The following is a 144,179-nucleotide window of genomic DNA, read 5'->3' on the forward strand; positions in this document are numbered from 1 at the left end:
CACCATATCTATCATTATAAACAGAAGAGTCACTGGGCTTGGGCTTGGGATTGTATCCTTCTCTGTTATTGTAGTCTCCATAGTCAGCACCATATCCATCATTGTAAACAGGAGTGCCACTGGGCTTAGCACCATATCCATCATTATAAACGGGTACAACAGTGGACTTAGGCTTGTACCTTTCTTTGTTGTTGTAGTCCCCGTCATCAGTACCATATCCATCATGATAAACTGGACTAAAAGTGGGCTTGGGCCTGTACCTTTCTTTGTTGTTGTAGTCTCCATAGTCAGCACCATATCCGTCGTTATAAACAGGATTGAAAGTGGGCTTGGACTTGTACCTTTCTTTATTGTTGTAGTCTCCATAGTCAGCACCGTACCCATCGTTATAAGCAGGACCGGAGGTGGGCTTGGACTTGTACCTTTCTTTGTTGTTGTAGTCACCATTGTCAGTGCCATAACCATCAGCATAAACCGGAGTGGAAGCGGGCTTGGGCTTGTACTTTTCTTTGGTACCGTAGTCTCCGTGGTCAGCATAATAATCGGGAGTAGTTTTGATGTTGGGCTTGGTGACATAAGGTATGGGCTGGGAGGAGTGGCCCGAGTGAGGTAAAGTAACGGGAATGGAGCTTGGAGGAGGATCAACATAAGCTCGATGAGCAGGGTTTGTTCCACGTTCATGCTTCCATTCATCATCACTCTCGTACTCATAGGGCCTCCTACCAACTGGAACTAATTTTTTCTTCCCAACGTACTCATCAGAGTAACCATCACCACTGTTATATTTGGGGACGAAAGGAGAAAACGGCTTTGTCACAGTTTCACTTCTCACACTACTGCTAGTGTTGTAGGTGGATATGGTAGCGCTTTGGTACCTGTAGAAAAGAGCCATGCCTCTCTCCTTTGCTTTTTAACTTAAATCTCCTGCAACTTCCCCTTTTATATAAGGAAATAAAGATGCTTAAACTTTGCGTTTCGACTAAGCCCAGTACCGTTGTCTCCAACTAAAATAGCTAAAGACATGAATGCAGAAAATTCAAACTTATCATGCTTAAGATAAGAGAATCATATGCTACTTTAGTCGCAATTATGACTTGTGTGGATTTTATTCATGTTCTTACTACATTCACTATATATATTTATATGCCGCGTGTGAAACTGAAGAAGAATCGTATTCGATGGTAGTGGATGGAGGGTTGAATTAATTCCACTGGTTTTAGTGACTAGCATTGTTTTCCTACTACGTAAATCAACATTGGAATCCGACGTAAAGAGAATCAAGTAAAGCGGAAAAACCACTACAAAAAAGGAGAATGTGAATGGATTTCATTTTAGGAGAAGAATCTGTGCAAATCTACACTTCAATCACAATAAAATATGGAAGTGTATTATAACGATTAAGCCTGCAAGCCTTGCTGAGAAATCAATCAAAAGAATAATTGAGCAAGATAAGTAAAGGGTAACTTCATAACTCAATAACAATACGAAGAGAATCATTAGTATATTTTACTTGTTTTATGAAAAAAGAATGGAACCCTGAAAAAAAAATCTATAAAGGGTAACGATTTAAATTCCAAAATGATAGATTAGTGTGGAAAGAATTTAAGCACATGAATATCTAAACATAATAAATATCCTAAATAATTCCACCCTCCAAATTAAACTTTCTAACAAATTTTCCTGGTTATTTATAAATATACAAAAAATTCTTAATTCGTAATCTGGAACTATAATATGTGTTCAAATCCCCTCCCTGAGGTATTAACATATATGTCGTGACATATGATATGAGTGATGGAAAAGGATTTTCCAGCCTTAAAACCTCCATGTTGTAGCATCTGTGGCACAATGGGGACATTTGCAATGGTGAAGTCCGACAAAGTAGCAATAAATTAACACTCCACAACACTTTTTTTTATCTCCACAACACCACTTAGTTCCTCACATGCAAATCCCGTTTCAAAAAGGAAGACCAGGAAGAAATCCACAAGCACATGATTTTCGTATAGAAGAAATCCACGATCACATGATTTTCATATATATTTTCTTTCAAGTATTCTCTTCCATTATTATTTTTGTTGACTGCCAATACAACTCTTATTCTCTTATGAAAATATGACTAGTACATCTTTTTCACCCTCTTCACATTTACAATTATGTGTTTAATACATCTTTCTATTATCTTTCAATGATCAACCTCCTCTCCATCATAACTATTCCTAGGCTTTATGCCATTGACAACTCTCAACAACTCAACTCATGTTATTCAGTCTCAAAAAGTAAGAGAAATAGTGATAAATAATATGAAACACAGAACGAGACAACAATGGTTGATAAACACAAACACCATTAAAAAAATTGCAACTTGATTCATGTATCCCGTTAAGATAGAAACTTCAATCATCCTGTTTCTAATTACAAGGTTTACAACTTTATCAATCATATGCATCAATCTTAAAAATTTGCAAAAATTTGCATGTTCTAAAATTGGCATAATTCTGCAAACAAGTTTTCTTCTTGGGTGGCCAAGAAAAGGTTACTTGGTATTAGTATTTTCGTTACAAAAAGGTAACGAATCATTCAATAGGCATTCGAGCAACCACCCTGGGAAGTCTTTTTCATCCTCAGTTCCATCTAGATGGGTTAACTTTTTCCCCCATTGACCTCCATGGCTTCCCTCAGTAATAATGGAAACAAAAGAAATGTCTGAAAATTCAAATGCATTAGTGTCACAACTTCCATCGATGCTTGAAGGTGTATGATTTCTGATACCAATATCTTTTCCAGGTACTAACTCCCCATTACTAGGGGCTGCACATTCCATCCTTTGCTTTCTTTTTCTCAGCCAATCACCGAAGAGCCCTTTCAGTGTTTCTTGACCCATGTTAACCTGTTGAGTAAGGTAAGAATCAAAACTGCATCCTCATATATAATGAAACAAGCAAACACTAACACAAGGTGGTTGAAAGCAAATTATATGCAACTATTTTCACAATGGAATTTTATGCAAAAAATGCAAAAAATTACATAAGCATACAATAGAATACCTCCCAGTTATCCACTGGGGTTGCTTTTTCCAATAAACGTTGGTTACATTTCTTTATGTTATTTGTACCACTAACTGGTTTATGGATGAGTGCTCTTGGGGTAGTCGGTCTGGCCCTGAACCTACGTGCTTATGACTTCGTTTCTCAAGAAATCCGCGCAGCGGAAGATCCTGAATTTGAGACTTTCTACACAAAAAATATTCTCTTAAACGAAGGTATTCGTGCGTGGATGGCAGCTCAAGATCAGCCTCATGAAAACCTTATATTCCCTGAGGAGGTTCTACTACGTGGAAACACTCTTTAATGGAACTTTAGCTTTAACTGGTCGTGACCAGGAAACTACCGGTTTCGCTTGGTGGGCCGGGAATGCCCGACTTATCAATTTATCTGGTAAACTATTAGGGGCCCATGTAGCCCATGCTGGATTAATAGTATTCTGGGCCGGAGCAATGAACCTTTTTGAAGTGGCTCATTTCGTACCCGAGAAGCCCATGTATGAACAAGGTTTAATTTTGCTTCCCCACCTAGCTACTCTAGGTTGAGGAGTAGGTCCTGGGGGGGAAGTTATAGACACTTTTCCATACTTTGTGTCTGGAGTACTTCACTTAATTTCCCTTTGTCTTTCTTCTTTCTTTGCAAAAAAAAAAAAAACCTTCGATATTCAATAATGTCTTTACATTTCCTTTCTCAACAAAGAACAATGTCTTCCATTCACCTTTCTAAGCATTTCCGAAGCGAACAGAAAGGCAGACACAACTTAAATTAGAACAGACATCCATCATAGTGAATGTCAATCAAATTTGGTAACCCCACATTTGTCAATAAAAAAGAAAAAAGAAACTCCATGAAAGTAGTTTGAAGACCTAGTTTTGTAAACATAGGTTTCTTAGCACACTACAACAAGAGAGACTATTAAGAAATAGAACTCAAACCCCACAAAACTGTTTGTAAACTGTTTGTAAGGTGAGGTTCATATGCTTATATATTCTAAATTGACTTTATCTATCGTCAATGTAAAACTTTCAACACATCCCCTACGTCGAGGTAGACTTGTCATTTTCATTAATGGTGATATGATAGTAAGTGAAATAATATATCTAACAAATCTCACCAGGACAAACTCTAATTCTCTAAAAGTAGACTTTAAACCTAACTCAACTTTACGGAACCGATTTGTAAAATAAGATTTGCATCCACTTATATATATTCTAATATAAGTTTATCTCTAGTTAATGTGAGACTTCCAAAACAGACCTATTAGATGTTTCAGGTCTAAGTCTTTCAAGACATTTTAGCTATAACACTAAGGGAGAATTTCTTAATTTTCCAATATACTTGCTCAGATGTGTAAACTAGATATTAATTTGTACATTACAACCAATAAATAACATGGGAAAGACTTGGAGCAAAATCACTATGATAAGAAAAGCATGTGATTGGATATGAGGATAAACTCATTTACCTTATCATCTTTAGTCTTGCCTACAATGTTAAGATCTTCGGAATACATCTCAGCCAAAAAACATTGAGGAGAGTCGAAATGTACAGACAAACATCCAAATCTGGTATCCACTGTGAACCATGGAGGAATGTTATCAACCTGTAGCAGTACGGAAAAACAAACAAATAAAAAACTAACCAAAACTGAATACAAATATAGTTAGAACAAGTAACAGCGAGAGTCAAATTGGTGATGATGAATATCAATACCTTCTCGAACAGGTCCTCCACTTTTTCCTCCAATGAAACCTACATAAGTTCAAATGTAAAGTATGAGTTATTTTGAACTAACCGATGAGCCCAATTAACTATAGTTGCACTTTGAAAATTATTAATGGAATACTTATGCTCAGTCCCTACTCAACGCTGCCAGCAAGATTACCAAATGAAAGTAAAACTGATTCTTACGTTTCCATAATCTTCAACTAAAGCACCTTTTGTAATTTCCCACAACTTCACTGAACCAGAAGTATCCTATAAAAAATCATTTATCAGCACAGAAGATGGCAAAAAGATAACGGAATAAATCTCAACATTAACATTTTTTGCATAATAACACGAACAGAGAACACCATGATTACCTTTGTCAGGACATGCCTCTTATTATTCAAAAGTGCATGTTGTACTATTGCAGGGATACCAGGAATAGTTAATGTTGGTTGTTTGTATACAGGATCCTATTGATGTTTGCAATTTTGGCCACAAAAAAAAAAAGAGTATCAGTGCCCCAATCAGAGAACGAAGAGAACATTGATATGTGAATAGAAACTTCTTCAGAAGACAGTTCCTTCATATCCCAAAAATACGTTGGACTTTTGAGAGAAACAAATATAACATACAGGAGTAGATTCATCTAATGACACCCTTGCTTTCGAAAGTGACAAATTTCCATTTAGTAGAGAATTGTCTCTTTGAAAAATGTTTCGAGGGTTGCGTCCTTCAGCGCTCCATCTGTGAACTGAAGAGTCCGTTGATGTAACCCATATGTTATCATCATGCAAAGCCAATCGCTGAATAGGATTTTCCTCAGTACAGAGCAAAGCACTCTCTCTTGTTTGCAAGTCTGTTACATATACCTACACAAATAAAACAAATAGGAAACAAGCTTAACTGTTTAAGCACAATAAAGAGACATTACATAAAATTTATTTAATCTTTTATGGAAAACTGCACTCACTGAAAGATCTCTGCCACCACTGTAAACATGACTAAATGTTGAAGTGCTGGCAAGAGCCCAAACAGAATCTGTATGAACTGCATAAGAATGAATACACCGTTGCTGACCAATATCCCAAAGCCTATAACGAAAAATGGTGAGTTTAGCCGCCAACCATATAATAAAAAGAAATTATTATAACACCATACAGATGCACTACCTTATCATAGAGTCTGAAGATCCTGATATGCAAAACCTGCAATAACAAATGTTAAAAACAATATTAAAGTATTCCTGTGGGGGGAAAAGTAATGCTTAATCTCCAGGAGAAATTATCATAGAGTAGAAAAAGGTGTTCAATGAACAAACCTTCCAGTACTATCCAAAAGTAAAGTCCTGATGTTATCTGTATGTCCTTTTAGTTTTGAAGTCTTTGATCCTGATCTCGGATCCCAAACACGCACAACCTGAAAAAGATAAAAACCCCACTATCTAATATAGTACAAAGTAAACGTTCTTATATCCAAAGGTAAAAGCAGAAGCCAGAAGTGAAAACGTGAATAAGAATACCATACTTTACCTGTTCTGTACCACCAGAGACAAGAAGTGTTCCCTCCTCATTCATTGCCAATGCATAAACAGATTCCTTACACCCTTCCACACCAATTGGAGTGTATTCTTGAGTTTCAGTAGTGTCCATGGATATATTGTTTCTTGAGTTGGTGGTCACTGGTAATGAGTTTCCTGAAGCATTAGCACCATTTGAATTATCATTATCACCATCCATCGTATCATTGCATTTTGCAGTTGCAGCTTCAATATCCCATATAAAAACCTCTCCGCCAAGACCACCAGAGGCAACCACGGTTTTCTAAAATTCACGATACTACTAAAAGATTAGAAAATCGATTTGATAAGATACAAAAATATTTAAGCACACACAACAAAACCAAGAAAAGCCATTTTCTTGGTTTGCAATTCATATGAAGCATGAAAAGTTAAGTGTACATTACATCATTTTCAGCTGTAGCAAGGCAAGTAACATAATCTTTGTGTCGGCGGAGTGTTCTAGTACATGTTCCGTTGGACAAAGCATTCCATGTCTGGCACAAACATACGACGACCAAGTTAAACACTAATGTATTGGCATCATATGAGAAGAGCAAGGATAAATTAGAAGAAATAACAACTAAGAATCGACAAACCTTAATGGTTGTATCTGAAGAACACGAAACAAGAACATTATCACTGACAAGAACAACATCATTAACCTGCAAAAATAATAAAGCACTATACGCTTATTTAAATGTAACTTATGGTGTAATGCATGTTTAAGAAATTGTGTAATATCGTGTTTTCCTATACTGCATCATATGAAAAATTCATAAGAAAAATAAAGACTACCCAGTCCACATGAGACTCAAACTTAGCAGAGAATGATGGCATATCGTCAACCAATGCCCATCGTTTTAGCGTGCTATCACGACTTCCAGTGAAGAGATAATCAAACCCATCAGATGGCACAGACTTGAGCAGAGACAAGCAATTTATGCCTGCACTATGCTGTCGAAAAGAACCAACTTTTAAGTTAGTATATAAAATTTGTGACATGTTTAAGGAAAATGCTAAAAAAACAATCTGCGTGGATAAAGATGCAATTTTCAAAAAACAAAAATGAAATTCTCCCATTTTCCTATAGAAGAAGAAGAAAGAAGTTATGAGTTCACCTTAGTCTCATCAGCATTATTCAACACGTACGATAATCTCTTCTCCTTCTCCTTCGGAGGTCGATTTGAATTGTTTGCGTTCCCCTCATTACCAACGTGGTGCATGGCTGAAATATGTCAGTGCACAAATTACAAATCATATAGCAAAACAACGAACAAATTACAGATATGTAAAGAAGGTGTTATACTCATTTACTGCTGACAAAAAAAAATACAATGTATCGATATATATATATATATATATATATATATATATATATATATATATATATATATATATATATATATATATATCAAAGTTCTACATTTGGTGAAATAACAAAGACATCATATAAGAAAAAAAAAATCAAGAACCAAATGGTTAAGATTTTGGATTAAAATTGATTATGTGAGTTAAAGATGAAAATTTCAATCATGATACCTCATAAATAGACCTATCAAATATATAACTACCAGCATAATTGAACAGTGTTGACAATGTATATGTTTAACAATCCTTACCATCCATAAAGAATACCTTGAGCTTCACTAGAGTGCGCTATAACAGTGTATTTTAGAAACTAAATAAATCTAGTGCATTTAATTCTTTTCAAATACGATTATAATCTAAATTAATCTATCCAAGTAACAAAACTTCTATATGAAGCCGATTAAAAAGCCAAACGTACAATCGAAATAGGAATTGTAGAATAAACAATTTCATTGAATGAGATCGTGATGTTATTAAAGGATAGATAACGTGAAAACACATCACCGTAACTTATTGAACTCACCACCACTAAAGCTTTTTCCTACTTTTCGGTTCATTCTTCCCCTGTCCCGTTTATTAAACTTAAGCAATGTTCAACTCGTTTTCTTTCCAATCCTACTCATAATAATATGAATTAATTAAACAAGATAGCAAGAACTCAATAGAATACTACCCACATAATACAAAAAAATAAAATAACAAAAGTAACAACCTTTGTATCTTGCGCAACGCAGATTAACTAATAACCTTTGATCACAAGACTAAGAGATCCTAGGTCTGCATAAAAAATTTCATGAGAAGAATGCATTAGAAATATAATATGGGGGTGTAAAATAAAGGATGAAGTATGAAATCTCACCCGCTAGCGTTACAACAGTGCCTTACACATTGTTTTGTGGTGTTAAAGTTTAGAGTTGTGTCTGATGGATACAGAGAAGAGGGAGTGAAAATGCATGAAAATCTAATTGGCGTTGGATTCGTTATTTGAATTACTATATATTTTATAAATCGATAGTAAGATCGTTTTGGTATATATGTTGCTCAAGATTTCAGCCTAATTTATCGTATTACCGTTACATTATCATTTGATTAAATCTATCACATTTTTACAGTTCTTTTTTTGTTTAAAATGGGTTAAAAGCTGTTTTTCGAATGGAATATTCCTTTCCACGTACTTTTCTGTTTTAATTTTTTTTCCTTAATATTTCAACTGTACTCCATTAGTATCTCAACTAAATATTGTCTGAGGTAAAGAGAAGAGAATAAGTCAATTTATAAACAACTTTCTTTTTTTATTTTCAATTGAAAAAAATTCCTTAATTCTAGAAAAATGTATTAATTTAGTCTTATCTTCAATAGAGTTGGCTAAACCAAATTTTAATGGGTACATATACTCAAATTTTAATGTTTATATTTTCTAGTCTCTTTATTTTATTCTTAATAATATAGTTATTAACTTCTTTCTTAAGGTATAAAATTGTCACACGTTTTAATTTTATACTTTTTTTCTATCAATCTATTAAGCTGATTTTTATATTCTAAACTTGAATTAAAATTTGTATTAAAAATTATTTATATTTTATCAGTAATACTTAGTCTATGGACATAATTATAATGGACACTATTAGATAAACATAGACATTATTTTATTATTGCTAAAAAAATATATTTCTAATTTATTTAAGTACATTGTAAGACCCTAGAAAATGGCGTTTTAAAAGTGATAATGGTTTAAAAATAGTGAGACTCGATTATTTTAATATTAAAATGTTTTAGTATAAATAGAATTGTTATAAACGAATTTCATTATTTTAAAATACACCATCTCTCTAGAAACCACTTTTCTAGAGTTATCTGACTTCTCTCTAGAGGTTATGTCTCTCTGGTCGTCTGATTGAAGAACCGAGACCGTAGGATTGATCCTCTCGGCGAGCTCTTCAAATTGGACCGATCAGTTTCTCCATTCGCGTAAGTTGAGTTTCCGCTCTCTTTTTAGTCTTTTTCTGTTTTCTGTTGCATGCAAGCCCTCTCCCGCTTGCATGCGACATTTTAATCATCAGTATGAGTCTCTGCTGATCAGTGATCATAACGGTATGTCCTGATCGTTCTTGTGATGTTTCTATGTGTAGATAGAGCATCCTATGAAGTTAGAGGTGTTGACGTTTGTAAAGTTGTCTAAACAGGATAACAGGTCAGGGAAGCTAACTGTTTTACTTGAATTTTGTATAGAAATCATTCTGATGACTTTGAATTGCATGATTGATTGTTGTATGAGTGCTTGAATTGTGTAATTGAGTGTATGCTTGGTTGTGCTAGATTTCTTTACCGTTGCATGTGAGAACAGATTGGGAATCTGGTATTTTTGCTTAAGCGAGCAGCTCTCACCTGAGCGAAAACACCAGAAACTCATCTCCTGTTTATGCGCGAGATCTCGCCTAGGCGAGTCAGTCTCGCTTGAGCGAGAGTCACTCTCGTCTAAGCGAGACAACTTAGCCTGAGCGAGAATTTGCCCAGAGTTTGGGTTGTTCTCTGTTTCGAGCCTCGCTCAGGCGAGAATGACTCGCCTAAGCGAGAGAGCCCTTTGGCCTAGGTGAGACCTTCCAGCTTGGGCAAGAACCGCTGCAGCTGAGTGTTATTTCTCTGTTTCTAATGGATGAAGCTATGTTTAAATGTTAAAATGTGAACTTAGTTACGATATGCATGAATTGTTATGACTGGTAATATGTGTGGTGAAATTGCATGAAGTTGGAATATGAGAAGAAGTGGTTGAACTAGGATTTCAAGGGAAATTCTAAGAGGAATGTTTTAGTGTATGTAAGGACATAAGGACTCAGTTTTGGTTGGTATCCTGACGCTCCTATAACCATTAAGGCTCATGTAGAGCATAATGGATTATATCGGGAGGAGTAGCAGGAGGTCCTAGTCTGTGGACCCGATTCAGTCACAGACGCGAAGGGGACTTACCTTGGGAGTGGTTGGGTGATAACCCCTTGTGTCCAAACTCTGCAGAGTTTGGGAACCATCACAGGTGCAAGCCACCAAGAGATCCGATGTCGCTTACATAATCCGAATATTGAGTCTAGAGTCATGTATATGTGTTGTGGTGGTCTATATGATTCTGGTGATAATGAGAAAGATTGCATGGTTTCTGTTTATAATTGAACTGCATGATTCCTTAATCAGATTAGCTTACCCTTGCTTTTTGTGTTCCTGTCTTGTGTTGTATGTTTCCTTTTGCGATGATCACCTATTCGGTGGGAGCAGATGTGGTTGTAGTGTCAAAGGCACTTCTGGAGGATGAAGAGCCATCGTTTTAGGGTTGAGGAGGAGGTTTCCAGTGGGAGCTTTAATAGTGGTCAATTGAAGTATAGAGTTTATTAGTTTAGTTTAAGTGTATAAGTGATATATTTTTATAGTCATATCTTTTGTAAGACTGTATTAATATATTGTGTACACTGAATTATCTGTTTTTGGAACTATGATGAAACTCCCTATTTTTATTAGTTTTAAGTTGTTGAAATTGGGATGTTACATTTATGGTATCAGAGCAGTTCGTCCTTAGGATGACCTGAAGGTTGTGGGTTTGTCATGTCTTGTTTGTGTTGGAGTTCGAGTTCAATAGAGTTTGTCCACGAAACCAAAAGTATTAAGAACAGAAAATGTCTTGATAAAGTAATGAGGGTGGACACTCATGACTAGATCAAAGATTATTTTTCTTTCTTAATTTTACTGGTTTGAGAAAATAAGAGAGATAGACAAAAGTTTTGGCTATCAATAGATGTTAGAGTTTTGCTTTCTGTGTCCATGTCTGTTTTGTTGCATCTCTATGGTTTGCGTTTAGTGCTTATAGTGATAGAGGAATGCAGATTCAACGTCAACTTGACCTGCTTACCTTTGTGAGGGTTGGATATAACTTTTGAGATAACTTTCTGTCTCAAGGATATAGGTTTGTTGTATGAAGTAGATCGATGAGCGAGGAAAGTTAAGCTTTGGGTTTGTAGACTGGATAAAGAGGTTAAAATTTAGCATCAACGTTTAGACTAAGAAAGCTTCAAGGGCATGCTCACGAGATCAAATATCACAAGTTTTCCAAAAGGAGTTGAGTTTAGAGGTTAGAAATATGGAAAATACCAGTGTATGCCAACGCAACAATGTTTGGGGAAAATCAACTTGGTTCTACATCCCGGCAATTCTGAGGTTCAGAGTTATCCAGATACATGCAATGTTAGGAGAAGTTTCATTAGATATAGTCGTAAGACCATATCTTGTGTTACATATTTCCTTTTGCGATGATCACCTATTCGGTGGGAGCAGATGTGATTGCAGTGTCAAAGGCACTTCTGGAGGATGAAGAGCCATCGTTTTAGGGTTGAGAAGGAGGTTTCCAGTTGGAGCTTTAACAGTGGTAAGTTGAAGTATAGAGTTTATTAGTTTAGTTTAAGTGTATAAGTGATATATTTTTATAGTCATATCTTTTGTAAGACTGTATTAATATATTGTGTACACTGAATTATCTGTTTTTGGAACTATGATGAAACTCCTTATTTTTATTAGCTTTAAGCTGTTGAAATTGGGATGTTACATACATCATTATAAACATCCGAAAATAATTAAGAATATTAGTTGATGGACATATGAACATATTTGAGGGAATATCATATTTAGAATGATATTTTTGTCTTATTTAGTTGAATGTACAAGATGACTAATACATTTTAGAACACGAAAACTCATTTAAATTAAAAATTTTACTAAAAATTATTTATATTTTAATTGATAATTATTTCCCATCTTCATAATTTAGTTACTTTTAGTAATTTAAAATTTTTAATCTACATTCTCGATTAGAGGTGTTTATAGTTTTGTAATTCCAAAAATTTATATTTTTTTTCTAATAACTTTATCAATTATTCATTATCTTTATGCCATCTTTAACCTCTTATCTTACCGTTTATAATGAATTGAATAATTTTCAACGAGATATTTAAGAAAGGTAAAGATGCAACAATAATTTATTTTAATTATAAAATGAATTACAATGTTATAAGTTAATAGAAGTATTTTCCATTATCTATTATGATTTTGAATGTATTTTTAGTTGTTTATACGTATTCTTATCATATATGAATTTCTTAACTAAAATCACATATACGTAAATCATCTATGTACATATAATATTATATTGATAAGTAATGATAGTGTAAATTAATATATGAAATAATATATTTATTGTTTTGGGAGTATCGTCAAACAATCAATCGGTACTTGTAAAAAATTATATTTGGTGGTCATCACGATCAATGAGTACTTGTCAAAGGTTTTACTTTTGTTGTTCATTGGGTGGTTCTGTTAGTCAAACGATCAATGGATACTTGTTAAAGGTACTTCAATGTTAAAGTCAGCTCATGATCAATAGGTCAAAGCAATAAATATTTAATTAATGTAAAACAAAAGTCCTAATAACCATACATTTGACCTGAATTTATGTTTTTTCACATACACATGTGATTAAGATTAGCCTAATCATGGTCCAATTGCTTTTTAATCTTGATTAAAAACCTTTTTGGTGCAATTAGATAATTGGATGTGACCCATAATTTGTGTAGACTAGTATGACACGGAAGGGGATCGCTCGACACCTGAACGATTGCTTATCAAATATTCTTCGAAGTAATCTCACACAACCGGTAGATACATGTTCAATCTCATTTCTAAAAATATTTCTTTGAAGTAATCTCACACAATCGATATATACGCATTCGATCACATGATCAATCAGTAGAACCAACAAACTGATTCATTATGAGCAAAGTTTAATATTTATTGGTATATATATATATATATATATATATATATATATATTTTTTTTTTTTTTTTGTTTGAATAAGGAATCATTAAATTACATGCTTATAGTTATTTGTCCTTTGTTAAGTTCTCATTCTTGTAAATAGTCATGGTTACCTTTGTTGTGTTGATAGATTCTCATTTATGTTTTTTATTGACTGTTATGTATATTGAAAGAAACAATATGTCAAAATGTAATACAAAATACAAATTATTTTTAAAATTTTAAATAAATAACTCTCATCTCCTAATATACTTGTGTGTGTTATGATTTGGAAAAGACGATATACCTTCAACTAATTTTGCTTTTGTTGTCACTTCTCAAATTCAATTTATTTGGTACCTAACTCATAAAGTCATGCAAAAAATTGAACATGAACAATTATACGAAATATTAAGTTTTTTAACAAAAATTGATACAAATTTATTGAGGTGCAAAATTATGATGACATAAAATAGAGATTTATGGATTTGTACACATTTAATATGTATAAAAAATGTCTTTAATGAATGATGACAATTAATTATTGGATACAATAAATTATCACGTCATTAAGAGCATTTTAGTTTCCAATAAAAAAATGTCAAATGTTAAAAGATAAAAGAATAAACAGAAGAAAAAATAATTTAGTATAATATTTAAAAAATATACTTCAATGTTAAATTTGATAAACTTAATAAAGGAATTAAAAAAATCTAAATTTATGGTGACGGATAATTTGTTTTAGTGCATCCTTACCTACTGAATTTAACTTTGGTTTGTACAAATTGACAAGAACAAAAAAAAAAACTCAAATTTACATTAAATATATTTAGCATTAATATAAGTGATAAGAAATATATAATGAGGTTCATTTAGAATGAGATTGTTATATCATAAGCAATCATATATCAGATTTTAAGAGTCCATCTATACTTAAATAGAATCAAAATATGGTATTTAGTTTTAAAATCAATTTCTTATAATATAATAATTTTAAAATGTGATATTTTTTTTACTAAGTTATATTTTAAAATATAAAAGATAAAATTGATAAAATAATAATTCTAATTTTAAAATAAATTATTTAAAAAATAAAATAAAATAAAAACCAGAAAAAATCTCTTATATACAATAAATATATATTCAATAGGAAGATGAAGGTTACAAACAGATAGCACTTTAATTTCTAATTGTGTTTGTATTTTGTTTTAATTCAGGATAAGTGAACCCATGTTAAATAAAAAATAATTCTAATTACATAAATTTTTAATTAAATAATATTTGAGCTTACGTCACAAATAATAATTGCATTAACTTTTAATTATTAAGTTTAGATTTTACGTAAACTTAAATCATCCACCAAAAAAGTTAAACACATGATACAACTGATAATTAAAAAAAATGACATTTCATATGATTTTACGATTTTGCTCAATACCTATATAATTTTACAAGTTTGTTGCGATGAAACGTGAAATCTAAATTAAAAATACTATGCAAAATTATATTATCTTATGGATTCAATCTCGATTTTAACTATAATATTATTACTACTTAATTTTTTTTTCTTAACGAAATTTAAAATGAAAAGAAAAATCTGAAATGAGGCTTAAATGAGAATTCCTTTCTAACAAAATCATGCCAATAATTAGGTATTGCTAAACTTTTTCAATAACCAACCAAACACTTCGATATTAATATTTACGAACACATGTCTAGACATCGACAGGTAGCAGAAGGATTGATACAAAAAATTAATAATTACAGGTTCCAAGGTGTGAAAACCAAAATCGATTGTTTTTTCTGAGGTTTGCCAACAAGGGTAGCACAGAGGAACACTTGACAAGATGAACTGGAAAAGGAATTAAAATAAACAATTTAAAAAACAAAAATAAATGAACTTCAAAATTTGAAAGACAAAATTGTATTTAAATCAAAATTTAATTCATGCAAGACTTTATTATTATTTTTAAAAAATGTTTGACAAGTAAACGTGGTCATTACTTTTTAAATATTCTGGACCATATTACAACAGATGGTTGGTACATACAGAGTTCTATTTTTCTTAGCAGACTTTAAAATGCAGCGAACACACAAAATAAATAAATAAAAGAGCACAATGACATATTATAAGATGTAGAAGCATCTGAACCTCATTTATTTATTTTCTTGATGTAGAAATTAAAATGTAACGAAATAAATAGAATATAAAATGTACCATCTGAATGAGTGAATCCACGTACAGTTGTATTTATTTTCTTTATTTCTTTATATAGGGAGCAAATATATTACGTGTAGTAGTACGTAATTATTATGTAATGCAATAAACAGAGTATAGAAATCTCTCTCTTCAATAAATTTTTTGAATGTTACAAATTAAGAATTTGTCTGAAACAATGCCAGAAAGGATGAACCAACCACGTTCTCCATTGCTTGCTTCTGGTCAAAGTTTAACTCAAAAGCACTGACACTGAGTAGTGAGTTTTGTAAGCAAAAGGAACATCTTTTTCGCTTTAATTTCAACTCTGCCACTCCGCTCCTCACGCTCCCATCAAAACCCAACCTCTATTACAGTTCACAATTCAAGTTCAAGATCTCATCTCGACCAACCAAAAAGATTCTTACTCCAACACTGTTCTTGTTATCATTATTATTATTATTACTGGTTTTTCTTATTATTGTAGTACTACAAACATACTCCTTTTTTCACTCCCAATCAGTAATCAGGATCCTCCAGTGTTCAATCATTGAAAATAACCAACTTCCTCTCTACACCTTTTACTTCGTTGTGTGTGAGTTGAAAATCCGTGCTTGCTTGGAGTCTTTTGAACTTTGATCCTACTAGTTCTTCAAACAGTTTTCTCCTTTTATGTTTACTTTTTTTTTTCTTTTGGGGTTTATGGTTTACGTTACATGAATCATGGGAAATGTTTCTTCTATATTACAGTTTCATTATAACGCGTGTTTAACTTGTTCCGTTGCGTGTCTCGAGGTTAAGGGGTTCAAGTTCAACCTATAGTGGGTGTCTAGAAGCTTTGTTTCGTTGATCGTTGTTTCTCGTGAGTCAGCTAGATTGACTTTTAGCTGATAGGAACCGAGAAAATAGGAAAAGAACAGATCTTTGAGTAGTACTAGGTAGCAGTGATAGCTTCTATAGCTTTCATAATCGTGTCTTATTATATAAGGTCTTTTATTTAGGGGCGTGTTTCATTTCATGTTCTTGGGTAGTGATAATGCCTGTTCCCAACGGAGAAGAGCAGGTTCTGTTTGCATCAGAAAATGCAAATGAGGTTTCAAAGTCACCCTCGTTGGATTTGAACCCAGATTCCGATTCAGGTGATGGGTCCCCACCTGTTTCCACCGTTTACACTGATGTGGGTGTCGTGCCAGAACACCAAAAGAACGAGCTTGAGCACTTTATATCCAATTTAGAGAGTATGAATAATTGAAGTCACACCCATGTCTCTGTTTCTTGGTATTATGGTTTATGGATTTAAATCTGTGAAATAAATGTTGCTGATTCATTCTTCTGGGTCGGGCTGAATTGCTTGTGTAGGAGAGATAGAGGAGTTGAGGGTCAAGCAGAAGAAATTGGATAAAAAACGAAGAGAAGCACTGAGCAAGATATTGGATATCAAAGGTACTAACTAATACACTAATTATATATTTGACTAAATAAGGTTATTGTTAATTGTTTACAAACCGTTGGAGAATTGTGTTTTGCTATCCAGGGAGCATTCGGGTATTTTGTAGAATTCGACCAAATCTGGTAACGGAGAAGAGAAGAATTTCTGAGCCGGTATCAGCTGGACCAGAGAAAATTCGGGTTAAGTGGGGAGGAACAAGGAAAGATTTTGAGTTTGATAAAGTTTTTACTCAAGAAACAAGCCAAGGCTAGTATTATTAAGTGTTGGTGTCCTTCTGAATTTTGATTATCTTATTGTAGTTGTACTAAAGAGGGTATTGTGCGCTTGTTTGAACTCTGCAGAAAGTGTATTTGTTGAGGTTGAGCCAATTCTGAGATCTGCAATGGACGGGCACAATGTATGTGTGTTTGCTTACGGTCAAACAGGCACAGGCAAGACATTCACCATGGTTAGTCAATTCAACGTTGTGTTGATGTTATTTGTGTGCTTGTGCTAAACACTTCTGTTACCTAGTATACGTTGCAGCATTGACAAGGAATAGTTCTTTTTAGGATGGTACAAACGAACAACCTGGGATTATTCCGCGTGCTCTTGAAGAGCTCTTTCATCAAGCCTCTTTGGATAGCTCATCTGCTTTCACCTTTTCGATGAGCATGTTAGAAGTTTATATGGGCAATCTCAGGGATTTGCTAGCTCCAAAACCGTCTGGTAGAGCACATGAACAACCTATGACAAAGTGGTAACATATTTTTGTTCCTTTTTTGTATTCACTTGAGATTTCAATGATTGAATTCTGCAGAATAGTATGTACGAAAATCTGGATAACTACCTAAACTAACTAACTAACTAACCCCTTTATATAGCAATCTGAACATCCAAACCGATCCAAAGGGGTTGATTGAAATTGAGGGTCTCTCTGAAGTGCAAATAAGTGATTATGCGAAAGCGAAATGGTGGTACAACAAGGGGAGAAGGTTCAGATCTACGTCGTGGACTAATGTGAATGAAGCATCAAGCAGGTCACACTGGTGGGTGATAGGTGTAGTTAGATACTTAAAAGTATTTTAATGGTTTTCTCAGCTTGATGGTTACTTTATCTGTTTAGCTTCATATATCTAGCTTAACGAGGATAAGCATATTTCGACGTGGGGATGCTTTGGAAGCTAAAAGTGAAGTAAGCAAACTGTGGATGGTTGATCTTGGAGGCAGCGAACGGTTGCTTAAAACTGGAGCCAAAGGACTCACACTGGATGAGGGCAGAGCCATTAATCTTTCTCTTTCAGCTTTAGCTGATGTTGTTGCAGCTTTGAAGAGGAAGAGGGGTCATGTGCCTTACAGGTAAATACATTTTCTTCTGTATCTTTAAAATACATTGGTGGACCCTGATTCTGATGTTTCATAAAAGAAATTTAATATATTAACATCCATGTATAGAACAACATAAAAAATCCCAGAAGAGAATCTGAACTCGAATTTGTTTCTGTCACTGCCAATTATGTTCCAGCTGCTAGATCCTTTGAGTGCCTTAAAAATCAATTCAGCTACTGAGTCCTATTTTACTGTGGCTAGTTTTTTATACTATCCTTGTTTCTTTCTAGACAGTCAAAGTACAAGTGGTTAGTGATTCATGCTACTTTGCTTGCAGGAATAGCAAGCTGACTCAATTACTCAAAGATTCTCTTGGTATGATATTATTTCTTGATTTCTAAACTAAATTGTACACCACCAACTTTTGTGCACTAAAACTTGTACAAAATTATAAATTCATAGAAGTTGAAATATTTACGTTTGTGTTAGCATGTGCTGTTTTATATCTAAAATATAAAAGGTCTGATCTTTGTAACCACATACTCAAGGGTACGGCTCAAAGGTTTTGATGCTCGTGCATATAAGCCCTTCTGAAGAAGATGTCTGTGAAACAATTTGCTCCTTGAACTTTGCGAAGAGAGCGAGAGCAATAGAATCCAACAAAGAAGTGTCCATGGTAACTTTCTTAACTTTTTCTTAAGCAAGTTAGTTCCTCAGTAGATACTGTTTGAAGATTGCTGAATGCATGCGTACACTGTAGGAAGTGAAGAAGCAAAGGGAGAAGAAGATTATGGATCTAGAAGAAGACATCAAGGAAGCTGAAAAACAACGCCAGAATTTAAGGGAACAAACAGAGAAGATTGAGTTGAAGTTAAACGATAGTAAAAAGCTCTTAACAGTCACAGATAGTCTTGTGGAAAGTGATGACATGAAAGCCTCAAGCAGTCCCAAAGATGATGTGAAAGAGGTGATTGAAACCCCCAAAGCATCTAAGAAATCTATCAAAACAAACTTCTCCAACTCAATGCCTCGATTCATGACTTCAACAGTTGCAAGTCGCCAAAGACAAAGTGCTGCAGAGCGAGACATTGGCACTGTGAAAATGAAAAGCCATAGATCAACAATGGTGTCGAGAAGTTCCATCCATTTTTCGTATTCCCAATCGTTGAGTTATTCAGATATCCGTATCAAAGCATTGCTGCGAAGTTCAAATGGAAAATCTCGGCATGCTGAAGCAGATAGTGTTCCGATTCTAGAGCCTGTTCTCACAGAAAGGCCTAAATGCAATGATTTGGAACCAAAAGTCACAACCCCTCGAAGCAGAATGGTAACATCTTCAGACCAAAGCTTGAGAATTTCACTGGGTCGTCACAGAAGAAGGATGTCTGATCTGATATAAGTGTCAAATGACATAAAGGTTGCAGATTTTTTGAAGGGATTGCATGTTTAACATTTTGCAATTTATATTTGTCCATAACAAATAGTAGGGAGTGGTATAGTAATGGGTGTGTTTTCTTGGTGTTTTCTGGGTTGGGATCTGTTAATTACTTCATTAACATGATCTTTCTCTGTTTCGAAGCTTGTTGGGTCGTATTGGACCTTTGCACATGTGATTGTGTAACTACTTGTTACGACTAACTCACTGAAGTTTGACATCATGACCTTTGTATGAATACAACTGTTTTTAGCCTTCACTGGGGACACAACAGTGAAACAATTTTTTTTACTGTTTCTATTGTTTGTTTCTTTCAGACGAGGTACAACCTTTATGGTATTCTATTTTTATTCTGATGTTTTTAAGCTTCCCTCAGTTTTAGATCCTAGTGTTTATCACAATAAGCTCGAGTGATCTAAATTTAAAAATAATTTGTCTTATATCTTTTCTTAAAAAAAAAAAAGTTTGTAAGTCTACATACAATACTTTGTTTGCAAGGCAATCCATTTTAGTTCAGTATTTTTATTATCAAAACTTCTATTATATGTATACACATTTTTCTTTTAAAAAATATATTTATTCTAACAACATTTAAGCAATTAAGAGATTTCTTTTTTCAAATTGTAAAAATTAAAAAAAGTTTTAAATTTATTTAGAAAACCGTCAATAAATGTATGCCAAATTTGAAAGAATAAAAACATATTTAAGAGAAAAACGGATAATACAAATACTTTCAAAATACTGTATTTTTAAATATTTTATTAGCTACATTCATATGAAAGAAAAATACACTAATGTTCATGGACAATGCATTCATACATAATACAAACACAATTAATAGTTATACAAGCCTAAACTCTTTAAGAGAAACTTAAAATGTAGTTTAGGGACTTTTACTGATTTCAATAATTTTACAACTATAGTTCTAATTTTTTAAAAATATACAATTTTAACTTATTTCCAATTTGACATGCTGTTATTTTGATTCATTAACATTCTCATTAAAAAAATAGCATTATAAAGTAGCTGTATTTAAATTTTAAAAATTGAAAATGATGAAAATCAAAATTATAATTCAACCAAAAACATTGAACAGCTTCCCTCGCTAGATATGGTATGAATTACTTATCGACAAACAAATGGCAGAATAAGAGAATTAACAAAATCAACGTATATGGCATCAATGCTGCGATTGCGTAAATGCTTTGGTCGGTGGAGAAGGAGGAATTGACAAGTAAAGGGTGGAATCCTTTCGGAGGTATAGACAAATAAAAAAGCATACGGCTAATTATTCTTACTTGCTAGCAAAATGACTCCTGATGAAAATATTTATCACGAATAATAAGGTTAACACACTAGCGCAAAAATACGTTAACTTGAGCATGGTACACGGTCAAATTCTAGACAATCCCGATGAAACGTACCTTTTGCAAAGTATAGAAATTTCTGCTTGTGAAGTACAGTAATTTACATATTACCGAGTTTTAGTTCCTCGGACAAGCTATCACAACAAATACAAAATGGCTCTCTGCAGTTGTTTGGCCGCAGTGAAGTTGCAGTTGATATTTCCCTCAACACAAACATTTGCCGTTACAAGTTTCGATTTTTTTTTTTCCTTTTTATTTGTTACCTTTATACGCACATAACTATGCAGAATGGCTACTTATTCACACTTGAGGCGAGAGTTTTCATGGGGTGGAATTTACAGAAATCTCCTGCGGCACGAGTGGAGGTACCTGGTCTTGATGCGATGGGATAACCAGACGCTGAAGAGGCTTTAGAGCCACTGTCAGTTGTGCAAACGAGGGCCGCAAATTTGGATCCCTGTCACAGGGAGAGGGAAAATAAGTCTAATTGCAAAATTTCCACAAATCATTTAATGATGTGTAGAAGGAGAAGAAAAGGAATAAATCAAATTTAAAGCTGAACATGCTTACTGTTGCCAACACTCCCAGATTATTCTTGCAACTATAGGATCGACTTCCTTAGGAATTTCAAGTCTACGATTTTGGAAACCAACAGCACCAACAACTTGCATAGGATTCATTCCAGTCCACGGCAACCTTAATGTAGCAAGTTCCCATAGGATGACTCCAAAACTATAAACATCGCATCTGTATTTGATATGATGATTAATAGAGATGCATTCAATAGACAGCAATAAAAGAAACAAGCAAATATTTGAATCTAAATACATGTTCAAAATGTTAAATAAGGATCATAAATTTCCAGACTTTTGCTTCTAAAACTGTTATAGCCATGTCTACCAGGCGCTAAGTTTTATAATTACAGATAAAAGTAAAAATGCGCTTTTTATGAATGGAGAAAACAATTCAGTAATTGAACACAACAACGAAATATGGGTTAAGAATGTTTTTCATCAAGCGAAAATATGTAAAGAGGGCCTAGCAGATAGGGGTGTGATGTTCATCGGTTTGGATCAACCCGATAATCCAAACCAAACCAATTAAACTGGTTAAGATTTTAACTCAAATTCAATCCGAACCAAACCAATCAAGTCTTATGTTCATTAGTTTATGTATTGGATTTATGATTTACAAATCCAAAAAACCTGAACCAAACCAAATTATATATGTTTCTTATTAATATTAACTATATATGAAATTTCATATATGATTATATAATTCTTTTTTATAACTTTTGCCATGACTTTGTTGATGTAAGTCAATTACTTACAATACAAAAATGTGGCTTATCACTTTTAATCATAGAATTAAGCGCAACTTTTTTAATAAAATTATGCGTTTTTCCTATTTCTCAAATAGAATTTTGTATATCTGGATATCATTGGATCCAGTTGAACTAAACCGCACCAATTCATTCTTTCATCAGACTTGGTTTGATTTGAATTTATTTTATTTATTTTTTAAATCTGAGCTAATGAAAATTGATTGGTTTGGACTTGATTTCCTCCCAAATCCAATCCCAATTGACCTAGGAATACATCCACCAGCAGAGTGAAGCAACTATGGACAAGCATGGATTACACAAATACGATATGAAATGATAATGACAATCAAGAATAAGAAAGACCTTCATCTCAAATTAATAACTCACTTTTCATTTGAGGGTTCATTGCGGAGAACTTCAGGAGCCATCCACTCCGGCTAATATATCGAAAAAATAATGTCAGTGAAATGTAAAAGGCAGATAAGACACGCTGCATGTGCGTAAGAAAAGACCTATACATAATACAGATTTTCCCAAATTCTCACCGTTCCAGCAGTTGACTTGGATGACAAAAAAGTGTTGTGCTTCAACCTTGACAACCCAAAATCGCATACCTGTAGAAAGAAAGGCTTACTTACAACTAACATAGCCAATAAGATCATACAAAATAAACAATAACTCAGCAATTGACGAATACATAATTCAAGAAATATGTTCGAAAAAAATAATACCCACAAAATTATCCTTCACATTGTAAACCCACATTTGCCATATGATTACAACTGTTCAAAACCCAAGCAAGCCTGACCAAACCCAAGCAACCCAACTACAATACTGATCTGGTTTTGTTTTCTGTATCTGGTTGGGTTTATTCAAAATCCAAATATCAGTTTGAGTTGGCTAAGACTATTAAATTTCACAACTGTTGTAACACAAAAATCTGTTTTTCACTCGTAAGACTACACAATTTCAACAAGACATCATCATCAAGTTGTTGTCGTTATTATTATTATATTTGCCATATATGGTACCTCCTATATACAACTAACTAGCCTTATATACTCACCAATTTATTAAGTTGACCATACACAAGTTTAACATGAAACAAAATTGACCATTTAGGTGGATGTGGACTTCCACATGTTCATCTCTCCAATTTCAGAAGTTGATAGTTGGCAGAAACAACACATTGCATATAGTAGCATGTGTTTACATTACATCACCCTTCGTATAATATACCAAGACTGGACTTACAAAATATCATGAAAATAGAATGCTTTCTATGTAACGTGATCAGAAATGAAATCCAAAAAAAAAAAAAACATGCAGGTTGCACAAATAATCAGATAACTATACTCAAACACCATGTTTTTCAAACCAATCTAGTTGACTTCACTAAACTAATGAACAGATACATTTAATATAGCAGAAAAAGAATTCAGGAGCCTATACAAATGAAAAACAATGACAAACAAGGCAAAGGGACAGTATGAGTTGTCAATCATATACCTTAACATTCCAGTTCTTATCAACCAAAAGATTTGGAGACTTTAGATCTCGGTGAACAATTATAGGTGTGCTGGTGTGTAAGCAATTCATGCCCCTAGCCTGTAAATTTGGAGCGTTCAAAATGTGAAAGTTTATTGGTATAAATGATGGTTGAAAAGGGAGAAGTGTAATTATTTCATACCACGTCCAAAGCCATTTTTATTCTTCGTTTCTCATCGATCTGACAATTAGGGCGATGAAGTAATCTGTACAAGCTTCCTCTGCAAAATGGACATCAGTAACAATGGTGAGGCATGTAAACGTGGAAAGAGTAAAATGGGAAACAGCTAAGGATTCCAAGGACAAATAATATGGTCAACAGGTAATTATTATTTTATAAAAATGACATAATGGAAAAAAGTTATATACCTTGGTAAATACTCTGAAATGATTGAGAGATTAGGAGGACGAGTAACAGCACCCATAAAAAGAACAATATTTGGATGACGTAACCTACGCATTATCCGTACCTTGCAGCAAAAAGGATGGAAAACAGATTAATTTTGGCCTTTAAAAAGGTCAAATGGATCCTTAACCATGAAACCACTGCCTACCAAGTTAACTTGTTATTTTTCCCTATTGGTATTTATGCTCAAATCTTCTATGTAGTTTTAAATTGAAAGTAACAAAATTATTTTCTTTAAATTGGCAAGTGTACACTATCTCTTTTCATTTCTCTCATACAAATAAAATAAGCAAAACAGAAAACAAAATTAGTACTTACTTCTCTTTTGAATTCAGACAATGCAGCACCTGAAAAGTCCTGATCCAAAAATTTCTTTACAGCAACCTCCTGATATTTCAACAGTGGATCATGATTTAGAAAATCAGAGACATAAATCTTTATGTTTTGGTTAAAACTTCTGAAATTAAGAAACTGGGAGTTATGATTTTGAGACTTCAGTAGCCTAAAAGAGATCATCAGCTTTTTCATCTTTTTCCTTTTCTTTCCTTCGGATGTTTTGGCAAAATTTAACAAGGGTCTAGTATATAAACTCCCCAAACTCTTACTGATTATTGGGTGTTGATCTTGTGCTTTAGTTTTAGCAGAAGTTAAATTGAATTAGTTAGTAACGCAATCATGTTTATTAAATTGTTGTTGATGATGACACTAAAATGAAGACACATTATATGAAAACATAATCCCAACTCAGCAATAATTCTATTCTCATTTTTTAACCCATTTACTGTAGTATTAAGCATCCATCTCACTTCACAAGAATGACGAGTTACTAGGCATATAGACAACTACAGAAACTACATAACATCTACCCATTTTTGAAGAATGTTATCTAAATGACCTGATCAGGTAATATCTTTATATTAATTAGCGAGATCACTTTTACATTTGAATAATGCAGATAGAAGTTCAGAATAACCATCACTAAGAATATGACAATATAAGAATTTTCCAATTCAATCTATAACAATAATATTCCCAACAAATATGAAAAGGAATTCAAGAACTCACTGTGCCATTCATGTCGGCATGGTATACCTCACCGTATGAACCTATTAGAAAGAAAGGATGAACATATATATTAAAAAAAACTCAGAAACAAGTGGAATACTTAAAGCACACTACCAGCCTCCCCAACTATCACATATAAAATGGTATTGCGCATGTAAAAAATATAAAATATTGAAAAGTTAATTGAGCTTGACATAACCATGTTTGCACAAATAGAAATAAAAATAAAATAATCAATTTAAAAATAGGGTGGAGATTACTGCTAGATTAATGATTGATTTGCATCAATTGGGAGCCCCAGTAAATCAAATAGTAAATCAGAGCACTGTCCAATTTTCAGTAAATATTAAGGACGCTTCAAGAAGAAAATGAAAGCAAATCATGTACATTACCTATACCAATTCTTTCACCAAGAAAAAGATCCTCCCATGGAATCTCACATTCACCAACATCTACATCATCCAATATTTGATCCACCCTGTTTGTGATGGAATCAATTGATGAGCTAGGACTCTCTGGTTCCTTTAGTTTGAAATTGTTTCCCAGGAATCTGTCATAAGTATGCTTCCTCCGGTCGTGATGTCTGATTTCGGCATTATCAGGTTCTCTAACTGCCTCCACCATGAAGTTTTGAGAATTTTCCAGACCCCCCTGGCCAAAATCAGCATTGAGATCCTCAATCTGGTTCAGTTCAGGTACAGATGATGAAACTGAACCAGTAACATGTGCCAAAGTTTGAACATTTACATCATTATTTAAATTTGAATTATATAATGGTTTGGAACTATGGTCAACATTTTCAGATGTAGAAGAACCATTGGAAACAAACAAGGGAGGTTTGTACTCATTAGGGTTATAATTAGTTTTCCTGGGGTCTTCATTGTAGGCATGACGGTTCTTCTTCGTCAGTAGTACTGGGGGCCGACCAGAAACAGTGTTATTAGGTTTAATTTCTACGGGTTTGTTAAGCCCAGAGGCCTTCCCCATTCCTTTTATTTGGAATGGGTTAAGATCTGCAAAAAGGTTTCGAGAGTCATTGGAGCTGTTTTGAGTATATGGTACAACATTGACATTAAGTCTCGTCCCATCACCAATTGTATTCATTCCGAGGGTCCCTTTGTACAGAGAAGTACCAGACAGAGCAGGCAAATTCTCCGGTTGATTAGGGGTCCCTCTATTAGAAGTTTTAGAAGGACCAACGCCAGTGTCCCTTCTCAAACCTATGTTTGAAGGCTCTGACTTCTCAAAATATGATTTTCCATTCCAACGCAGTGCATGATCTTTTATCACAGAATTTTGACTACTACCTTCACCAGGAGATGGTTGGATAGGTCTTGAGTAAGAAAACTCCTTATCCTTGGAGGAAGGTAAATTGGGTAAAATCTTGGGATTAAAAGCCTTGTTAAAGGCACTATCCTTGGTGCTCAAAATATCAGCTGGCATAAGTGGGATAAGTGTCCCTGGAGCAGCCATGAGATCAACCAAAAACTCCCTGAAAGCAGAGAAGGAGATATCAGAACCACATAAACTTTCTGGGTAAACTTATAGACATTTAATGATTGCATATGAGAAGCAAATGGACGCACAAATTAGTAAGATAACAGATACATGAAAATACAAAGATCCTTAACCTTTCACCCTCCAACTTTATAATGTTGACAGCATCATCCTCCACACCAGTGTAATGACTACCTTTTACCAGTCTACAAGGCATATTAATGTTGTCAGCTAATACCTGAATGCAGAAAAGAAACAAGTACATTATTACACAGGCAATAGATCAAGAAAAGTTATGCAAATCTTGATAAAATTCATAAAGAATTATAATATGATCCTCTAAAATGCACACAAAAATTACTGAAATTTAACTGGAAGATATATTCTCAAATATCGTATTTAAAACTAGCTTTGCAACTACATCACAACTAAGCCAAGGTTAAAAACCTAAAGAAGCTTTAGTCCTATTGATGAGCAAAGTGAGCCATAAGTTTAATGACTCAATCTTGATAAATGGAGCATGATTTCTCATTTTTTTCAGCTAAGCATACTTAGAGCAAATATACTTCTTAATGCAAGCTCAGGCTAGATTAGTAAGGGATATTTTATCAACATGAGTATTTTTAAAGAAAACTATCTGAAGTACATTTATTAATTTATTAATGTTTTCATTTCAAGAATATTATTGGGTGATATAATTATTTAATACTAATAGCAGATATCATGTTACACTTCTTTTTCTTTTAATGTAATTGTGTCTGATTTTTTTAGCAGATTATGACTGCATTAACCTGACAACAAATTACATTACGGCTAACTAGAATCTAATTACCAATAAAAGCCACAATACTAACCTTGAAAAGCAAAGCACGATGTCTAGAGAGCCCAATATTTAAGGACCCGAGAGGCAATACAATTGTGTGAAGATTTGTCCTTAACTCCGCTCTTGTTTCTGTCCATCTTGCTAACATAATACTAGCATCCTTTACAGGACCACCCATATGACTTGTAACAAGTTCAGCAAGCCTTTGTGCCAAACTAGTGACCGGGCAGTCTAATGCAATACATTGTGCAATTTGTATCAGTTCTTCAAGTGCAGGATCAATTGTTCTATTAACAATGACCACCTCAGAACCTCCAGGATTTGCTTCAAGATCCATTCGAGATGGCATCTTTCCTTGCATCACTGAATCATTAGAGGGCCCGTATACATCATAAAAACCATCTACTACTTTCTCCTCATAGTCAAGCACATTATATTCCTGATCAACAAAATAGGAATCAAAGATAATCAAAACAGATGCAGTTCAAGAAAGGTCACTAAACGGAAAGGTGAAAAAGCATCAATGGAGGTGAAACAAGTTTCATGTTCCTTAACTACATTTTATAATTTTATTATTTCTATCTTGGTGCTGAACAGATAAAAATAAATTTCAGCGACCATATTCACTTAATAAAAATAAAATTTCCAAGACAATGACAGAATAAGCAATACCATGTGATGAAGTGGGTGAGTGTGTAATAATGAGTATAAAGCATATACTTTTACAATTTTCTTCAAATTGCTATGCCGTAGAAAACTAAGGAATTTCATAACGATAGCCACAGAAAGTCATACACACACAACAGCTAACAACAATCAACTGCTGATTATGGCAGAAAATTCGTCGTATCATAGTGTAAAATGTAAACTGTCTAACCAAATGTTTGCCAGTGCATCAGTTTAATAACTCAATCACAAAAGTTCCTTGTTTTTTCAACATCAAGCACACAAATAAGCACCCGGTGATTCTAATAACAGCATCCCACGTTTAAAATTTCTAGGGGTATAGTGCAATTCTACAAAAACCACCCAAATATTCAACATCGTTTGACCACTGCTTGCCCTATCAATCAGATTCTACCGAAGTTCCGTCTACTTTCTGCAGATACCAAATTTTAACTCGCCGATCGAAAACGCATTTCGAACCTCACTGGAGTAGCTAGTCCTAGACACATTTAAAGCCCCGAATCTAATTTCCAATACACAACTGAAGTTACTGCAAGAACAAATAAATAAAAGTCTTTCTAGAGTGAAACCCACTCTGTATAAACCTCTACAATTCACAGCTTTGCCTCAATTAACCACAACGATAGAGCAACATTGCAATAAGTGGATTACAACAACTGAGTAAGACCTTACCCAGTACTGCCTCGACAGCGCCTCGGCCGCATCGTCCTTGTTCCTCGCCGAATCGATTCGAAGCCCTCCTAGACTCAACAGCGTCGCCGCGTGGATCTGATCCTTCTCAGGATCGTCGCGGAACTCCGAATTGGAAGCGCTGATAGCTAGGGCTAGCTGCACCTGAAACTCCTCCTCCGACGAGAAAAAGTCCTGCCGATTCACCACCGGACTCACGCCTCCGCCGGGAGAAACCAAGGCGGTGGAGGCCGACGCCGTGGCCGAGGCCGACGAGGGACTCGCAGGAGCGGCGCCGGAGCTTTGAGACTGATCGGCGGCGCATGACGGCGACGGCACAGGTGGCGAATTGTCATTGGATCGCTGAGGATCGTGGTTGCCACCTATATGAAGCTTCTTGAAGATGTTCTTCATCCTCTCTCTTTTCTCCCCCGTTGGCTTTTCCTTCTTCACTCTCTCACTCATCAAAGCAGCTCAGAAAGAAATTGAAGTCACTTTCCAATTCTAAATAGCAATCGAAATATCTTTCCCTGATTTTCAATTCACCAGTCGATTCCTTTTCTCGCCGATTTCTTTTCTCTTCAACTTTCTCCCCTTTTTCTTCGTTTTTTCTGTGCGGGGTTGCCTTCGAGGGTCAAGGGACTCCAAGGGATAAAAGTGTTAGGAGGGAAAAACTTGGGCGAGTAGAACAAGCGTTGGAAAGGCCGGTAATCAAATGGCCTTCGGGTTGCATTAATTTACGAAAATGACATGCACACTTGGATACGCTACGATCACCGCGCTATATGAACGCGTCGATTCGATGTTGACATGGGAACCTACGTGTCTCCTCAATAGTCTACGTGGAGCTCTCAACTTCTCTTAACTCCGCTTCTTCATTTATACATGTTTTTTCCTTCATCTATAATCATTCAATTTTACTTCGTTTTCTCTTTTCACAATCATTTTTGTCATTTATAGAGATAAATTTCCCTAATATTTCACAATTTTTTTGTTATTTCTATGTTCGTCTTGATTCCCTAATAAGTTTTTTATGTACGTTTTTTTTTTCGTAGATTTAAGGTTTCATGGTAGTTATACAAATTAAGAAAAATAACAAATATATCACTTTTTAAAATGACTTTATTTTTCTGAAAATACCTTATTTTGGATTATAAATTAAGAAAACAAATGAATACTTCATTTAAATGCGAGAATAATAGTTAATTTGGAAATTTTCTATGTATCCGAAATTAATCATCGTGAAAATGGAAGAAATATAAAACTAACTTATAAGTTTCAGATGAAATTATCTTCTAAAACTACATCTAAAATAGTGAATAATGTGATAGTTAAAAGAAAAATTACATTATACTGCACATGGTAAAACTCCAACTTTTCTCTACTATCGAAAAGTTTATGATATACAACAAACGGCACTATAATTTATAAGCATTTATTACGTACAGTATCTCTACTGTTTCAAATTGTTTTTTTTTTAATTATCTATTAATTAACATAATTGGGATAGTCTACAATAAATACTTAGAACTTAGCTCATTATGAATTTGAATTCATGTTGGGAAGTGGACTTGTCGTAAACAAGAATGTATTCAAGAAAATTATTGCAATTGATTTTTCTTCTTTTTCTTTTTTTTTTCTCCTTCTCGGTGCCGTCATACGATGGAGATCGCAACAAAAATTCTACATTATGTATGAAAATAATAAACGAAAAAAAAAACAAAAAATATTTATTACAAAAGTTAATAAGATTTGTAATGACTTTAACAAATGATTCAAATTCATTAAAAGTTACAAGATCATATCTGAATCTCATTAATTAAATCCGGCTAACTTCTAAGTTTTAGTATTTTCAAAAATAACATAAGAAGTTGACAAACTTAACCTTTAGGTATTGAGTCTATTTGTCTACAGATCGTGTATGATGTTCTCAATTGTTCCATAGTTATTCTCAATATTTTAGATACGTACTATTAGAGTTTTAGTATTTTTTTTTCTTCATAATTACTTATTTCAACTTCATCTTATATATAATTTTTTTTAAGTTTAACCGTTATTTTTACGTATAGTTTATAAAATTATTGTAACAGTTATTTATTTATTTTAATTCATTAATTTTTTTATATTAACATAAATATATATTTATTTTATATATTTATATTAACATAATATTATATATATATATATATATATATATATATATATATATATATATATATATTTAGTAAAGATGCATGCACATCACACTAATACGTGTGTTTCAGTTTTATCCTTTAAATATAAGTTTTTAAATTAAAATCATTATTTCAACAATTTTAACTTTCAAATAACTGTTATATTTTTTCAATTTTATAATTTTTTCTCAATTTTATCAGTTTTTTTAAACTTAATAATCTTTTAATTAAAAGTTTATTTACAGAAAAGAATAAAAACTCTCTATAATTAAATTATAAATGTAACATCCTTAAATTTTTTCAGACAAAAATTAATATACTTAGCCATGTGATATATAGACAAAAATATGATATATATATATATATATATATATATATATATATATATATTATTTTAAAGTTTTACAATAGATAAAGTTTTTCCCAAAATACATTTCCCTCAAAAAAATAGAAGTACTCTCTATTTAACTAATACTATGTAGTCTTCAAAATCTTGTCTTAACTCCAAAGTTACTAGTCCTGTCTGTACAAAGTTACTAGTCCAGCACAAAGTTACTAGTCCTGTCTGCAGGCACCTACTGCTCCTGAATGATCATCGTAGAGAAAGAAAAAACAAATAATACACAAACAAATAATATCAGGATAAGCTAATGCATTTAAAAAAAAAGGAAAAGATAATTTATAAATGAAGAAGGGATATACAATTTATAAGTTTGTCATTCATGAAATCAACAATTCTATCTTGTGTCTCCATAATTCTACTCCTCAATCACTCATTTAGTGGACATTTTCTTTACCGTCCAACATAAAAACTCACAAAATTCACAATCATTCAACATTTCAACATGTACTATCCAACGTCAAACCACATTGCTTAATCCAAACATCTCAGTTAAAAAGAGTTTAGCCCCAAACAATTCACATTCATCAAATCATATACTAGCTACAAACCCACATGGCTCAATCCAATTGATCAAACAACTATTAGCCAAATGTTGCTCAGACAATAAAAATAATTTTACACTCTCTTTTGGAAGACTAATGTATTGTATGGACTCGTGAAACTTTGAACTTGTTAAGCTTGCTACCAAACCTTCCAATTAATGTTATATTACTCGGGACAAATGTCGTCAAACCAAGCCATGATAGAGTTAACTCCACTTGCTCCCTAAGTATGATCCTCTTTCATATCATATTATCTGCCACCTGGAATTTTCTTCGACTCATACCACCTTGATGTCTAGATGTCGTAGCCTGAGTTAGACACTAGTTTAGTCAAGATAGTCTCACTCCCAAAATCTCCTTCAATTCACTTGATACACTAAATAATAGTATTTTCCCTTGAAAATAGCTACTAGGACTCAAACTTCACATCAAACCAAACAAAGTTCATTCAATCTCAAAACAATATTGTCTTTCTTGTTGCTATTATAAACTATCCAAATCATGCTAAAACTTCTTATCACTTCTAAACATATTCCCATGATTCACAAATTCAATTCGACTATATAATCAAACCAATAACTCAAATAACATAACATGTAAATCCAATCTAACCCACCATCTCAATACATTTCTATCATCATTCAGAATACCATTGAATTTCACTATAAATTCTAAGCAGTATCTCATTTTAGCAATAAGATTTCATCATTTATTTTACAGAGCACATTCAAGAGTTCTCAATTTACTTAACAATTTAATCTTGAACAAAAATATGCAAAAACATTTATAAATAATTAACTTCTCTTACCTTAATGTGAGTTCTTAAAATAAACCACTTCCTACACAACTTTTTCTTTTTGAATTATTCTCTTTCTACACCCGTAACAGGACCAAAACAACCATTAAAGCATGATTCTAAAATTGCAGATAGATAAAATACCATCTTAAATACCATCTTAAAGGCATAAAATAGAATGCAACTGAAATGAAAAGAAAAAATAGACTGTTTCTAATAAAAAAAGTAGAAATTAAACTTACTTTATCTCAAAATCCAATCCTTTCAAAATATCCGTAACTCTCGATGGTGTTATCAAACTTTTGAAATGGAAGAGCATGGAAAGTAAAATTGAGAGAAGATAGAGAAATAGAAAAAATTATAAAGCTATTTTATTATATCCATCTATTATATTTAATTTTATAATTATAATATTATTATTAATTTTATTATTTTTTACTATGATAAAAAAAGTACACATGTTCCCATGTGTTTTCACTGTTAAAAATAATATTTGTTCCCTTTAGCCTTTAGGTATTGACTTCGAGAATGTAGAACCCCAGTTAACGTGTGAACTTAATTGCACGCGTATTTATTGAAGAAAAACAAGCCTAAAACTATGTAATAAAATTTCTTACTTATACCTAAAACATAATTGACATACTCCTCCATATTTTAAGATTTCTGAGAGTGAAACAGAAATTAATTTTGAGCTAAAAAGGGGACTAAAATGTCATTTTAACAGAATGAAACTCTAATCTGTATGTAATCTTCATGCTATCAAAGACGGTACAAAGTTCCTATTTGGTTAAAAGGAAAATATTATCATATAACTCAATGCATTTGAAAAAAAATAAAAATAAAACATCCTATCTCTTTTGGTCTGTTCTACAGTACCTATACCCCGGAACCTGATCTGTATTAGATGGGGTATGGTTCTCTAATATAACACATAAGTAATACCCTGCCCCTGTCATGTTTACACTTGTTGACCATTTTCTCTAACATGTGAAATATTTCACAACGGAGATTTAGGTATAACCTCTATTAGATCTTCGTTCTCCTCATCACTAGAAATCCAGCCATAGCAAGGTCTACGCCTTTTGTGATTAAGCTGTGGAATCCTTGGTCCATGATTTTCCCGCAAAGCCAAGTTTCCTGCTGGCTGACACTCTGCAAGACAGTAATATACAAGATAATTAATCACAAACATGTTTAATATGCTTCTAACCTTAGTATCAGAACCAATTAAAAGAATAACAAAAAAGGGAAAGTTGATAACCAGATTTCTTTTCTGCAGATATAGTTACAGCTTTGATGGGAGTTTCACTTGCAGCCTTGATTAAAAGTTCATTAGAAGATCTTCTGTTTACCGATGATGTGTCTACAGACTTAAAGGAATGCACACTACCAATTCCACTTGCTGAGGATACAGTATCCACACTCTTGATGGGAAGTTGAGAACCAGTCTCACTGGTTACTGTTCCAGTGCCCATGACATTATTAGTTAAGGGTGTATCATCAGAAGTTTGTGCTTTACAGCATGCTTGAAGGGCATTGTTCGAGCATCCGACAGCTGTTACCTCACTGGCAGGTGTTACCTCACTAGAACCATCTCCTGGATTAGCCTCTATCAAACCAACCTTCATACAAACAATACAATAGAACTAGACATTGTTAAGGCTAACTTCATAAGAATATATAGGTTATCAGACCAAAGATCCACCAACAAATTTTCATAGGACCGTAGCCATGCTTGCCAAAAGACTCAACAAAGTTTTCATTGTATTACAAGACAAGCTTGCATGTCATATCTCAGTAATTTTAAAACTATTGTTATGTGAATGTCTCAAAATTGTAGGCATTCATCACTATTTGAGGCTATTGAACTCACAAGAAATGAAAGATTTTAATTTACAAGTAACATCAGGATTATAAAGAAGGAACAACAGAGGTTTCTCAATATATAATCCTATTGATGAGTGTCTTAAAATCATTAGTTAGAGTATAAAGACTTTGAAGGAGTTTAACAAAATAAAAAAAAATATTTAATACACAGAGAACTTCAATAGCGGAACATATCATCCAAATACACATACAACAGCTCATTGCTGCCCACGATATAACATTGGAATTGAATTTGGGAAGATATGATTCTTAACCAGAGCTGAAGGACTAAAGGACATGTACAAAACAACTCATTTATGCCCATAACATCATCCTAAATTATTGAAAATTGGGAAAACAATATCTGCCAACCACTTCCATTCTCTTTCCATCAAATAAAACTTCAGTTTAAACTCCCAACTTGGTTTCAAGCAGAAAAATATCAAGAAGGTGGTGAAACTGTTGTGTGTGTCAAACTTGGAACACTAAATCATTATTTATGTTTGAATTATATGATGGTTTGGAAATTGGAAGTACTAAGGTCAATTACTTTTAGATGTAGTAGAACCTATTGAGAACAGATAAGAGAATATCCATTTGGTAAAAGGGGTTGGCATTTTGTATGACTTGGAGGAAAGAATATTTCTTAACACTTTATATCTCGAGATGTTTTTGTGAACATCAGTTTCCTTATTCTAGTGTAGCCTCCTTGCATACCCCTGCTGATATAATTGAAAATAAGAAGTATTATAACATCATGCCTCATCTTTAGGATACTTCCTTAGCAAGGGGAAGTGTGGCAATCGATAGCGCGATTGCACAACATGTCCTATCACCTGCATGTGACGATTTGGTTGTTGTCCAATCTCTTGATACCACTTTGATATTGGACAGGTTGTGCTTACTGAAGATACTGTTTTGCCTCAAACTGGTCGTGGTCATAGAAAAAAGCAACCCTCTAGTAAACTCAAAGATTTCATTACCAACACCATTTGTGTTACAAAACCTGTCACATCACTTGCTTCGTCAAAGTACTCAGGTACTCCTTTTCCCATTGCTTATTGTGCAAATTGTGATAATTTTTTCTGTGAGACACACCCATTTTTTGGCAACAATTAATATAGGGACTGAACTCAACTCTTTTAAAGAAGCGGTTAAGAATCCTTGACATGTTACTTTGTTTTCTAAGGTTCTTCTCCTGTCACCTGGAAAACGAAAAAACAACCAACTGCTTCTCAATCTTCTGGGGAGGCCGAGTATAGATCAATGGCTACTACTACATGTGAGTTAAATTGGTTGAAATCCCTTTTGGCTTGGTTTTTGATACAACATGTGCATCCCATGCTATTGTTTTGTGATAGTCAAGCTGCTCTCCATATAGCAGCTAATTCAGTTTTTCATGAAAGAACAAAACATACCGAAATGGATTGTCACTTTATTTGTGATGCATTGCTAGATGGAATGATTTTTGCGTCTCATATTCAGACTGGTGCACAGCTTGCAGATATTTTGACCAAAGCTCTAGGTCATTTACAATCTAAGTTGGGCATTTACTATCTCCATGCTCCAACTTGAGGGAAAGTATTAGTGGGATATATCTTGGTATTTATTGGTATTAATCTGTAAATATTCTTTAGACTGCAATATCTCAATATGGGATATCTCCTTGATACACTTTCCTATATTAGCTTATTTTGTTCCTAAATTAGCTCTGCTATTTATGTATATGCTACACAAGCTTTGTATATATTCATGGCCTTGGCCAAATTCAATAAGACAGAATATTACAACAAAACTTTATAGACAACTTTTTTTTTACTTAAGAATATAGAAATCAAGTGTCACTACTTGATTATAACTTGACTCACCTGACCTTTATAGGATAATGGATATTGTTGAATCAAAAGCTTACCACTAAGCCAAAAGTTACAACTTATATTCAAGATGTAACTCTTTTTTACTTAAAAGCATCATAGTTCAAGTGTTACAATTTGATTGTAACCAAACTCAGCTAACCTTTGTGACAACTGATGCACCCTGTAACATCAGTTGTTGAGTTACAAGCAATAAGAAATGATCTTTTCTACCAAAAATTCCCAAATCAAAACAAAAAAGAAAACACAGTCAAATTTGATGTGGTTTAATACCTCAAAACTTGCATCTAAAAACACTTAACAGATTTTTACAAAGAAGAGAAAATCACAAACCCTCTCAAAACATATAACTACCCAAATCCACAATACACCCAATAAACTATTGAGTTATGGTGAAAAATCTCAAATCAACTCCTTATTTAGCGGTTTAACTATTTACACATAAGTTTGAAAGCTATGTATGAATTCTCAAAATATGATTTATCGCTCTAGGACAATGAATGATCTTTTATCACAGACTTTAAACCACTACTTCCACCATGAGAAGTTGGTATATATGTCTGGTGTAAGAAAATTCACTATCTTCCGTGGAAAGTAAATTTGGTGGTTAAATATCAGGATTTAAAGACTTAAAGGCCGTGTCCTTGGTGCTTAAAATATCAGCTGGCATAAGTGTTATAAGGGTCCGTCATGCAGCCATTACATCAACCAAATACTCCCCTCCACTCACCACCTTAAATAATAAGGTTTATTATAAAACAAAAAACATAAAGAATGAAGCTTAGAAAAACAAAAACAAATGTAACTTTCCGACCAAAACCCGTATTTGTATCATTTTTTAGAGTCTGAGCAAGCCCACATCAGAACATAATAACATTCAGATAAATCATAAATGAAGGGGTTTTACCATAGAAGCAATACATTTCGACGCAACAACAGCCGCAGACAAAATCAAATCAGAAAAGACAAAAGAGATTACACAGTTGCTTGGAGATTAAGGAACAAGAGAAGTAGAGTTACCTGAGGTGAAGCTTTAAGAAGAGTTTCGACGAGGAGAGTGTAACTGGATTCTTCGATGAAGACCCAGCCGTCGTTGCCACCATAAACCTAAAACACAGACATTTTTTATGTCACAATCAAATAAAATTGAAAAATTTAAGGTTGAAGGTAAAAGACTGGATTACTTCGAGAAGGCTTCGAACGGTTCTTCGGACCCGTTGTTTGTCGAAGCCATAGGGATGCATGGCATCGAGAGCTGCGTCCATTCGGCTTTCCCCTTTCTGTTGATCACAGAAAACACGAAACACTGATTCAGTTGACGTGGTGGAAGATGAGAGCAAAAGGAGAACTTGAAACTACCTTAGAGGAACGTCGTTTCGGAGCCATGAGAACAGAGAAGAGGTGTTGAGTTAGAACAGAAGAAGAGCTTCTGGGAAATGAAATGTTGGAGAATGGATCACTGCACCTTTTCGATTTGCTCACACAGGGGTGTCAGTCGCGTGAGAGAAGAGAGAGAGTATAAAAAGAAAACAAATGAAACTCTTTCCTCATTTCAATTCAATCAGGGCTGAAAACTAGTAATGTGTAGTGTCCCAATACTTTTTCAATGCAGCTACGTGTTATTGTTACATTTATGGTAGATGTTCTTCTATCATAAATACATGAATCATGTAAGACGTCTTTTATTAAAATAAGTTTCACATTATATAAAATTTAAAATCTTAAATAATATACTGAATTATAAAAAAGACAACATACTTTTTATTAATTAAAATAAATTTTATAATATTCTTAAAAAATTATATAATATGTTTATTTTTGTACAAAATAAATTAAAAATTGATATAATATTTTTGGAATAAAGATGGCATAATAGAGTTGATAAGATAAGATTTAGTTTTAACCATGCAGGATTTATGGTGGTCAGAGAAACTATCTAAAAGATTGATTTGATTTTTTAAGTCTGAAAGCTTTATTAAGTTTACTTTATGGCCTGTGAATAATAATGCACGTGTTTGCGTACTACAAAATTTCTATTTCTTAAGAAGATTAACAATTTCTAAATTTTGATAAGAATATTTTTTTCCTTGCATGTAATTAAATTATACACTCTAGCTATTGCTTCTGAGTTCCTATAACATCCTTATTTGAATTTGAATGAGTTTAATTTTTAATTCAAAATTTGTAATTAATTAATTATCAAATTTAAAATTAATTTAACTTTGTTTTTTCAAATTGGATTAAAAATCTTAAGTATTTAGATTGACTAGGTCCAAGAGGAAAAGATTGATTTTACAAAAAATAATGAATATCATACTTTTAGAAAAAAATTGTTTTTGAATGATGATGTCTTAAAAGAACACTCCTTTTAAAATATAAATTACTTTAATCATCAAAATAATATTTATAACAACAATTTGGTTTTAGTTTTGAATTATTCTTCCCTATTCTCAAAAATAGTTTTGTAAAATAGAAACTTAATGTAAAAATATTTGAAATTAAAGAAGTAAATTTTTGAAAGAAATATTCATACTCTTTAAATTAATTAATTAAATCAAATGTACACGTGCCAAAAAAACTAAAATATTATGAAAATTTAGTTATCTTTTAAAACCCCAAAATTATAATTGTATAGAATATTTATGTTGAAATGTAATGTTCTTTTATTATCATGTATGGAATCCCTTCTTTAGGGTTAGGGTTAGGACTGATGACTTTTTGTATTCTGCCTCTTTTTTTCTTATATAAACAATGGTAAAACAGTAACAGTGATAGTTTTTCACTGTTTCATTTTCTCTAAACTTCTTCAAGTTGGTATCAGAGCCAGAACATCTTTTCTGGTTCCTCTTCACTGTTTGTCACAGTGACTGTCGTCGTCCGCCGCTTGTCCGTCGTCTTCCGCCACCGTCCGCCGTCGCCGCCGGCGTGTCTACTCCGGCGAAGTTAGGGTTAGGTGCGCCTCGAGAAGCGCAACCCATCCCCGCAAGTCACGTCCCCGGAATCCTCCGCACGCTCCGCCACGCGCCGCCTTCCCGGCGCCGGAATTGCACCGCGCCACTGTCGTTCGACTCGCCGGAGCCTCCTGGATCTATTTGTGCTCTTGTTTCTCTATTTTGGTGGCCATAGCTTGTACCTAGGGTTTCTTCTCAAAAGTTAAGTTTTTTTTTTAATGGCTTCTACGGCTGCTGGAATGGCTCCCTCTCTGTCAGCTACTCCTATTATTACTTCTGCAAAACTGAACTGGAAAAATTACTCCTCTTGGTCAGCTTCGGTGGAGTTGTGGTTTCTTGGTCAAGGCTATCATGATCATCTTGAAAAAGAGGTCTCTACTATTTCAGAGGAAGAGAAACCTAAGTGGCAGAAATTGGATTTTCAGTTGTGTGCTGTTTTATGGCAATCGGTTGAGCAAGGGGTCTTAGACATTTTGAGACCTTACAAGACATGCTTCTCTTTTTGGAAAAGGGCACAAGACATTTTTGCTAACGACATTCAGCGCCTCTTTGATGCAACTCAAAGAGTAGCCTCACTCAAGCAAATCAATCATGATATGGTTTCTCATATAGGAAAGGCTAGGGCTGCGGTAGAAGAATTGAAGAGTTTTTTTGTGGCTGATTCATTAGACGATATCAATAAAAAACTTGATAAGTTTTACATGGTCTTAATTTTGAGGAGCCTGCACTCGAGTTTTGATCATGTGCGTGATCAAATTTTAGCTGGTGATCAAATTCCTTCAATGGACAACTTAGTTACTAGACTTCTTCGTGTACCTACCTTGGTCAAAGATGAAAGTTCAATTGATGTTTTTGAAACATCAGCAATGGTAGCACCACGAGGAAGAGGAGGAGGTCGGAGCAACCGTGGAGGACGTGGTGGTCGAAGTGGGCGTCCTCAATGCTCATATTGTAATAGAATGGGCCATACCCAAGACAAGTGTTATTCCTTACATGGTTTTCCTGATAAAGCTGCTCATGTGTCCAAGTCTGATCATTCAGAATCTAGATTTTCTGATGAAGAGTACCAAGAATTTTTGAGGTACAAATCTGAGAAATCCAACAATCCTGGCCCATCCTCTTCAATGTCAACTGCATGCATTTCTCAATCTGTGGAAGGTCTTAGTCCATGGATTCTTGATTCAGGTGCCTCCGATCATGTCTCTGGTAACATTTCCTCATTTTCCTCCATATCCTCTCCCAAAATTCCTCATTTTATTACTGTTGCAAGTGGATCCAAAGTGGCATCTCAAGGAATTGGAAAAGTTTCTTTATCTCCTTCACTAAATTTAAATTCTGTTTTGTACATTCCTCATTGTCCTTACAATTTAATCTCCTTGAGTCAATTGACTCGTTCCTTAAATTGTTCTGTAACCTTTACTGCTAATTCCTTTGCTATACAGGAACATGGTACGGGTCGTCTGATTGGAGAAGGACATGAGTCACGGGGACTTTATTTCCTAAAACCAAGCTCCTCGGTATCTTGTTTTGCAACTTCATCCCCAAAACTTTTGCATGATCGTTTGGGTCACCCAAGTTTGTCCAAGTTGAAGTTGATGGTTCCAAGTCTCAAACACATTCAAGCCTTAGATTGTGAATCGTGTCAGTTAGGAAAGCATGTTAGATCTTCCTTCCCTAGAAAGTCTGAGACACGATGTAATTTTGCTTTTTCTACTATTCATTATGATGTTTGGGGACCAAGTCGTGTCACTTCTTTTGGTTTTAACTATTTTGTAACGTTCATTGATGAATTCTCTCGTTGTACTTGGGTTTATCTAATGAAAGAAAGATCTGAACTTTTATCCATATTTGTGTCCTTCTTTAATGAAATTAAGAACCAATTTGGGAAGACAATTAAAATTCTCAGAAGTGATAATGCTAAGGAATATTTTTCTGCTGCGTTTTCCTCATTTTTATCTTCCCATGGAATTTTACATCAGTCCACATGTCCTCACACTCCACAACAAAATGGCATAGCCGAAAGAAAGAATAGACACCTTATCGAAACTGCACGCTCTCTAATGTTGAATACTAATGTTCCTGTTCATCATTGGGGAGATGCAGTCCTCACTGCTTGTTTTCTAATCAATAGGATGCCTTCTTCTTCTATTGAAAATAAAGTTCCTCACTCGATAATTTTTCCAAATGATCCTTTGTATCGTGTCTCTCCACGTGTGTTTGGATGTACTTGTTTTGTTCATAATGTCTCACCAGGTCTTGATAAACTTTCTGCAAAGGCTATTAAGTGTGTCTTTTTGGGATATTCTCGCCTTCAGAAAGGGTATAAATGTTATTCTCCCTCAACCAAAAGGTATTATATGTCTGCTGATGTTACATTCTTTGAGGACACACCTTTTTTCTTGTCCTCCATGGAGGAGAGTTCATCTGTTCAACAGGTCCTTCCTTAACCATCCTGTGATCCCTTGGTCATTCCTGAAACTCAACCTCCCACTCAGAATGACAATGACATTGTTCAACCACCTCTTCTCACATATCAGCGTCGCACTCCAAGGACTCCTTCCTTGCCTGAAGACCCCTAGGACTCAAATCCTTCTCCACCAGATTCTCGAATCATGGATCCTTCATCCTCTTCGTCTTCTCTTGACTCCGATCATCCTTGGCCTATTGCCCTTCGAAAAGGTATTCGCTCTACTCGTAATCCACATCCTATTTATAATTTTTGAGTTATCATCGTTTGTCTCCTCCATATTTCTCTTTTGTTTCCTCCTTGTCTACTATTAAGGTTCCTAAGAATGTTGATGAGGCACTTGGTCATCCTGGATGGCGACAAGCCATGATTGATGAAATGCAGGCACTTGAACACAGTGGGACTTGGGAACTTGTCTCTCTTCCTCCTGGTAAGAAGCCTGTGGGCTGTAGATGGGTCTATGCTATTAAGGTTGGTCCTAATGGTGCTGTAGATCGACTCAAAGCCCGTCTCGTAGCTAAGGGGTATACTCAGGTTTATGGCCTTGACTACTGTGATACTTTTTCTCCTGTGGCTAAAACCAGTTCTGTTCGTCTTTTCCTTGCTATGGCTGCCATTCGCCAATGGCCTTTGTATCAGTTGGACATTAAAAATGCCTTTCTTCATGGTGATCTAGAAGAGGAGATATACATGGAGCAACCTCCTGGGTTTGTTGCTCAGGGGGAGTCTGGGTTAGTTTGTAAGTTACATCGTTCTCTCTATGGCTTGAAGCAATCTCCTCGAGCTTGGTTTGGTAAATTTAGTCGTGTTGTGCAGAATTTTGGATTGAAACGTTGTGAAGTGGATCATTCAGTATTTTATGGTCATACTTCTCCTGACAAATGTGTTTATCTTATGGTTTATGTTGATGATATTGTTATCACAAGAAATGATATCACTAGAATTGCTCAATTGAAGAACCATTTGTTTAGCCACTTTCAGACCAAAGACCTGGGTCGTCTTAAATATTTCCTTGGCATTGAAGTGGCACAATCAAAAGAAGGTGTCATCATTGCACAGAGAAAATATGCTCTTGATATTTTGGAGGAAACAGGCCTGACAAATTACAAGCCCATTGATAGCCCTATGGACTCAAATCAAAAGTTAACAAGAGATCAAGGTGAACTTTTCTTAGATCCAGAGAGATATAGAAGGTTGGTTGGAAAACTCATCTACCTTACTATAACAAGACCTGATCTTTCTTATCCAGTGGGAGTTGTAAGTCAATTTATGCAAAATCCCCACATTGATCATTGGAATGCTGTGATTCACATTCTCAGATATGTGAAAGGGAACCCAGGACAAGGATTGTTGTATGAGAACAAGGGAAGTACTCAAGTTGTAGCATATTGTGATGCAGATTGGGCTGGTTGTCCAATTGATAGAAGATCTACCACAGGGTATTGTGTATTCCTTGGAGGGAACCTTGTTTCTTGGAAAAGTAAGAAACAAAGTGTTGTTGCTCGATCTAGTGCAGAGGCGGAATATCGATCTATGGCTCTAGCTACATGTGAACTAGTGTGGATTAAACAACTCCTTCAAGAGTTGAAATTTTGTGAAAATGAGCAGATGAAGTTATGTTGTGACAATCAAGCAACCCTTCACATTGCCTCCAATCCGGTGTTTCATGAGAGAACAAAGCATATAGAAATTGATTGTCATTTTGTTAGAGAGAAATTACTATCCAAGGATCTTGTTACTGAGTTTGTCGGCTCTAATGAACAACTTGCAGACATTCTAACTAAATCTTTAAGAGGGCCTAGAATTCAATTTATATGTTCCAAGCTTGGAGCATATGATCTATATGCTCCAGCTTGAGGGGGAGTGTTGAAATGTAATGTTCTTTTATTATCATGTATGGGATCCCTTCTTTAGGGTTAGGGTTAGGACTGATGACTCTTTGTATTCTGCCTCTTTTTTTCTTATATAAACAATGGTAAAACGGTAACAGTGATAGTTTTTCACTGTTTCATTTTCTCTAAACTTCTTCAAGTATTTAAAAATTATATATCATAACTTATATAGTTATGTTATTCTATATTTATGAATTAAGTTTATAAGATACTTTTAATCAAACAAATCTGTTTATTGGCTCATGATTTATGAGTTGAGTTTGTCAAACATATTTTTAACTTTCGTTTCTATTAAAAAAATATTAAAAAGAATGCAAAAGTGTACAATTTTTTTACAATAACAAAAACATTATATATATTTTTTACAATTTTGTCTTCTTTATTTTTTATTTCTAATTTAAAATAAAAAATAATCATTACATGTGTGTATTCCGATCATTCTTCCTTTTTTGTCATACATAATTCAGTGCTCATAAGACTCCTAACAATTATATAATTCAAAAATCTTGAACTAACTAAAAAGTTAATCTACAATAGGAGGATATTTCTAAATGAATTTAGATAACTTGGCATAACATTTTCCTAACCTTGTCATGTTCCTATACACATAATCTGTAGGTTCTTCTGGTTCGGCAAAGCATGGTCCTATTCACATTAATTGCAAGAGTAGCACTAATATCATTGCAGATATTTTCCTAACAATTTGATGCAACTATAACAACCTTCGACACTATTGAAATGAAATTCTATTTTATCTCCAAGCACTTAAAAGAAGCTAAGATGTTTTATGTTTTTGGGCAGGTACATAAAATAAATGAACAGAGAAGCAAGCATGAGCTGCAAAAGGGGGTAATTGATTGAAATCAAACAACTCATATTTGAAAACACATGAAAATAACTGATTTTATCTTGATCACTTATTTTTTCATTAGCTATATCTTTGAAATATTTTTCTAAAGAGCAATGAAAGCATTGTGGCACTATAAACATATGCAGCATTTCAGCATTTAAAGAAATGTAACATATAAAGGTGCAGGTGCTCCGATATATAAATCCATCAAGCCGCACCACTCTAACGGTGAATGAATTAAAAAATATTTTCACTTTCAACTGTGTTTAGTATAACATTTGAAATCTCAGATTATGTTTCAATTCGAATGCAGATCATATCTGCAACGTTAAACTAACTATAATGCAGATCAGAATCAGTTTCTGAAGTGTACATGCAAAGTTTCATTTATGATTCTCACTTTCTCACTTTCTCTCTGTATCAGTCCTTTTCACTCTCTTTGAATATGTTGGCCACTGGACCTATTTTTGACCAGTCCGTGACTTAAATCCCATCAGTACCTTCACCTAAATGGTTTAATATTTTACTTTGACTTGTGAAGCTTCCACTCCAGCCTCAACATGACAGAAAATAACCACCAAGAACGGTCAACCAAATATCCATATATAAGTATCACCCTACTCCACATTAATCTCTTGGGCTAAAATTCCGAGACTTTATTTTATGGAAACTCTATAAGAAAGACTATTTTCCTCACATCACCTCATGTACTGTCATCTTCACGTATCCAACAACGATGGGTTATGTGTCTATTCTCATCTTTATCGAAAGCAATCTGCACTTCATATAAGGTAAACCCACAAAACGATAATCATTGCCTTAAGATAGAACTTTGAGAAATTAAAACATGTTCCACCACGAGGTTCCATAGTTTGTACCATTCCTGGTACGTGTCTCTATTCACTCCAAGCATTAGCATATACTTTGTAAGACCATTTATGAAGAAAAGTCTCTACCAATGGATAGCATTATGGCTGGAGGTAAGTGAGAAGGACCCTAGTTCTACATGAGACAGTAAAAGTAAACTGCATAGCATTATGCCTCTTTTTTTATGATGTTTTCACTTATATAATGGAAGAGGAATTTAACTTTACCAATGTCTTTTAATTTTTGCTCACTAAATTATGTAGTCAATAAACTTTACTCTAGGAGTCTGGTCCTATTTCTGACATGTCAAAAAAGTTACACAATGTTTGGTTGCAGGAAACCAGATCAAGATAGGAATCTTTTTATACTTTATTACAGTTAAGTTTAGGAGAAAGAGAAAAGGTAAAATTTGTGATTAAAAAAGTATAATGATTAAAATACTATTATGTTTTGAATCTTAAAATCTTATTACTGAAAGATTTTCCTATTGTTATTTACATTTCCTCTGTATTTAAATAAGCTGTGAGAAATTGATTATTATCTTTGTAAGTCACTCATATATGTACACTTGGCAGAATGGGCCAGATGAATGTGAATTAAATTCATTGGAATCATGTGCTCTTAATCTTTGGCATAAAGTGGTAAGTATACTATTAGTTCCCCTCCATAGTTAACAAGAACACAGAGAAACCAGACCTCTATGGCGCTAACTGATAATGATTTCTATAATTCTAATGGGTCTGAGATATCTACAATAATATTGTAATGCAGGACATACAATATGAATTGATCATCTGCTTAGAGTTTTTTGCAATCGGGGGAACATTAACACATGGAAGGAATACTATTTAGACCCCTTGGGTTTGCCTAACGAACTTTTTTCTAAACTGTTTTAACATGGAAAATGAGACACAGGTTTTTTTCTTTACTATGTTTGGAAACTGTTTTCTGAATTGCCAAAGACACTGTTTGATTAAGTAATTAGTGGTGATGGTTAACCATGATATCTCTTAATCATGACTACAATGGAATGCAAAAAATATTAATGTTGTATTCCACTATGTATAAAGATGATACCTACAAGAAAAACAATTTATTGGAAGGAAAAGAAAGGAGCAGCAACATTATTCCACAACTTAACATATATCAACAAACCATACAGAAAATAAATTAGTTAGGAAGAGGCAATGAACAAAGCATACCGCCTGGAGAGAGGTAGGTGGAAGAAAATGAATGACACTATGTTGACAATATCAGGCATGACAAGCTGATAAAGTATCAATGAATACCAACTCACAACTTCTTTGTAATCCCCTCTGCATTGTGTCTTGTCACAGCATGCCCAACCTAACAAACAATGAGTAATCATTTTCATCAAATCACTTATGTAGATAACGAAAATGAAAAAAATAGTCACATCAAATTGTAAACCTAGCAAAAGCAAACAAAACCAAACCCACAAAACAAGATGATAGTGAAGATGAGAAATGAAGGTAGAAAAGGTGTTGGAGACAATAGGACCCATGCTACTACCATTACCTAATCTGGTCGGGTATCTAATGCAACTCCAAAATAGTTCAAAATTCATCTGTTCATCTCAGTTAACAGAGAAAGTGACCGAGAGAGACACAACTTGATAATAACGAACAAGTAAAGACATTACAAAAATTCTCTTACCGGATGTAAAGGGTGATCGGAGAGTTGCTGTTTTGGATTCGAAACAAACCTTCTAGGATTTCAGAAATGGAGATTTTCAACCTGCAAAGAATAAACGATCACATGATCAAACGTCAACCGCAGATGTAAAAGAACGAACATAAAACAATGTAGAAGAAAAATACTTCCAGCCCCGATTTCTCACTCGTCAGTAACAAGAACTCCGATTCAAGGGATAGCGGACGCCCAAAGTGAATGAGAGATAGTAGGACTCCGATGTGAGTATGTGAGTGAGAGAGAGTACGATACCAAGGTGAGAAGAAGGACGTGAACAAACAGACCAACTACCAATTCTGGAAAGGAAGATGACCAACAAAGTTCGTCAAAACCTGATACAACAAATAGAAACGAAATCAGTTTTTCATAATTATATATTTTTATATTTTTTATTTAAAATCTGTATTTAAATTTCTTATGAAATATATTTTCTTATCTAGTTTGTTATTACATAAAAAATGAAAAAGATAAAAGACCAGTTTGTTATTATATAAAAAATTCCGTACATAATAAAATTTAACGTGGAAATATATCTCTATATAAAATTTGTATGTAAAATACTACTATTCTCATCGGGCAAGAAATTATTTTTAAGACTATTTAATTTATTTTTTATAATAATTTAATATAAATTAATTAATTAAAAATACACATTAAATAACAATAATAGATATAATTCAACAGAGTAATTTAACGTATTCACGTTTGAGATATTAATTTCAACATAAGAGTTATATAATTTAAAATAAAATATTACTTTTAATTTTATATTTTAGTTTATCAATGATATTAATATTTAATTATTTATTATATTAAAAATATTATGTTGTTGTAGTATTGTTATTATTAAGTATTATTATCTATTATAATATATTATTATATTGCTAAGAACGGATAAATATTTTAAACTTTTTGTTTTGTTAGAATTTGTTATGAACTTAAATGCAAACTATGAAAGCTTAAAAAAGTTGTTCGGATGTACAGGAAAAATTCCATAAAAATATTTTTTTTACGAATTTTGTGTTGTAATTTTAAATTCGAACTTGGTTAGTATATATTTTAAATTTTAAATTTTTTTGTTGATAATATGAATCTTAACATTAAAAAGAAATTGACATAAAATTTATTAGTTATTTTTTTTATCTTCAAAAGTTTAAAGAATTTGTAATTTTCTTTTTTTATATGTTATCGAAATTATTTTTTAAATTATTATTAAAATTTGACATAAATATATTATAATTTTAAATGGAATATTATTTCTTATATTTTATTTAGTTTATTAATGACATCATAACTCAATTATTTTTTTTACAACATATATTGGATATGGTTTTATTATGTTATTAAATGTTATTATGTATTATAGTATATTATTTTATTTTTGAGTTTCTATGTTTCGTTCCCATATCAAATGAAATTCTTTTAAAATATTAAAAATATGTGTTAAAGTTAGTTAGGACATTAAAAATGTCCATTAAAAAGTTTTATTTTATAATTTTTTTTATTTGAATTTAAAAGCTAATCTTGTTACAAATCTTTTAATGTTGTAATTTTAAATTCAAACTTTTGTTATCATATATTTTACATTTTAAATTTTTCGTTGACAATATGAATCTCTAATCAAAAAAATTGAATTGAAATGATTATTTATTTTTTTATCTCCAAAAGTTTAAAAATTTTATAATTTTCACTTTTTAATAATATATTTATGTCTATATTATTGAAATTATTAATTAAATTTGACATAACTGGATTAGAATTCTTTTATACCATAAATTTTATTATAAGTTACACAAATAAACCATTAAATCTTGAACTAGGGTGCTGGCTTGAAAAAAAAAGTCAAATTAGATAGACAAATAAGTTTGAATAAATAAATAAGTAGGGAGCTGCGTATTACTTTTTATATAATTTTATAAAATTTACTATCAATCTTTTTTATCATCCAATATGATAAACTTCTTATCTACCACAAATATGATTATAAAGTTACACAAATCAACCATTATTACTTGCAATAGGTGGCTACCTTAGAAAAAAGGTTAAATCAGATATGCAATCTAAGTGGGAAACTGCATATTACTTTTTTGTACAATTTTTTAAACTTACTAATCAATCTTTTGTTTTTTGTTTGTTACCGTATGTGATTTACTTCTTATGTACCACAAATTTTATTACAAGTCACAAAAATCAAACCCTTATTGCTTGCATCGAAGGAATGATTTGAGAAAAAAAAGGTTAAACCAGATAGGCAAATAAGTATGACACAAAAAGTAAATAAGTGGAGAGTTGTATATTACTTATTGTATAATTTTTTTAAATTTACTGATCAATCTTTTTTTGTCTTCCAGTAGGATTTACATATTATGGATTACAAATTTGATTATAAGTTACAGAAATCAACCCTTATTACTTTCACTAGTGGCTGTCTTGAAAAAAAAGGTCAAATTAGATCTGCAATATAAGAGACGAACAATGAACAAATAAGTGAGGAACTTCACAGTACTTTTTGTACAATTTTTTTAAACTTACTAATTAATTTTTTGTTTGTTATCCAATTGGATATACTTATTATGTACCACGAATTTGATTATAAGTCACAAAAATCAACCTTATCGCTTGCATTGAATGACTGACTTAAAAAAAATACGTCAAACCAAATAGGCAAAGAAGTGAGCCAAAATGAATAAATAAGTGAGGAGTTGTGTATTACTATTCGTACAATTTTTAGAATTTACTAATCAATCTTTTTTTTTATCATCCAAAGTGATGTACTTCTTATGTACTACAAATTTGATTATAAAATTACAAAAATCAACCCTTATTGCTTGCACTGGTGGCTGACTTGAAAAAAAAAGGTCAAATCAAATCTGCAATCTAAGTGAGAAACAATGAACAAATGAGTAAAGAACTGCATATTATTTTTTGTGCAATTTTTTAAAACTTACCAATCAATCTTTGTTTGTTATCTTATGCGATGTACTTCTTATGTACCACGCATTTGATTACAGGTCACAAAATTAACCCTTACTGCTTGCATTGAATGACTGACTTGACAAAAATAGACCAAACCATATACACATATAAGTGGGGCATAACAAACAAACAAGTGAGGAGGAGCGTATTACTTTTCGTATAATTTTTTGAAATTTACTAATCAATTTTTTTTTTAAATCAAATGGAATGAAGTTCTTATGTACCACAATTTAAGTATAAGTCACAAAAATCAACCCTTATTTCTTGCATTGAATGACTAACTTGGAAAAAAATTAGACCAAACCAGATAGGCCAATAAGTGATGCACAATAAGTAAAGAAGTAAGGATCTGCTTATTACTTTTCGTACAATTTTATAAAATTTACTAATAAATCTTTTTTTGTCATCCAATGAGATGTACTTCTTATGTACCACGAATTTGGTTAGAACTTACACAAATTAACCCCCTTATTACTTGCATTGGGTGATTGACTTGAAAAAAAAAAAGGTCAAATCAAATCTGCAAAATTGGTGGGGAACAATGAACAATTGAGTGTGGGGAATTGTAGATTAATTGTTGTACAATATTTTTAAACTTCCTAATCAATCTTTTGTTTGTTATCTAATGGAATATACTTCTTGTGTACCACAAATTTGATTACAAGTCACAGAAATCAATCCTTATTGCTTGCATTGAATGAATGACAAAAAAGGCCAAACTATATATGGAAATAAGTGGGCCACAAATTTGAACTTACTAATTAACCTTTTGTTTTTGTTAAGAATTTAATTACAAATTACAAAAATTAACCTTTATTGCTTGCATTAAGTGGCTGACTTGAAAAAAAAAAACATACCAAACCAGATCTGCAAATAAGTGGGGCACAATGAAGTAAAAAGTTGAGAGCTGCATATTACTTTTTGTACATTTTTCTAAAACTTACCAATCAATATTTTTTGGTCACTCAATGGGTACTTCTTATGTACCACAATTTTGATTCCAAGTCACATGAATCATCCATTATTCTTTGCATTGGATGACTAGCTTGGGAAAAGAATAGGTCAAACCAGATTTGCAACATAAGTAGGGCACAATGAACAAATAAATGGAGAATTGTATATTATTTTTTGTACAATTTTTAAAACTTACCCATCAATCTTTGTTTTTTCATCCAATGAATTTGTTTTGTCATCTAATGTACTTCTTATGTACTATAAATTTGATTACAAGTCCCACAACATTTATTGCTTGTATTGAGTAACTGACTTGAAAAAAAATTGACCAAACCAAAACTACAACATAAGTGGAGCACAATGAACAAATCAGTTGAGAGTTGCATATTACTTGTACAATTTTTTTAAAATTTACTAAGCAATATTTTTGGTCACCCAATGAGAGGTATTTCTTATGTACCACAAAGTTCCCTTATTTTTTGCTTTAGGTAACTAACTTGAAAAAACAAGGTCAAACTAGTATATAAGTGGAGCACTAGGTGGAGAGCTGCGAATTACTTTTTGTACAATTATTTAAAATATACTAATCAATATTTTTTTGTCATCTAATGAGATGTACTTATGTACCAACCTTTATTGCTTTATTGCTTGCATTAGGTGATTGATTTGAAAAAGAATTGGCCAAAACCGATCTTTAACATAAGTGAGGTAGAATGAACAAATAAGTGGAGAGTTGAGTGATAAAACATTTTAATCAAAATTTTTTACATCCAATAAATTGTACTTTTTATGTATCACAACAAAAAGTGATCTTTTAGATAGATGTTTAGGATCATCAATTTCCATTTCTCTAATGACAATATACCTTTTACAACAAGTGTTTGTCATTAACATAGACTTTAAACTCCAACTTACCTAAAAAATTATTTACAATGACAAATTACATCTCCAACAATGTACATGACTATGTTTGAATATATAAATCATAATCTTGATGCACGGATTCCCTCTACTTGTTATCTTCATGGAGGAACTAATCACATATATTTTGTCTGATTTATTGTAGATCTTCTTGCACAAAGAAAAAATGAGTAAGTCATACCACGGCTACCTACCTGGAAAATTCACAACCATATACACATTCAATAACAACCTCAATGGCGTACATTCTCATACCTTGGAAACAATTTCAACTGCATCCTATTCACAAAACCAATTTCAATTATTTTTCAAACAACAAACAAACAAAAATAATTCAACTAGTAACACCAACCAACCACCATTGGATCCAATCAAAACTGACCAACAAAATAAATTAGAAAATATGAGATTCCTTCAAACCACCATCAAATAGTTTCCAAATCATTGAAAATCAAAACGTAAAAGCTCATATATCTCTTCAGCCGATGAACATTATCAAAACCCAAACCACACAACAAAAACTGAAAGAGAGAGGGAGAAACAGGACCTCGTCAGCGATAGCAGCGACAGGAAAACAGTCCTTGTCAAGGCAGCAGCAGCGAGAGGACGCAAGCTCCGACGTTGGAGGACGTGCAGCGAGCTCAAGTGGAGTAGTTTCTTGGGCAAGATCTAAGGCCCGGTCCAACGAGAGTCCCACTCACCACGCGGAGCGAAGTGAAACAGGTGGCACAGTCAAGTTTATACTGTTGCCATTGAACCCCTTTCCTTGCACGACCGCGGAAGTCATTATTTACTATGTCAATCGCAGAAGACGACGTCGATCCGCTAGGGCTAGGTCTTCTATTCCGCTTCTGCGTTTCTTTATGTATGGAGGTAAAAGATAACGGTACAAAAATCAAAGAGCTGGAGAATGACAGAAGAAAGTTCATAGGGAAAGAGATGATAAAGAGGAATGGAAGAAAAAGAACAGGAGAAAGAGAAAAATAACAAAGAATAAAATGGAACTACGCGCCCTCCCAATCCCAAATTCCATCTTGCACAGACAACAATAAAAAAAATTATAAATTAATTTTCATAAATCCACCTGGTGTCAAAATAACATTTCCTTAGAGAAAAAACATTCATCACAGTGAAAGGCCGTACCAAATGATTCACACTAGCAAACCAACTTCTATCACAGAACACTCAAACACTGTCAATAAAAAAAAAAGAAAAATTACAAAACAAAAGGAAAATTAAAATTTTCAATTTAAACAATTCTGTATTGGACTCTTTAGGATAATTTCTAGTTATTTATAAAAATATTACTGTATACTTTTTTTATCCTTTTTTTTCTATGGTAAACTAATTCTGCGCTGGTGATTAAAACAAGTAAAGTAGTGTTGGGAAGTATGAAAGATTATGTTTTCAAATTGAACTTACTGATTATTTCGCAATCTAAAAGATAAACCATTTACTTTTGCCAAATAGTTTTATATACTTGGTTTAGGGAATTCACGCACCAGGAAGAAGGGTGCGGATCTTATAATTGAGAGTCTGGTCCTTCCGAAATTCTTATATATATATATATATATATATATATATATATATATATATATATATATATATATATATATATATATATATATATATATATAAGAATTTATCCCTTAAAAATTTGTATACAGTTAAAAAATATTTTGATACCCTGAAAATTTTTGAGCACGGATGAAGGAAGAAAAAGGCAAGAGAGATGAAAAGACCTGGTCAAGGCAGAGACGGTGGAGACGACACTTGTCTTCGCTTTCTCAAACGAACGTCAAAAACCAATGGTTGGTTGAGTTGAGCCACAAAAAACAAGTCCTACCTACTTTCTCTCTAACCTTTGCCATCTGCCACCTCCATCACTGCATGCCCCATGCACGCACCTACAATTTCCCTTCATCAATCCAAACCTCTTTAAATCACAAAATTAATTCAAAAAGGTTTCACTGAGATTGGTGTCCAACAATTAAAAACATGAGTCAGGAACAGCCAAAGAGGGAGGATCATCAAGAAGAGGCTATCACATACGGAGATGTCTTCAACGTTCAAGGAGGTCTCAAAACCAAACCGATTGCATCGGTTGACGCCGCCACCATGCAAAAGGTGGAGAGTCACCTGCTTGGTAAGAACCCCAAGGGTGGCGTCGCCGCGGCGATGCAATCCGCGGCCATGAAAAATGAGAGAGATGGGGTGGTGGGGCTCAACGATATAAATAACATCGCCGCTGGCGATGGTGTTAGTGTGAAGGAGACTGATTCTCCGGGGAGGCAAGTGATATCGGAGTCCGTTGGTGAACAGGTTCTTCTTATATGTGTATATATGTATACGTACATATTATACACACACGCCAAGAAACTTTTAATTATTCTGGTTTGTTTATTTATGTTTTTAGGATCGGTGTTTTCTCTTTAATTCTTATTTTTGATTAATTTGTTCCGTAGGTTGCTCAGAAATCAGTAGAGGAAAAGGAGAAGAGAGTTAATAAATTGGTTGAGGTATTAACTAAATCTTTCATTTTTGTTTTTAAAGAATTTTTTCCATCCACCGAGAATGAAGACATAAATTATATTCATTTTTTTTAACTTTCTCTTCTATTTTACATGCATGAATTGAAATATAAACTACGTTTGACATTCAGTGGCAAATAAAATGTTAATAATTGATATGAAATGCATGAATTGCTTACAGATGGTGGAGCAATTTAGCAAAAAGGCGCCACTGACGTCCTCTCTTGTTCAAGAGATGGGCATTGGGGGCGGTGGGATCACCATAGGTGAAGCACTGGAAGCGACGGTTCTCACGGCGGGAAAGAAGCCGGTGGAGTGGAGCGATGCGGCGGCGATTCAAGCTGCGGAAGTGAGAGCCACCGGGCGCACCAACATCGTCCCCGGAGGCGTTGCTGCGGCGGCGCAATCGGCCGCAACCCTAAATGCTCGGATTACAAAGGAAGAGGACAAGACGAAACTCGCAGATATTCTGGCGGTACCTGCACTAATTAAATCACTTGTGTTGTGTGTGTCTCTGGCCATTTAAGAAAAAGAAGGACGCATAGATAACAGTTATTTTGTTGCAGGATGCGACTTCGAAGTTACCGTCAGATAGAGCAGCGACTCGGAGAGATGCTGAAGGTGTGACTGGTGCAGAAATGAGAAATGATCCCAACCTCACTACTCATCCTGGGGGTGTGTCAGCAGCCGTGGCTGCTGCTGCTAGGCTTAACCAAATCACTAACTAGTTACTTCATCTCACATACCATATATGTATATTATCGCCATTGCGCATTTTGTAAGTGATTCATTTTTCTTTCTTTCCTTCATGGAGAACGAAACAACCAAAATTCTGTCCTCTGACAAAATGTTAAGAGCTCGCCCAATTTTTATTTTTTTTAATCTAACCGTGATAGTTTTCTTCAAAGCAATGCGTTTATATTTTATTTCTGCCTTCATTTGTTTGAAATATGTAACTTTATGAAATCCTAATTTACAAAATAAATAAGATTGCTTTTTTTATTTAATATGACGTTTTTGTATATTTAGACAAAATTTCACTTGATTTGAGTTAATTATAATGAAAGTACGAGCAACGACTTATCATTAGGAATTAGGATGTGATTGGAATGCTGGTAAAAATGTATTTTTAAGTAAAAATAAATGTATTGATCGATAAAACAAGCTTTGGTTAACGATTAAGCTGCATAAAAAAAATGTAAAACTTTTCATACGATTTTGTTTTTAAATTTAGAATAAATCTTTTTCTTTTTGTAAAGATAAAGTGATAGTTTTGCTATATCTATGAAATTGTTAAACGGGGTATGTTTCCATTATACACGGATTTAGGTAAACCTAATTAATAGCTCGTACATGTATTTCAATTGACAGGGTTTAACATAAAAAAAGAAGCTAAGTTTGTATAGTTTATCACTATCTAATGTTGAATAAATATGCATGTTAAAAGTGTATTATTATTTACTCACGTTAACAATTTATTACTTTTTATGCATGTTAACTACTATTAAGGTAGATGTAATGCCAACTTATAGTTTCACTCGATTTAACTGAAAAAGATTGACATGCTGATCCATCGTTCCTATAAATTCAATAAATCCTACTCCTTAAACACATCAATCAAAATTAAGTCAATGCTATAGTGATAAATTATCCTTATAGAAAACATTTCATATACCAGTGAGAGCATAAGTTGCGAATTTGAAATAAAAGTGATAAAAGTGGGAGGGCATTCCTATTGGAGATGCCCTTAGTCTTTTATGAAACCCCAACTCTTTCTGCCTTTTTCTCTTCTCACCAGTGGCTTCAATTCTTTACAGCAATCTATCAATTTTTTACCAAAGCCTTCTCTTTATTAACAAAGATGGTATACTCGTTTAAAGACACTAGCATCAAGAGTACAACAATTTTCTCAACAAAAGCATTTAGGAATACGATGGAATTCAGACTATTTCTTCTCGGAAGACATGCTCGATCCGAGAATTCCGTCATATAATATCCGTTTGTTTCTCAGTCACAATAAATGAGATATTATACATATCATTGAACATTTAAAGGTGCAAAAAAGATTTGCATGAACAAACAAAAAATTAAGGCCTGGGCCCGAGTTTAAAAAATTGGGCACAACATCAGACACATTTCGCTGTGATTTTGTACAACAAAATTGGCGAGTCAAGGGGCACATAGATCCTCTCACTAGGACAATTTTCACAGTTTCTTCCCCCTCCTTTGTTGTTCCTTCCTTTACAATATCTGATTGTATAAACCACACAATTCTCTCAGCTGCTCCATTGATTTCCCAGATTTATAACTCTCCCAGTTTGAGGAGGTCAAGGGCACGACGCTTATAGAGCCGAAAGAGTATGGTTGACAATAATTTATGACAGGCAAAAGAAAAGACCGTGAAAACCTCCTATAGGTGGTTCTAGTCTAGTCTACAGAAAGAAAAAAATATACAATCCTAGCCGAGGGTAAAAGGAGAAAAGCTTGGTATTTTCATAAGCTTAATTTTCAATGTAAAACTTATGAAATGGGCTTATCTGGAAGTATTCTTTTCACTCGGTGAGCTGAGCTTTTCCAGAGACAATTCCTTGGTTACTAACTGAAGCAGTACTTGCACTAGCTCCCGTATTCTTAATTCTCTGTCCATCATCAAAAGAAAAAATTTAGACATAGAAGAAGTAACAGATGAAAAAAATGAAAGAGAAACTGTTTTCTCACTTCTTTACCAGAAATGAAGGTCGTTTAGCAATAAATGCTTGATAGGTTTTAAAAAGAAGATATTTTGGACACGTAAGCCAAACTATGCTTTCTACCATTGTGAAGTGGCCTAGCCTCTTTTGAACTAGCTAGTACTCTTTGGAGGTCGTTTTGAGATTGTTCGACCACTTTAGAAGATCTTTTTAGTATTCAGTATCGATCTTTCGTAAAAGGCATGGATAGGATAAAAGAAAGAGAACTATGCAACTTTTATTTATATTGTGTAAGAAGTCTGTTTAAGCGGTTCCTGGAAGACACGCTTGTATCTGCACCTCCTTATGAGTTAAAGCTATAATGACTTCTGGGGTTTTATTTATCTGTTTGTCAAAGTGTGTCTAGCACTTTTTTAGTGGATATATTTTCTTCTAGCATGGTGATTGGTATTTTGTGCTGCTGGAGAATATCTTATCCAACTTAATATTAGTAAATATTTTTTCCTTATTTTTTTCCCCCCAAAGATGAGAGAAAAGTAGAATTGGAGGATAAGAAAAAAATCATCAAAGAATTTTATGAAATTCCATTTCCAATAACAAACCAACCCACATAGATCCACAAGCAAAAAGATTCCACAAATTTGCACGCTAAATATAAAGCATCGTAACTCAAGTTTATAGTTACTTTACCTTGATGTAACAAGCTCACAAAAGGAAGGTAACAACACAAACAAATGGGGTCGGTTGTTGTGCTTCTCCTTGTCCTCTGCTAGGCCAGTTCTCAACAAGGGGTGTATAGGGAGAACAGATGCTGCATCTGGATGAATTACAACATGTGCCAGTTCTCGGAGAACATAAATAATTTCTTCAAGTCTTGCTTTTGGTAATGGACAGTCACCTGCAGGGAAAAGAAAATATTTAAGTAGGCAAAAAGTGGTAGATGAAATGAAAATTCCATAGGATGTTGATTATCTTTCATAACAAAAGCACACCTAAGACATTTTCATCTGTCAGAAACCTGCCCAAGATGTATTCACATCTGGTCATGAGCATCGTAATTGAGATTTTGCTGACTTCGGATCTTGTCATATTCCAATTGACTTCATTAGAATAACTAACAAAACAGTATATCAATTGGTCAGCATATGAAGATAATATATTTAGTAAAAACTAAAATGCAAAGAGAAGGAAAAATAAGGAGTTGAGATCAAAGAAATTTTAGGAATCAAATAGTGCCTTTATTCAGGTCTCTATTACAATGATACAGCAGGAGTTAGTAATCAGGCACCCAAATAATTCAGAATACTTTTCTTCTGATGAGACTATAAATCATGAATTCATTAGAAAAGAATGTCCAGAGAAGGCAGGCAACTGTATACAAAAATGCATGATGAAGGTAGATTACTAGAAGCATCCATGACAAGTACACCATCTCACATAAAGACATAAATGACATCAAGTCTAAGATGATTTACACTCAGAATTTGGACATTATTTACAGAAAAAAAATCTAATACGAATTAAACAAGCTTTCAAAGGATAGCACCTGCTCAAAGAAAACAACTTTTGTAAACAAGTCAAAGAAAATCTGCTGCAGTGAGGAGGCATAAGCTCTACAGTCTCAACAGGTAATGAGCATGTGCGTGATGCACATCGGTCCAATGTGGAGACCAGTCGCAGCAGAATCTAAAAACATGCACGTTGTTAGAACATATGAAAAGCAACCAATAGTATATAATTTATCTAGAATATCTTAGAGTGTCTAAGTTTATCTCTTTTGATTAGTTTCCCTATTTCATATTTCACAATTTATTTCTTATTTAATTAGGATTAAGAGCCTACTATTAGTATAAATATTCAAAATCTCTTCTCATTCCCCTTCCATGATGAATAAAAGGAAAAAGTTAAATGTTCAACTGTACTTAATCTGGAGTGCAAGAAAAGCTGAAAACAAGTCCAATTGGGTGACTTTTGCAGAAAAATAAGCACACAACTTTAGTTCAGGGAAAAAATTATCAATAATCCGAATTAATTATTACTCAAAGAAGTCATGCATAAGAAGCGATGAGCAGTCGTTAAAGAGCTAGCTCTAATAAGCAAAATGTAAGAACTCTAAATATGTGGAAGATAATCCTTAACTTAGAAGCTGATTTTATATTGTTTGAATTAGGTCAATAGTCAAATTCTAAAATTGCATCTACTAGAGTAAATAGATTGGAAAACAAAAGTGTTTTTCGGTCCATCTACTCAAAGTATCAAAGTCTATCCTAAGAATTGTTGATGAATTTATAAATGTATAAAAATATCTTAGGTCGTTATTAGACCACTTGCAAATATCTAATCTTAGACTTTGAGATGTCTAGTCTTCAACGCCAAGAATGTATTAAATATTTTATATCAATTAGTGATATGGCCACCACAGTAAATAAATGAAAATTACAAATAATTTTAACTATTTTTATTTTTCATTTGTGGTAACCAATTTTCTGCATCGATTTTATTTCAATCCATTTTTCATAACTTTGTGTTTTATGACACAAAAGTTAGCAATGCGGTTCTTTCCCGATAAATTTAAAGTGTAAGTATACCATATCATCGCAGAGATAAATTATATTTACTTTGAAGATATGGGTAAGTGATGGGGAACCTAAAAGAAACTGATGCATACTTATGAATCAATGGACTGGTTCTTAAAACCGTATTCATCTGTATAAAAACAGAAAAAATAAGACACTATATGTAATCTTCCTACGAAATACTCGTTTTGGAATTGTGTACCTCCCTAGAATCTTGAGTTTCAAATTTACTCCCTTTCCTAACCTCTCTCTCTGCTTTGTAGACATCATGTTATCCCTGTAGTTGATTTTTCTAAAAGATAACACCATTGCTTTGGTGAGTTGTTTCCATGATCCTCTTGTCACCCTTCCCAATGTACACCTTAATAGGGGGCCTAACAGTTGGGTGAAAACTATAAACGATGAAATTATTTTTTCTTCTAGCGCCATGTATAGTTAAATATCAAACTATTGTTATTGAACTTCTTAATACTAAAGTATCTTATATATTGGTGGAGAACTTACATCCGTAGGTGTGTCAACTGGCAACTTAAGGACTGTGTCACCAAGAACATTTAAGATGGACATCTCAAGGGACTCATCAGCCTCTAGCACCACAGCTGAGAGGGAATTTGAAGGAAGAGCTCGTCCACAATATCCAATTAGGAATATTTCATAAACATCCGCAATCTCCTTCCATATTCTTGTTCTGACAGATTTACTAGTACTTGAATCTGAACCTCCATTGGTTAAATTGGTGACGTAATCAATAAGAAGACGGTTGAACGCTTCGACAGCTAATCTCCAAAGTGCACTATCAGGACTATCTCTTCTTGTTGTCATACATCTGAAAAATTAACATAATATTATTGCAGAAGAATACTCATGATTCTATAGAGAAAAGGGGAATATGTAAGTATATAAAGAGGTGGATATCTTCAATCCATTAGGGTTGCATATTTTATTGCATAAAAAATGAGCTGACCAAATGGTGAAGAGTTTACATTGGTCAATTCCAAGAGTAAAGATTAGGAGGGGTATCCTCAAAAGTTGTTGGTGAGTGAACTTTAATGTATTTCCTCTTGTCTTTCTCACTCATAAAAAAATAAAATCTTTCATAATTTAATTTCAAATTATCAACTTTTACCTTTTTTTTCAGTCCTTTCCTCCTCACGTTGACAACGGAAATAGAAGAGTTAAGTGAGTAAAACAACCAAAAACATTTTTCACTTGGAATGCAAATTACAAATACTCTTGGTATTTGAGTTTGATACTGAACTCAATCTTATAAAGTTAATTTGTAAGATGAGCTTTGTCCAAAACTTAGAAAGACTACATTGGCCATATCTCTAGTTGATATGTTATCTAATCACATCCTCTCACAACATACAAATGTGGGCCCAACAACACCACCCTACCTAGGTATACACGTTTGGAGCTTAGACAAATATAGGCAACCAATAACAAATTCAGATTAGACCATGATACCATTTTAGAATTTGAGCATAAAGTTAAGCTGAACCTAAAAACTAACTTATAAGTGAGGACTGTCCAACCTCACAGAGACAACATTTACCATGTTTCTAGTCAATGTGAGATATTAACAATAACATTTTAACATATATTACTCGTAAATAGAATGGTTATTTGAGAATTTGTAAAAGGTTTCATTACTCAATATTGTCAAATTTTCTGTTGCACTATGTATTAGTTTTACACAAGGATAACATTTAACATATTTTGACTTAATGAGTTTGTTGAAAGGATTAGTGAAAAAACAGGTTACCAAGGATGGTATCACTCTAGTACCATGTTGAGAAGAGAGAAATTGAGAAAGAATATAACGAAATCCAAGTGTGTTGGGTACATTAATATTCTTATTTATAATGAAAAGAGATTCAATAGTCAGAAAAAAAATCAATATCTGATACTGGGAAATACCCTAACATATTTTTTTTTTTTACTTAATGTAATCAAATCATATTTCTAACTCTCCCGTCAAGTTGGAGCATATGTATCATATTAGACAAGCTTATTACAAATTTCATCAATATAAGACACCCTAGAGAGACTTAGTAAAGATGTTGGTCAGTTGGTTACCGAAGCTGGCAAAGTAAATAAGGAGAACACCAGTAGATATTTCCCTTACATGAATCTAAGTGACAATCATCTTCAACGTAACCACACATCTTCCCGAAAAGAATGCAGGAGTCAGTCCTCCACAAACAATATATTGAAAAATATCATAATTATATCTCAATATTTTAGATTACCTTTTAGGATTAGTTTCCTCATTTAGTATATGTAATTATTAGAATATATTGTATTGCCGCATTTCCTTATTGTCATTTATTAGAATCCGCTCCTTATATTTTATAAAAGAAAAAAAAAAGAGAATTCCTACCGGTGAAAAGAACTTCAAGGGGCCCACAAGAGTAGCATTCATCTCAAGCATGCATTCAAAGTCTTTTCTCTTTTCCCCAGTTTCCAATTTAAACATTTTCAAAGTTCCCGTTTCTGTAGCAATCATAACCTATAAAAGCTTGAGTTCACTCTCCAGGGAAACGGGTTCTCATCATTTTCTGGCAACAGTGTGCAAATATCTCTAACTAAATTATTTTTTTGAAGAAAATCTCAGCACCCTTTTGCGAGTTATCCCCCATCCTACCCAATAACAGTGAGCAGAAAAAAAAAAACAATAGATAAGAGCAATTACTACCTTCCAAGACTTTGAATAATTTCAGGGTACATAATATGCTTTTGAACTGCAGGTGCTTGCAAGAATAGATCTACTAGCACTGGAACTAGCCTTTCTGCAAATATGTAACTTGGAATGGCATTTGGTGCTGCTACTTCATTGTGTGATATTGGAGTAGCACCATTTGGTGCATCATGTTTAATCTGATAATCTGCAAACACAAGCATAAATTTCAAACTTAAAGGAAAAAACTCAAAACTAGCATAGATACAACCTGATAGTTCCATAACTAAAATAAGGTCAGAACCTCTTGCTTGATCTATTTTACCATCCTCATTATGTAAATGAGAATCCTGCCTAGGAAGATACTGAAGAAACTCTCGAAGAAGAAGGGACCACATAGAACAAATGTGCTCTGTTGGACGTAACAGTGGCAAGATTTCCAGTATAGTCCGTAGCACTGGTGGGACATTCCCCTAGAAAAATGAAACATAACATTACGAAAGTTTCTACTAAAAACGGAAATTATACTACTGTTAGAAGAAATCTATTATTATTTTCTAGAAAACTTTGTAAAGCTGTTTTTTGCTGTAACCTGTCAATCATCCTTTTGTACTTCGGACTTATATGTTATTCTCTATTTAATAGAACATCTGAGAGATCGCTCAAGGTTTATTCTCCTCCAAATCCATTATTCGCTACATTGTATCACAGAGTGTCTGATCTCGCTATGCTTGTCTTTATCCGGTGATGTTCACTGCCATCTGCAGCCACCAGCCACTGTCAGCATCACTGCAACTACCAGATCTGGTGCGCCTCATTAGGTGACGAACAACTGTGTTGATCACTGTGGCAACAACCTCTGCCTGTTCCGTTCTTCTATGCAGTTCAATCAGGTGTGTATGCTCTAGTTGCCAGCCTTCAATGACTTGAACAACACTGTGATTCTTCTAGTGAACTCACTGACTCCTCTACTCTATGTTTCAACCGTTATTTTTGAGTTTCCAAACTTGTCTTGGTTGTGGGTTAGAGTGTAGTCCCCTTTTCTCTCCTTGTTGGAGGTCCTCTTAATTGTTTTCCATTTAGAATGGCTTCTAGACTAGTGTTTTCTCTTTCTAGACTAGAATGGCTTAACAGAGAAAATTATTTATCTTGATCTGCATCGGTTGAACTTTGATTCCTTAGTCAAGAATTTTATAAAATTGTATATGTTCTGAATGTATTGTGTGTCTAATGCAGACCACATAGTATGTATTTATACTGTTTTACAGAATCAATTATAATAAAAACACTTAATAATTAGGAATCAATCATCCTAATTTCTCAGATTATGTAACAGTTAATTTCCTAGAAATCTGTTACAGCTGATTACATTCTAACAGATTTCATAACCACCTTTAAAATGCTAGCAGGTAAATTTCATAAGAGAATATTCAACAGTAGAAGCTAGATTTTGAGCTTTGTGTTTTAGTAGTTTGGCGGACCTAATATATTGGGCAGTATTGGAACTTTTTAAAACTCGAATTGTGAATACAGTAGATGCCCTACGATACTGAATTTGATCATAGAAACAACAATGATCAAATTTGGTTTTGTCGGAGAATTCAATTTGAATTTCACTTTCAAATTTTCTTCCTTTTGTCCGCAATTCATTGTTTTAATTTGTAATCTTGTTCTTAACTAATAATTTGTTCTTGGAGATTTTTAACTATTAAATTTTAGTAGCAATTTTACATTTAAGTGAGTCATAGATAATCAGATTAAACTGTCTATACATCAGCATCTAGTGTACGAAAAGAGCAGCAAATTCAGGTGATAGATTTCCATTTTAAGAGCATATATACCATAGACGAGTTAGACACTAAAAAACTTTGCATCACTGTTCTACTGATAGAACATCTAGCATAGCGTTAGACACACCAATTGTCATATGGTCAGATACATGTTCTTCATCTAATAGTGAAAGAAACATAAACGTAAGGACTTTGAGGGAATTAGTTGCACCCAATGTTTCAATTCAAATTTTGTGCATCCAATATCCTAATTTGGATGTACAATGTGAATTAAAATCTGATTTAATTCATCTTTTGCAAAAGTTTTATGGCCTTGCAGGTGAAAATCCACAAAAGCATCTCAAGGAATTTCACATTGTGTGCACCACCATGAGACCATCTATAGGTACCGAGGAGCACATAAAGCTCAAAGCATTTTTCCTTTCTCCTTGCAAGATGCTGCTAAATACTGGCTATATATTACCTTCCACTAGGGTCAGTTACTAGCCGGGAAAACCCCAAGACGCTATTTCTGGAGAAATTCTTCCCTATGCAGACAATACATCTATCCACAAAGAGATTTGTGGCATTAGACAGACAATATTTTTATTGTCTGTGCGAAAATGGGGAGAGGTTTAAGAGACCCTATGCAAACTGTCCACGTCATCAAATTCATGAACAGCTCGTCATACAATATTTTATGAGGTCAGACATCTATGGGTAGACAAATGATAGATGCAGCCAATATTTTATGAGGTCAGACATCTATTTCATGAACGCTGCTGAGCCCCCTCAAGCATATTTGCTTGTCTCATATTTCCCAGTTTTGTTGGAAAAACAAATGAAGATAATAATAACAGTTCTAGGTTCCAACTTACAAATGAATAAGAAAAAGCAATTAAGCAATATTAATAAAGTTAATAGAAAATGGACTCACAAATTCCATTTCAAAGTTATCATTAGTTAACATGGCTTGCTTCACGGCCAAATCTATGATTGATATCAATTGTGTGTATACAACATCATTGAACAGTCCTTGAGCCTGCACATACAACTCTCCTGATAGATGATCAAAATATAAATTAAAATAAGTCTTATATGAATAATACTATCTAAAGCTACTTGACTGTGGGCGTATGATACAAAATAGAAACCTAATAGAATGACTTAATTCATAAGCAACGTAGACAAAAACATTAAATCTTAATTAAATGAAAATCAATACATTACCAAGACCATGCAAAATCTCCTGCGTCACCTTATCAGCAGCACTGCCATGGTAACTAGAAGGCTTTCTCAGAACAAGCTCGTAAACATCAATTACTGAAATAAGGTAAGGCATTGGCATATTTCCCTAATTCACAAACTTCTGTCAGTACTTAAATGAGTATTTTCAATTCAACTACTTCAGCTTTATTGATTTTTATGTTTGATAACTGGTTAAAAGTTTATTTGGACAAACCTCTCCAGAAGCACTTACAGGAAAAGAAAATAAGAAAAGTGAAAGAAACAACTCTATAAGCTAAAATCAGATTATGCATAAGTTAAAATTAACTTCTGGATAAGCTATGAAATAATTTGTACAAATTATCTTCCACAGAAGCCAATTTTAGCTTTTGGAGAAATTCTTTTCATTTTTCCCACTTATTTTCTACTCCTAGAAATCTATTTAGAGGAATGAATATATTCAAACAGAGTCTAGAAATAGACATGGCTAGAGTTAAAGATGGTTGACAATAAATTCAGCTACGTATTCTTCATCTACAAACAGAAGATCAGCTCTAATTCAAATCTATCCCTACCTTAGATGAGTGGGAAATAACAGTTGTCTGCAAACAATTTATTGCTGCAAGTGCAACCTCTTTACTACCATTTAAAATGCTATTTTCAACATATTGAAGTAATGATTCCCAGCCTACATAAAACAAAATTAAATCAGGACTGCTTGTAAATTACACCAAATGAAAATACCAGATACATCATCTTTTAATAGTGAACCCACCAGACCAAAAGTTACTTAAGCTTGTGAAAAAGGGGAAGAACATCCGTAATATACGTGCTATTCCACCAAAAACAAGCACAAGAGTTTCATCCCACTGCTTCTGAGCCGTGTTACGACTGCAAAATTCATTTGAATGTACCCATATATCAGCGATATATTGGAAAGTGTTAGGTGATTAATGAAGTAGTTAATTACAGTGCAAAATAGTTGGAGTTACTTAAACATAAGGAAAGGCATAGATGTCAGCGATATATTAACCGTTTCAGAGATACTTCTTAAACTTTTCAATCTCCCAATACCCCGTGTTATTATATCTGTTTTACCCTCCTCTTAATTTCTATGCTGGTTTCTGTGGATCAAAAATCATATTATACCTTGTCTTTCTTGTGCTTTAACACATGGGCCATCATCATTGATTTCATTGAAAGTTGTGGTCGATCAAGATTGTTAAGTTGTTATTTCTTGATTTCTACAATTTCTTTATTGAGTTTGTTAGTTTATTGCTAATTGTTCTTAAAGCTCCTACAAGTAGATAGAACTTGTTTTGGCAGAGTTTAAGTCTTCAATTTAACAGGTTTAGTTTACTGACTTTATTCAAAAGAAGTGGAAAGCTTATGTAAGGTCCAGCTCAAGGAAGAATGTCACCAAATATGGGAAAATTTAGATAAGAGTTGTTGGATTATGAAAATAGGAAGTCTTTCATGTTTCCATACTACGGGTTCAAGTACCATAATTTCTTCATACTATGAAATTATCATTCATATAATTTATTTCTTATCAATTTCATTATGGAAAACAAGAAATGTAGTATAATATACAAGATCAGGACTTCAGGGATCAGCATTACGACAATGTTCGAGACTATTTTCAGTGAGGTCTAGTCTACCCTCACTTTTTTCTCCACCGTTCATTCTCCCCATCTTCTCTAACAAGTATATCACTGAGGCTAGAAAACGAGTAGTAGAGTCAATTGCAAATACCTGTGATGTATGAGCATGTGAACTGCTTTTCCTCCTCGAGTTCCAAGCTCTTTCCCTTGCCATTCATCTTTTGAAGAGGTAGCAGCCTACTTATCAAAAATCATATTCAATGTCCATCAGCTTACAATGAAAATAAGTCTTCATTTCAACTTCCAGTAGTTTCAGCTTTACCATATGAGAAGCACGGTCCAATGTAGGAAATACATAATTCCAAAGACAATCTTCCCACAAGTTCTTTGAAAGCTTTTGTCCATGAGTTCCTAAAGTTTGGAACAGTGTCCTGACTGAGGAATTCCTCACCTAAAAAACAAAATTTTCAGTTCCAGAAAGCTTTAACATCAGGTAGCAATACTAGAGAGCAATTTTATTTAGGAGTTAACAAGTTTTGTTTTATTGTCCAAATTTCCCTAATTGTTATAGTATTAGTATAGAGCAATGGATTCTTGAAGGTCTATTTAAATGGTTGCATGTTGTAACACTATTTAGGGAGAAGATTATGTAATGATTAATGATCTCTTCTTGGTTATATAACAAAACCAAGTTATGAAGTACAAGAGACAATAGGAATAATCCCTAGGTTTCAGCTATTTTATTGTGATTTCTTTAATTTTCTATGCAACACTAGCATTTTTTGTGGGAGACAGCACCGAAAATTCAACAATAGTTGTTCCTTTCCTTAAGATAAACCCATCAAAATCAGAAAATTAATCACTCAGAATATTCACAGCTCCGAATGACACTCAGGTTGTCTGCAAATCTCCCTTATGCACAGACCCTCTAAACCTTAAATTCTTGTTTCCCACCCTCTTACTTCCTGTCAAAGAACTCTGTTAACCTTTCTATAAATGCATGGGATAAAAAAATTATAAATATTCATGATACTTCTGATGATTCATGGTCGTGGCAACAAACACAACATCTAACAACAACAGCATTCTAATTCCCTGAGATAAAAAAAAAAAAAAATAGAAACAATAATTGAGATGTTCCAAATTTTCAATAAAGTCAATTTCCGTAGCTTTATCATCCTGGGAAAAATGTAAGTCAACATTTATGCAATTAGCATGCTTCTATACAAGAAAAGGTAACATTAGGATTTAGATGTAACCATTTATGTCTTTTCACTCAATAGCTTAGGTTTTTGGGGTAGTTGATTCAGGACAAAGTATTAGACCCTTGATGCACATTGTTGTAAATAAAAGTTAAATTTCAGCATAAAATAAGATACGCATGTATATTGTCCTTGCAAGTCCAAAGGGTTCTGATGAGTAGGGATGTGTTAGACATAAAACCTGTCACACAATCTCCCCTAACAAATTAAACTTCAGGGATAGTGCGACTATAATAGGTAACTTCAAAGAAACATCCACCAGGCCAGACTTAGCTTATAAGAAAAAAAATCATCAAAAACACCAAACGGGGAAAAGAACATCTTCACATCGTCCTATTTAAAAATTGCTTATGACTGCCCTTCAACCAATGTTCTCATCAATACTACTTATATCAACTTACAGCAAGGAAGCAATTGGCTTTGTAATGGAAGTTTTATCAAAAACTAAAATAGAGATACCAAGAATCTAAAAGAAGGGGCCAGCAAGAAAAAGAGAGTGAGAGAGATTCATATGCACACAAGTGGTACTCTCAATGAAACTTAACTGCTAAAAGAATTGCATATCTAAAGAAGTAAACATAATAAATTTTCTGAAAAATGTAACTTGTGTTTTTATTTCTTGTATTTCTCAATCTAATAGAATCAGATTATATACATCGTTGAAGCTTGCAATGCAAGATAGCCTAACTAATCAGCTAACAGAAAACCAGTTGGCTAATAAACTGAGCTAACTGAATGCTTAACAGAATTGATACCTAACTTCCTGATCTAGCAGAAAAACAGAAAATAAAACTTGCTGATGTGGCAGAGACCACTCAGTTTAGAAAAAAGAGCTTTTACTCTTTTTCTCTGTTACCCTATTACCCTGTTAATATCCATCTTAGCACATAAGATGTTTTTCATGAAGTCGTTTGGGTATAAAAAAAAAAAAAAAGTAGAAAATTTCAAAGTGAAACCAAATTAGAAATTTAAAATATTGTACCTCTGGTCTCTCATCTGCCCCAAGGTTTTGAAGTAAGGAGAAAACAGAGAATAGAAGCTTCTCAAAATCAACACCATCTATAGAAGAAGCCTTATCTCTCACAATATTAGAAATATGTGTTCCACCCTCCGTCTTTTCATTGTTTATCTGCTTCACTATGGAATTGACACCTGAAATAGAAACGTTGGTATAATTTCAGAACATCAAAAAGTTAAAAACAGAAGGCTTGACAACAGAATACGAACCTGTACCCTTTCCTTCAAAAGGTCCATTGAGAAGACCCTTTGCAATGAAATCAGTCATAGTCCACAGAAGTCCCACTGCTGTCAAGCTTATGTTTAACTCGGTCTTCTGAGCACTGTATGCTCCAGTCACATCAACACACCTGTAATATATGTTTAATACATATTAAACGACAGAAGGAGCCAGACTAGGAGCAAATATATGTGAATTTCTGTGTACAAGTGTACACATACATGCATCCTAGTATGAGAAACATCAATGCTACTCTAATTTGAGCTAGGGTTAATCCCACACACATTTCCTCATACCCAGGATTTAACATCTGAATGGTGCAGGTTTCTACTACAAAAACCGTGGGGCCAGGTAGATTTTTGGACAGCTAAGGATGGCGAATACCTATGATGAGCTATAATACTGTCTTAATTTGGCCTAGGCCAAACTCAATTTCAAATTAAGAGACGAGGATTGCAGCCACCTATAACATCCAAAAATAAAGAAAATAAAAGAAATCATATATACGCATGCATGCAGTATGCATATAGGTAAGTTGGAACAAGGGATCTCACACTTGAAGGCAGTCTGTAGGTAAGGTGGACAGTCCATCGTTCATTATCACTCTTAGGTTCTAGAAAGGAACAAAATCAGGAAAATTAGTACATATGATAATGTTACACAGAAAGAATAACACTAAAACCTTTCTTAAAAAGGAAGAATATGATAACTAGATCAAATGTGAAGCTATAGCATGTCTTACAGAAAACTTAAAATAAGCATGAAGCATAAAAAAGGAGATTCAAAACTATAATTAAATCAACATGAGAGTTGTGGAATAAATTCATAATAAATGATAATTTGAAATCATTACTGCATTTTGTAGATTAAAACGTCACAAGAATTGAAACATATGAAACACTTAGAAGGCATACATTGATAAAATGGCAGATTAGATTCATGATTTGAAAGCTCCATATAAAGGATATGAATATCAAATCCATACCTTGAAAATGCCATATATAACAAAAAAAATCATGATAATGATGTCAGGGGAAGTGCATAGAAGTTTGGTGCACAGGAGATACAGGGGAAAAAGGCTTAAAGAAAATAACAACATGCTTATCTGCTAATATCTGTAAATAAATACACAGGAAGAAATCCAACAGAGACACAAATCAAGGAAGAACTTATATGATGATATTTGTTTTTTTAGATGTAGAAGTCATAACCCCTTTTTAGTAGTTTAAATAAATTCAACTTGCCTAAGTTATGTGTAGTCATAGATTAAAAATGAAAAACTAAATGTAGTACATCCATTATTTTCAAAATGCCAACAAGCTATGCCTCATACTGGAATTTTATAAAACGAATGCAACTTTAAGAAAACAAAATTTTGTGAAATCAAGGAGGTTTGTGAAGTAGAAAATATAAGGTATGTCAAAACATAGGCTCAATTGCATAGGTATAGGTTTCTTTCTTAGACAGCGGGTATGGTTTGGTCGCTTTACTTCTGCCTGTACTTTCATGATCTTTAATTGTTATATAATGTGCTGCAGATGAATGTCACATATTGGGTTGCCATCCAAGAGGGATATCAATATGTAATGTGATGTTTTTGCTTGTCTATTTTTATTGAAAGGTGAAAGAGGAAAATAAATGGAAGGAAGGTATAAAATATTTAATCTAAACTATTAGAATAATTCCTTAAAAAATAAAACTAAATAGAAAAAAAAATTATAACTAAAATGTTCACAAGTTTAGAGAGAAAATTTGGAGGCAAATTGCTAGGCTAAATGGAACTAGAGAGCCTAGACAGACAAGCAGTATAGGCAATGTCTTGTCACCATTAATAATGTGTACTTTCCAGAATCATGATCACAAGTAACGAGAGAAGTACTAATAGTCAACTCAATATACCAATAACCCCATTGAGCAATAAATGCAGCAAACTAAATCAGTATACCTGGAAGCCGAGAGTAACAAGATCCTTCTCCGCAACATCTGCTACATACCTTACAGTAACACAATGGTACATTGATTAACCATAGGATTACCAATAGAGAGATACATTAAGGGCATAAGAAGGCCAACCTCAACATTTCAAGTATATTAGGCCAGCTGTAATGAAGTTTCTCTCCATACCTCTGAAAGAATTTGTATAAATTAGCATCATGCAAACAAACAACAAGGAAATAACAATAAAACTTGACCAACTAGCAACAGCGTTACCTCCAAGACATGCAAAAGAATTTTCAAAGATCCAACACGAACATCTACACTTTGAGAAGAAAAATAAAGAACCTTTAGGGGAGATATGACTGAACATTCAAGAGACCTCAACTTGTCGATGTTGACTTCCATCTGCATATTGTGGACACACAATAAGTCGTCCTTTAATAAATTATGGGTAGCTTGCAATAAAAATGGTAGAAGGTCTCACTTCCTGTGATGTTTCAAGAGACTTGGATTGTTTGTAGTCTTGGAACCTCTCCGAACCCAAGACTGCAGATATAGATTGATCAAGTGCATCAAGTGCCATGTTTTTCAAATGTGGATTAGAATTATCAGCTAGCTGAAAGAGCATGTCAAAATATCAACTGAAATGAAAATGAATCTGCCATTGCCACGCCAAAGAAACAGTAAGAGAAAGAAAGAGACCTCAAGAAAGTGACAAGTTACTTGATCCCAAAATGGTTCAACTCCTGTGGTTAAAAAGGACAACATAAAATTCTAACACCTTCACTCGATAATAAAATCAAGAATGAATATTCCTAAAACCCAAAATTAGTGAATAGAACTTAAATATCACAACTCAAAGTATCTACTTAGGAAAAATACAACAGAGAATGAATTGAATAACATCCAGCATACAAATCATGTTTAGAGTTATGGTCTACATACTGTGAACATTATTCACAAGGATGGAGATCATTCTTTCCACTGAAAAGCTGATGCTTCCAATTTTTTGACTAGCTGTTGGTCCTGAACTGCTTGAAGTACCCGACATGCATTGATGTGAAAGTTGACACAATGCACTGAGGAGAGACTTAACAGCAGGTATATGCATCAGAGCAGAGCTCTCAAAGAGCTTTTAAACAGAAAATAATAACAGGTTAGATCAACTGGCTTATACATTCCCAACAAAAAAATTAGAAAGAAAAAAAATAAAAACTTAGGCATTAATTAAAACAAAACATATACAGAATGAAAGAGAATCAAAGCTTAGATAGCAATAAAATCAAGCTTGCATTCTCATCATTGGACATGGAAAAGAATTTCCAAGAAAAAAAGATTTATAGAAAAGAAAATATATTTTGGAAAGGATTGCGATTAGGACAACTATAGTGACATCCAAGCTCGTCCTAAATTGAGTGTAGCAGTTGAAAGTAATTTTTTATGTTGATTTCCAAAGAGATAAAATAGGTTTATCACCTGAGAGTTCAAAGACGAGAGTATATTGAAGTCACTGTATTGTGTAGACAACTCTCTTGAGAACTTTACAGGGGTGGAGACCTCCTGCAGAATTAATGGTCATGTACTTTGTAAATTTCTATATAAGACACACTCAAAAGAAATTTCCAACAAAACTATGAAGCATATCAAACTTAATTTTATAAACATTTTGGGAAAAAAAATTCATAATAGAAATAAGAATAAAGAGAGTACCACAAATAAGAATAAAGAGACTACCATTATAGATACCTTTAACCAAGCACTAGAAAAGCAAAAAGGAAAATCACGTCCTAAAAAGAGTCATTACTTGTTAGAAGAAAAGCTTCTTTGACACTCCACAGAACAGATTAAACAACATATTAATATAGAGCTATCCCGTCATCTGCTGTACAAAACCCCTGAAATCGGGTTTTGTTGCCTGTAGCTCTCCCAACTTGCAGCAAATCATCAGAATATGATTTTATTGAGATCTTGGAGGGAGTTCCGAAAGGAGCAATTTGTTGTACTATTTTAGAAGGTTGGAATGTGAAGACAGGACTTACATGAATGTTCACCAGGGCTATCAAGAATTCACACTCTATAGAAGTTTAAAAAAAATGAAAAAGATTCTACCGTTGGTGGTGCCTCTAGAAAAAATGCTCCATCTAGCAGAAGCAAATAAGATTTCGATAGTGATTCACTATTGGGTATTGTCATCACATGAGTCCAGATTCTCTACTGAATTTTTTGTATTGTATTCTACTAAGAATTAAAAATACACTATGTTGATACATTAATTTTTTTTAATATAATTTAATACTTCAAAATCAGTGGTCATCAAGGTATATTGAAGATACAGCCGAAGAAAAGCATAAAAAAATCCAACAGAGAATCCAAATTCGTCATCACACAAACTCCTAAGGAAGTAGAGATTTGAGTGGAGATGGAGAAATCCCTAATCCAAGAACAACTAATATATTGGTAAAGTACAGGTAGAGAAAGGATAAGATAGCCTCCGAAACAAAGAACACGAAATGCAAAAAGAAACATCAAAAGCCATTTGGTAAGCAATTGAATGGAAGAAAACATAATAACTAATATCTGTGCACCAACGAAAGGACAAAACAGCACTCACTTTTGCTCATTGCAAAAATTTAGATTCAATAACGGGAGCCAATAGAGGGAAGTGAAAATCAAACTCCTAACCACTTGAGTAAAAAAAAAAACTCAAGAACCAATTATTACGTAAAAAGCTTAACCTATTTGGAGGAGGGCCCAATATTCATGATTTCTGTACATACATTGCAAGCAATTTATCACTGAATAATAGAACAAAACAAATAATTACCTGAGTAGAGGCATGTGGAGAATGAATTGCCCGATCTAAAGCTGCCAGAGTTTCCAACACCTGCAGGTATTCATGATGATCATACACTCAGAGGGGGTAGGAATGTACATAAAAGAAAACAGCAGAAAAATAGAACATACCAGAACCCAGGATGGGCCCAGAACATTATGCAGCCGATGAGCAATGTTGAAAAGAGTTCTCAAGGCCTAGTTCATGTGATCAGTGTGGATGAAATATGAGTAGTGGTAATGACAATCAAATATACAAACTCAGAGAAAGTGAATAGTTAAAAAACCAAACTACAGACAATTGGGGGAAAGACAAATTGCTATTCAAAGACCCAGAAGGACCACCTGCACATTCTTAGGAGTAAGCACAACATTATCCCTCTGATCAAGTGATAGTTCTGACCGTTTTGATACAGGAGACGGCAAAGCACTGTTAAAATCTCAAATTTAAGCTAAAATCTCAGTACTGTAAGCTTGAATTCATGAAAAGTACCTTAATAAAAGAAAACAAAAAATACAAATAACAAATTTAAAACATTTTACCTCTTTCTTTCTGTTTCAGCAGGAAAATTGATTGTAAATTTGCAAAGGGATGCAAGAAAGGAGTTTAAAGGTTCTACAGCTCGGAGAATCCCACAAGCCTGTGAAATTTTTCAATCCAATATCATTTTAAGTTCAAAGTTGGTTTCCAATGTCATGCAAATAGAATAAAGTAAAAAAAAAAAAAAAAAGAGTTCAAAGCAGAAACTGACATACCTGAGTAAATGCCTGGTATCCCTTTAATATTTCTAAAACAATGGCCTCTCCATGTGACCTTCAAATTGACCTCAAGTCAAATGTTAAAGAATATATTGAAATCATAACAAACAATATATGGTTAATTAAGATTAATTGTAACCAACCAGAATGGTACAAAAATATCTTAGAGCACTAAACTATGTTTTATAGGATAAATTACTCATAAAATCCAGCAGATTATTAAGATCTGACCATGCTGTTCAAATTCCTTATGAATCAGAAAGAAGCTTAGGTGCTTTACTCTATGACTCAATACTAAGATCACACTAATCATGCTTATTCATTTCCCATTGTTCTAAAATTTTGCATGCAAGATCAACATGATTACTTAATCAAAATGTCCATAGATGTTAAAGGCTAAGAGTAGGTTAATGAATTGTGCAAGACCTTTCAACCAGTGTCACTTTTTTTTTATGTGTATGCAGAAAAACAAACCTTGATAAAATAAGGGATAATGCATCAAGTATTGTCAACCACAGTGAGTCGACCATTGAGATGCAGAGAACTGTAGTTTTGCCAGACCATTTCACAGGTGGATCATTATCACATCTAGGAGACTCAAGCTGGATGGACATAGAAGAAGTAGGTCATCGAGTAGCATATCTAAGAAAAAAAACAATATGGAAAAGTAAAAACAACAGAAATTATAGAGAATACCTCTCCAACATCTATGGCTTCGTCAGTTAAAGTTGCAACAGTGAAGACAACTCCTAGCAGGCCTTCAACTGCCAAAGTTATGGCATGTGCTTCACTGGCAACCAAAACTGCAGCATTGGATGCATCATTATCTAGACTCCATTCAATACCTGCCAGAGTAAAAACATGTCACTCATGCGTTAAAACATCATCATCCAGACTCCATTCAAATACACTTATGGCCCTTATCACTACTATACTCAAAATAACCACAAGGATTATGTACAGACAACACTTATAGTAAAACTAAAGGTTTTTTCAATAGATTGATTATTTTGATAAAAATTTATTAAATCTCCCTATAGTAACTAGGAGAAAAATATCTTTAGAATCTTCCTATTCATTTCACCATATTTTTATTTCCTTATTTTAGAGAGTTTGGGTGTTAAAAGTTTGACTAATACCAGTCTTGTATAAATGTTGAATATTCTGTACAGTTTCAGATTCAGTTATTTTCCAGTTGGTCGTTATGTTGGTCTTTAATTGTTATTAACTGTTGTTTATTAACTGTTATTTATTTTTTTTGTCCTTAATTTCAGTTCAGTATTGGGTTGTGTGGTGTATTTTTTGTAAAATGTTTTCAGAGTCTCTTAATAAGACTCAAGATTTTGTATGTTACTGGTGTTGAATAAACCAGACCCTTCAATCATTAATTTTCATCTGTTTATCTTCCTTTCTCTCCTCATAATCTAATAAGTAATTGTTTTCAAAATTAAAATAAGAATTCAAAGGAATGAAAAAAGAGAATACAAGATAGAGGGAAGAGCATCCTCTCTGAAGATGTCAATTAATAAAATATACAGAAAAGAACATATACAACAATAACACATAAGAGCTATCAGCTAAGATGTGTTAAGGAAAAGAAAAACCACACTCTAAAATAAAACACAACCTGAGGAGCAGAAAAATCAAAGAGTTGGCTATATAACAAGCACTTTATGGAAGCAGGAAATGATATTAACAAAGTATCAACCAAAACAGATAGAACAAGATAAAACTATCAACAAAATTAGTATCAGACTTTCCTACTCAGTGCAATGTGACACTCTTGGGTAAAAAACGGAATCAAAACAAATATTGACTTCCACAAAGAGATAAAAGTGACAATTTGTTCAACTAAATAAAATAAAAAATACCTTTGGCTTTGCTACTAAACATTCCAGCAACAGCAGCCAAGCTCTCCTCACTTGATTCTTGAACCTACATAATCATTTAAAGTTTCTTCTTACCATAACTTTTATTTTCAAAAAAAAAAAAAAACGAAATACCACACCAAATATATCCATGTTATACCATGACCAAAAACCTGAATCAGAAGTCAGAAATAAATAAAAGCATATGCAGTTAAAATCAAACCTGTACATTTGAAACAACCCTTGCAAGAGCTTTGACCATTCCCTCCACAACATTTGTATTCTTGGGGTGCCTGTGATGCCAATGGATAGCGACAATGAATACATAATATTGCACTTAGGTTATTTTCTAGTAATTCATGTATCTTTATTACACTAAAATTTGTCAAATCCCCTCACCATAAATTTGGTAAATGTGGTAAACATGGCTTCCTCAATGCTCAATTAGTAGTTAAAAAGGTTTGGATATAGTACACACTTTAAAACATTGCACCGGACCAAGTGGCTAGGACAACTCATGTAAGAAAGCACAACTAATATTATTGTGCCCATACTATTGATTATTACTGAAATATAGTATTAAACTTGGGCCACGATTTAATATAATAACGATTCATGTCTTAATTCATGGTTTTCTTTTCAGACAATGCTTTCTCTCTCTATTGTTGCCTAACTTCAAGTTTTTAATGCACAATTTCTCTGGCCATTATGTGGATTCTGATGCATTATTTTTCTTTGGCCACTATCACAGCTTACTTATCCTTTATTATTCCCACGCATTGGTTAAATATAATTTCTACATTAGACATAAGTACTACATATCATTCAAAATAGAAACTAATTGCAAACATGAACACAAGGTTAAACACAACAAAATAGCAATTAATTACTTTACTTAGAATATGTATTATATATAGTAGTTGTTAGAATAGATATTTAATGTAGGTAGTTAGTAGTTGTATTGGAAAATTGCTATATATTGCGCCTATGAGCTGGTAGCATTAATTACCTACATATTCTGATGTAATTTTCTTCTACAATTATGAGTTGTTAGCATTAACTACATAGATATTCCCCATGTAATTTTCTTCTATAAATAATAAAGATAATACATCTCTTAAGCTCTTTTTCTCATATCTACAGTCTTAAGATGGTATCAAATGAGGTTGATCCCACTCTACTAGTTTTGCAGTTGTCCACCACAGTCCACCATTATCCTCCATTGTCGCCATCAGTTGCTGAACACCATCAGCCAGCACAGGCCACCTTTTTGTCTCTGGAACAACTTTGTTTCTACTCCACAAAGCTTATCGGACCTCCTTGTCCGTGTTTTGACCATGGTTTCTCCAGTTTCAGCATTGGTTGAGAGGCTCCTTTCTCTCATACTCTTCCTCCACTACTGTTTGTCGTCTTTTATAGTTGGCACTAGCTATGGAGTGTAGATTGTTGATGTGATTCTGATTGTAGGTGAGTTCTTCCTTAATGTCTTCCCTTTCTCAAAGTGGATACAAATTTCCTTAATGTTCCTTTTGTAAGAGAGTTGGCTGCGCAGAAAAATAAATGTTCTCCTTACATAGTTTTCCTAGCAAGAGAGCAAACATCTCCAATCTAATAGGGTTGAACCACATTTTTCTAATGAAGAATATCTCAGTTTGTCAAAAGCTAGCATCTCTAAAACCTAGGAATGTCAAATTCCATGGATAATTTGACTAGGGTTCTTCTGCTCACATTTCTAGTAATGCTTCAATATCTTCTTCCATTTCTCATTCCAAAACTCTTTGCGTCATTACTTTAGCCATAATTATGCACAATATCATTTAAATTCAGAAAAGAAAATTGAACTTACAAATCAAAGTTTTGGAAAAGAATCCGCAGTGTCCGTGCCTCAACACAAAACCCCTAGAAACCACCATGTCTGGTTGTTAGGTTAAGAACTTAGTGATTAGATAAAAAACATATGAAAGAAAATTAAAAAGAATAATACAACAGAACTAAATTACCCTTAAAATCTCAAGAACAAGAATGCGATGCCACAATGGCAAATCAAGAAAAGTAACCTTCAGCAACATACTGAGAAAAACCTGATAATTAAAAGAAAAGGTAATCATCATCTGTCCATTTTGCTGAGATGTGACAAAATATATAAAAGGAACTGATACCAAAGGGCAGCAAAATACAAGGTTGGTATATTAGATTACAAGCAAAGAATTAGCTCTCAGTTGAGAAGAAACTCTTCACAAGCATTATGCTCATTGTGCATTACATCATACAAATACAAAATATATCCCTCTCACACAACCCGAAAGGAAATCTGCACTATCGATTTCCTTAGCCTAATTGATATGAGCTGAGTGGCTAGATGGAAAAGGAAATAAGCAACTAACCTCACATTCAGTTATAAGGGAAGAACTGTAAAGTCTTATAATATGAGCAACCGATCGCAAGACCAAACGACGAAAGCTAGGTTCACCAGTTTCTCCATCAAGCTATTTATCACATTAAAGAATTTCGAATATTATCATTTTACACTTCAAAAACAGAGAGAAAGAATCTCAATAGTTAGACAACATCATTGTACAACATGTTTCAGGGCACTAATTACCTCAGCATTGGTACGAAGTGAAGTCATAAGAAGTGAACAAATTTGTCGTCGTAAAGCCTAAAAATTTATGAACAAATGCATTGAGATAAAAGAACAAAAGATATGCCAGCATGGTACGATTCAAGTAAATACCAGTAACAGCATCCAGATTCACCTGTTCATAGGGTAACAAGGTTCTGAAGATAGCCACATAATTGGACAAAACGAACCTGCAAAACAGGTTTGGAAATATTATAATGAGGATTGAAGAGAATTGCAAACTCATGTTTCTTGAAGAGCATTGCAAATTCATGTTTCAGTGGAACAACCAAATTGAATTCACCATACTGTTGAGGCCAATTCACAAGCATTTGGATGATCTAATTTGTAGAATATAAATATAAATAGATGTGTGTGTGTCAATGTTCTTCACTTAAACAGCATTTTAGCTTAAGATAACAGAATAAATCAACAATTCCAGGCATCTCAATCAAATATCTGATTGCAAATAATCTGCAAAATGACATCAACCAGTAAACCACACAGTGCAAAAATATTTCTTACTCAAGAATATCAAGTGCAAATGTTCTCTGAAGAATGTTGGCACGTAACCAATTTGCCTGTAGAATAGATGAAGGTTAATGTCACCCAGGAAGAAATGGCATTTAATGAAAATCAGAATCAATACTAGTGATGTGAATAAAAACCGAGAGCCCCTAACGGGTTTCTAGATACTCAGAAACAAAATTCCAACAAAATGGGTCTATACATGGAGAGAAAAAATGGTTCCAAATAAGCACATACAGATCCACCTGCGGCAAGAGATGTCAGGTCTTCAAGCAAGCGCAGCCCAAGTTTTCCGGTTTCAGTTAAATTCTCCCTCGTCACAGCAGGACTCCCAGAAACAATTTCATTATCTAATGAGCTGTCCATGATTATAAACACAATTAACAAGTGATCTCACTGGAATTGTAAACATGATCTAAAGATCATAACCACAGGTTCAAATTAAGAGAATCAATTGGTCTACTTGAGACAACACCATTAAGCAAGTCTCTAATAACAAGGGGGAGAACATACTTGGACAAATTGATGCTGCGGTTAACATCACCAGTAACTGAAGTTGTCCTAGTGAGCTGACCTCCAAAACCAAATTTGCCAGCAGGAAGAGACTCGGCCAAAACTACACGATCAAAAATTAGGGCTACTGCCTGCCTGAAGGTAGCTGCTGCGGTACTGCAAAAAAAAAAAAATTCAAGAACACATACAGATAAAAAGGATAAATGTATGCAACGCATAAAAGAATAATCAACTGGTGATGGACATAATATTAATATGGAGAAAAGGTTTCCACAGGGAGAAGTTAAATGAATCTGGTGAGAAAATGTGAGAAGAAATTTGTTGAATGTATTCTTACCACTCAGCAGCTGATTTATTTATAACAACAATGATTACAAAGATAATGAATAACCAATACTAGTTTCAAGAGAACAATTAAAACATCACAAGTTCCTAAGGTACATTAAACTATGTTAATATTAACTGAACTACTTAGAGAGATAATAAACATTAAATACTACAACTTACAGCAGAATCACAACTTTTACATATCTATATCTATACACATACATGTGTGCACATAGAAAGCGAGAAAGGGAGGGAGGTCTTACTTCCGCACACTATCAGAAGATCGAGTGTTTTCGAGAAGCCTGAGACAGATACCAAGAGCTTGAGACATGGTATCCTGAAATTAACAAGATACAATTATAGCTGTTATAATTATAGAAAGAAGGAACTGATCCATATAATCAGGAATATTGTTATAATTATAGAAATAAGAAGTTGATTTTCTATAATCAAGAATCTAAATTATATATGTATTATTAGGTTATATGTGTTGTTAGGAACACTTTTATTTATTCCTTTATCATATCATTGATATTAGAGAATATCAAATCTCATTTATTTATAGTATTGATTATTTTTTTTCCCAATATAAATAAAGCATCCGTGTTGACTCAGAAACACAGTTTCAGCTCAATGTTTATCTCTTTCCTGGAGTTTAACAATAACTTGTAACACGTTGGACACAAATTCAATCAAAGGTCTGGTCTATTTATCTTTCAGATAAAAAAATAATGAAATTGAACAACACTAGGACAGCATAATATGAAACCAGCCTCTTATATCCTTTTCTAAACAATTTTATTTTTCAGCAATCGCATAATAATTGGGGCCATTTGGCACGATGATGCACCATGTAATTTGTCCAACCCCCAATTCTAAAAAAAGCCAAGTGCATAAAAAATTTAAGCCTATAATCAAATGATCCATCCTTTGGTAATGATGCCTATACCATCATACTTAATCTTTCTATTGACAGAAGCATACAGAATCAACACACAAAACAAAGAACAATGAATTAACATTCAACCAACCACTAATATTGTTAATTTTGGCAATAAATCTGTTTTTTTATCTTATGGTCCAGTCCATCAGATTATAGCTAAGGATTTGTCCTTGAGATTGGTAAAAGAATTTGAGTACACAATTTCCACTGCTAAAAGGTTGCTTTTGGGTGGCAGACAAACTCGAGAAGCTGCCCTAATTGCTATGGCCTCCATGAATAATGATATAGAATATTAGAGTTATGTTTTGAGAAGGCATATGACAACTTTTCAACACATTCAAAACAGAGAATCTTCAGGGTCATTCCTGGGAACATTTTAGAAAATATTTACTTGTAGTCCTTAATGCCTAATTTAGTTCCTTTTATGGTGAAGGTCCCCTCCAAGGCTAAATTTGTTGTCTAACACTACTACTAGATGTAACACTAATGATCCATCAAATGTAAGAATACCACAAAAAACATTGTCCCAACATTTTCATAAAGCAAGCAACTACTTGCTTTAACATGATGAATTGGCTTGTGAACTAGTTGTTGTTTCTGAATTCTGCAAGCTTTGGGCAAGGCAAGGACTAAAAAAGCATTAGCAACAGTGTATTTTTTCACTGGGGGTTGGTGTTCTTGGTAGAAGTAGTGTTCTAATTTTATAAATAATGTTTTCATCTATTATATCACATAAGATAAATTCCTGTGTTTAACCTCCTTAGACCTTACAGGTGAAAGCAACACCTTTGTTTGTATTGTCAGCCTCTTTTGTCTCCGTTTTTTACCTCATTTCACTGTTCCAACTTACCTTGGTGTTGAGACACATTCCCCCTCTCACGGCCTTAGAGTTCCTCTTCTCTCTTCTCAGGTTTGGTAGTTGTTCTCTATCTCTGAGATGACATCAATAGAGTTTGCTCCTTTCTTTTCTGCTACTCCTATCATTAGAAGGGCAAAACTTAACCAGAAGAATATTCATCTTGGTTTTCCTCCATGGAGTTATGTTTTTGTTAGATTTCAGCTTAAAACCGATTGGCATTAAGTGAAGTTGTCCAAGACTTGAAATGACTTTAACAGGACAGGTGTTGCTCCTTTCTTTTTTTACAAGTGCAGCAATCAACTAGAAGAAGTATCCGTCTTGATTTGCCTCCATGTAGTTATGTTATGGTTGCATAGATTTCAGCTTAAAACCAATTAGCATTAAGTGAGTTACCCAACAAATATATAAGCTGCACTCCAATACTTGAGCCAGGTGACGTGGGACTTCCCAACATTACCCCTCCAAAAATGTCTTCTAAACTAGACGAGCTTGCAAAAACCAGGTGATTACCAAGATGAGCTACAGGCTTTGAGACCATGTTGGTATTGAGTGAAGTTGTCCAATAGACATAGAAGTCACACTCACAAACTTGAGGTAAGTGATAGGGGACTTCCCAACAGGTTCTATGGTCAAGGACATGATGACCCTTTAGAAATGGAAGTCAGCTCTATTCCTAATGCAAATAGATCTTAGAGGCAAAAGATTGACTTCCAGCCATGTGTTGTTTTATGGCAGTCAGTTGAACCTGATGTTTTATAGATGCTCAGATCCTTCAAAACATATTACTCTTTTTGAAAGAATGCACAAGACATTTTTGCTAATGATATTCAATGTCACTTTGATGCAACTCAATGAGTAACCTTCTCCCAAACATACCAACCATTATATGGTCTCGCATATTGGAAAGGTTAGAACTGCAATAGATGAAGTGAAAAGATTTCTACTGGCAGACTCATTAGAGGAACTCAAGAAGAAACTTGATAGACATAACATGGTCTAGATTCTAAGCCTACATTTATACTTCCATCATGTTCGTGATCAAATTCTAGCTAGCGCTCAAATCACATCTATGGATGGCTTAATTGCTAAACTCATTTGTGTGCCTAACTTGATGAAAGATGACAATCAAATTGAAAATATTGAAACTTTCACATCTTAGTCCCTCGTGGAAGAGGAAAAGGAGGATGTAGCAGTAGGAGTGGATGTCCGCAATGGTCATATGGCAAGAGAATGTGTTATACGCAAGAAAATTAGTATTACTTGACAGCTTTCTATACAAAGCTCCTTATGTGTCTAAATAAAAAGAAAAATGAAATCTAAAATTTCAGAAGAGTACGAAAAATTTTCAAGGTACAAATATGAGAAATTAATCAATCAAGTTCAATCCTCTTTGTGCCAAGTGTGTCAACTACATGCTTTTCTCAATTTGTGGAAGGTCATAGTCCATGGAACATTTCTTAATTTTTCCCCCATTTCTTACCAAAAAATTCCTCATTGTGTTATTGTTGCCAATGGATCCAAAGTACCATCTCAAGAAGATGGCCAAGTTTCATAATCCCCTTTCCTAAATTTAAATTGTCTTGTCGACTCCTCATTATCCTTACAATTTAATATCTCTAAATCAATTGACTTGTTCTTTAAATTGTTTTGTGACCTCTACTTCTAATTCCTTTATTATGAAGAAACATGGTATGGGTCATCTGATTTGAGAAGGACATGAGTAATGGGATCTTTATCATTATTTGAACCTAAGTAACTCAATATCTTGTTTTGCAACTCCAGCCCTAAAACTTTTGCATGATCATTTGAACCACCCAAATTATCAAGATGGAAGATGATGGTTGCTAGTCTCAAACAAACTCAAGCTATAGATCGTAAGTCTTGTTAGTTAAGAAAACATGTTGGATCTTCCATTCCTAACCATTTAAAACACGATATATTTAAGTTATTTCTAATATTCATTATGATGTTTTGGGCACCAAGTCATGCCACTTCTTTTGATTTTAATTATTTTGTAACCTTCATATATGAATTCCCTCGACATACTCAAGTTCATTTAATGAAAGACAAATCCGAACTTATATCCATATTTATGTCTTTCTTCAATGTAACTAAGAACCAATTTGGGAAGATAATAAAAATTCTCAAAAGTGAGCATGCTAAGGAATATTCTTTTGTTGTGCTTCATTTATTCTTTATCTTCCCAAGGAATTTTATATTAGAGAGCATGTCCTCACACTCCACAACAAAATAGTATAGTAGAGAGGAAGAATAGACATCTTACTGAAATTGCACACTCTCTAATGTTAAATACTAATGTTCATTGGGAGAATGCCATCCCCAGTGTCTCTTTCCTAATCAATAAGATGTCTTCTTCCTCTATTGAAAATAAAGTTCCTCACTCTAAATTTTTTCCAAATGACCCTCTATATCATGTCTCTCCACATGTGGTTGGGTGTACTAGTTTTGTTCACAGTGTCCCTCCAAGTCTTCACAAACTTTCTACAAAGGCTATTATAAATGTTATTCTCCCTCAACCAAAAGTTATATATACATACATACATACATATATATATATATATATATGTATTACCTCCTTTGAGGACACAAATTTCTTTTGTCCTCAACGAAACATTCTTCATTTGTTCAATAGGTCTGTCTTGTACCATCTTGTGATCCAATAACTATTCCTGCTTCCTCTCAAACTTATACTCAAAGTGCATATGTCATTGTTCCACCACCCATTCTTACATTGCAACGTTGGGCACAAATAACTCCTTCATCCTTAGCTAAAGTCCTCATGACTCAAATCCTCCACCACCAGATTCCAATACCATGGATCTTGCATCCTCTTTGCCTTCTCCTAACTCATGCTTGGCCTATTGCCCTTAGAAAAGGAATTTGATCTACTCGTAATTGATCTCTTGTTTATAATATAGTAAGTTATCATCATTTGTCTCCTTCATATTCCTCTTTTGTTTCTCTTTGTCCGACATTATTCTAACAATGTTCACAAGGCTTTTGGTCACCGTAGATGGCGACAAGCCATGATTGGAAAAATACATGCAGTTGAACACAGTCGTACTTGGGAGCTTGTTTCCTTTCCTCCTTCTAAGAAGCTTGTAGGTTGTAGATGGGTCTATGCAATTAAGATTGCTCATATTGGTAAAGTAGATAGTCTCAAAGCTCGTCTACTAGCTAAGGGATACACTTAGACTTATGGTTTCAACTATTGTAATACTTTTATCTCATGTGGCTAAGATCAACAGTTTTCATCTTTTTCTTGCTATGGTTGTCATTCACCATTGGCCTCTTCATTGGCTTGACATTAAAAATGTCTTTCCTCATGGTGATCTAGGAAAGGAGATTTACATGGAGAAATTTCCTAGATCTGTTGCACAGGGAGAGTGTGGTTTAGTTTGTAAAATATATCAGTCTCTCTGTATAACCTGAAGTAATCACCCCAAACTTGGTTTGATAAATTTAGTCATATTGTGTAGAGTTTTTATTGAAATAGAACAAGGCAGATCAGTCAATGCTTTATTGTCATACTTCTTCTGGTAAGTGTGTTTATCTTATGGTTCATGTTAATGATATTAATATTACGAGAAATAATATCACTAGAATTGCTCAATTAAAAAAGCATTTATTCAACCACTTTCAGATTAAAGATCTACGCTATCTAAAATACTTTCTTGGCATTGAAGTGGTGCAATCAAAAGAATGGGTCATCATTTAACAAAAATATATTATTCATATTTTAGAGGAGACAGACCTAACAAACTCCAAGCCCATTCATAGTTCTATGGACTTAAATCAGAAGTTAATAAGAAACCAAGGTGAACTTTTCTCAAACCCAAAGAGATAGAGGTTGGTGGGGAAACTCATTTATCTCACCATAACAAGGAATGTTCTATGAGAACAAGGGAAATACTCAAGTCTTACGGTATTGTGAAGCAAATGAGTTGGTTGTTCCATTAACAGAAGATCTACCACAAGATATTGTGCATTCCTTAGAGGGAATCTTATATCATAGAAAAGTAGGAAACAAAATGTTGTTGACCAATCTATTGCAGAAGTTGAATATAGATTGATGGCCCTGGCCACATGTGGACTTGTGTTGATTAAACAACAAATTCAAGAGTTCAAATTTTGTGAAAATGAGAACATTGCCTCCAATCCGATGTTTCATGAGAGAATTAAACATAGATAGATTGATTTTCATTTTGTTAGAGAAAAGTTCTTGACAAGGATTTCATTATGGGGTTTGCCATTTTAATGAGCAACTAAGAGACATTTTAACTAAATTTCTAAGAGGACCTATGATTTCGTTTATCTATTCCAAGTTTGGTACATATGACCTATATGCTCTAGTTTAAGTGGGAGTGTTAAAATGTAATGTTATTTTATTTTTATTTTTTTTGTATGTACCCAACTTTAGGGTTAGGTTGTAAGGTAAGTGTCTTGCCTTATTTTGTACCTCCTATATATACATCAATTAAAAGCGCAACAATGTAGGATGAATACACCATTTTCCTTCCATTTTATTTATTCAAGTATTTTAAGCACTTAATCTTGCTCTACAACATTCATTGATCCATATAGCAAATCTAACTTAGCAGATTAAGGCAATGTTGTTGCTGTATTGACTTATAACTTATTCTATATTTCTGCTGAGACTCATAGCAAAGCAGCTTTAACTCCAAAATCCCAATATGTCCTTAATAGTTAAAAATAGGATAAGGTTCAAACCTCCAACTAGGAAATCATCCAATGTGAATGTATTAACTGTATCATACAGTCCATGTCACACTATATAAACCTTATTTAGGTCAATTACATGTTTTGTTGAATAAATCAATACATTATATATTATATTTAACAGTACAGTCAGCTTACCATTCAATTTCGGGGTCCAGTTATAATACAGTTTGTATAAAGCAAACTAAATCATCTATAGTAGTTCATGTAGTAGAAACTTACCTCATTTTCAGGGTGCAATCGTGATTGAAATATTATTGATGTTGTTTGAAGGGTCTTGAGCTGAACACCCTCATCTGCCATTTCAGCATGCTGCACATGACAGGTTATTATAGGCAGGTTATTGAAGCATGACTTAGCCTTTGCACTAGAATGAAACTAAAACATAATGTACCAGCTCTGACATAAATCTACAAAATTAAACATAGCCAGACCATGAAAAAAAGACATTTTGATTCAATCGAATATTTCCAAAGAGTAGAGACAAAAGTAAGGACCAGCTAAATAATGTTTTTAAACCATTAAATGATTCAACTGGTTATCTAAATAAACATACGTCCTTCAGAGTAGATAAAATCTCCCTCAGGGCGGATGGGGAAACAGCATCATGGGATATCAGTTTCTGCAGACACGAAAGCCCAATAATGCTAAGCTTGACTGTTCGGACCTCACAAGCCATCAAAAATATGCGTAATATGTCCTCATTATGTGCAATTTCACTCGGACTTGACAACGTTCGAAGCTGCAAGTGAATAATAAGACATGTAAAGACTTTAAAATTGCCACTTTTTTATCTATAAGATAAAATGAACAAAACGTCCGTACAAGTCTCCCTCGGAAATTACTTATTAACAGTATTAGTACACTTCTGCATCTAACAGAGTAATTCAAAACATTATCAAAGAACTTTCCGCAGCAAAAGATCCTTAAATGTTCATTCTATCATCATTTAAAATTAAAAAAAAAAAAAAAAAAAAAAACGCTCCTCATTTTCCGAGTAACCAAGCGTCAAGCCCTGAGGTCACTTCAAACTAAATCCAACAATTAAAACCAGTCAATCCATTTCAATAGTTGTGATGATTACTAGCCAATAAATGGAAGTTCAAAATTGAAATTCATACAGTGACATTTTCTTCCTTTAAAATTAGTTCCTAAAACAACGAAACACCACAGCACAACCTTCCTATTTGCAAAATCGAATTGCAATGCAGCAGAGTTTCGGAGGTAACAAAGAGCTCAAACCAGATGCAATCCAAAATCACTAATGCGAAACGAAAACATAAGCAGCAGAGAGTAACCTTGAGGATGGCATGTTCTGCACCGTCTTTAACAGCGGGATAACGACGGCGAGCTTCGGCAGAGAGAGCGCGGAGGTCGGACTCCAAGACCGCCATGAAAGCCATCTCGGATGTGCGTCGATGGAGTGAAGACTCTCGTCACTGTAATCTGTTGTTCTGAAGTTTCACCATACGGGGAAAGGAAGTGCAGTGCTCGTAGATCTTGTGCCCGGGAGAGGGGCATAGATCAGCTATGCAGCAAGTCACACGTGTGTAGGAAATGGATCGATGCAAGACAAAAGAATTTTGCGCTATTTCTATATCCACCCCAGGCTATTTCTTCCTGCACTTCCCGTATTTTCTTGCTGCACCTCCATATTTTCTTCATGCACCCATAGCCTAATAGAGATGACCTAACTAGCCTTGATTTAAAAATATTTAAAACCCTGAAATAAAAATGACCTAATTGCATGTTGGTCACGTAAGTTGTCGTCGCACATTCGTAAAGTTTATGTCGATTTGGTCAAAAGAATTTCAAATCTGTAACGTATTTTAGGATATTTAACAATATTATATTTTGTATTTTGAATTCGAAAATATTCTAGATTATACGAGAATTCTAAATTATACGAGAATATAAAAAAAGATGAACCTTTGTAATTCAAATGACTTATGACAAAAGTAAGGAACAAGAGATTGAAAGATCATATTCAAGGCTCATGGCAACTCGAAAGATCATGACATGTAGCACATTTGGAGGATAATTTTTAAGAAAATTAATTTATATATATAGACTTTGGGTTTTCTTTTATAAATTATTTATATTTCTATATTTCTGACTTTTGGATTTTATTTTGTAATTTAGTTTTATATTTTTTGGGTTCGGACCTTCTTGTAGGTTTCCAAGTTTTCTCAAACTTAGATGCTTATATACAGTAGTACCAAGAACACACTTTTAGTTATGTAGTTAATCTTATCTCATTAAATAAATGATTCAACACATCTTTGTAACGAATCTTCTCTAATAGTCTTTCAAGTTGTCCATTTTTATTTTTACCTTTTAATTACTAATAATCAAATCTCGATAAATAAAAACGGGCAACTTGACAAATTAAAAGAAACTTTTCAAGTATTAAAATATTATTTAATAGACAAAAACGAGATCATTTATAAATCTTATTTATCTAGTAACATCCTTTTAAATCCCATCATAATTATTGTGAAAATAAAAAGTTTCCCTTAATAAATCTTGGTCAATTTATTTGCGAAAATGTATGTATAGTTCAAACGAAAAATGAACCACACCTTAAATCGGGTCAAATTCTAATTGTTCAAATGGATTTTGTAGGAATAAGATCGGCTAACCCTTATTTGGCGACTCCTGGAACAACAACTGTTCATGGTCATGATGGAGAAATACTTTCTGAAGGAGATATATTAGTTACATTTATACATAAAAAATGGAGATCAGGTGATATAACACAAGATCTTCCAAAAATAGAACAAGTATGACTTATCGATATGTTAGATAACATCTCTATCTTACTGCGTTCTTCTCTAATTTATTTCTGTTGTGTCTCTAAAATATTCAAATTCCAAAACAATCATACTTTTTTTTTTCTGGATAGAATAGTATCGGTGTGTTAACTGAGTTTGATACATTATGGATTTGAAAATCCAGAATATATTCCTAATTCAAAAAACTTTTGCACCATTGACACACCTTCCCACAAATACACCCACCAACCGCGAATGCCAACAACGGAAACTCAAAGCCACTTACCTCTCTCAAATGTGATGCACAGTGAAACAAGTAGCACTTACTTCATCACAAGCTTTGAGCAATGGTGGCGCTAAGCTTTGTGCTATGGAGATGCGATGACAACTTGTGTGACAAACATATAGTTAGGTCATTTTGATATTAGGGTTTTTAATATTTTTAAAATCAAGGTTAGTTAGGTATTTTCACTGTGATGGGGTGGAGAAAGAAAATATGATTTGTAAGAAGAAATAATGGCATATATATAAACAAGGAGCTTTGTGCAATGGAGGTGCGACGACAACTTCTGTGACAAGCATACAGTTAGGTAAATTTGACATTAGGGTTTTCAATATTTTTAAAATCAAGGTTAGTTAGGTCATTTTCATTAAGTTATGGGGTGCAAAAAGAAAATAAGATGGTGTAGGAAGAAATAATAGTGTATATAGACAAGTATTTTTTCCTACAACCCCCAGTTGATAGTATGAGGAATGGTTAGGTTTTTGGTTTTGCCGAGAGTTAATGTTTCTCAAGTGAGCGGTGGTGCTTCTTTGTGGTGAGTGACTGTGGGTGGTGGTTAGTAGGCAGTTGGGAATGTGTGGTGGTGTGGGAGGAGGTTGCTCGTCACACTGGTAGTTATGTATGATTTCGCTCGTGTTTATAGTATAGTTATATGTAGGGGTTTTGTTACTTACACCTCGCCCTCCTATAGTTTGAGGGCAACATGATCTACAAAGCTCACTAACAAAGAGCAATCACTAGCTTCACTCGGGAATTCATGTTGAACATTAACTTAAGTTGCACTTGCATCAATAACACAAGTCTCAATCACACTGGCATTAACCAGAACTTATTGCCATTTCTAGTCGTTGTTCGTTGTTGTAATAAGGTTGTAGTGAATGCTTTGTAAATTTTCTTTGCTGAATTTGTTTGAAGTATGGTTACACTTTTGGTATTATGGAGTAGCGGAATTTGATCATTAATTTTGGAGGAATCAAAATAATATTTTAAAATTTATATGTTTTATCACTATACTAATACATCAAAAATAAATATATAATATATAATTTAATTATAACTATAAAAAAAATCACATATATCTAATAATTTTTTTTGTACTTTTAAATTATTGAACGCATCAATAATTAAGCCAAAACATACACTACTAAAAAAACATATATTTCATGTCAGTTTTGTTTTAAATTTTTTTTCATGAGACATTCTTACAAATTTTGTTATGAAAAGTAATTTGTAAGAAATTGTTATAAATTTTTAAGGAAAATATTTAGGGTTTCACAGGAAAATTTGTAGAAAATGATTGCAAATTTTATAATTTTGCAAAAAATAATTATCCATGAAGTAGAAGTCAATTAAAATTCTTAGAAATAATGGCAAAAAGGAAATTTTATGAAAAAATTGCAGGAAAAATCTCATGAAATATGAAGAATTCCAGTAGTGATTTATAAATTTTAGGTTATATTTTTTTTAATGTAAATAATTATATTATGTACAAAAAATTTATCTTTTATTTTATTTCACAATCTTGTTTAACAAAAAGTTTTTTCTCCTCTTATGTTATTTATTGTTTTCCTTTATTTGGTTTATCTCTCCTCTCTACTTATTTTCTCACATCTTATTTCTATCTCAATTTTCACTATCAATCCTTCATTTTTCTCAAAATCAAATTGCACTAAGGCAAAATTGAGAGGTTAATAAACATTTTAGACCGAACAATTTCTTATTTGGAGTAAGTTAGTTTTTTACCTTTTTTTTTCAAAGCAACATGTTTTTTTCTTTTATGTAATTTTTCTTCATTATAGGCAGGTCTCTGGTAGTAAAATCATGATTTAAACTTTCATGTAGATAGTGTTATTTTAAACTTTGAAGTTGTGCAATAGAAGAATAGTGTTAGGAACTTATTTCAAGGTAAGAGAAGCTCATAATCTAGAAGTTGTTAATTTTCTTAAAATATTGAGTTTTGGTTTTGAGATTTAAATTTGTGTTTTCATAATTTTATCTTTTTTTTGAATAGGTGAGAAGTGACAAAATTATATTTAAAAAACTATAATAAAGAGTAAAAAAATTGATTGTTTTTTCAAGAGGAAGATTTGTGATGAAGATGAAAAAAATGTGTCTATGTTAGCTAAAAATGTGTGAACTTATAGAAACTTCATGAGAATCCAATAATTAAAGAAAATGAAAAGAAAAAATAACTCTCTAAAGATTATAGAGTTACATATAACAATTATTGAACATCCTTTACCTTTAGAAAGTGAGGAAGCGTCATCTTTGGCAGTCAATACCCACTAATCAAATTGATGAGGTACGAATAACTTATTTATATGAGGTACGAATACCCACCAATCAAATTAGAAAAATATTTTTTTTTCAATTACAAAAAATAATTTATAAATAAAAATATAATTCACCCCTTGAAATTTTTTATAGGTTCTGTATCACTGTATAAATGATCTTAACTTATATATCACATTAATTTTGAAATATATATATATATATATATATATATATATATATACTAGAATTTTTACCCGTGTTGCACGGGTTTATTAAAAAAAATGCATGAGTTTATTAAAATAAATTTATTGGTATGAAACTTGAAAGATAAGTTGGAATAAGGAGTCAAGTTTATTATTAGTTTGAATATTTTATCATTAATATTTTTGTTCGTTATTACTATAATAGAGATAACATTTCTTCCCAAATAATTAATTCTAAATCTTGTATCATTACAAAAATTATTTGTTTGATTAATGTTTCTTAAAAGCATGATAGAGTTTTCAATTTAATATTATGATTGGGAATCCCTCAGCATTTAATATCTTTGAGAAACTCTAAAGTAAAATACTCACCTTGAATTTTTTGATTTTCATCATATTGGTAAGGAGTGCTTGAACTTAAATAAGTTTGTTTGTTATTCACCATGTATCAAAGATAGAATGAAGTCATTTACTTGTTCAATAGAGTCAATTGTTATAGTCCCATCACAAACGATTCATGATATTCTTAATAGACCAGGATAAACAAAGTTTACTAAAAAATTTAAAGGTGTTTCAGATTCTTGAATTAAAAGATCCAATGTTATACAAATATTGCCTTCACCATTTTCATTCAAATCAATACCTCCATCTCCAATTTGTAGATTTCAATCAATAAATTCTTTTATAGTTCTTGCACTTTGATTTGAAATTGTGGTCTTAATCTCATTTTTTTTTTTGAAGTTTTAGAACTGTGTAATGTTGTCACAAATCATAGTAGTATAATGATATCCTCACAATATCAAATCTTAATCCCTTTTTTACAACGACAAAATTTGTTTGAAATCACCTTCCAACACCAAAACTTTCTCACTCACCAAATGGTCTTTCAACATTATCTTCATTTTTAGCTCTCATTATATCTATCAAGGTTTTACCAAAAGCTTTAAAACATAACTTGTTCATTAAAACATAACTCATCTTAACAAAAAATACTTTTTGGCCCTTTGTATGCGGGTTGGTGAGCCAACTCGGCTCACCACGGGTTCAACCGGGTAAGCCGGATTCTAGGAGGATTAGGTCAAAAATCAACTCGTATTAAAATTTGTAAAAAAATTTTAATCCAATCCAGCCCGAACCCGTGGTGGATCGGGTTGACTCGCATATTCCAATCTATTTTGACATCTCTATGAAAAATAGACTATATAAAACTACATATGATATGTCATCTATAAAAATGTAAAAATATAAAGGTTAAACAATACAAAAGAAAAATAGTAAAGAATCTATAACTACAAATAATATCAAATATAAAAATTAAATTTGATAAAAATATAAAGATTAGATATATGGTTAACCTGTTTAGCGGAATCATCATATTTTAGTACAAATTTATATTTCAAACTCTTATTTAGGGTGTTTACCTTAAAATAACATAAATAGTTTAATGATTAAATTTATAATATTATATTATTATCAATTTTTAAGGTTTAATTAGAATTATCATTAAATATTTTAAAAATTGGTTTAATGTAATGTAATGTGTTAAGTTTAGAATATATTAAATAAATAAATAATTTTGGTGTAAAAAAACATTATATATTAATCATAATAAATAATATATATATAATCATGTATATTGATTATTATAATTAATGGTATTTTGAAGTATTTTATTTGAATTATCATTGTATAGCTCACATTCAAAATAATTATCGATAAAGTTCATAAATGTGCATTTGGTCAAATGAGCAAATTATTAAAGAAATTTAAATTTATCAAAATACAATTTGCTCATTAATATAATAAATCAATTGATTTGTGTTCAGATAAAAATTGAATTGCAGTATAGTATCATTAATAAAGTGTATGTGTATGAAGTATATATATTCAAATATTGTTTGTATAATGATTGTATTTTAGGTATATAAATAAATAATTATAATAATTGAATAATTTTAATTGTTATCTTTATAATTCTTTCTCAATAGAAAATAAATATAAAAAAAAAACTTAAAATATAATTGAATAAATCATAAACATAATGAAATAGATATCAATTTTAAAACAAACAATATTATAATTCATTTATAATAAAATATTACCAAATAAAAAGTATGTATTTAAAAGTGGTTTTTATTAAATCGTTGAATTGGTTATCGATACTTATTTCTTACAAAGTTTACTTAAATACGATGATTAAAAGTATAATATTATAAAAACATAATTTAGTTATATATTATAGGGTTAAATATGTTTTTGGTCCCTCAAGTTTCAGCGAAATTTGGAATTAGTCCCTCATCAAAACTTTTGACTAATTTAGTCCTTCATCTTTTAAAATGTGTGAATTTAGTCATTTTAATCAAATTTTGTTAAGTTTATCTGACGTTTCAAGCGCATTTCATGATAGTATTTAAATTATTTACATTGTTTGACATATTTTTGCTTCAATGTTAACTTAAATACTATCATAAAATGTGCTTGAAACGTCAAATAAACTTAACAAAATTTGGTTAAAAGGACTAAATTCATGCATTTTAAAAGATGAAGGACTAAATTGGTATAAAGTTTTGATGAGGGACTAATTCCAAAATTCACTGAAACTTGAGGGACCAAAAACATATTTAACCCTATATTATACGATGGATTAAAAGTATAATATTATAAAAACATAATTTAGTTATATATATATATATATATATATATATATATATATATATATATATATATATATTGCTAAAAGGTCAAATTAAAAATATAACAATTCATATTTTAAATGAAGTACACTAAACAATAAAAAAATTATATATGCAAGTCTTCTTCTTTAAAATATATTTCTTTCAATTCTTTTTATATTTTGTTGAAAATTATTTACTTAACTTTGTTATATTAATTAAAATATTGATATAATTATATAATATTATTTTTATTTTTCTTCAAAATGTGTGTACTTTGAAATTTGCTATTTTCTGATTTTGAAAAAAATATTATTTAGTAAAAATCATGTATTTAATAATGGTAATAATAATTGAACAAAATATGATTAAATAATGTAAATAATAAAAAAATCATGGAAACTGTTTTTAACAATTCATATAAACAATAAAAAATTATATATGTAAGTCTTCTTGTTTAAAATATATTTCTTTCAATTCTTTTTATATATATTTTTTAAATTATTTACTTAACTTTGTTATATTAATTAAAATATTGATATAATTATTTAATATTATTTTTATTTTTCTTCAAAATGTGTGTACTTTGAAATTTGCTATTTTTTGATTTTGAAAAAAATATTATTTAGTAAAAAACATGTATATAATAATGGTAATAATAATTGAACAAAATATGATTAAATAATGTAAATAATAAAAAAATCAAAATAATTAATGGAAACTGTTTTTAACAATTCATATAAGTAATGGTTGCAAACATATGGATTCAAATAATTTCAGATTATTTAAATTCAAAAATAGAAGAATCCAATTTAGAAATATATGGATTAAAGAAATCTAAAGGTAATTAAAGAAATTTAAAATAATGGGTTAAATATGTTTTTGGTCCCTCAAGTTTCAGTGAATTTTGGAATTAGTCTCTCATCAAAATTTTATATCAATTTAATCTTTCATCTTTCAAAATACGTGAATTTAGTCCTTTTAACAAAATTTTGTTAAGTTTATCTTACGTTTCAAGCACATTTCATGATAGTATTTAAGTTAACATTGAAGCAAAAATGTGTCAAACAGTGTTAATAATTTAAATACTATCATGAAATGCGCTTGAAACGTCAGATAAACTTAACAAAATTTGGTTAAAAGAACTAAATTCACGCATTTTAAAAGATGAATGACTAAATTGGTCAAAAGTTTTGATGAGGGACTAATTCCAAATTTCGTTGAAACTTGAGGGACCAAAAACATATTTAACCCTAAAATAATTAATAGAATTAATTGATTAATTTGTGAAAGATCTTTAAAAGTAATTTATTACAAATATATGAGCATAAATTTTTTTAGTTCAAATAAGAGGTTTTAACAAAACTTTTCCCTCTACAACCAAAATCTAGTAATAACCCAAAATAAAAAGGCAAGGACTAAAGCTTCTTTCCTTATATTTTTATTTAAATTTTCATATTTAAAATAGAATTTTTTTTTTTACCTTTTTCCATACTTTTCCTTCCTCTTGAACTTCTCTCATTCGATTCGGCTTCACATTCGTACTTTATATCAAAATTTGTACTCATAAAAAAAAAATTGAAACTCAATATGCAGAAATCCAAGTTTTATTTAACAGAGGAAGGAAAGAAAGAGTAAAGGATTATATACATATTAAAAGAATGACGACTTTATACAATTGAATCAAAAACTATTATAGAGTTTGTAGACTTCACCACATAAGGTTAAAAACTCTTCTACATCAACCAAAAGCCTATAATTAATTTTCAAAACAATAAAATTACAACAAAAAAATTTAAAAATAAATAAGTCAAGCATCATACGCAATAAAAGATATAAAGTGCAAAAGTTTACAATTCATTCGCATTAGAATCATAATATCTCTGAAGTCAATCATGTCATCACTATAGAACAGAAACTTGAGTAAAATAGATACATTTACATTTACATAAGAAGGCCTAACAAATAAAAAATTGATAACAAAAATCAACTCCCAGTAAAGAAAATATGTATATTAAATGGATCAAAATTCCGAACATTACTCTAATATGTGTCAAAACATAAAATGAAAAAGAGCACCAATAGTTATGATGATTAAAAATTTGATTGTCTTAACCATATTCATAGTCATGTTCTTGTGCTCCTTTATGTGTGATTGCAAATTCATACCTTCTACCGTTTCACAGTCAACTTTACATATCCAACACCACTCCATGCTAAAAGTCTTCCTTCTCCTCAAATTATCAAAATATGTCCCTGAAAAGAAAAACAACATTAACATAAATAAAACAAAATATTAAAAAATAAACAATCTGTTGAATATTGAAACCAATTCTCCCTAAACTTTCATATTATACCTACTAACTTCACTTTTTAACATTTGTATGATAATAATTGCAAATACAAAAATGAGTATAAGTAGTTAAAAATCAAGTATCATTAGGAAATCCAAGAACAAACCTATGACTGACTTTTGCCTTCTGCAAAGGATTCAAACCTAAACTACATGTTCAACTGCTCTAATCTTTAACTTTTTTCTCCAACTTCAACCTCACTGGTTTGTCCAATTTCCATGTTTGGCAAGTTGTTGTTATAAAAGCATAAATTTGAACAAAGTCTAGAGGTGTACATATAAATGAGTTGCAAAGGTACCATAGATGTGGATGCAATAATTGAAATTCAAATTTTGAATTCAAAAACATTTTGAATAAGCAATTTTGATTTCTGTCAGGTTTTTGCTAGATTAGTACGAAAAAAACCAAAAATTTAAAATTAAAATAATTTTGGGTGCAAGAGTGAATTAGAGGAGTAATTTTGGGTGTGTGATCAAATTTAAAAAACAAATAGCCACCATTTCCACTAGAGCAATTTCAACATGTAAAATTCCAGAGACAAAATATATTTACAAAGATAGGAGTTAATATGGAGTAATAAAGGAGCTCAAGAAGATATGATACTAATGAGTTGATGGATATGAATGAAAAATCCATTCAGATATAAAAAAAAAACAATGAAGTTAACATTCATTTGAAACAAAGATAAATAGAACCAACAAACACTCAAATAGACAATCGAGAAGACAAAAAAACTCAAAAATTAACCATTAAAGTTCCATTTTACTCTTCAACTCCATCTTTTGATAGCAGGACTAACCTCCAAAAAAACAAATCCTTGCCTGCCAGCACCAATAGTAAGTATCAAAAGTTACTCATCAATCAACCAAATAAAATTGCATATAACAACCTACATATCAAAAATGCAAAACTCATCAAAAGGTTGCAAACCAAATAGAAAAGGAAAAGTAGGTGTGTGTGTGTTTATTATATTTACAAAAAAAAAAGAATTATAAATTTTAACTTAAAAAAATATATAAATATTTTCATTATCAGTATTTTTATACTCAATAATCCTCTAAATTTAACTTCAAATTAAAAATATAAGTAATTTTATAAATAAATGAATATTAATAATGTAGATAACAACTTTAAAATGACAATCCATTTATAATAAAATATTCCAAATCAATAAACATGTTTATTTTGAAAGTTAATAATTTCTTTTAAAATATATTAATTATATAAAAAAAAATTATTTTTAACTTTTTCACGTTTTGACTACAGTACATACTCTTTAAGAACTATCTGTCAAATAGAAGTATTTTGGAGTTAGATTCAACATATATATAACTTACATAAAAAATTAAATTATTTGGAATATGATATTACAGTTATAAAATTAGATAACATGCTGTAATGAACTTCCTCTCAAATTCATAGCCTAAAGTTGGTAAGAAATAGAGAGAACAAAGTTATGGATTACCGGGAGAACAAATCGAAGACATAGAAAAAACTCAATATTTGTAATGTATGTGTTGATATCAGATTTAGAATTATATAATCTCATTCATATGCAATATTATCCTGGATTACGAAATCTTATTTGAAATTAAACAATTACTGTTTTAAATTATTGGATTTAAGATTATATTTTGAAAAAAAAACTCGAAAACTAAACATTTCCTCGTCAACTTCATCTCAGAGCACTAATAATCTAAAAATAATAATCCTTGTCTGTCAACAAATTTAGATTTGGTAGAAGAAAAAAAGATTTAGATTTGGGAGAAGCAAAAATGATTCACAAAAAATTTAGATTTGGGACAAGAAAAAAAAATCGCGAGAAGAAGAAAAACTCATCGTGTTCTTCAAACATTTCATCAATTTGACAGAAAGAAATCATACATCAAAGAAAAAAAAACATAAAAAAGTATTTATATCCAGGAGAAGGAGAAAAGATTTGTGGGAAGAATAAAAAACTTATACCTTTATTGCGTTCTTGAACAGTTCATCCATCTCCTAGAAAACATGCATTCATTAGAGAAAAAAAAAACACAAAAAATTATTAAGATCTCGGAGAAGAAGAAAAGATCCGCGAGAAGAACAAAAGCTTCAACCTTTATTGTGTTCCTCAACCCCAGGGGCGGAGCTTTTTGGGGCAGGAGGGGCCCTGGCCCCCCAAAATTTTGAATTTTTTTGATTTATATATATATATATATATATATATATATATATAATATAAAAATATATTTAAAATTTATTAAATTTTTTAAATTGTAGGTAATATATATTAAAAATTAATAAAAATTAAATTTTTTATTTTTCATTTCTTTTATTTAAACATAACATTTAATGTAAATACAAAATAAAATATAATAAAAAATAAAAATAGTTAGGTTTAATTTTTTTGTGTCCCTTTTTTTATTTAAAAATTGACACTAAGATTAGGTTAATTACACCAACAAAGCAAATTATCCATATTAAGAGTCTCAATTTTAATGAAAAGATCATTGATCTGTTTCGAGGAATTTAACGAAATTTATAGTAAAAGATCGAATTATATCAGTTTTTTTCAAAAATCGGGATCAAATTGAGACTAAAAAAATTGGAGAACCAACTTAACATTTTTAAACCAAAACATGAGTCAAAAGAGTAATTAAACCAAATATTTATTAACATAATTTTTATTTTCCTTTTCATTGTCTTTTTAGTTTTTCACAAATTGTAATAATCTCTCACTCTCATATGTCTTCTTTTTGTTTTTAAAGAAAAAAAGTTATACATAAACTCATTATATTTCTCATTTATCCTCTTCCTTTCCCGTCTCTTGTCTTACTTGATAATGAAAACATTTTTTTTTATTTCATGAGCTTTTTGTATATATTTTTTTATGAATATAGAAAAAAAATAGTGTATTATGTATTAATGAAATGAATATATTTTTCTTTTAATAATTACATGTCTCAATTTTTTATTAGATTATGATCAATTATTTTTTAGTATTATTTACAAAAAAGGTATATTGATAAATAATGAAAGAATAAATTAATCGTTTAAGAGGAATGAAAATGAAATTATTGACTAAAACAAGATAGATTCTACCTCTTCACATATTTTGAAGTATTATACTAATGATAAAAAATGTTCAGTTAAAGAAATCATTTTTTGAAGTATTATACTAATGATTGAATCTAATGATCTCAAAATTATATTATGTTGGCCCCTCCGACGCTTTTGGTCAAGATCCGCAACTGCTCAACCTGTTCATCTATCTAACAGAAAGCATTCATTCATCAGAGAAAAATAACATAAAAAAATATTCAGATCTGGAGAAGAAAAAATCGCAAGAAGAACAAAAAGCTTTGACCTTTATTGTGTTATTGGAATAGTTCATCCATCTGCTAGAAAACATTCGTTCATCAAAGAAAAAAAAACATAAAAAAATATTCAGATCTGGGAGAGGAACAAAAGATCCGCGAGAAGAACAACGCAAGAAGAACAAAAGTTTCAACCTTTATTGTGTTTTTGACACATTTCATCTATCTGCCAAAAAGCATTCATTCATTAGAGACAAAAAAAATATAAAAGAGTATTCAAAGTATTCAGATCTGCGAGAAGAACAAATATGGTAGAAGAACAAAAAATATTAGAAAAGTTTTTACATTTTGATGTTCTTGACGGTGCTCATGAATATGAGAACAAAACATCACTCTAAACCAGAAATAAAATATCTGCGTGAAGGAAGAGGAAAGTGCGATTCAAAGAATATATGAGATATAGAGAGGTGGCTAGGGTTTGAGGAGGCAGAGAGGTGGAGAGTGCGAAAGACATGGTAGGGTTTGAGAGATGGAAAGTGAAGAGAGGTGAAAAAAAGTGAGTGTGGTGCGAAAGACATGGTAGGGTTTGAGAGATGGAAAGTAAAGAGAGGTGAAAAAAAGTGAGTGTGGTGGAAAGTGAGAAAGAGGGGTTGAGAATTTTTACTCGGAAGACACGTGTAAAAAATACTTTGAGATAAAGAAATTTTGAAATCTAAAATTGAAGAATTACTAAGAAGATAACACATGTAACATTTTGTTTTTTGTGATACTTTCAATTGTATTATATATATATATATATATATATATATATATATATATATATATATATATATATATATATATATATATATATATATATATATAACAAAAAGACTGGTAGTTTGCTCAATTTATTTTTTAAGATAATGATTTAAGTAAATTATTTTATACTATTTAATTATAAATAAACTATAATAGTATGTACATTTAAAAAAAAATCGTAAACACGTGATAGTGATAGTGTTTATGTTTATGTTAATGTTATAATAATGTTAATAATAACAATAATAACGACGATAATAGTAATGATAATAAAAATAAAAATAATAATAAATAATAATAATAATAATAATAATAATAATAAAATGTGTACTAAGTGGTATTTTCGAAAATAAACAAAGGAACTAGAAGGATTTAATGAGTGATAATTTTGTAATTCTAAAAAGGTAATAGAGATATTTACCGAGTGAAATTTGCGTAAATCAAGAAAATAGATATATAAATTCAAATATATTTTCAGTTTAATTATGTTATTTGTTATCTACTTTTAAATAAGTAATAAAGTTTATATTTTAATATTTATTAATTATATTTTGATCAATTATTAATTATAATTATTGAAATTAATAATTATACGTTTGATTATTTGACTTGGATATTTAAATTCAAACATATTTTCTGTTTGAATAGTTTTTTGTTATAAACATTTTAATAAAGAAAGAACGTTTATATTCTAATAGCTGTAGTTGACATTTCAAAATTAATATTATTATATGTTTGATTTAAATATTATGCATTAATTATTATATAATAGGTAAGGTATAATAATTACTATACAATAAATATTTTCTTTAAATGTTATAAGGGAAATTAACACTATGTTAGAAAATTCAAACATTTTTTCAGTTTAAATATTTTTTTTTGTTATAAACATTTTAATAAAGAAAGAACGTTTATATTCTAATAGCTGTTAGTTGACATTTCAAAATTAAAATTATTATATGTTTGATTTAAATGTTATGCATTAATTATTATATAATAGGTAACGTGTAATAATTATTATACAATAAATATTTTCTTTAGATATTATAAAATTATTATATAATAGGTAACTTATAATAATTATTATACAATAAATATTTTCTTTAAATGTTATAAAAGAAATTAACACTGTTATAAAAGGAATTAAAACGATACAAATTAATGTGTTATTAGTAATCAATTTTAGTCTAGTTAGTTACTATAGTGACAATATATGACAAATTAGATACTAAGAAAAATTATTATCACTCAACTAGTTACTATTATGAATAAAAAGTTATAATTTGTCACTAATTGATCAGAGACTAATTTAGAAACTAATCCATCTTGTCGGTAGTTAGTGTTTTGTCTGGTAATGATTGTCTAAATCAATTCAGAGACCAATTATAATTTTTTATTTATAATATAGACTACTTTAGTAATCAATAATTTTTTATTTTGTAAATTGGTATCTAAATTGGCCACTATAATGACTAATAACTTTTGATTATTAAAATCTGTCGAAAGATTATCTAGTAATGTAAAACCACAAATGAGAAGAAATCAAATGAGCATTAAATTATTTTATGAGATTCACCATTATATATTTGGGAGTCTGTACGTGTGTGAGGATGTGCTAAGCAGTTGGAAAAAAATGATTCATATGTTGTTTTTTGTATTGTGTTTGTTGAGCAGTCATGTTAGTCTTAACGTTGATGGAATTCAAACTATACTAAAGGAAGATTTGGATTTGGATAGACAACTTGAGCTCATTAATAAGCCTCCAATGAAGAGTATTCATGCATGTCTCAAATTTGTTATGTTGCATCATATATGTTTCCTTGAGTTGATATCACACTACATGGTTTAATATTTTATTTCTATGTGTTTTATTTTAAATTTGATAGACGAAGTTTGGAGACATTATTGATTGCATTGACATTTACAAACAACCATTATTTGACCATCCTTTACTAAAGGACCACAAGTTGCAGGTATATAACCAAAACATTTTAATTACATTGAAATTTGACTTTCATCTTCTTTTCAATATTTAGGATTAATATTTAATCCTTCTTTTACAATGTTTTCCATGCTTTGATATTTGTTTTTTTTTTTTAATTTAGAGGAAACCCAACTTTCATAATGTGATTGAAGAGTCTAGTCAAAAAAATTTAAGAACTAGGTCCATGTTTGGATTGAGTAAGGATGATTGTCCGAAGAGGACTGTTCCTATTCTCAGAACAACAAAAGATGACCTTATTCGAGAAAAGTTGATGTTAAACAATCATATATTAGTTCAAGACCTTCCTGGTGTTCATGTAAGATCTTTTGTAAAAGTAGTTTAAAATGTTCGTACTTCCTTTTTATAAATTGTATTTCATCTAATTTTTAAATATGATTATTGAATTTTTCAGCTTGCAGAAGTTTCTCCTAAACCACATTTTGGTCCTTATTATGAAGTCAATGGAGTAAATAGTATTTATAATCCACGAGTTGATACAAAGTTTCAAATCTCCATGTCTCATTTATGGGTTCAAAATGGACGGATAGAATCAACTAACAAAATCTCATTAGGATGGCATGTAAGTTGTAATTTTCACATTTAACCTTTCTGTGTGTGTGATAAAAAAAATATTATAATTAATCCAATGGACTACTATCAGGTGATTCCAGAACTATATGGTGATTATGGAACTCATCTTTATTCCTCGTGGACGGTAAGGACATATTATTACATTTTGTTTATGATTAATTTGTTTATAGAAATGAAAGATAAGATGTGGTCCCTAATAAGTTTTTCGTATGAATGAAGGATTTTTTTGTTTTTTATTTTAAATATAATGTATAAGGATATAATTAAGCCATTATTATGAGTTCCTAAATAAATTTCAATTAATTAATTTATCATATTTAATATCATTATTCAAAGTTTGATGTGTGGTGTTCAAAATTTATAGTCAGATAACTACAAGAAGACAGGATGCTATAATATTCGATGTGCAGGTTTTGTTCAAACTAGCAATGATCAATATCTTGGTGCACGAATAACCAACATATCTGTATATGGAGGACCAACTGTGGCGTCTCTCTTTTCTATTTCTCAGGTCATAATGATTTTATGTCATTTTCACTACAATACAAAAAATAGAGCTAGATTTAACTCCTATGGAATTAATGTATATTTTAATTAATGGAATACAGTTTTTAAGTGAATATAATGATGAAACAAATTAATATTATATGATAGACATGATTAACACTACGCATGATGTATATATTTCATAAAATGTGTGTATATTTTCAGGATCCAGTGACTAAAAATTGGTGGTTAAGTGTAGAAAATAAGTTTATTGGATACTTTCCAATAAAATTATTCTCAAACATGACCTCAGCTGATCAAGTAGGATGGGGTGGAAGAACAAAAACTCATCTTGATACTAATAGTCCTCAAATGGGATCTGGACATCTTCCTCATTTCCCTTATTATAACTATAATACTCGTGTTTGTTACTTTAGACAAGTGTTCATTAGAAATTCACTTAGAAAAAGTCACGAAGTTCAACCATATGAAACTTATTCCTTCACTGACAACCCCAATTGTTACGATGTCAAATATCCAAAAAGCTCTGTTGGTTACGTTCTCTTGTTTGGAGGACCTGGTGGTAAATGTGGAAATTAATTTGCTTTCAATTAAACTTTAAATCAAGTAAATAAAAACTATCATTAATGTATACTTTGATAATATTTTATTTGGTATTGTAGATTTAATAATGTTGTTATTTTTCATCTTTAATTTATTTCTAAGATAAATTGGAAAACTTTTGATTACAGTCAAGTAATTATACAAATTTTATTGTTTAAATGTAATTATTTTAATTCAATCTTAGTTTTACGTTTCATAACTTTTTTTCATATATATTTTTCGTTACATATTAATCATTTCAATAATTTGTAATCATAACAAATTTATAATTTTATTTTGCTTTAATTTTAAAATTTATTTATTTTGATTCCATTTGAACTTGATAATTGATTAAATCGCTTACTTTAACTTGTTAAGTTAAAATTTAGATAACAAAACCTTTCATATATTTAAATAAACTGTACTATTTGTCTTAATTATGGAGCAATGTAATAACTCTTCTCATGATAGTTAGAGTATTATATTATAAATCAATACATTTGGCTATGCTTCAGTTTTGTAATACGTAATACATTTTCTGTGACTGTTTGTGCGTACTAGCAGCCAATTATTTTTTAGGAAAAAAACAATAAGATGCAGGTGTTTAACTCAAAATAGATCTAATTTCTATCCGGTGACCTTTATTTCTAGTCTATACCAATATACCGAGGCTATTCTATTTTTTATTCATATTTTTATTTCTAATTTTACTCTTTAATAAATGACTGTCTTTTTAATTAAAAAATTAATTTTCTATATTTACCTCTTAAGTAATAATTTTGTTAAATTTAATTCTTTCAATTATTTAATTTTTATTTTAAATTAATCATTTTTAAACTAAAATAAATACTTTTAATAAAAAAATTATCTAAAAAATAAATATAAAGATATATAATATAAAATATGAAAATTTATTTATATTCATTTTTAAAATTAAAAAAAATAATAAACAAATAGTAATGCATAATCTATAACTATATATCAAAATAATACATTTTTAGTATTTTTTTTTATTTTTTTTAATTTTATCTTCTTAATTACTATTTTTAGATTTAAATAATTATTCATAATAAACAAACTATTTTTAAGTTTTATAAGACTTAGCAACTACTTTTATTAGTAACTACTCATTATAAACAATTATTTACTCTTTTATAGACTATTTTTCTCAAAATATAACTTATAACATTATTTTCAATAACAAATTTATTTTATTCATAACAATCTTTATAATTATATACACCCCACCTAATCAAATTTCATTGAACTTTCTGACCAATACAAAATAACAAAAGTTGAAGTAAAAGCTAAACTCAATTGAACCAAACAAAGAAACATTGAAATCAGTAAATTCAATACATGATTCAAAACTAACATTTTATCCTTCAGTGGATAAAAATATCATATTACCATATTATAAGAGACAACTTCGTTTAATCATCCAAAATTATCAAAGATAGACCAAAACTGTAAAATACATTTAAAATGCACGCCAAACTCAAACTTACAAAATGAATAAATATGAAGTAAGATTATACTCTAGAATCATTCCACCTTGACCCAAATACACATCAAAAGATAACTGAAAAATTCATCAGCAGTATCAACAACAGAAGACAACTCAAAATTATCTCATGTGAACAAAGAAAGTCAAAGTGTACTTTGACAATAATTTTTATGACAGGACAACTAAAAATATACCCATATGGAATTTGCACAATAAACTAAGAAAATCAAAGTGCGATTTAATAATTCCAGGTGAGACAAGTAAAAATATACCCCTATGAAACGTACACTGTGAACCAAAGAATAAAAGTGTTATTCGCTAGTTTCATTCAGTGTGTACGTCCAACTCAAGTTATAGGGTCTCAAAATTGAAGCCACAATTTCGGCTCAAATTCTAAGAGCGACTAAAACAACAGATCAGTATGAACACAAATTTCAAATTGTGGTCCCTTAGTATCAGTGTGGTTGCACACCCAAGTTGTAATGTCCTAGCCGAAAATTACTTATTAAAAAAAAGAAGAAATAAGATTTATAAAACATCACATTTATTATCGCAATTTCCCAAAAACGCGGGAAAATTAAATCTTCAAATGTCACATAAGTAGTAATTAAAACCGCAATATTCAATTATTACAAAACCAATTCCTCCAAAATAAAAGTTACAAAAGAAAAATCCATAATGAAAACTAAGAAAATTGTCCCATAGTGATCCCCACTCCGTCTCTATGCATCTGCATGCTCACCTGCATCAACATCTTCTCCCATGTAACGAGTTACATGATCATCGCCAAAACACACAGATAGGGTGATCTCATTTAAATAAATCAAACACATATCATAATAAATATAAATTACATCATCTCCATATCATAACCCGTGTTAGTATTAGGGGTGGGCATAATATACTGAATTGTACTGATCCATGATTAACTGCATTGTTTTATACTGAAAAAAACTGAACTATTTGTAATTAAAACTGAACTGAACTGTTTTTCAGTTCAGTTTCAACAAACCAAACTTATATCAGTTAACCCGTGTACGACCTGAACTGGGTGTCCCTTTCCTATTCTATATTAGAACAGTCTCCATTTTTTTTGTTTCAATCAACACCCACTGTCACAGTAAAAAAGTTTAGATTTTTATGTTTGAAAGCTAATAAACAAGGTTCAAACAATATGGACAATGTAAACTTTAACGAGAAAAATAACTAATTTAGATGCTTGTTTTTTTTGCAAAGAAACCATTAAAGTTATTGATGTATTTGTTAAATATGGACTTCCTCTACAAAATTAAAGACTATTTGTTAAGCACTGATAGGATGTTATTATGTTTTTCCATTTCTATTTTAAAAAAATATATCTTTATTTAAATTCAAGTCCCTGTGAATAATAATTCAACCCTTCTTACACTTTATATATATATATATATATATATATATATATATTTTCTTCTATATTTAAATTCATCACTTGTATTTTACTTAAACATACATTTTATAATGTGTTTGCAACTAATAAGATGAGTATTAAGACATGTTTAAAAGAAAAAAAATTAATAAAGTTGTAAAATTAGTTTCCTAAACACTTTCAAACTTTGGTTTAAAAATAGTATAATTTAGTTTAAAAGTAGTATAGTTTGGTTTAAAATTAGTGTAATTTAGTTCAAAAATAATACAATTTGGTTCAAAATTAGTACGATTCGATTTAAAAATAGTATTGTTTCGTTAAAAAATAATACAGTTTAGTTCAAAAATAGTATAGTTTGGTTTAAAAAATAGTGTAGTTGATTCAAAATCAGTGCAATTCGATTCAAAAACAGTGAAATTCAGTTCAAAATTAGTGCAATTCGGTTCAAAATCAATACAATTCGGTTCAAAAATAGTATAGTTAAATTCCAAAGTAGTGCAGTTCAGTTAAAAAATAGTTCAATCTAGTTCAAAAATAGTGCAGTTCATTTCAAACTTAGTGCAGTTCATAAAATAATTCAGTTTATAACAGTTCAGTTCAGTTCATATTATAGTGCAATGCAGTATAGTACATTTCGGTTTATTAGAAAACAAAAACAGTGCAGTTCAGTTTGTCTGAACTATTTTTCAGTTCAGTGGAGTTCAGACGAACTATTTTTTAGTTCAGTGCAGTTATTGATAGTGCAGTGCAGTTCGGTATATTTTGCCTAGCCCTAGTTAGTATAATCCTTTCCTTTTTCCTTAGATCTCCATCTCTAAAACTTGCATTAGACGTCTATCATTTCTATACCCTTTAGGTAAGATTAATGATCGATCTTTGCTGCATGAGTGTCTACTCGCCCCTCCGACTACAGGCCCCACCTGATAGTCCACACGTGAGAATAACTTTGCCACAACATCTCATCGTGACACCAAGTGGAGTTCCCCAAAACAAACATAAGTTTGTAGTTGTTCCCAGACTACCAAAACTCTATCAGGTGCACTGAAGAGGGCAATCATTCGAAACCTCGTCGTACGAGCCACAACTCGCACACTCCACTAGACTTCCTAAACCACCAAGCTACAACCTAGAGTGGTCACGTGTTACCCCAATACGAGATGCACTCGTAACTGGGCCCCCAGCCAAAGCCTCGCATCATGAACATCACCCAAAGCCGTGTAGAAACCCTTCCTCGCGCACTAACTCTGCACCAAAACCGCCTGGCGCGCCTTTCGCGTCGCTAGGCGGAACCTGGTTCCAGACCGCCTGACGGACATCTCACACCGCCAGGCGTCACACAACCTCCAAAGCTTCTGTTGCACCTCTTCCGCCTGGCGGAACCAACACTGCCGCCAGGCACCTCGCTCGTATAGGGACCACTGCCATTGTTTTTAGGTTGATATCGCCTAGCGGCTAGTCCCGCGTCACAAGGCACCATACTAGTAGCGCCAATACTACCGGTTTTTTTTTTTTGACATGTTGGGCAGGTTCTACAGAACTCCAACACCTAACACACAATTCATAATGACAAAGATACCTATCCAGTCATAGTCATATGACTGAATCACAATTCACACATTTATATTAACAATGGTTTCATAGTTTGAGATCATGTCTTTATTCACTATCGATGCCATTCGCTATCAACTTGTTCTTTTACGTATTAAAACATGCCACAAATTCTGTATCAAATAATACAGACAGCAGCATTGCAATTATAAATAGCAACCACAAGAGTAAAAGAAAAACAGCAGCGACAACAAATAACCAACAACAACAACATATAGAAAAAAAACACAGCAGTATAATAGAAAACAGCAGCAAAATAAGAAACAGCAGCAACATTAGCATAACGAAAAACAACCACATAATAGGAAACAGCAGCAGCATCAGCGTAGAGAAAAACAGCAACATAATGGAAACAGTAGCAGCATCGGCATAAAGAAAAACAAAAACATAATAGTAAACAACAATAGCATCATAAAGAAAAACAGCAGCAACAGAAAAAAAAAACAGCAGCAACATAAAACAGACAGTCAACACAACTAAAATTAAACAGTAAAACAAAAGAATTAAATTCAAACAGCAATTTAATTCTTTTTATTTATTTATTTTTCTTAACAATAAAAGAACCTATACACCAATACATCTTATTATATTAAAATCATGGCTTAAATAATTTTCCATTTATCATGCTTAAAACATATATAGGATACGTACATATAAAACATATATACTATTTAATACAAATCTCTCAATTTCATGAAATGTAAAATAGGACCATATTCATGCTTGATTATGCACCCACGTCGTAGCAACCATTGTATCTATGCACTGATACAAATTCCAACGCCTATTACTAAAGGAAAAGAAAAACCAATCCTGCAAAGACTTAACCATCACAATTATCTAAACCAAATAGCAATTGATTTACACTATATTATATATATATATATATATATATATATATATATATATATATATATATATATAATATTATTATAACCAACCCAATGGATATTAGAACTACGATTTCACGTTCCCAAATGAAATCGGAATTTTTCTATTATTTTTTTTTCATATTATAATTAAAAACAAATTCCAAACCTAAACAAAAAACCAGTTATTTCCATTATGGTTCCAAAATCATCACCCACTGGAAAAAAAAACGAAACCCTCTGCCTAATAAAACTAGTTCCTAATACACAAGAAATTTTAACCATCCAAATCAACTAAGAAGAAGTAATTAAGTCCTAGCATTCTTAAGCATTCTGGTGCTATTTTCAAACAAAAGACCACATAAGCAGTGACTTCAAAACGATCAAATAAACTCTGCACTATCGGAAAAAAAATCGCGTCTCTCACGCAATCGTTATTCCACACAAAATTTGAAAAGAAATAGGGGTTAACTTCCAATACGCCAGAAATTTAATCTCAAACAAAAATGTATTTCTCCACTTTCTCCATTAAATAAATAATCATCTTCAAGCACAACCAAAACCACTCAACCACTCAAGTATCAAGATAATGCACAACCAACTCAACCAATTCCTATTTCGTGATAATTTCTATAAATCTATAAATGTATACTTTCTTATCACGCTCAAGTCATAAAAATAATAAAACTAATTAATTTACACAATCATCATACATAGGACTTGAACCCAAGTCCTTTCACATAACCAAGTACTCTCAATCACTTGAGCTAGTACTTTTCCACATCATAAAGGTTAACATTAATTGCCATAAAGGCTTCTACTACCCACATTTATTAAATAATTATTTATTTAATTATTTAAATTCTTCGGGTCTTACACAAGTTACACACCCAATATTCACATTATAATCTTGCAATATCATTCAGACACAAGGAATTGTCACATTTAGAATAAAGCATTCATCTCGCAACTGAATAACAAGGAACAACTCAAATATAAGCACATGAAATTTTTATTCTGAATAAAAATAATTTTACAGAGCTTTTAAAATACTGAGATCCAATATCCAACCGAGTTATAGAACTTTCAAAATTGGAGGCACTATACAAACTCATGTACTGGAGTTTCAAATTTATATGCACAAAAGTTACCAGTGATCACTACCAAAAGTTGGATGAAACATTTCAAAGGGGCAACTTGGATAACCACCTAACCGAATTTCATTAGACTTTCTGACCAATACAAAATATCAAAAGTTGAAGTACAAGCTCAACTCAATTGGACTAAACAAAGAAACATTAAAATCAGTAAATTCAATATATGGCTCAAAACCAACATTTTATTCTTCAATGGATAAAAATATTATATTACCAGATTATAAGGGACAACTTCGTGTAGTCATCCAAAACTTTGAAAGATAGACAAAAACTGTCAAATACATTTAAAATGCACACCAAACTCATACTTACAAAATGAATAAATATGAAGTAAGATAATATTTTAGAATCATTCCACTTTGACCCAACAACGCATCAAAAGATAACTGAAAAATTCATCAGCAGTCTAAACAACAAAAGCCAACTCAAAATTATCTCGTGTGAACAAAGAAAGTCAAAGTGCACTTTGACAATAATTTTTAGGGTTAAATATGTTTTTGGTTCCTCAAGTTTCAGTGAATTTTGGAATTAGTCCCTCATCAAAACTTTATATCAATTTAGTCCTTCATCTTTCAAAATGCGTGAATTTAGTCCTTTTAACAAAATTTTGTTAAGTTTATCTAACGTTTCAAACACATTTCATGATAATATTTAAGTTAACATTGAAGCAAAAATGTGTCGAACAATGTAAATAATTTAAATACTATCATGAAATGTGCTTGAAATGTCAGATAAACTTAACAAAATTTGGTAAAAGGACTAAATTCACGCATTTTGAAAGATGAATGACTAAATTGATCAAAAGTTTTGATGAGGGACTAATTTCAAATTTCGCTGAAACTTGAGGGACCAAAAATATATTTAACCCTAATTTTTATGACGGGGCAGCTAAAAATATACCCATATGGAATTTGCACAATGAACTAAGAAAATCAAAGTGCGATTCAAAAATTCGAAGAGAGACAACTCAAAATATACCCTTATGAAACGTACACGGTGAACCAAGGAATAAAAGTGTTATTCGCCAGTTTCATTCAGTGTGTATGTGTTAGATATTTATTCTGTTTAATTTAAATTGCTGATTTGTTAAATAAGAGGTCAGTTACTGACCAGATATTTAGGAATAGAGCTAATTTTTAGCTCTCATTAGTTTTGCAGTTATTTCAACCCACGTTTCCTGCGTGAAATCAGTGGGTGGGTTATTTTTTCTGTTTCTATGTCATTATAAATCTGTATTATTGTTTATATTTGAATAACAGAATACAGAGATCATTTTTTCAAAAAGCTGTTACCTGTCTTTTGTTCACATTTGGTATCAGAGCTCCTTCATAGGGGCCTGAACCAGAACCAATATCGGAGTGAGAGAAATAGTAAGTGACGGGTTAAAACCAAACGCTGGGAGAGTGTGAGAGAGACACCAGAAGTAAGGGGTTTAAACCAAACAGTGGGTGAGTGTTAGAGAGACACAGCGAGTGAAATCATCAAAGAAAAGCAATGGCAGATTCTAGCAAATATGTGCAGCCTGCTATTCCCAAATTCGACGGGCACTATGATCATTGGGCCAAGTTGATGGAAAATTTCTTACGTTCAAAGGAGTATTGGCATTTGGTGGAACATGGAATTGCAGACATTGCTGACAAAACAAGTGCATCAGAAGCTGAACTGAGGTCACAGGAGGAACAAAAGCTAAAGGATTTGAAGATAAAAAATTATCTCTATCAAGCAATTGATAGAGAAATTTTGGACACTATCCTCAATGATGAAACATCCAAGAATATATGGGACTCAATGAAGCAGAAATATCAAGGATCAACTCGGGTAAAACGAGCACAATTGCAAGCTCTGCGCAAAGATTTTGAGTTGTTACAAATGAAGGATGGTGAATCTGTGAACTCTTATTTTGCCCGAACTCTGAAGATTGCTAAGAGCATGAAAGCATGCGGTGAAAACATGCAAGAAAGTGTTATTACCGCAAAAATCCTGAGATCAATGACAACGAAATTTAATTATGTGGTATGCTCAGTAGAAGAATCCAACAACATGGATAACATGACGATTGATGAACTCCAAAGTAGCCTCTTAGTTCATGAACAAAGAATGATGTTGGCTACAGATGAAGAGCAGGTGATGCAGGCGGTGACAGAAGACAAAAGTTGGAGAGGCAGAGGAAGAGGAAGAAGCAGAGGCTCCTTCAGAGGAAGAGGTAGAGGAAGACAATCATTCAACAAAGCAGAAGTTGAATGCTTCAAATGTCACAAACTAGGACACTTTCAATATGAATGTCCTATGTGGGAGAAGAAGGCAAATTATGCTGAAGTAGAAGACAAGGAGGAACAAGAGGATGAGCTCTTGTTAATGGCATCCACAAATTCCATGAAAGGAAAGCATAATGAGTGGTTTTTAGATTCTGGGTGTAGTAACCACATGAGTGGTAACAAAAATTGGTTCACACAATTAGATGAAGAATTTCGACATCGAGTAAAACTAGGCAATGATACACGCATTGCTGTGATGGGAAAAGGCAGCGTTCGGTTGGTGGTGAATGGTGTCACGCATGTGATATCTCATGTCTATTACGTTCCTGAACTCAAAAATAATTTATTGAGTTTAGGACAACTTCAAGAAAAAGGCCTGTCTATAAATATTCAACACAACAAGTGCACTATTATGCATCCTAAAAGAGGGCAGATTATGGAGGTTAACATGAGCAGTAGCAGAATGTTTGTGCTGACAGCAACCATGGTTTCAGTAAATACTACATGCTTTCAGGCAACACTAGAACAAAATTCTCAACTATGGCACAATCGGTTGGGTCATTTAAGCTATGATGGCTTAAAAACTCTTGTTTCAAAACAACTGGTGAACGGGTTGCCATCTATCACTACGCCCCAAGATCTGTGCACACATTGTCTTGCTGGAAAACAACACCGCCATGCTATGCCAAAGAAGAGCTTATGGAGAGCATCGAAAAAATTGTAGCTGGTTCATGCTGATTTATAAGAAATACTTCCTGAGTTTTATTGATGTTATGTCCCGTAAAACTTGGGTGTATTTTTTGAATGAGAAGTCAGAAACTTTTTCTTGTTTTAAAAGTTTCAAATCATTGGTGGAAAAGGAAGTTGGAGACAACATTCTTTGCTTACGGACAGATAGAGGAGGTGAATTCAATTCTAACTCTTTTTCTGAATTTTGCAAGAATCAAGGCATACAGAGACAATTGACAGCAGCTTATAGTCCTCAGCAAAACGGAGTTGTTGAGAGGAAAAATAGAACCATCATGAATATGGTTCGGTCAATGCTAATAGGAAGAAATGTTCCCAAAAGATTTTGGCCAGAGGCAACAAAATGGTGTGTACATATTCTAAATAGATGTCCTACCACTGCAGTGCAAGACAAAACCCCCGAGGAAGCTTGAAGTGGAATAAAGCCTTCTGTTTCTTATTTTCGGGTGTTTGGATGTATAGCTCATGTACATACACCAGATCAACAACGAGTCAAATTGGATGGCAAGAGTAAACGATGTATTCTCCTTGGAGTGAGTGATGAATCCAAGGCCTATAGACTGTTTGATCCAATAAATCAAAAAATCATCATTAGTAGAGATGTCATATTTGAAGAAGAAAAAACCTGGGATTGGGAACAACATGACAAAACCAGTCAAAGCACAACTTTGGACTGGAGTGAAAATACAACACAGAACAGTGATATTGAGGAGCAGATTGATCAGACAGCAGTAGAATTTTCTGGGCAGCCAACAGTGGACAATATGAATGAAGGTAATACTGAAATTAACACTGATGAAATACAGATTGAATCGCATCTTCCACAGGTTGATACTTCGATTGAAGGGAGGGCTAGAAGATGTAGAAGAGATCCAGTTTGGATGATTGATTATGAAAAGGGAGAAGGCTTATCAGATGAAGACAGTGAAAATGCAATGATGATGATAGAAGATGATCCAGTGACATTTGAAGAAGCTGTCAAAAGTAAAACTTGGCGGGATGCAATGGAGAGAGAGATGGAGGCCATAGAAAAGAACAAAACATGGGAGTTAACAGATTTGCCAATAGGAGTTAAGCCAATTGGAGTCAAATGGATATTCAAAACCAAACTCAAAGAAAATGGAGAAATTGACAAGTTCAAAGCTAGGTTGGTGGCCAAAGGGTATGCACAACAATATGGGGTGGACTATACAGAAGTTTTTGCACCAGTGGCCAAGATGGATACCATACGTATTATTCTTTCGACAGCAGCTCAATATGGCTGGAACATTTTTCAGCTAGATGTGAAGAGCGCATTTTTGCATGGGGATCTCAATGAGGATATATTCGTACAGCAGCCTACTGGGTTTGTAAAGACTGGCAAAGAAGAAAAGGTATACAAGCTGAAAATGGCCCTATATGGACTCAAACAAGCACCAAGAGCTTGGTACAACAAGATAGAAACATACTTCACGAACAATGGCTTTGAAAGGTGTTTTTGTGAACACACATTGTTCACAAAATCAAAGGGAGGTAACAATTTAATTGTGAGCCTATATGTAAATGATTTAATATATACCGGAAATGATGAGAGCATGTGTGATGATTTTAGAAGTTCTATGATGACAGAATTTGATATGTCAGATTTAGGAAGAATGAGGTATTTCCTTGGATTAGAAATATTGCAAAATACACATGGAATTTTTGTGTGTCAAAGGAAGTATGTTCATGATGTATTGTCACGTTTTGGTATGAAGGACTGCAATGCAGTGAAAAATCCCATTGTACCAGGTACAAAACTGTCAAGGAATGATGCAGGACCCAAAGTGGATGCTACTCTATTCAAACAAGTGGTTGGAAGCCTTATGTACTTGACTACTACAAGACCAGATCTAATGTATGGGGTGAGTTTAATTAGCAGATTTATGACCAATCCTACAGAGAATCACCGGCTTGCTGCTAAAAGAATACTGAGATATTTAAAAGGCACTGCAGAATTTGGAATATACTACAAGAAAGGGGAGAGTACTGGCATAGTAGGCTATACAGATAGTGACTTTGCTGGAGATATTGATGATAGAAAAATTACATCTGGATTTGTATTTTTTTTAGGATCTGGACCTGTTTCTTGGTCATCCAAAAAACAACCAGTGGTAACTTTATCCACGACTGAAGCAGAATATATAGCAGCTGCATCATGTGCTTGTCAAAGTATATGGATTAAGAGAATTATGGAGACTCTTGGCCTCAAAATTCAGAGTAAAGTTCTAGTGTTATGTGATAGTAATTCAGCTATTCAATTGTCCAAAAATCCAGTCTTCCATGGAAGGAGTAAACATATAGATATAAGATTTCATTTCTTAAGAGATCTGGTCAAAGATGGAAGCATTGAACTAAGTCACTGCAACACCCAGAATCAAATCGCCGACATAATGACCAAGCCTTTAAAGCTAGAGCAATTCATAAAACTCAGGAGAATGTTAGGCGTGGTTGAAGCATATGAAGTAAACTAAATGCTCTCTTTGACATTTAGTTTAAGGGAGGGAATGTTAGATATTTATTCTGTTTAATTTAAATTGCTGATTTGTTAAATAAGAGGTCAGTTACTGACCAGATATTTAGGAATAGAGCTAATTTTTAGCTCTCATTAGTTTTGCAGTTATTTCAACCCACGTTTCCTGCGTGAAATCAATGGGTGGGTTATTTTTTCTGTTTCTATGTCATTATAAATCTGTATTATTGTTTATATTTGAATAACATAATACAGAGATCATTTTTTCAAAAAGCTGTTACCTGTCTTTTGTTCACAGTATGTCCAACTCAAGTTATAGGGCCTCAAAATTGAAGCCACAATTTCAGCTCGAATTCTAAGGGCGACTAAAACAAAATATTTTTATGAAAAAATATTTCAAATTGTGGTCACTCAGTCTCAGTGTACTTGCACACCCAAGTTACACACGCAATATTCCAATTGTAATCTCCAAAAATCATTCAGACTCAAAGAATTGTCACAACTAGAATAAAGCATTCATCTCGCGACTAAACAACGAGGAACAACTCAAATACAAGCACATGAAATTTATATACTGTATAAAAAGAATTTTATAGAGCTTTCAATAATTGTAGATCCAATATCAAACCAAGTTATAGAACTTTCAAAATTGGAGGCACTATACAAACTCATGTACTGGAGTTTCAAATTTATATGCATAACAGTTACCCGTGATCAATACCAAAAGTTGGATGAAACATTTCAAAGGGGCAACTTGGATAACCAGCTAATCGAATTTCATTGGACTTTCTAACCAATACAAAATGTCAAAAGTTGAAGTACAAACTGAACTCAATTGAACTAAACAAAGAAACATTAAAATTAGTAAATTCAATAGAGGGCTCAAAACTAACATTTTATACTTCATCAGATAAAAATATCATATTACGAGATTATAAGGGACAACTTCGTGTAGTCATCCAAAACTTTGAAAGATAGACAAAAACTGTCAAATACATTTAAAATGCACGCCAAACTCATACTTACAAAATGAATAAATATGAAGTAAGATTATATTTTAGAATCATTCCACTCTGACCCAACAACGCATCAAAAGATAACTGAAAAATTCATCAACAACAAAAGTCAACCCAAAATTATCTCAAGTCAACAAAGAAAGTCAAAGTGCACTTTGACAATAATTTTTATGACGGGGCAGCTAAAAATATACCATATGGAATTTGCACAGTGACCTAAGAAAATCAAAGTGCGATTTAATAATTCCAGATGGGACAACTCAAAATATACCCTTATGAAATGTCCACTGTGAACCAAGGAATAAAAGTGTTATTCACCAGTTTCATTTAGTTTGTATGTCCAACTCAAGTTATAGGGTCTCAAAACTGATGCCACAATTTCAGCTCGAATTCTAAGGTCCACTAAAACAATAAATTTGTATGAACACATATTTCAGTTTGTGGTCTCTCAGTCTCAGTGTACTTGCACACCCAAGTTACACACCCAATATTCCAATTGTAATCTCCAAAAATCATTCGGACTTAAGGAATTGTCACAACTAGAATAAAGCATTCATCTCGCGACTGAACAACGAGGAACAACTCAAATACAAGAACATGAAATTTGTATACTATATAAAGAGAATTTTATAGAGCTTTCAATAATTATAGATCCAATATCAAACCGAGTTATAGAGCTTTCAAAATTAGAGGCACTATACAAACTCAAGTACGGGAGTTTCAAATTTATATGCACAACGGTTACCTGTGATCAATACCAAAAATTGGATGAAACATTTTGAAAGGGGCAACTTGGATAAGCACCTAACAGAATTTCATTGGACTTTCTGACAATACAAAATATCAAAAGTTAAAGTCCAAGCTCAACTCAATTGAACTAAACAAAGAAACATTAAAATCTATAAATTCATACAAGGCTCAAAACCAACATTTTATCCTTCATCGGATAAAAATATCATATTACCAGATTATAAGGGACAATTTCGTGTAGTCATCCAAAACTTTGAAAGATAGACAAAAACTGTCAAATACATTTAAAATGCACGCCATACTCATATTTACAAAATGAATAAATATGAAGTAAGATAATATTTTAGAATCATTCCACTTTGACCCAACAACGCATCAGAAGATAACTGAAAAAATCATTCGTAGTCTGGACAACAAAAGCCAACTCAAAATTATCTCACGTGAACAAAGAGAGTCAAAGTGCACTTTGACAATAATTTTAATGACGGGGCAGCTAAAAATATACCCATATGAAATTTGTACAATGAACTAAGAAAATCAAAGTGCGATTCAGTAATTTCATGTGGGATAACTCAAAAGAATAAAAGTATTATTCGCTAGTTTCATTTAGTGTGTATGTCAAATTCAAGTTATAAGGTCTCAATATTGAAGCCACAACTTTAACCACAATTCCAAGCGCGACTAAAGCAGCAGATCTGTATGAACACATATTTCAAACTGTGGTCCCTCAGTCTCAGTGTTGTTGCACACCAAAGTTCCACACCCAATATTCACATTGTAATCTCGCAATATCATTCGTACTCAAGGAAATGCCACAATTAGAATAAAACATTCCACTTTGATCCAACAACGCATCAAAAAATAACAAAAATTTTCATAAGCCGTATGGACAACCAAAGCCAACTCAAAACTATCTCACGTGAACAAAGAAAGTCAAAGAGCACTTTAACAATAACTTTTATGACGGGGCAGCTAAAAATATACCCATATGGAATTTGCACAGTGAACAAAGAAAATCAAAGTGCGATTCAGTATTTCTAGGTGGGACAACTCAAAATATACCTTTATGAAACGTACACTATGAACCAAAGAATAAAAGTGTTATTCGCTAGTTTCAATTAGTGTGTATGTCAAATTCAAGTTATAGGGTCTCAATATTGAAGCCACAACTTTAACCACAATTCCAAGCGCGACTAAAGCAACAGATCTGTATGAACACATATTTCAAACTATGGTCCCTCAGTCCCAGTGTTGTTGGATACCAATGTTCCACACCCAATATTCACATTGTAATCTCGCTATATCATTCGTACTAAAGGAATTGCCGCAATTAGAATAAAAGATTCTACTTTGATCGAACAACGCATAAAAAAGTAACGGAAATTTTCATAAGCCGTTTGGACAACCAAAGCCAACTCAAAATTATCTCATGCGAACAAAGAAAGTCAAAGTGTACTTTGACAAAAAATATTCTGACAGAGAAGCTAAATATATACCCATATGGAATTTGAACAGTGAACTAAGAAAATCAAAGTGCGATTCAGTAATTCCAGGTGGGAAAACTCAATATATACCCTTATGAAACGTACACTATGAACCAAAGAATACAAGTGTTATTCGCTAGTTTCAATTAGTGTGTATGTCGAATTCAAGTTATAGGGTCTCAATATTGAAGCCATAACTTCAGCCATAATTCCAAAAGCGACCAAAGCAACATATTTGTGTGAACACATATTTCAAATTGTGGTCCCTCAGTTTCAGTGTTGTTGCACAACAAAGTTCCACACCCAATATTCACATTATCATCTCACAATATCATTCGTACTCAAGGAAATGCCACAATTAGAATAAAACAATCCACTTTGATCCAACAACGCATCAAAAAATAACGAAAATTTTCATAAGCCGTATGGACAACCAAAGCCAACTCAAAACTATCTCACGTGAACAAAGAAAGTCAAAGAGCACTTTAACAATAACTTTTATGACGGGGCAGCTAAAAATATAGCCATATGGAATTTGCACAGTGAACTAAGAAAATCAAAGTGCGATTCAGTAATTCTAGGTGGGACAACTCAAAATATACCTTTATGAAACGTACACTATGAACCAAAGAATAAAAGTGTTATTCGATAGTTTCATTTAGTGTGTATGTCAAATATAAGTTATAGGGTCTCAATATTGAAGCCACAACTTCAGCCTAAAGCAACAAATTTGTATGAACACATATTTCAAACTATGGTCCCTCGTCTTTGTGTGGTTGCACATCCAAGTAACACACCCAATATTCACATTGTAATCTCGCAATATCATTCGTACTCAAGGAATTACCACAATTAGAATAGAACATTCCACTTTGATCCAACAATGCATCAAAAAGTAACGAAAATTTTCATAAGCCGTATAGACAACCAAAGCCAACTCAAAATTATCTCACATGAACAAAGAAAGTCAAAGTGTACTTTGACAAAAAATTTTATGACAGGGAAGCTAAAAATATACCCATATGGAATTTGCACAGTGAACTAAGAAAATCAAAGTGCGATTCAGTAATTCCAGTTGGGACAACTCAAAATATACCCTTTTGAAACGTACACTATGAACTAAAGAATATAAGTATTATTCGCTAGTTTCATTTAGTGTGTATGTCAAATTCAAGTTATAGGGTCTCAATATTGAAGCCACAACTTTAACCACAATTCCAAGCGCGACTAAAGCAACATATCTGTATGAACACATATTTCAAGTTGTGGTCCTTCAGTCTCAGTGTTGTTGCACACCAAAGTTCCACACCCAATATTCACATTGTAATCTCGCAATATCATTCGTACTCAAGGAATTGCCACAATTAGAATAAAATATTCCACTTTGATCCAACAACGCATCAAAAAGTAACGGATATTTTTATAAGCCGTCTGGACAACCAAAGCCAACTCAAAATTGTCTCATGTGAACAAAGAAAGTCAAAATGCATTTTAAAAATAATTTTTATGATGGGACAACTTAAAATATACCCATATGGAATTTGCACAGTGAACTAAGAAAATCAAAGTGCGATTCAGTAATTCCAGTTGGGACAACTCAAAATATACCCTTTTGAAACGTACACTATGAACCAAAGAATAAAAGTGTTATTCGCTAGTTTCATTTAGTGTGTATGTCAAATTCAAGTTATAAGGTCTCAATATTGATGCCACAACTTTAACCACAATTCCAAGAGCGACTAAAGCAACAGATTTGTATGAACACATATTTCAAACTATGGTCCCTTAGTCTAAGTGTGGTTGCACATCCAAGTAACACAGCCAATATTCACATTGTAATCTCGCAATATCATTCGTACTTAAGGAATTACCACAATTAGAATAGAACATTCCACTTTGATCCAACAGCGCATCAAAAAATAACTAAAATTTTCATAAGCCGTATGGACAACCAAAGCCAACTCAAAATTATCTCACGTGAACAAAGAAAGTCAAAGTGTACTTTGACAAAAAAATTTAGGACAGGGAAACTAAAAATAAACCCATATGGAATTTGCACAATGAACGAAGAAAATCAAAGTGTGATTCAGTAATTGCAGTTGGGACAACTCAAAATATACTCTTTTGAAACGTACACTATGAACAAAAGAATAAAAGTGTTATTCGCTAGTTTCATTTAGTGTGTATGTCAATTCAAGTTATAGGGTCTCAATATTGAAGCCACAACTTTAACCACAATTTCCAAGAGCGACTAATGCAACAGATATGTATGAACACATCTTTCAAACTGTGGACCCTCACTCTCAGGGTTGTTGGACACCAAAGTTCTACACCCAATATTCACATTGTAATCTCACAATATCATTCGTACTTAAGGAATTGCCAGAATTAGAATAAAACATTCCACTTTGATCCAACAACACAACAAAAAGTAACGAAAATTTTCATAAGTCGTCTAGACAACCAAAGCCACCTCAAAATTATCTCATGTGAACAAAGAAAGTCAAAGTGTACTTTGACAAAAAAATTTATGACAGGGAAGCTAAATATATACTCATATGGAATTTGCACAGTGAACTAAGAAAATCAAAGTGCGATTCAGAAATTCCAGTTGGGACAACTCAAAATATACCCTTTTGAAACGTACACTATGAACCAAAGATTAAAAGTGTTATTCGCTAGTTTCATTTAGTGTGTATGTCAAATTCAAGTTATAAGGTCTCAATATTGAAGCCATAACTTTAACCACAATTCCAAGAGCGACTAAAGCAACATATCTGTATGAACACATATTTCAAACTGTGGTCCCTCAATCTCATTGTTGTTGGACACCAATGTTCCACACCCAATATTCACATTGTAATCTCGCAATATCATTCGTACTCAAGGAATTACCACAATTAGAATAGAACATTCCACTTTGATCCAACAGCGCATCAAAAAATAACTAAAATTTTCATAAGCCGTATGGACAACCAAAGCCAACTCAAAATTATGTCACGTGAACAAAGAAAGTCAAAGTGTACTTTGACAAAAAAATTTATGACAGGGAAGCTAAAAATATACCCATATGGAATTTGCAAAGTAAACTAAGAAAATCAAAGTGCGATTTAGTAATTGCAATTGGGACAACTCAAATTATACCCTTTTAAAACGTACACTATGAACCAAAGAATAAAAGTGTTATTCGCTAGTTTCATTTAGTGTGTATGTCAAATTCAAGTTATAGGGTGTCAATATTGAAGCCACAACTTTAACCACAATTCCAAGAGCGACTAAAGCAACAGATCTGTATGAACACATATTTTAAACTGTGGTCCCTCAGTCTCAGTGTTGTTGGACACCAATGTTCCACACCCAATATTCACATTGTAATCTCGCTATATCATTCGTACTCAAGGAATTGCCACAATTAGAATAAAACATTCCACTTTGATCGAACAACGCATCAAAAAGTAACAGAAATTTTCATAAGCCGTCTGGACAACCAAAGCCAACTCAAAATTATCTCATGCGAACAAAAAAGTCAAAGTGTACTTTGACAAAAAAAATTCTGACAGAGAAGCTAAATATATACCCATATGGAATTTTCACAGTGAACTAAGAAAATCAAAGTGCGATTCAGTAATTCCAGGTGGGACAACTCAATATATACCCTTATGAAACGTAGAGTATGCACCAAAGAATACAAGTGTTATTCACTAGTTTCAATTAGTGTGTATGTCGAATTCAAGTTATAGGGTCTCAATATTGGAGCCATAATTCCAAAAGCGACAAAACCAACATATTTGTATGAACACATATTTCAAATTGTGGTCCTTCAGTTTCAGTGTTGTTGCACACCAAAGTTCCACACCCAATATTCACATTATCATCTCGCAATATCATTCGTACTCAAGGAAATGCCACAATTAAAATAAAACATTCCACTTTGATCCAACAACAGATCAAAAAATAACGAAAATTTTCATAAGCCGTCTGGACAACCAAAGCCAACTCAAAACTATCTCACTTGAACAAAAAAATTCAAAGAGCACTTTAACAATAATTTTTATGACGGAACAGCTAAAAATATACCCATATGGAATTTGCACAGTGAACTAAGAAAATCAAAGTGCGATTCAGTAATTCCAGTTGGGACAACTCAAAATATACCCTTTTGAAACGTACACTATGAACCAAAGAATAAAAGTGTTATTCGATACTTTCATTTAGTGTGTATGTCAAATTTAAGTTATAGGATCTCAATATTGAAGCCATAACTTCAGCCATAATTCCAAAAGCGACTAGAGCAACAGATCTGTATGAACACATATTTCAAACTATGGTCCCTCAGTCTCGGTGTTGTTGGATACCAATGTTCCACACCCAATATTCACATTGTAATCTCGCTATATCATTCGTACTCAAGGAATTGCCACAATTAGAATAGAACATTCCACTTTGATCCAACAGCTCATCAAAAAATAACTAAAATTTTCATAAGCCGTATGGACAACCAAAGCCAACTCAAAATTATGTCACGTGAACAAAGAAAGTCAAAGTGTACTTTGACAAAAAAATTTATGACAGGGAAGCTAAAAATATACCCATATGGAATTTGCAAAGTAAACTAAGAAAATCAAAGTGCGATTTAGTAATTGCAATTGGGACAACTCAAATTATACCCTTTTAAAACGTACACTATGAACCAAAGAATAAAAGTGTTATTCGCTAGTTTCATTTAGTGTGTATGTCAAATTCAAGTTACAGGGTCTCAATATTGAAGCCACAACTTTAACCACAATTCCAAGAGCGACTAAAGCAACAGATCTGTATGAACACATATTTAAAACTGTGGTCCCTCAGTCTCAGTGTTGTTGGACACCAATGTTCCACACCCAATATTCACATTGTAATCTCGCTATATCATTCGTACTCAAGGAATTGCCACAATTAGAATAAAACATTCCACTTTGATCGAACAACGCATCAAAAAGTAACAGAAATTTTCATAAGCCGTCTGGACAACCAAAGCCAACTCAAAATTATCTCATGCGAACAAAAAAGTCAAAGTGTACTTTGACAAAAAAAATTCTGACAGAGAAGCTAAATATATACCCATATGGAATTTCCACAGTGAACTAAGAAAATCAAAGTGCGATTCAGTAATTCCAGGTGGGACAACTCAATATATACCTTTATGAAACGTACAGTATGCACCAAAGAATACAAGTGTTATTCACTAGTTTCAATTAGTGTGTATGTCGAATTCAAGTTATAGGGTCTCAATATTGAAGCCATAATTCCAAAAGCGACAAAAGCAACATATTTGTATGAACACATATTTCAAATTGTGGTCCTTCAGTTTCAGTGTTGTTGCACACCAAAGTTCCACACCCAATATTCACATTATCATCTCGCAATATCATTCGTACTCAAGGAAATGCCACAATTAAAATAAAACATTCCACTTTGATCCAACAACAGATCAAAAAATAACGAAAATTTTCATAAGCCGTCTGGACAACCAAAGCCAACTCAAAACTATCTCACTTGAACAAAAAAATTCAAAGAGCACTTTAACAATAATTTTTATGACGGAACAGCTAAAAATATACCCATATGGAATTTGCACAGTGAACTAAGAAAATCAAAGTGCGATTCAGTAATTCCAGTTGGGACAACTCAAAATATACCCTTTTGAAACGTACACTATGAACCAAAGAATAAAAGTGTTATTCGATAGTTTCATTTAGTGTGTATGTCAAATTTAAGTTATAGGATCTCAATATTGAAGCCATAACTTCAGCCATAATTCCAAAAGCGACTAGAGCAACAGATCTGTATGAACACATATTTCAAACTATGGTCCCTCAGTCTCGGTGTTGTTGGATACCAATGTTCCACACCCAATATTCACATTGTAATCTCGCTATATCATTCGTACTCAAGGAATTGCCACAATTAGAATAAAAGATTCCACTTTGATCGAACAACGCATCAAAAAGTAACAAAAATTTTCATAAGTCGTCGTGACAACCAAAGCCACCTCAAAATTATCTCATGTGAACAAAGAAAGTCAAAGTGTACTTTGACAAAACAATTTAAGACAGGGAAGCTAAATATATACCCATATGGAATTTGCACAGTGAACTAAGAAAATCAAAGTGCGATTCAGAAATTCCAATTGGGACAACTCAAAATATACCCTTTTGAAACGTACACTATGAACCAAAGAATAAAAGTGTTATTCGCTAGTTCCATTTCGTGTGTATGTAAAATTCAAGTTAAAAGGTCTCAATATTGAAGCCACAACTTTAACCACAATTCCAAGAGCGACTAAAGCAACAGATATGTATGAACACATATTTTAAACTGTGGTCCCTCAATCTCAGTGTTGTTGGACACCAATGTTCCACACCCAATATTCACATTGTAATCTCGTTATATCATTCATACTAAAGGAATTGCCGCAATTAGAATAAAAGATTCCACTTTGATCGAACAACGCATCAAAAAGTAACGGAAATTTTCATAAGCCGTCTGGACAACCAAAGACAACTCAAAATTATCTCATGCGAAGAAAGAAAGTCAAAGTGTACTTTGACAAAAAAATTTCTGACAGAGAAGCTAAATATATACCCATATGAAATTTGCACAGTGAACTAAGAAAATCAAAGTGCGATTCAGTAATTCCAAGTGGGACAACTCAATATATACCCTTATGAAACGTACACTATGAACCAAAGAATACAAGTGTTATTCGCTAGTTTCAATTAGTGTGTATGTCGAATTCAAGTTATAGAGTCTCAATATTGAAGCCATAATTCCAAAAGCGACCAAAGCAACATATTTGTATGAACACATATTTCAAATTGTGGTCCCTCAGTTTCAGTGTTGTTGCACACCAAAGTTCCACACCCAATATTCACATCATCATCTCGCAATATCATTCGTACTCAAGGAAATGCCACAATTAAAATAAAACATTCCACTTTGATCCAACAACACATCAAAAAATAACGAAAATTTTCATAAGCCGTCTGGACAACCAAAGCCAACTCAAAACTATCTCACACGTGAACAAAGAAATCCAAAGAGCACTTTAACAACAATTTTTATGACGGGACAGCTAAAAATATAACCATATGGAATTTGCACAGTAAACTAAGAAAATCAAAGTGCGATTCAGTAATTCCAGTTGGGACAACTCAAAATATACCCTTTTGAAACGTACACTATGAACCAAAGAATAAAAGTGTTATTCGATAGTTTCATTTAGTGTGTATGTCAAATTTAAGTTATAGGGTCTCAATATTGAAGCCACAACTTCAGCCATAATTTCGAAAGCGACTAGAGCAACAGATCTGAATGAACACATATTTCAAACTATGGTCCCTCAGTCTTAGTGTTGTTGGATACCAATGTTCCACACCCAATATTCACATTATAATCTCGCTATATCATTCGTACTAAAGGAATTGCTACAATTAGAATGAAAGATTCCACTTTGATCGAACAACGCATCAAAAAGAAACGAAAATTTTCATAAGCCGTCTGGACAACCAAAGCCAACTCAAAATTATCTCATGCGAACAAAAAAGTCAAAGTGTACTTTGACAAAAAAAATTCTGACAGAGAAGCTAAATATATACCCATATGGAATTTTCACAGTGAACTAAGAAAATCAAAGTGCGATTCAGTAATTCCAGGTGGGACAACTCAATATATACCCTTATGAAACGTAGAGTATGCACCAAAGAATACAAGTGTTATTCACTAGTTTCAATTAGTGTGTATGTCGAATTCAAGTTATAGGGTCTCAATATTGGAGCCATAATTCCAAAAGCGACAAAAGCAACATATTTGTATGAACACATATTTCAAATTGTGGTCCTTCAGTTTCAGTGTTGTTGCACACCAAAGTTCCACACCCAATATTCACATTATCATCTCGCAATATCATTCGTACTCAAGGAAATGCCACAATTAAAATAAAACATTCCACTTTGATCCAACAACAGATCAAAAAATAACGAAAATTTTCATAAGCCGTCTGGACAACCAAAGCCAACTCAAAACTATCTCACTTGAACAAAAAAATTCAAAGAGCACTTTAACAATAATTTTTATGACGGAACAGCTAAAAATATACCCATATGGAATTTGCACAGTGAACTAAGAAAATCAAAGTGCGATTCAGTAATTCCAGTTGGGACAACTCAAAATATACCCTTTTGAAACGTACACTATGAACCAAAGAATAAAAGTGTTATTCGATACTTTCATTTAGTGTGTATGTCAAATTTAAGTTATAGGATCTCAATATTGAAGCCATAACTTCAGCCATAATTCCAAAAGCGACTAGAGCAACAGATCTGTATGAACACATATTTCAAACTATGGTCCCTCAGTCTCGGTGTTGTTGGATACCAATGTTCCACACCCAATATTCACATTGTAATCTCGCTATATCATTCGTACTCAAGGAATTGCCACAATTAGAATAGAACATTCCACTTTGATCCAACAGCTCATCAAAAAATAACTAAAATTTTCATAAGCCGTATGGACAACCAAAGCCAACTCAAAATTATGTCACGTGAACAAAGAAAGTCAAAGTGTACTTTGACAAAAAAGTTTATGACAGGGAAGCTAAAAATATACCCATATGGAATTTGCAAAGTAAACTAAGAAAATCAAAGTGCGATTTAGTAATTGCAATTGGGACAACTCAAATTATACCCTTTTAAAACGTACACTATGAACCAAAGAATAAAAGTGTTATTCGCTAGTTTCATTTAGTGTGTATGTCAAATTCAAGTTACAGGGTCTCAATATTGAAGCCACAACTTTAACCACAATTCCAAGAGCGACTAAAGCAACAGATCTGTATGAACACATATTTAAAACTGTGGTCCCTCAGTCTCAGTGTTGTTGGACACCAATGTTCCACACCCAATATTCACATTGTAATCTCGCTATATCATTCGTACTCAAGGAATTGCCACAATTAGAATAAAACATTCCACTTTGATCGAACAACGCATCAAAAAGTAACAGAAATTTTCATAAGCCGTCTGGACAACCAAAGCCAACTCAAAATTATCTCATGCGAACAAAAAAGTCAAAGTGTACTTTGACAAAAAAAATTCTGACAGAGAAGCTAAATATATACCCATATGGAATTTCCACAGTGAACTAAGAAAATCAAAGTGCGATTCAGTAATTCCAGGTGGGACAACTCAATATATACCTTTATGAAACGTACAGTATGCACCAAAGAATACAAGTGTTATTCACTAGTTTCAATTAGTGTGTATGTCGAATTCAAGTTATAGGGTCTCAATATTGAAGCCATAATTCCAAAAGCGACAAAAGCAACATATTTGTATGAACACATATTTCAAATTGTGGTCCTTCAGTTTCAGTGTTGTTGCACACCAAAGTTCCACACCCAATATTCACATTATCATCTCGCAATATCATTCGTACTCAAGGAAATGCCACAATTAAAATAAAACATTCCACTTTGATCCAACAACAGATCAAAAAATAACGAAAATTTTCATAAGCCGTCTGGACAACCAAAGCCAACTCAAAACTATCTCACTTGAACAAAAAAATTCAAAGAGCACTTTAACAATAATTTTTATGACGGAACAGCTAAAAATATACCCATATGGAATTTGCACAGTGAACTAAGAAAATCAAAGTGCGATTCAGTAATTCCAGTTGGGACAACTCAAAATATACCCTTTTGAAACGTACACTATGAACCAAAGAATAAAAGTGTTATTCGATAGTTTCATTTAGTGTGTATGTCAAATTTAAGTTATAGGATCTCAATATTGAAGCCATAACTTCAGCCATAATTCCAAAAGCGACTAGAGCAACAGATCTGTATGAACACATATTTCAAACTATGGTCCCTCAGTCTCGGTGTTGTTGGATACCAATGTTCCACACCCAATATTCACATTGTAATCTCGCTATATCATTCGTACTCAAGGAATTGCCACAATTAGAATAAAAGATTCCACTTTGATCGAACAACGCATCAAAAAGTAACAAAAATTTTCATAAGTCGTCGTGACAACCAAAGCCACCTCAAAATTATCTCATGTGAACAAAGAAAGTCAAAGTGTACTTTGACAAAACAATTTAAGACAGGGAAGCTAAATATATACCCATATGGAATTTGCACAGTGAACTAAGAAAATCAAAGTGCGATTCAGAAATTCCAATTGGGACAACTCAAAATATACCCTTTTGAAACGTACACTATGAACCAAAGAATAAAAGTGTTATTCGCTAGTTCCATTTCGTGTGTATGTAAAATTCAAGTTAAAAGGTCTCAATATTGAAGCCACAACTTTAACCACAATTCCAAGAGCGACTAAAGCAACAGATATGTATGAACACATATTTTAAACTGTGGTCCCTCAATCTCAGTGTTGTTGGACACCAATGTTCCACACCCAATATTCACATTGTAATCTCGTTATATCATTCATACTAAAGGAATTGCCGCAATTAGAATAAAAGATTCCACTTTGATCGAACAACGCATCAAAAAGTAACGGAAATTTTCATAAGCCGTCTGGACAACCAAAGACAACTCAAAATTATCTCATGCGAAGAAAGAAAGTCAAAGTGTACTTTGACAAAAAAATTTCTGACAGAGAAGCTAAATATATACCCATATGAAATTTGCACAGTGAACTAAGAAAATCAAAGTGCGATTCAGTAATTCCAAGTGGGACAACTCAATATATACCCTTATGAAACGTACACTATGAACCAAAGAATACAAGTGTTATTCGCTAGTTTCAATTAGTGTGTATGTCGAATTCAAGTTATAGGGTCTCAATATTGAAGCCATAATTCCAAAAGCGACCAAAGCAACATATTTGTATGAACACATATTTCAAATTGTGGTCCCTCAGTTTCAGTGTTGTTGCACACCAAAGTTCCACACCCAATATTCACATCATCATCTCGCAATATCATTCGTACTCAAGGAAATGCCACAATTAAAATAAAACATTCCACTTTGATCCAACAACACATCAAAAAATAACGAAAATTTTCATAAGCCGTCTGGACAACCAAAGCCAACTCAAAACTATCTCACGTGAACAAAGAAATCCAAAGAGCACTTTAACAACAATTTTTATGACGGGACAGCTAAAAATATAACCATATGGAATTTGCACAGTAAACTAAGAAAATCAAAGTGCGATTCAGTAATTCCAGTTGGGACAACTCAAAATATACCCTTTTGAAACGTACACTATGAACCAAAGAATAAAAGTGTTATTCGATAGTTTCATTTAGTGTGTATGTCAAATTTAAGTTATAGGGTCTCAATATTGAAGCCACAACTTCAGCCATAATTTCGAAAGCGACTAGAGCAATAGATCTGAATGAACACATATTTCAAACTATGGTCCCTCAGTCTTAGTGTTGTTGGATACCAATGTTCCACACCCAATATTCACATTATAATCTCGCTATATCATTCGTACTAAAGGAATTGCTACAATTAGAATGAAAGATTCCACTTTGATCGAACAACGCATCAAAAAGAAACGAAAATTTTCATAAGCCGTCTGGACAACCAAAGCCAACTCAAAACTATCTCACACGAACAAAGAAATTCACAGAGCACTTTAACAAAAAAATTTCTGACAGAGAAGCTAAATATCTACCCCTATGGAATTTGCACAGTGAACTAAGAAAATCAAAGTGCGATTCAGTAATTCCAGTTGGGACAACTCAAAATATACGCTTTTGAAACGTACACTATGAACCAAAGAATAAAAGTGTTATTCGATAGTTTCATTTAGTGTGTATGTCAAATATAAGTTATAGGGTCTCAATATTAAAGCCACAACTTCAGCCATAATTCCAAAAGCGACTAGAGCAACAGATCTGTATGAACACATATTTCAAACTATGGTCCATCAGTCTAATTGTTTTTGGATACCAATGTTCCACACCCAATATTCACATTGTAATCTCACTATATCATTCGTACTCAAGGAATTGCCACAATTAGAATAAGACGTTCCACTTTGATCCAACAACGCATCAAAAAATAACGAAAATTTTCATAAGCCGAGTGGACAACCAAAGCCAACTCAAAATTATCTCATGTGAACAAAGAAAGTCAAAGTGTACTTTGGCAAAAAATTTATGACAGTGAAGCTAAATATATACCCATAAGGAATTTGCACAATGAACTAAGTAAATCAAAGTGCAATTCAGTAATTCCAGTTGGGACAATTCAAAATATACCCTTTTGAAACGTACACTATGAACCAAAGAATAAAAGTGTTATTCGCTAGTTTCATTTAGTGTGTATGTCAAATTCAAGTTATAAGGTCTCAATATTGAAGCCACAACTTTAACCACAATTCCAAGAGCGACTAAAGCAACAGATCTGTATAAACACATATTTCAAACTATGGTCCCTAAGTCTCAGTGTTGTTGGATACCAATGTTCCACACCCAATATTCACATTATAATCTCGCTATATCATTCGTACTAAAGGAATTGCTACAATTAGAATGAAAGATTCCACTTTGATCGAACAACGCATCAAAAAGAAACGAAAATTTTCATAAGCCGTCTGGACAACCAAAGCCAACTCAAAACTATCTCACATGAACAAAGAAATTCACAGAGCACTTTAACAAAAAAATTTCTGACAGAGAAGCTAAATATATACCCCTATGGAATTTGCACAGTGAACTAAGAAAATCAAAGTGCGATTCAGTAATTCCAGTTGGGACAACTCAAAATATACGCTTTTGAAACGTACACTATGAACCAAAGAATAAAAGTGTTATTCGATAGTTTCATTTAGTGTGTATGTCAAATATAAGTTATAGGGTCTCAATATTAAAGCCTCAACTTCAGCCATAATTCCAAAAGCGACTAGAGCAACAGATCTGTATGAACACATATTTCAAACTATGGTCCATCAGTCTAATTGTTTTTGGATACCAATGTTCCACACCCAATATTCACATTGTAATCTCACTATATCAATCGTACTCAAGGAATTGCCACAATTAGAATAAGACGTTCCACTTTGATCCAACAACGCATCAAAAAATAACGAAAATTTTCATAAGCCGAGTGGACAACCAAAGCCAACTCAAAATTATCTCATGTGAACAAAGAAAGTCAAAGTGTACTTTGGCAAAAAATTTATGACAGTGAAGCTAAATATATACCCATAAGGAATTTGCACAGTGAACTAAGTAAATCAAAGTGCAATTCAGTAATTCCAGTTGGGACAACTCAAAATATACCCTTTTGAAACGTACACTATGAACCAAAGAATAAAAGTGTTATTCGCTAGTTTCATTTAGTGTGTATGTCAAATTCAAGTTATAAGGTCTCAATATTGAAGCCACAACTTTAACCACAATTCCAAGAGCGACTAAAGCAACAGATTTGTATGAACACATATTTCAAACTATGGTCCCTAAGTCTCAGTGTTGTTGGATACCAATGTTCCACACCCAATATTCACATTGTAATCTCGCTATATCATTCGTACGAAATTGCCACAATTAGAATAAAACATTCCACTTTGATCCAACAACGCATCAAAAAGTAACAACAATTTTCATAAGCCGTCTGGACAACCAAAGCCAACTCAAAATTATCTCATGTAAACAAAGAAAGTCAAAGTGTACTTTGACAAAAAAATTTATGACAGGGAAGCTAAATATATACCCATATGGAATTTGCACAGTGAACTAAAAAAATCAAAGTGCAATTTAGTAATTCCAGTTGGGACAACTCAATATATACCCTTTTAAAACGTACACTATGAACCAAGGAATAAAAGTGTTATTCGCTAGTTTCATTTAGTGGGTATGTCAAATTTACGTTATAGGGTCTCAGTATTGAAGCCACAACTTCAGCCATAATTCGAAGAGCGACTAAAGCAACAGATCTGTATGGACACATCTTTCAAATTGTGGTCCTTCAATCTTAGTGTTATTGCACACCAAAGTTCCACACCCAATATTCACATTGTAATCTCGCAATATCATTCGTACTCAAGGAATTGCCACAATTAGAATAAAACATTCTACTTTGATCTAACAACGCATCAAAAAGTAACGAAAATTTCCATAAGGCGTTTAGACAACCAAAGCCAACTCGAAATTATATCATGTGAACAAAGAAAGTCAAAGAGCACTTTAACAATAATTTTTATGAAGGGACAGCTAAAAATATACCCATATAAAATTGTCACAGTGAACTAAGAAAATCAAAGTGCGATTTAGTAATTCCTGGGGGGACAACTCAAAATATACCTTTATAAAACGTACACTCTGAACAAAAGAATAAATTATTCGCTAAAGCAACAAATTTGTATGAACACATATTTCAAGTTGTGGTCCCTCAGTCTCAGTGTTGTTGCACACCAAAGTTCCACACCCAATATTCACATTGTAATCTTACAATATCATTCGTACTCAAGGAATTACCACAATTAGAATAGACCATTCCACTTTGATCCAACAACTCATCAAAAAATAACGAAAAGTTTCATAAGCCGTCTGGACAACCAAAGCCAACTCAAAATTATCTCATGTAAACAAAGAAAGTCAAAGTGTACTTTGACAAAAAATTTTATGACAGGAAAGCTAAAAATATACCCATATGAAATTTACACAGTGAACTAAGAAAATCAGTGTCCGATTTAATAATTCCAGATGGGATAAGTCAAAATATACCCCTATGAGACATACACCGGGAAACAAGGAATAAAAATTTTATTCACTAGGTTCATTTAGTGTGTATACCCAACTCAAGTTACAAGATCTCAAAATTGAAGCCACTATTTCATATCAAATTCTAAGAGCGACTAAAACAACATATTTGTATGAACACAAATTTCAAATTATTATGGGTCGGTCTAAGTGTGGTTGCAGACTCAATATTCTAATTGTAGTCTCCCATTATCATTTGGACTCAAGGAATTGTCACAAATAGAATAAGACAATATTGAATGATGGGATTACTAAGTCTATGCAAGGAGTAGGATGTGAGTAGGATATTGTATCTCTACTTCCCTAAACATTATTTCTTTTCTTTCTTTTCTCTCGATCATATCTCTACTTCCCTAAACATTATTTCCTTTAGTTCTTTTCTCTCAATCATTTCCTCTTTTCTTTTAAACTCTGCATTTTGTCTTAATATCTCTTTTTCTTTATATTCTTTTTTCTCTTTCTCCTCCTTCTCTTTCTTGAGCTTCTCCTCTTTCTCTCTTTATTTGAGCTTTTTCTTTCTTCAAGCTCTCCCTTCATTTTCTCTTTGATCCTTTTCTCGTTCCTCTCCCATTTCATTCTCAAAATTCTATCTCTTTCTCTCTTTATTTGAGCCTTTTCTTTCTTCAAGCTCTCTTCATTTTCTCTTTGATCCTTTTCTCGTTCCTCTCTCATTTCATTCTCAAAATTTTCTCTTTCCTATTACTCTATTCTCCAAATTCTTAATCTTTCCTTCTCTTCTAACTCCCTTATCTCCCTTGGAAATATTGTGAGTTTTTCTTCCTTCCTTCTTTGTATCTCAATTTTCTTTTTCTTTATCTCAATATTGTGTGTTTTTCTTCCTTCCTTCTTTCTTTTTCTTCCCATGCAAGCTCTCAATTCACTCCAATTTTGAATGAAAGATTTTCTTCCTTTTTCCACTCTAGACTGCCTATAATCCCACCACTCTCTTGCACATGACTTTCCTAGCCAGATTCCATAGTATACTTTCAAAAAAAAACTTCTTAATAAAAATTTCAAAACAAAGTTTAAATGTGTGAAAAGCCTATGACCATAGAAAGGTCATCTAAGTGTTTAAAGATTTGCACCTAAATATCACAGAGATAAAACATAAACCCAACATGCATATCACAAGCACAAAACCTGGACATAGAAAACATAAAGAACAAGAAAACATAAAAACAAGAAAACATAAACTAGACGAGAATTTTTCCTATGTGAAGAATCAAGTGGCACTTGGAACCCCTTGATGACCTCACCCTACACGTTAAGAAGCTATTACACACCAAGCTAAGGTTAGGATTGCTCTAAAGCATTTTCCCACCTAAACCAAATGAAACAAAAACTTAAATAAGAAAATTACACCACAAAATTCCGTGATATCAAAACAGAAATAAAAAAAATAAATAAAAATAAAACTGGATGTTGGCTGCTTTCCATATATATCTCTCTTGGTCCAACCCACATCTAGATCTCTTCCTCTAGTGTTTCTTGCAATTATAGTCCCAGCTCACTCCTACAAGTCCTCTCGGAAAGTCACTCAAATGTCTTTCCTCACTGTTCCTCCATCAGCTCTACCTTCAAGAGTTAGATAATCACCTACAAAGTTGCTAAATCAGTGAGTTTCAAGCCAAATGAACCAAGAGCACTCAAGTTCTTCCACATAAGAATAGCAAAGCAGAAAAAATCAAGAAAAACTCAAATGGAAAACAACATCAAGTGAAAGATTGAATGACAAACTCAAGGAATTATCAAGGAAGACAAGCAAGAAAGAAAAAGGCAAAGCATCAAAGGATGACACACAAAAGAGAACCTAAGGAATTTGTCTAGAACAAGATTAACAAAACTAAAATCAAAAAGACTCGAAACAAGTTGAATCAAGAGCATATGCAATTGAATTTGAAGATGATAGTAGTATATGTGCTACACTCTTAGCACACTAAGGAAGAAAACAAATTCCAGAGTCCTAAAATACTTTTCATTATTATTTTTTTTTTCAGATGCGTTTTTTTTTTTTCCAGCATAATCTTTTCACTGATTTTCTTTCTTTTCTTGCAACTCTCAAAGACTTTAAGAACAACTCACAACAGTGTCAATGTACTACTTCCAATTTAGTGATCAAATGCATATGGCAAAGGAAAAATGATCCAACTTAAAAACAATTCAGAAGGCAAACAAAAACAGATCTTGGCAGTGCAGTAATCAAACAACAAAACAGTTTCACACAATCAAAACTGAATTGGTGACAGATGACACAGCTGCACTAAAAAAAAAAATCAACAGTGTAATAACACAGAAAGATGCATACGATTTTTGAAGCATTGATGCTGGTCAAATTAGTCATAAACTACGACATTCAACTCACAACAGAGTGGCTACTGCAGAAAAGAAAATCAAGCTGCAAAACTCACAAGTAAGCCCACAGTTAGTGCACACATATATCAACCAAACCAAGAAATTTGCCAACACAATCAAGGCAAGAATGAAGCTGCAGATATATGACAAGATGCACAATCTAGGCTAATCACACAACAACAAAATGTGATTAAGCAGACACACAAATAAAGCAAATGCAGTTTCCATTCAGATTCAAATAGCCAGAGACCAATCAATATTTTCAAAATCTGGATATGATTCAATCATATAAAAGTAATCAGACTATGAACACAACCAGATCACTTTCAACCAGAGCATCAAACTCAATCAAAAAGACTAGTCCAGCAGCAACAATTTACCACAGAACCAAAATTCAATCATCTGTGAAGGAATAGAAGATTGCACTAAACAAGATACTGATAATGCCTATGCTTTCAGCTAAACCAGAATCTCATGAATACTCTGAACACATCCACATTTCAACAACTCAGATATGGTTTGGTCAACAACAATCATTGGCAAGCACTTAGTTCACAATCATACGAACATCAAATAGAATCAAAAACAGCAGTAGAAACAAACAAATTGGCAGAAGAAAATAAACAGAAACATGATTTTCAGATTATTTGTTCATGATCTAAGAACAAATTCAGAACTCAACAAAATAGAAAACTAGACAACCGAAATCAAAAAACCAACTGAGCAAATGCGAAACAAAACACAAATTAAGCGCACTTCTATGGAATCAACGAACATGTAAAACAGCTACACAAAAACCTAAGACAAAACATGATTCGAAAAAATTAAAACTAAGTAAGAAAACGAAATTAAACCTAAGACATGCATTTGAACGGCATATTAGGCAGCTTAAGACATGATATCATAAGTATTGATTCAAGAATATTCGGAACAAACAAATTTGATGCAAGCAATGATGTCAATAAACACACTGTAACAACATTGTAACTCGAGAGGATTTTAGGAAACGGGGAAACTCAGTTCATTTATATAAAAGAGGTTCATAGCAACTACATTAAGAGCGTTAATTAACGTACATCCAAAGATTGAGATCCGACATGAGAGGCAGAAGAAGAAGAGCTATCGAGCGACAATGCTTGCTTTGCCAAACACAATGCCTGAAGATTGAAGAAGAGAGTGAGTGAGGAAATGTGTGAAAAAGATTGGTAATTGAAATATGATGAATATGAAGAGACAAACCAAGTGTCGGAAAATGTGTTTCGGGCGACAAAATCGATCTCGCAGTTGAGTTCGATGAGAGCAACTTTGGCGGGGTTTGGGCGAGGGCGAGCAAACCTTCGGAGGCGATTCGAGAGGATTTTTTGGAAGCCAAAACTTTTCCCCTTTTTTCTGAGTTCCTTCTGAGCAGCGTCAATGTCCCAATTGGAATCCACCAGAGCGGCTTTAACGTCCTTGATGGGAGCGCTTGTTCTCTCTCGCAATTGCTTTATCCGATTCACGTTCTCCGAAGACGCAGAAGAAGAATATGAACGATTCCGGCTTATGAAAACACAAACACGTTTTGCGGCTCCATAGAAGGCCATAGCGAAAGAGAAAGTGAAGCTCAGTTGATGAAATGCTAGCTAGGATTTATCAACATTTTCCTCTTACACACCAACTCTCTCTGTAAAATCCATGATTAACAATGGAAAGGTAGAATTTTTTTCCAAGGTATCAAAGTTACAGTTTTTTTTTTCTTCTTCCCAAGTATAATTAAAAAAATTGAAATGGTGAAAAAAAAATTTAAAAAGTAATTTTCTGGTAAATTGTATACAAATTATTAAACTGAATATCAGTAACCCGCGCTAAACCACTGCAAAAGCGCAAACCTTGTTAAATGAAAAACAGAACACGGTTTTTGACATTGAAATCGTGAACCATTAGTAACTTATCTAATAAGCAACTAATTTCGCCATAAAAGAAACCCCTTCCCTAAACCTAGATAACAAAAACCTCACTCCCAAACGAACAATCAAGAACTCACAAAAAATAAAATAAACTTGTCCCTACACTTCGCAATAACACTATTCCCCACTCGACCTCACGCGTTCGAGAAAAACAACTCCAACAACAGAATATAAGAACTGAAGAATCAATCAACACACACAAAAAAACATAAAAAACATAAAGAAAAAAGGGTAATCACCTGAAGGGAAAAAAGAAAAAATCAATGCATGGTTGGCACGATACCCCGTCGAATAACGGAATTGGAGAGGCTAAAGAAAGAAGAAGGGAGCTTCTTGAACATTCCGATGACGCCCCTACGAAACCCTAACCATCAACGGCAAAAGAAGAAGAAGCAGCATTTCCTCCCAATCGGGGGCAAGCTTGAGATACATTTTATAATATGCTTAACAGAACACATGCAATTCGAACGAAGTTTTGTCGGGATGAAAGTCACTCCGTTGGGTTCAATGCCCGCTAGTCCCATGCATCATTCCTTTCTGTTGGTCAACAACCAATCACATATCACTCACTACTCCTACATGAAGAGACTCTCTTTCTGTCCGGAGAGAATATTTTTTCTCGATCAATGTCCGATAAATTCACTTATTTCACATAACTATTCTGGTCATGCCTTTTTCTCTTCTTATTTTCTATTTTCTTCCACTACTTTTTTTCCTTCTAGATATACAAGTGCGTCTCTTTTGCTTCTATCTAACAAGGCCCTTTGAAAAGGACGGTTTCGGTGAGAGCAAAGACAAATAAAAAATTAAACGCTTTGTGAAATGAAAGGAAAAGAAGGAGGTTCCACTAGGTAATACAAAGGATTTCGTAATTTAGATTTCATTTTTTATTTTATTATAACTATTTTTTAATGGAGGTGTATATTTACTTTTGCACCCCTGGTTTTATTGTAAATCCAAAAATAATAAAAAAAATAATTGTTGATGAATAAAAAAAAGAAAAAAGAAAAACAGTTTTATAAAAAATAGAAAAAGATAATGGTTAATTTTAAAAAATTTAATAAATAATTACAGTGTAAGGTATAATTAATATTATGAAATGTGGATACGGAGAGAATTCTCTTTATATTGTTGATAAATAAATAAAAAGAAAAAAGATAAACTGTTTTATAGAAAATAGGTAAAAGAAACAATTAATTTAAATAAGTTTAATAAATAATTATACTGTAAAATAATATTTTGATATTATGACCGTTAAAATAGAGAAATCCTCCTTATATTGTTGATGAATAAAAAAAAGAAAAAAGATAAACAGTTTTATAAAAAATAGGTAAAAATAACAGTTAATTTAAAAAAAATTAATAAATAATTATATTGTAAATGATATAATTGATATTATGGTAGTTAAAATAGAGCATTCCCTCTTTTATTTTCACATTTCAAAATACAAATTTTAGTCTTTAAAATATAATTATTTATTAAATTTTTTAAAATTAATCGTTATTTTTATAAATTTTTTATAAGATATTCTTCTCTTTCTTTACTATATATCAATCGTCATGCTTTTATCTTTTCTTATATATTTAATTCTATTTTTAATAAATATAATTTTATTTTATATATTAACTTAATAACATTATATTATCATCATTTATTAGTATAATATCACATATATTTAAAATGCGTATACACATACGTGACAGTGTCTATGTATATGTTAATATTAATATTAATATATATATATATATATTAAAGAATAAAATAAATTTATGTATATGCTAATATTAATATATATATATATATATATATATATTAAAGAATAAAATAAATTTAGAAATAACTGTCAATATGATATACACGTATGTATTGACCGTAAAAGTAACTTAAAAAGTTATTAGTTTATAAAATATCAAAATAAGGAAACTTTTATATATATATATATATATATATATATATATATATATAATATAATATAATTTTAGTAAAATAAAAAAAATCCTTATATTGTTTAAAAAAGAGTAATAGTTTTAATCCTCAAATCGAGTGCAAAGCATTTTAAAATATTTTTCATCATTATAATATTTTTCACTCTAATTTCACATAAATAGAATAAGTAACCAACAAATTTTCATTCTAATATTTAGTCTTATATCTCTTACATTTATCCATTCTAATATTTTCATTTTATTAAACCTTTTCTAATGGCCAAAGGATCTTAAATCTTTAGAAGATTAAATTTCCTTTACAAGCTTCCATTCATACATAATAATATTTTGGTTAATTCCAAACACACTCCAATCAATTATTTTGTACAAAATCCTAATTTGTGGGTTATATAATATGAAATCTCCATTAAAGGAAACATAAGTTTTTCATAATAACCTTCGTAATTACACAACTTTTCATATGTTTTAATTAAATTAATTAATTAATAGTGTTATGTCCTAAAATATTTCAATCATCACATTATTTTTTTATTAATGAAACAATGTTATTACCATAGTCTTAATTCTTACTATTAATTAAAATATTTTAATATTTAGTAAATGTGATCTTTTAAATATTTAATTTTGATGCAGTAATATTTTCTTAAAAAAACTTATTACATGAAAAATTGATAAATTCTTAAATAAATATTTATTAGTAGTGTAAGCCTTTCCAAATTTCTTTATTATACAATTGATTACCGCTTAAAAGAAAGATGAAACTATTGATTAGCAATATCTACATTTCTAAATTTTCATATTTATAACCTCTTTGGATAATGTAGTAAACGTGTTGATAGTCTTACTAATTTAAGAGTGAAGTCTAAGCAAGATTTTATTATATGGTTAGATGCTCTAAATCATATTAAATATATTTTGAATATTTACGCATTTTTCAAATATGTACAATATTATATTAATAGGTGATGATAATATAATGTTATTAAGTTAGTATATAAAATAAAATTATATTTATTAAAAATAAAGTGGAATATATAGAAAAATATGAGAGAATAATTGTTGATAAATAAAAAGAAGTTTGTAAAAGTAACAGTCAATTTTCAAAAATTTAATAAATAATTATATTTTAAAAATTAAAATTGATATTTTGAAATTTGGAAACAAAAGAGATAAACTTCTTTATATATTGTTATATATAGAAAAAAAATTGTTGGTATTAAATGTATATGGTTGGTCATTATATTAGTATCGAATCAAATTTGTTTATAATATGGACTACAATTTATTAAGGTTAGAAAATTGACTTATAATATTATAAAATTTAGTAATTCTAAACAACCAAAATTTAATTATTGAAATAAATTAATAAAAGTATTTGTAAGAGAAATAAAATTTGAAAATTAATAAAAATAATACGCATGTAATTGATTATGTAATATTTTATAATTACTAATTAAAACAAAAACTATATAATAAATAGAATGT

The 144,179-nt window shown here is 32.4% G+C and overlaps 8 protein-coding genes across 14 annotated transcripts; 3 read left to right on the forward strand and 5 right to left on the reverse strand.

Moving 5' to 3' along the window:
* Positions 1 to 2,370: 2,370 nt before the first annotated feature.
* Positions 2,371 to 7,535, reverse strand: LOC114192421 (WD repeat-containing protein 48-like). Of its 2 annotated transcripts, XM_028082137.1 has the most exons (14): positions 7,431 to 7,535; positions 7,108 to 7,266; positions 6,909 to 6,974; positions 6,717 to 6,806; positions 6,284 to 6,574; positions 6,073 to 6,170; positions 5,924 to 5,959; positions 5,725 to 5,845; positions 5,387 to 5,623; positions 5,129 to 5,224; positions 4,956 to 5,021; positions 4,758 to 4,796; positions 4,510 to 4,647; positions 2,371 to 2,890 (listed from the first exon to the last, which is right to left on the reverse strand). In XM_028082137.1, exons 1-14 carry the CDS (start codon positions 7,533 to 7,535, stop codon positions 2,537 to 2,539), a joined length of 1,896 nt encoding a protein of 631 aa, XP_027937938.1. In that variant the 3' UTR covers positions 2,371 to 2,536. The 2 variants fall into 2 exon arrangements, 1 of the variants encoding a protein (XP_027937938.1); XR_003606102.1 differs by lacking the exons at positions 4,510 to 4,647; positions 4,758 to 4,796; positions 4,956 to 5,021; ... (8 more) ...; positions 7,108 to 7,266; positions 7,431 to 7,535 and adding an exon at positions 3,048 to 3,656 and having other exon boundaries at positions 2,624 to 2,890.
* Positions 7,536 to 15,966: 8,431 nt separating this feature from the next.
* LOC114191880 (kinesin-like protein KIN-14U) lies at positions 15,967 to 20,188 on the forward strand. The gene is made up of 10 exons (XM_028081325.1): positions 15,967 to 16,942; positions 17,064 to 17,147; positions 17,239 to 17,400; positions 17,496 to 17,602; positions 17,706 to 17,893; positions 18,018 to 18,182; positions 18,274 to 18,492; positions 18,800 to 18,837; positions 19,011 to 19,138; positions 19,223 to 20,188. Exons 1-10 carry the CDS (start codon positions 16,741 to 16,743, stop codon positions 19,859 to 19,861), a joined length of 1,932 nt encoding a protein of 643 aa, XP_027937126.1. The 5' UTR covers positions 15,967 to 16,740; the 3' UTR covers positions 19,862 to 20,188.
* Positions 20,189 to 21,225: 1,037 nt separating this feature from the next.
* Positions 21,226 to 29,977, reverse strand: LOC114190213 (serine/threonine-protein kinase EDR1). The gene is made up of 13 exons (XM_028079011.1): positions 29,287 to 29,977; positions 27,959 to 28,366; positions 27,239 to 27,342; positions 26,000 to 27,099; positions 25,608 to 25,648; positions 24,861 to 24,929; positions 24,506 to 24,606; positions 24,279 to 24,357; positions 24,098 to 24,196; positions 23,134 to 23,202; positions 22,976 to 23,025; positions 21,835 to 22,011; positions 21,226 to 21,721 (listed from the first exon to the last, which is right to left on the reverse strand). The coding sequence occupies exons 1-13, from the start codon at positions 29,746 to 29,748 to the stop codon at positions 21,586 to 21,588; spliced, it is 2,895 nt and encodes a 964-aa protein (XP_027934812.1). The 5' UTR covers positions 29,749 to 29,977; the 3' UTR covers positions 21,226 to 21,585.
* Positions 29,978 to 33,913: 3,936 nt separating this feature from the next.
* On the reverse strand, positions 33,914 to 48,014 carry LOC114189914. Of its 3 annotated transcripts, none has more exons than XM_028078641.1 (8): positions 47,827 to 48,014; positions 47,643 to 47,723; positions 47,168 to 47,312; positions 38,298 to 38,403; positions 38,123 to 38,218; positions 37,959 to 38,045; positions 34,460 to 34,820; positions 33,914 to 34,350 (listed from the first exon to the last, which is right to left on the reverse strand). In XM_028078641.1, the coding sequence occupies exons 3-8, from the start codon at positions 47,224 to 47,226 to the stop codon at positions 34,196 to 34,198; spliced, it is 864 nt and encodes a 287-aa protein (XP_027934442.1). In that variant the 5' UTR covers positions 47,227 to 47,312; positions 47,643 to 47,723; positions 47,827 to 48,014; the 3' UTR covers positions 33,914 to 34,195. The 3 variants fall into 3 exon arrangements, with proteins under 3 accessions (XP_027934442.1, XP_027934441.1, XP_027934443.1); XM_028078640.1 differs by having other exon boundaries at positions 47,807 to 48,014; XM_028078642.1 differs by lacking the exons at positions 47,168 to 47,312; positions 47,643 to 47,723; positions 47,827 to 48,014 and adding an exon at positions 44,836 to 47,145.
* Positions 48,015 to 54,410: 6,396 nt separating this feature from the next.
* Positions 54,411 to 55,988, forward strand: LOC114192679 (late embryogenesis abundant protein 47-like). Its single transcript, XM_028082458.1, has 4 exons — positions 54,411 to 54,851; positions 54,995 to 55,048; positions 55,242 to 55,535; positions 55,627 to 55,988. Exons 1-4 carry the CDS (start codon positions 54,528 to 54,530, stop codon positions 55,786 to 55,788), a joined length of 834 nt encoding a protein of 277 aa, XP_027938259.1. The 5' UTR covers positions 54,411 to 54,527; the 3' UTR covers positions 55,789 to 55,988.
* A 920-nt stretch (positions 55,989 to 56,908) lies between these two features.
* On the reverse strand, positions 56,909 to 89,601 carry LOC114190201 (protein MON2 homolog). Of its 2 annotated transcripts, XM_028078996.1 has the most exons (44): positions 89,352 to 89,601; positions 88,610 to 88,795; positions 88,276 to 88,365; positions 81,754 to 81,827; positions 81,164 to 81,319; positions 80,888 to 81,008; positions 80,648 to 80,703; positions 80,259 to 80,313; positions 80,105 to 80,161; positions 79,887 to 79,988; positions 79,503 to 79,583; positions 79,349 to 79,401; positions 77,726 to 77,795; positions 77,506 to 77,569; positions 76,331 to 76,479; positions 76,109 to 76,236; positions 75,632 to 75,689; positions 75,419 to 75,516; positions 75,221 to 75,305; positions 75,008 to 75,073; positions 74,868 to 74,927; positions 73,520 to 73,603; positions 72,989 to 73,175; positions 72,746 to 72,789; positions 72,528 to 72,659; positions 72,317 to 72,448; positions 72,179 to 72,231; positions 72,051 to 72,099; positions 70,660 to 70,718; positions 70,096 to 70,235; positions 69,851 to 70,020; positions 67,929 to 68,057; positions 67,758 to 67,843; positions 66,778 to 66,893; positions 66,578 to 66,690; positions 66,006 to 66,129; positions 65,713 to 65,834; positions 63,311 to 63,479; positions 63,025 to 63,214; positions 60,831 to 61,152; positions 59,297 to 59,436; positions 58,743 to 58,864; positions 58,441 to 58,648; positions 56,909 to 57,699 (listed from the first exon to the last, which is right to left on the reverse strand). In XM_028078996.1, exons 1-44 carry the CDS (start codon positions 89,454 to 89,456, stop codon positions 57,594 to 57,596), a joined length of 4,911 nt encoding a protein of 1,636 aa, XP_027934797.1. In that variant the 5' UTR covers positions 89,457 to 89,601; the 3' UTR covers positions 56,909 to 57,593. The 2 variants fall into 2 exon arrangements, with proteins under 2 accessions (XP_027934797.1, XP_027934798.1); XM_028078997.1 differs by lacking the exons at positions 81,164 to 81,319; positions 81,754 to 81,827; positions 88,276 to 88,365; positions 88,610 to 88,795; positions 89,352 to 89,601 and having other exon boundaries at positions 80,896 to 80,977.
* Positions 89,602 to 104,602: 15,001 nt separating this feature from the next.
* Positions 104,603 to 106,371, forward strand: LOC114191344. The gene is made up of 6 exons (XM_028080514.1): positions 104,603 to 104,683; positions 104,816 to 105,010; positions 105,107 to 105,274; positions 105,356 to 105,409; positions 105,650 to 105,796; positions 105,997 to 106,371. Exons 2-6 carry the CDS (start codon positions 104,879 to 104,881, stop codon positions 106,369 to 106,371), a joined length of 876 nt encoding a protein of 291 aa, XP_027936315.1. The 5' UTR covers positions 104,603 to 104,683; positions 104,816 to 104,878.
* Positions 106,372 to 137,553: 31,182 nt separating this feature from the next.
* Positions 137,554 to 141,494, reverse strand: LOC114190659 (elongation factor Ts, mitochondrial-like). Of its 3 annotated transcripts, XR_003605837.1 has the most exons (5): positions 140,988 to 141,494; positions 140,042 to 140,465; positions 139,879 to 139,959; positions 138,756 to 138,845; positions 137,554 to 138,046 (listed from the first exon to the last, which is right to left on the reverse strand). XR_003605837.1 is itself a non-coding variant. In XM_028079628.1 (4 exons), exons 2-4 carry the CDS (start codon positions 140,383 to 140,385, stop codon positions 138,043 to 138,045), a joined length of 429 nt encoding a protein of 142 aa, XP_027935429.1. In that variant the 5' UTR covers positions 140,386 to 140,465; positions 140,988 to 141,487; the 3' UTR covers positions 137,554 to 138,042. The 3 variants fall into 3 exon arrangements, 2 of the variants coding, with proteins under 2 accessions (XP_027935429.1, XP_027935428.1); XM_028079628.1 differs by lacking the exon at positions 138,756 to 138,845 and having other exon boundaries at positions 140,988 to 141,487; XM_028079627.1 differs by lacking the exon at positions 137,554 to 138,046 and having other exon boundaries at positions 138,502 to 138,845.
* Between the last annotated feature and the right edge of the window lie 2,685 nt (positions 141,495 to 144,179).

Source organism: Vigna unguiculata, chromosome 7 (genome assembly GCF_004118075.2).
Source record: "Vigna unguiculata cultivar IT97K-499-35 chromosome 7, ASM411807v1, whole genome shotgun sequence".
NCBI lineage: Eukaryota > Viridiplantae > Streptophyta > Magnoliopsida > Fabales > Fabaceae > Vigna > Vigna unguiculata.

Bases quoted from the DNA above. Each gene is read 5' to 3' on its own strand.
- LOC114192421 (XM_028082137.1), bottom strand. From the start codon at position 7,535: ATGCACCACGTTGGTAATGAGGGGAACGCAAACAATTCAAATCGACCT. The intron at 4,797-4,955 runs GTAAGAATCAGT...GAACTTATGTAG, and splicing joins TAGTTGAAGATTATGGAAAC to GTTTCATTGGAGGAAAAAGT. The intron at 2,891-4,509 runs GTAAATGAGTTT...CTTACTCAACAG, and splicing joins GCAAGACTAAAGATGATAAG to GTTAACATGGGTCAAGAAAC.
- LOC114191880 (XM_028081325.1), top strand. From the start codon at position 16,741: ATGCCTGTTCCCAACGGAGAAGAGCAGGTTCTGTTTGCATCAGAAAAT. The intron at 18,183-18,273 runs GTGGGTGATAGG...TCATATATCTAG, and splicing joins GCATCAAGCAGGTCACACTG to CTTAACGAGGATAAGCATAT. The intron at 18,493-18,799 runs GTAAATACATTT...CTTTGCTTGCAG, and splicing joins AGGGGTCATGTGCCTTACAG to GAATAGCAAGCTGACTCAAT.
- LOC114190213 (XM_028079011.1), bottom strand. From the start codon at position 29,748: ATGAGTGAGAGAGTGAAGAAGGAAAAGCCAACGGGGGAGAAAAGAGAG. The intron at 28,367-29,286 runs GTAAGGTCTTAC...TTTGTTGATCAG, and splicing joins CGCTGTCGAGGCAGTACTGG to GAATATAATGTGCTTGACTA. The intron at 22,012-22,975 runs GTGAGTTATTAA...TATCAAATACAG, and splicing joins AATGAACCCTCAAATGAAAA to ATGCGATGTTTATAGTTTTG.
- LOC114189914 (XM_028078641.1), bottom strand. From the start codon at position 47,226: ATGCCTGATATTGTCAACATAGTGTCATTCATTTTCTTCCACCTACCT. The intron at 38,219-38,297 runs GTAGTTTCAAGT...TGTGATCAACAG, and splicing joins CGAAACGACGTTCCTCTAAG to AAAGGGGAAAGCCGAATGGA. The intron at 34,351-34,459 runs GTTATCAACTTT...ACTGTCTTGCAG, and splicing joins ATCTGCAGAAAAGAAATCTG to AGTGTCAGCCAGCAGGAAAC.
- LOC114192679 (XM_028082458.1), top strand. From the start codon at position 54,528: ATGAGTCAGGAACAGCCAAAGAGGGAGGATCATCAAGAAGAGGCTATC. The intron at 55,049-55,241 runs GTATTAACTAAA...AATTGCTTACAG, and splicing joins GAGTTAATAAATTGGTTGAG to ATGGTGGAGCAATTTAGCAA. The intron at 55,536-55,626 runs GTACCTGCACTA...ATTTTGTTGCAG, and splicing joins AACTCGCAGATATTCTGGCG to GATGCGACTTCGAAGTTACC.
- LOC114190201 (XM_028078996.1), bottom strand. From the start codon at position 89,456: ATGGCTTTCATGGCGGTCTTGGAGTCCGACCTCCGCGCTCTCTCTGCC. The intron at 75,690-76,108 runs GTTTGTTTTTCT...GTCAATTTGAAG, and splicing joins TTATCCCTTATTTTATCAAG to GTCACATGGAGAGGCCATTG. The intron at 75,306-75,418 runs GTAAAATGTTTT...AGATTTTAACAG, and splicing joins GCTGAAACAGAAAGAAAGAG to TGCTTTGCCGTCTCCTGTAT.
- LOC114191344 (XM_028080514.1), top strand. From the start codon at position 104,879: ATGTTTGGATTGAGTAAGGATGATTGTCCGAAGAGGACTGTTCCTATT. The intron at 105,011-105,106 runs GTAAGATCTTTT...TGAATTTTTCAG, and splicing joins AAGACCTTCCTGGTGTTCAT to CTTGCAGAAGTTTCTCCTAA. The intron at 105,275-105,355 runs GTAAGTTGTAAT...GACTACTATCAG, and splicing joins AAATCTCATTAGGATGGCAT to GTGATTCCAGAACTATATGG.
- LOC114190659 (XM_028079627.1), bottom strand. From the start codon at position 140,385: ATGGCCTTCTATGGAGCCGCAAAACGTGTTTGTGTTTTCATAAGCCGG. The intron at 139,960-140,041 runs GTTTGTCTCTTC...TTCAATCTTCAG, and splicing joins AACACATTTTCCGACACTTG to GCATTGTGTTTGGCAAAGCA. The intron at 138,846-139,878 runs GTACGTTAATTA...TGAGTTTTGCAG, and splicing joins TCGGATCTCAATCTTTGGAT to CTTGATTTTCTTTTCTGCAG.